At 44.6% G+C, this 142,168-nt stretch overlaps 6 protein-coding genes across 17 annotated transcripts in view; 5 read left to right on the top strand and 1 right to left on the bottom strand.

Annotated features, from left to right (window-relative positions):
- MTHFD1 (methylenetetrahydrofolate dehydrogenase, cyclohydrolase and formyltetrahydrofolate synthetase 1) overlaps window positions 1–41,445 on the top strand; it is a 66,156-nt gene extending 24,711 nt beyond the window's left edge. For 2 of the 3 annotated variants that reach the window (XM_074956362.1, XM_074956364.1), the window contains exons 9-28: window positions 3,324–3,451; window positions 5,529–5,626; window positions 6,644–6,817; window positions 7,543–7,679; window positions 8,044–8,090; window positions 10,051–10,158; window positions 10,266–10,340; window positions 12,179–12,281; window positions 16,392–16,468; window positions 17,234–17,374; window positions 19,939–20,007; window positions 24,437–24,548; window positions 24,670–24,809; window positions 25,979–26,020; window positions 27,154–27,254; window positions 28,155–28,332; window positions 30,931–31,038; window positions 31,929–32,081; window positions 40,114–40,222; window positions 40,400–41,445. In XM_074956362.1, the coding sequence (XP_074812463.1) occupies window positions 3,324–3,451; window positions 5,529–5,626; window positions 6,644–6,817; window positions 7,543–7,679; window positions 8,044–8,090; window positions 10,051–10,158; window positions 10,266–10,340; window positions 12,179–12,281; window positions 16,392–16,468; window positions 17,234–17,374; window positions 19,939–20,007; window positions 24,437–24,548; window positions 24,670–24,809; window positions 25,979–26,020; window positions 27,154–27,254; window positions 28,155–28,332; window positions 30,931–31,038; window positions 31,929–32,081; window positions 40,114–40,203 (2,081 nt within the window). In that variant the 3' untranslated portion in view covers window positions 40,204–40,222; window positions 40,400–41,445. The remainder of the gene's footprint in view (window positions 1–3,323; window positions 3,452–5,528; window positions 5,627–6,643; window positions 6,818–7,542; window positions 7,680–8,043; window positions 8,091–10,050; window positions 10,159–10,265; window positions 10,341–12,178; window positions 12,282–16,391; window positions 16,469–17,233; window positions 17,375–19,938; window positions 20,008–24,436; window positions 24,549–24,669; window positions 24,810–25,978; window positions 26,021–27,153; window positions 27,255–28,154; window positions 28,333–30,930; window positions 31,039–31,928; window positions 32,082–40,113; window positions 40,223–40,399) is intronic. The other variant, XM_074956365.1, reaches the window with a different exon arrangement.
- Window positions 41,446–43,249: 1,804 nt separating this feature from the next.
- Window positions 43,250–50,593, top strand: AKAP5 (A-kinase anchoring protein 5). 3 transcript variants are annotated; one of them, XM_074956375.1, is made up of 2 exons: window positions 43,250–43,375; window positions 46,338–50,593. In XM_074956375.1, exon 2 carries the CDS (start codon window positions 46,970–46,972, stop codon window positions 48,458–48,460), a length of 1,491 nt encoding a protein of 496 aa, XP_074812476.1. In that variant the 5' UTR covers window positions 43,250–43,375; window positions 46,338–46,969; the 3' UTR covers window positions 48,461–50,593. The 3 variants fall into 3 exon arrangements, with proteins under 3 accessions (XP_074812476.1, XP_074812477.1, XP_074812479.1); XM_074956376.1 differs by lacking the exon at window positions 43,250–43,375 and adding an exon at window positions 44,066–44,329; XM_074956378.1 differs by lacking the exon at window positions 43,250–43,375 and adding an exon at window positions 44,975–45,029.
- A 15,128-nt stretch (window positions 50,594–65,721) lies between these two features.
- Window positions 65,722–76,858, bottom strand: ZBTB25 (zinc finger and BTB domain containing 25). 3 transcript variants are annotated; one of them, XM_074956380.1, is made up of 3 exons: window positions 76,842–76,858; window positions 71,143–71,322; window positions 65,722–68,599 (listed from the first exon to the last, which is right to left on the bottom strand). In XM_074956380.1, the coding sequence occupies exons 2-3, from the start codon at window positions 71,313–71,315 to the stop codon at window positions 67,468–67,470; spliced, it is 1,305 nt and encodes a 434-aa protein (XP_074812481.1). In that variant the 5' UTR covers window positions 71,316–71,322; window positions 76,842–76,858; the 3' UTR covers window positions 65,722–67,467. The 3 variants fall into 3 exon arrangements, with proteins under 3 accessions (XP_074812481.1, XP_074812480.1, XP_074812482.1); XM_074956379.1 differs by lacking the exon at window positions 76,842–76,858 and adding an exon at window positions 75,164–75,238; XM_074956381.1 differs by lacking the exon at window positions 76,842–76,858 and adding an exon at window positions 74,796–74,815.
- Window positions 76,859–81,652: 4,794 nt separating this feature from the next.
- ZBTB1 (zinc finger and BTB domain containing 1) lies at window positions 81,653–111,908 on the top strand. Of its 3 annotated transcripts, none has more exons than XM_074956366.1 (3): window positions 81,680–81,790; window positions 82,459–82,612; window positions 92,648–95,122. In XM_074956366.1, the coding sequence occupies exon 3, from the start codon at window positions 92,668–92,670 to the stop codon at window positions 94,801–94,803; it is 2,136 nt and encodes a 711-aa protein (XP_074812467.1). In that variant the 5' UTR covers window positions 81,680–81,790; window positions 82,459–82,612; window positions 92,648–92,667; the 3' UTR covers window positions 94,804–95,122. The 3 variants fall into 3 exon arrangements, with proteins under 3 accessions (XP_074812468.1, XP_074812467.1, XP_074812469.1); XM_074956368.1 differs by lacking the exon at window positions 81,680–81,790 and adding an exon at window positions 111,490–111,908 and having other exon boundaries at window positions 82,173–82,612; window positions 92,648–94,559; XM_074956367.1 differs by lacking the exon at window positions 82,459–82,612 and having other exon boundaries at window positions 81,653–81,790.
- Window positions 111,909–119,049: 7,141 nt separating this feature from the next.
- Window positions 119,050–121,441, top strand: HSPA2 (heat shock protein family A (Hsp70) member 2). Its single transcript, XM_074956359.1, has one exon. The coding sequence runs from the start codon at window positions 119,132–119,134 to the stop codon at window positions 121,031–121,033; it is 1,902 nt and encodes a 633-aa protein (XP_074812460.1). The 5' UTR covers window positions 119,050–119,131; the 3' UTR covers window positions 121,034–121,441.
- A 16,896-nt stretch (window positions 121,442–138,337) lies between these two features.
- The window catches only part of PPP1R36 (protein phosphatase 1 regulatory subunit 36), a 22,870-nt gene continuing 19,039 nt past the window's right edge, over window positions 138,338–142,168 (top strand). For 3 of the 4 annotated variants that reach the window (XM_074957189.1, XM_074957190.1, XM_074957187.1), the window contains exons 1-3: window positions 138,338–138,469; window positions 140,676–140,740; window positions 142,092–142,168. The exon at window positions 142,092–142,168 is cut by the window's right edge and continues 10 nt beyond it. In XM_074957189.1, coding sequence (XP_074813290.1) covers window positions 138,461–138,469; window positions 140,676–140,740; window positions 142,092–142,168 — 151 coding nt within the window. In that variant the 5' untranslated portion in view covers window positions 138,338–138,460. Of the gene's footprint in view, window positions 138,470–140,675; window positions 140,741–141,113; window positions 141,257–142,091 lie in introns of those variants that run through there. The other variant, XM_074957188.1, reaches the window with a different exon arrangement.

The following is a 142,168-nucleotide window of genomic DNA, read 5'->3' as shown; positions in this document are numbered from 1 at the left end:
GATCATGATGCTAGAGGGGAAACAGTGGCTGCTTTGTCAGTTTCTCCAAGAAAAGCTCTTCCCAGGGTATGCTGCTGCTGGCCCATTGTCTGAGATTAACAGAAGTCCTGTGCTCTGAATGCTAGGTAGAAAGTAGCACAAACTGGCCTCCAGTGGATGTAAGTGTTTCCTGCTAGATAACTGCACAGAATGTGAATTGCAGCTCTGAGACTGAGAGGAAGCTGTTTAGCTTCAGCACTGTATTATAACTGGTTTCCCTCGGTGGAGAGGGCTGAGATGCAGCAAATCCCGGCCCAAGGGATGCTGATGGGGGAGTGCCACCTCATCTGCATTGTTCCAGCCCTGCAGAAATCCTCTGTGCTGTGTGGGGAGGGGAAAGAAGAGCAGTACTGGGGGTGGGCCACAGAATCAGCATAGTCTTTGCTCTCTTTCCAAAAAATCCCACAGGAGACTTGCTTACACTGCTTCCTTTCCACAGTTTGGAACCCACCATTTAAGGGGTAGTTCTAGGTCCTGGGGAGCCTCTGTTTGTGTGGGATGGGAGAGCTGGAAGATGGAGGTGTATCAGAGATCCCCTGTGTTGGGTATCCTTGAACCTTAGTAGACTATTTGGAATCCATGAGTTTAGGGATCGTAACTCCAGGTTGCTTCAGCAAAGGAGAAGACAATTCAACACGCTGCCCTGGCCTGCTAGGGCAAAATTCAAGGGAACATTGAGTAGATGATTGCATGTCCCTGTGCAGAGCTAACCCCCTGGGGAATCAGTCTGGCCCTGTGAAATTGTACAGCAGTAGCATCCAACAGCAAATATCTTTACAACTGACTTCCAGAAGAAGAGCTTTGTGTGTAGGTTGAAACCATGTCTCTTTTACCAACAGAAGTTGGTCCAGTAAAAGATATTGCCTCGCCCACCTTGTCCTTTCAGATGTTGAGTCTTTTATCCTGACGTGAGCAGTTCACTTTCAGGTGTACAGATTTGACTGTGTACTCTGGGAAGGAGCCTTGTAGTCTCATATCTATAAAATGCCACCATTTAGTTTCTTTGACCTCTAGCTATTGAACGTTTTTGTCCTCTGATATTTTAAGTGAAGAAAATCTGTTGTATGTTTAGGAAGATGCAGCGTGTGTGTGTGTGGGGGGGGGTGGGAAGTATAGTGGAGGGGTGGGTTAGATGATGACTGGGGGAGAACAGCCAGTAAAAGATCCTCTAACTGACCACTTTATGGAGCACAAGAGGGAAAATATTTTAAAGCTGGTCAAATAGTCACCATTTCCTCTTCATTTATATTATCTTGCAGACTTAGCTTCACAATGGAGAATAAAATGTGCTTCTCTGCCTTGCCTGTGTATCGGACACAGATTAGGATGTTTTGTTTTGAGTGCATAATTTATCAATTGTTTGATTTTGTTCTCAGGCACTGAGGCTTTGTTGCTGGTATGATTTGTAGTCATCCTTGGCATCCTTAGAAGAAAATGTAATTACATTATTTGCCTTTTGCATTCCTAATCAAGTTGCCCTTCAGAATGGGAGGTTGAATTATTCTGTAGCTCGGGCAGCAAGTCTGCAGATTACTAACAGTTGCTGTAGAAACAGGATTTAACAGCCATGACATGGTTCAGGCTTTGAACAGGAGAAGGAAGCTTCTGAGTTTACACACAAATGTAGCAAAACTTCAGAACTGCTAGTTGTTACTAACAGTGGTTTTAGAATTAGTGTTGACTTTAGTTGCTTTTGTTTTGACTTCCCTTTCAATTTTTCAGTCTCCTGTTTTATATTTTTTTTTCATAGTATTTGTTAAAGCTTTTGATTATATTCTGTCCAACATTCCTGTTGGACAGCCACATGGAAGTGCATGGAGTTGCAGAAGAGCAACCAAGGGTGAAATGTGGCCCTCTGGTTATAATACTGCTTAAATGAGATTTCTTTCTGGTTTAATAAAAAGTTAAACATTTCTGATTTCTTGCTTTGAGATAAACTGGGATGTGTAAACTTCTTTCAGACCAGATGTTTACATCCCTCTTCATGTAATGTCCTCTGTGTTCTAAATCACTGACGTTAACATCCACCACTCTTGCAGAGAAAGTGAAAGCCACCATTTTGGTGTCCTGCGCCTAAAATTGAGTCCCTCTGCTGAGTAAATGAATGAGTTCTGTCTCCAGACAGGTGAATCTCCCTGCAAACCTCACTTAATGCACATTGAATTAAAAAAAATCCGAAAACATATTGGATTCTGGACCATTTATTTATGGGAAAGGGCAGGGGGGTGTGTGTGTGTGTGTGTGTGTGTGATTAACCTTTGCCAAATAGAGAAGAGAGACTTATTAGAGAAATAAAAATTTAAGATGTTTAAATGGAGGAGGGGGATTAAGTTGTATTTCAAGTTTAATTTGACTGGACACTGATCTATTGCTTGCCAACCATTTGAACAAAGCAAGAAACTTGGGGGGGGGAATGGAAAACTCTGTCCTCTCTCTAAAGAGTGGTGAATTTCTTCTATGTAAGTCAACCAGTGTGTGGCATGATACTTGCTCAGAATGGTTGAAATTGAAATGTAACTTGTGTTATAAATTGGGCTATTAGTATTCAGTTTCAGCTCCTGTGTCATTTATAGCATGCTGGCAAGATTAAATGTTCTACCTTATTCCATCATGTATTTTTAAGTCATGTGCCACACTTCATAGTATGTAATCACTTAAGTGCAGAAGAGATCAGAGCCTCTGCTTGCTCTGAAATGCAGGAAATCTAATTTAACCTAAATATGAAGAGCAAAGGGAAATGTACAGCTTCTTATTACTGGAAAACATGTTCCTCCTCCACCCCTCACTGCTTCCAGTGTGACTGAAAGCTGTACTTGCAATTCAGGACCATTTCCGACAGCTGTGTAGTGGGCTAAATGATTGGTGGGATCACCCCTCAGCTTCCCCTCCTGCTCCCACAAAGCCAGGACTTTCGGAGCACAAGGTCCCTCCCTTCCTTTCCCTTCCCAGAAGCACCATGTGATCTGGAGCCTTCTATGAAATTTCCCAGGTTCGTGTCCCTTTAAGGAAGCCCCAGGACCCTCAAGGAAGTAGAGACTGCCTGTGTTCTACCTGGTCTCTGGGTAGACAGTACTATTGATCCAGTCTGACTTCACAAGCCCTAAAATTACCCTTTGGGAAACAAAGAGAAATCTAGCATTTTCCAGCTTGATTATTTTATCTCTTTTGCTGCTTGCCGTGTGGCTGAATTTTTATTTCGATGTGTGCGAGCCCTTGTCTGAGTGGGAGTTCAGCCTCTTTTGTTTCAGTGAAATGCTCTGTGTGTAACTTTCTCTCCCTCCCAGACAGTACAAAGCCCAATGGGAAAACGGTAGTAGGAGATGTGGCTTACAGTGCAGCGAAGGAAAGAGCTTCGTACATCACCCCCGTCCCTGGCGGTGTTGGACCGATGACCGTGGCCATGCTAATGCAGGTTTGTGAACTACAGACTGACTGTGTCCTACCTGTTCTTTTTATGCGTTTGTCCGACTAGCCAACTAACACGCAGTAAATAACAGTGGGCATTTCTGGGGGTGGGTGAGTGCCTGGGAGGAGTTAGGCTGTGTGCCACTGGTCAAACATCCCACAGAAATGCCCTACACTGCTTTGTGTGTACACAACTTGTGTGTGTTTGAGGTTTTGTTCGCTGCCTCTTTGCTTGACTTCACTGCCATGCATCATGTTACCTAATGGGGTTTGTCTCCAAGAGTTGAGGGATTTCCACTGTCACTAGCCTGGTGTCTTGCATACCCTCTTCCTGATGCTGTGCAAAGCAATCCAGGTTTGTAGTGGGCTTAATTTGCTAGATTCCTGACAGAGGAAAGTTGTCCATCGTCTCTCCCCCCCCACCCCCCCGGAGGAGAGTTCCAACAGTGCAGGGGGACTGCAGCTCCAGCTTGTTGGGAGATGGCTCATGACTCCCAGGAACAGGGCTGGATTTAGAGATGGGTGACTGCCTGGGGCGCCAGACTTGAGGACGCACCGGGCTTGGGGAGCTGTTTTTGTTAGCAGTGAAAGGGAAAATAGAATGTTTGAAGTAAAATGTTTCAGGTATTCTGTACGTGGATTCCCTTTTCACTAACCTCCTAGAACATTCTGGACCTTTGTAGAATCTCGTGGAACCTTCCAGATTTTCTGAGAACTACACTTTTCTTGAATCTCCTGGAATGTTGTCAGCCATGCCCTTGTGGGTATATAGGGGGCAGGGAGTCACCAGTCAGTCAGTGAGATATAAGAATGAAGTAAGAGCCCCAGCTGCGATATTGTGACCCTTGTTTTACTGTGTAATTGTGAAAGTGTACTTGTGTGTTAAGACTTGAAGAGTGTAAGTAGCGACTAATAAAGGACATATTTAATGAGAAGCTATGCTTCAGTTCACGAGGTCAAAGGCGAGAAGTGACCTTTTGAACTAAAAGACTAGGTTTAACGTTCTAAAGCTGTCACCTACTGTAACCCCATTTAATACTGGTCCACCCAATCTTGGTGCCCAGTTCAATTTCTTGATGTTAGTACATTTCAGTTATTCTTAAAATTAAAAAGTTTCTATAAGCTTAGAGGAAACATTTTTATTTGCTTATACATGGCATGAATAAATACAGATGTACAGATCCTAGTGTACGAATTTATCATCTCATATGACAGGGATAAGTCATGCATGCACATTGTGCATCAAAGTCATGAAATGGGCTACAAATGCAATAAAAAATAAGACATTCAAAAGTTTAACAAATGGAGGGTGGGGTGCTGAAGGTGCTCCTTGCCTGGGGTGCCATTTAGTCTAGGGCCAGCCCTGCACAGGAACCCAGAGTGCCTGGAAAGTGGGATGAACAGCTTCGCTGGTGGGGCTCTTAGGGAGCGCTAGCTATAATTTTAAAACAAGCCATGAGGTGGCCCTAGAAAGAGAGCCGTAGCACAGCACTTGCCTTCAGAGGTTGCTCTAGACAATCAGCCACCCTAGGCAAAACTTCACGGGGCTGCCCCTTCCTACTGCTTAAAACAGAGATTCTCAACTGCAGGGGGGAGACAGGGGCATAGGACTTTCTAGGGGGTGCAGCAAGCCTTCTGATGGTTTGGTGGTTATGACAGGGGGCAAGTGCCAGGTCTCAATGACACTTAAATATGGCCTGGCCGCCCCTCTGCCAAGACAGGGGTGTGCAGCTGGGTCAAATTCGAATGAGTGACATTGCAACCGGGCGCACAGGGTTACAGTGCTGCTCAGGTTTGACCCCGCAGCTCTAGGCAGCTGACTTGTTTGCCTAAAGCTACTGCAGCCCCGCCTGCCTTTTGGGGAGGGGAGAGGGGGCAAGGGGGGGGGGGAGGAAACAAGTCCAGTGTAAGCTTTTTAAAAGTCTCCTTGAGAAATTTAAATAAATGCTTTAATCAGAGGTTTGCATTGGTTGCTGTCTGGGATAGAAGGGAGGGGGCTGGGCAGTCCTTTCTGGACCTGTGTTTATTAACCAACGTGTTGCAACGTCTATGGCTGTAAACTGAGCCTTTTTATACCTGTTCAGAGCACAATAGAGAGCGCACAACGATTTCTAGAGCAATGCCAACCTGGGAAATGGAACATCCAGTACAACCAGCTCTGCTTACGGACTCCTGTGCCAAGGTAACACTTTAAATAAACTACTGCTGTCTATCTCGTAACGTCGTGTTTCTGTTCTGTTTTCTCTGGGACTGTGTATGGGAATTCCCATGGCAGGTTTGTACGCAGGAGGGTAACTACTTGAGTTCATTCTAATTTTTAAAATTCCCAGCGTTTTGCAGAGGAAAGCATTCCTGTCCAATCCTGCAGAGTGACATGTGCTACCAGGCTCCTTTGCCTGTCTGAGCCCCATCAGTGGCATCAGGGCTCCAGACGGGCACACAGGCCCACCTGCACACATCGCTCCAGAACAGAGGCCTCGTTGTGTACAACGATGCAATTTATGGTATTGGCCAATACGCAGGTGGCAACATCATCGTTTTTAAAATATGGATAATTGTATGATTAATGGCAAGCTGCTTTTAAGGGCAATGATGCTGTGTCAGAGCAGTACTACTAGCACTTACGTAGTCGCTGACACATGGAGACCTCAGTTCAGCAAGGTATTATGTATGGCCATCGGTCACATTGATGGACTTCAGTGGGACTTAAGCATGTGCTTAAGTATTTTCCTGAATCCGGGCCTCAAAGCTCTGTACAAATGCAAATCTTCTCAGCCCTCTTGCAAGGCAGAGACTGCTAGGGCCAGCTAGATGTATAATGGCTGAAGCAGCAAGTAGCAAGATGCCTTCCTTCACCTTGGGAGAGCTGAAGTCTGAGATAGCAAGAGCACCTTGGGATGAGAGTTGTTGGGTTAGAGCTCCTGCTAATAACAAACACTTGAAAGTGTTTGAAATGTCACAGGAAAGACTAGAAAATTCCCAAGTAACAGGCATCAGTAGCAAAGCTGCCTTGGGAGATGTCCTTTCCCATACTACAATGGGCTGAGAGGATCTCCTTGGGCAGATTGACTTCTTTAGCTGTAAAGCTTAGAGATTTCAGTTTTTAAATCCTACATTGGGGTGCTTGTGGGCTATACCTGTTGGGAAGCAGGCGGTTTCATGCTTCAGCAAATTAGATTCACCTCCTCTTTTCTTTAAGCGACATTGAGGTATCTCGATCTTGCGTACCCAAGCGCATTGGTGATCTTGCTAGAGAAGTCGGCTTGCTCTCCGAAGAGGTGGAGCTCTACGGTCAGACCAAAGCCAAAGTCCTGCTGTCTACTCTCAAACGCCTGAAGGACCAGCCAGATGGCAAATATGTCGTTGTAACAGGGTAGGTTGTTCCTTCCTTAAAGGTGATATTGGGGAATATGATGTAGAATTTCTGGAGGAGGGTTTTGGAGTCTTGTTGCTTTGCTTTATAGTTTTAAGAATGTTGGAGGAAACTTGGAGCAATTTCTTAGGAATTGGATCAGACCCAGAGTCCATCTAGTTCAGTATCCTGTCTGACAGTGGCTGGCGCTAGAGGCTTCAAAGGATGGTGTAAAACCGCTGCAGTAGGACAAACTGGCTCCACACTTAGGGCTTGTCTACACCGTGCATTTGCCAACAGCAGAGGGATGTAAATTTTAGATTGTGACATGCTAGTATGAACTAACTGGACTGCGTGCACTCTGCTGGTGAGCACTAGAAGTTCCCTAGTTATGTTAACATAGTACTGTTTGAAATGGGACTGTCAGTACACACTAAGGAACTTCTAGTGTTCACCAGCAGGGTGCACACAGGCCAGTTAGTGCGTGACACACTTGTGTGAATGAAAATATGCACCCCTCTAGTCTGCACCAGTGTAGACAAGCTCTAGGACTCATCTTAAACTCTAACTACAAGAGGCTATCTTGAGCCCTGAAGCATGAGGTCTTATATCCCTTCCAAAATATGTGTTAGCGTTAACTCTGATAACTGGATATTCTTATCCATTAGACATCCAATCCCATTTTGAATCTTGCTAAGTTCTTGGTCTTAGGTATTTTATTGCATATGCTGTGTTGTGTATTTTAGCATAACACCTACGCCCCTGGGAGAAGGGAAAAGTACCACTACGATAGGCCTGGCTCAAGCCTTAGGAGCACATCTCCACCTGAATGTGTTTGCTTGCGTCCGACAGCCTTCTCAGGGACCAACCTTTGGCATAAAAGGTATGACTTGGCAGCGTCATATTGATCGCCATTCATGCAGGATAGAAGAGTAGCAGGGAAGGCACATTCAGCCGATGGGTGTTCTAGAAATTTCAACTCTTAGGAGAGAGTGTTTTCTGTTTCTGTATAGAGGTGTGTAATCCCCACTGAGGTCATCTAGGGTTACACAAACATGTGGGGAGAGAATCTGATTTATTTAGGAAGAAAGCAAGTTTTGGATACAGTCACAGTGAAATCCAGCACAGCGTTTAATCATACTTGTTCAATAATAAAGACATTTGAAAAATGGCTAAGCAAATGTGCTCAAAGCTATGGAGGCATTAATGAGCATGGTTTGGTTACTTCCTTCTATGCCTTTTTATAGGTGGAGCTGCAGGTGGTGGATATTCGCAGGTTATCCCCATGGAGGAGGTAATTTTGACACAAGACCTTATTGACTGTGTAATGTTCAACTGTGCTGAGAGCGGCTGTAGTCAGTTAACTTCTTGGAAATCTTTTGTTTGTAGTGAGATCAAAGTCTAAGAATGGGTATTGACTTTTCTTTCAGCAAAGTTACTTTAAGGACAGAGGGAGTTAATCTTTCATTGTTTTTAATGGAAGGCTGCGTGGGTCAGCGAATAGGGTATAGTGCTGGGAATCAGGAGAACTCGATTGCCTTGCCATTTCTATCACTGACTCACTGCATGACCATAAGCAAATCATTTTAATTCTATATGCTTCAATATCCCATCTGTAGTGTGGGGGTAACAATGGCCCTCCTTTTATAAAGCACTTGTAGATCTAAGGGGGAAGAGAGTTGAGTAGCACTGTCAGTGACGGTTTATACTCTCAGGAACACACTATTTCTGTATGCTACTTCTACATAATTGTCTGATTATTAATGTACAATGGGTAAGGGAAACTCGGAAAGCAGTAAGGCCAAGACATAGCAGTGCTAGTGGCCAGCACATTAGACAGAAATATGCAGTGTGATACGGCAGCAGCAGCAAAGGTAATGTGGTGGGTTGTGGTTTTTTTGTTTTGTTTTTTTTTTGGGATTTTTTGGCAGAGGGCAGGGCGGGGCTGCATCCATACACACAGCATTGCAGGGCACGGAGTTAGAAAGCAATGTCTCTTGTGTTATACACCTAGAATATGATATTTGCTCTATTTGCTAGAAATATGGTGACACGCTGGAGAGCATTCAAGGAAGATCAGCAGAAACGATAAAGGGACTGTAGGGAAAGATTCATGTGTCCAGTCCACAAAAGGTGTAAATGTGAAGGCAGGCAAAGATTTAGTTAGCATGGTGCTGAGGGGTATATTATGGAATTCAGGGAAGGAAAAATAATCTCCCAATGGAAGCTGTGGAAGCCCAGTCACTTGGGCCACTTAACTAGACTGGCCAAAACACTTGCCCATATACAATAATAAGGAACAATCCTGCTGTGGCTGGAAAACAGACTAGACAGGTAAGATCTCTCTCTGACCTCTGGTATTAAAATCAATTCCAATCTTGTTGGGTTTCTTTTTTTAATCAAAACATGATTTATTTTTTTTTAAATTGAAAGTCTGTAGAACTATTCATCACAGTACAGGCTCTGAGATATTGCTGGATACCTTTTGCAAGCAATCTCCGGCCCAGGAAGAGCTTAGCCAGTAGAGAACATTAAAACAAGAGATGCAAAATAAGGCAATAAGCAATGGCACGTATTTGTGTATTAGAATAAGATTGCCTCTGGTGATTAGTACATAGCTATCCAGTGTCAGTTACTCTATTTTTTTAGCTTTCTCTGTTTTAAGGACTTAGTAACTGAGGTTTCCGGAGTCTATGGGATTAAGATTTTATGGCTCTTGCTGTCATCTCTTCTGACTTTTCTAACACCATCTCCCTTCTTCATTTCACTCCTGCTATGCATAATTGCCCTAACTGAATCCCCTTCTCTTCCCCCCCACACCTCCATTTTTATATGCCAAATGTAGGAGAAGCAGCTGTAAATCCTAACCTCTAATCCCACTATGCTGCACAAATCAGATCAGTTGTCTCAAATGAAGGTAACAATAAAGCAGTATAGCCATGTTTTTCCATCTTCTGCATGAACCTTCTCTTGATGATCCTGGCAGAGCTGGGGGAACTGACTCTTGTATGAGAAACTCATTTTGAACACTTCGTTCAGGAAGTTTGTAAAATGACATAAATGTGGGGGTGGCATGTTTCTGTTTTAGACGAATTCCATCTTCTGTTCCACATATTGCACAGAGCAGTTTCCCCCTGCTGCTCTCCCAGTAACATTGCTATTAATATTTCTCTTTCCATCTGGCTATAACAAACTACCCCAAAAAAAAAGGGTAAAAGAAGGGTGAAATAACTGATGTCCATTTTTTCCTATAGTTTAACCTCCACCTGACTGGTGACATCCACGCCATCACAGCGGCCAATAATCTAGTAGCTGCAGCTATCGATGCTCGTATGTTCCATGAGCAAACTCAGTCTGATCAGGTAAGAGATGATGTAGTTGATTCCATTCTGTGTTGTGTTGAGCACAGTCTATTTTTCCAAGATTTTTTGGACACTCTGCAGCTGCTAATTATATCTCATTCTTCAAGGCTCTTTATACCCGCTTGGTGCCTTTGATCAATGGTGTTAGGAAGTTCTCTGATATTCAGATCCGAAGACTGCAGGTGAGTTGATCAAGCTTGTTAGGTTTCTAGTACTGTTCTGTATGCGTCATCTTTACTCTGTGAAAAGATAAATTACAAAAACATTACATTGGTCTGTTTGTTGGTATTTATTTACACAGCATCCAAAAATGCATTACCCCACAATCCAGCTAAAGACATGTCACAGCCCTGTCCTTGAAGAGGTTTCAGTCTAACTTTATATGCTATTCAGCGAATGAGTAAACTACAAGGAAGTTAGGAAGAAACAAGGGCCCCTTATAAATAATCAACTGTTATTTCAGTGTCCTTGATGCAGCATAACTCAGAAATAAATAGTCCTTGCCCCAAATACACAGTCATAACTGAAGATGAACGTTTCCTGCTGTGGTATTTATTGTGGCAGTGAACACAAAAACCCAGCCTTCTGAACGTGAGCTGCTGGAAATTGTTTTAATACAAACTGAGCAAAAAAGGAGAGACGTATTTTATTTGCACATTCTGTGTGTCAGTTTTTACATGGAAAAATACTCCATTGAATTCCTCTCCTCTAGCTACACAGCTGTTCAATGATCATTTAAATGACTAGAACTTGGGAAGCAAATGGAGTCGTTTGTCAGCAAAAAGCATGGGCCACCGTGTGTTCCTGGTCTCTTTAGCAATTCTCTTTCACAGTAGCGACAAGATCATCTAGGTGGTAGGTTCAGGGGAAGTTATTGGAGTTGTCTGTGGGTTAATCAGTTGGCCTACCTATTAACATAGCCTGAGGCACTCAGAATTGTACAACTACTTCTATGTTGTACATCCAGAACAGGTGTCCATTGGGAGGGCAAGAACAACAGTCTCATTGTGGGGGCTCTACATTTTTGTATCATTAACTGGCTGTAATGTCTCCACCATGTGATACTCACATTTGATTGCCAGTTTCAGTCTCTACTCCTTTGCTGGGCTATGTCAGGTCAAGTGCTCAGGCCTATTATATGGAGTGTTACTGACAGGCTCTGCAGGGAGCCCTGGCCAGTCCCCTGCTGCTGCAGCGCTGTTGGCTGTAATGTGGAGGTGTGACTGGTAGCAAACATAGTCCTGCTGCCTCTGAGAACCCCTAGTGCTCAGGAGAGCGACAGAGGAGAACCTGTCCCTTCTTGCCTCTCTTCTGGTGACATGTAGAACTGTGTTGTCTAAATAAAATGCTTGCTGTTCCTAAATCAGTTCCATCGCTTCACTCATTTCTAAGCTTGTACTTGAATTGGGCTCCTTGAGATAATGCCTCTCTGTTAAGCATCTTGGCAAATTGCCCATCTTCAACAAGTTCCTGGTCTTCTGGCAGGGCTTTCTGGGATATTGACTGTCTTGTGACTGAATTGTTTAATGCCTCCTTTGTGCACTGTATCTAGCATGCTGAAGAAGCAGTGTTTTAATACTTATGGCAGTGTGCAATGACCCCCCAGGCCAAGTAAAGAGAAATTGGTGTAAATACACGAGACTGATGATTAGAACCTGGCACGTAAGGTAGAGCTTTGCATGATTTCTTAGGGATGCAGATGGAGGGGGCTTCCCTTCCTCTTCAAAATGTCACTAGCTGTCTTGTACCTGTGTTGACATTGACACTCCCTCTGATGGGAGGGACTGTGTTATATGCATTGCCCTCTGACAGAATTTGCGATTACCTAGTGGCACACTCTGCTTCAGAAACAGATTCTCCACTGCTGCTTTATGCAGGGAGAAGTAGCTCTCGGGAGGCAGCCTCTCCCTCCGTTTATTGCTAAAAATGGGGAAAGCTGCTGTACAAAGGCTCCTCATTTTAATACAGGCTCATTTCCTTCAACCTTTTGACTATTCCTTTTTCCCCCTCCTCCCCCCAGAAACTGGGTATTGAGAAAACTGACCCCGGGACATTGACGGATGAAGAGAGAAACAAATTTGTGAGATTGGATATTGATCCAGCCACCATAACATGGCAAAGAGGTACCAGAGCAATAGACAGTTGAACTGCCGGATGCGACAAATGTGTGAACAGAGGGGTTGTAAACGTACAGGGAGCTGTGTTTACTGGCACAACGGGGGGTCTGACATTGTGCATGCTCAGTGGGATAGATTCACTCTTTGGGCTCTTCTTTCAGTCTCAGTCCTAGAGCAGTTGACACAGATGGCTTGAATCTTGATGTGCTCAGGTGAGATTTAGTTAATTGCTACAAAGCTGTATTTCAGACTTTGCCAGTAGCTCAGTGAGAGAATACAAAGATTGGCAGCCCTGGTTAGCTGCCTAGTCTTCCCCATGCTGAGAAGAAGGGAAGTCCTTAGAGCTCCGTCCTGGCACTTGGTAGAACCAGGTTCACTTCCGTGCTCTGACACCAACTTCCTGCGTGACCATGAGGACAGATTTCCAAAGTTGTTTCCCACATGGATGTTGTGGGGATAAATGCAAGACTATGAGGTGCTCAGATACTATGCTGGTAAGTCCCTAGGGTAGATATGGTACTATTCCTTCCCTGCGAACTCCAACAGGGCTGTCAGCTTCAGCCTTCGCATTACCACTGAGTGGGTCAGGTCTTCAGCTCGCTCTGGTGACCTACGCCAGCTGTGAAGCTGCCCCACTGCCTCTTATTTTTCCTGTCTCAATCCATTAATTTCACTTCTTTGGTCTGTGTTAGCTGGGTGGTAGAATTTAATCCGGTCATTCTGTTAGCAGATTTTAAACCTTTTCATTGACCGATTTCACTACTATGCTAGTTGGTTCAGTTACAGCTGCCAGGAAGAAATGATACCTGATTAATTAAAACAGTGATTTTTAATGTCAAACAGCATTGTTTGGACCTTTACTTCCTCTAGAATAGCTTGGAACAGATGGCTTAACTCTCTGTATTTAATTATTTATTGCAAGAAATGTTTGAGTAACAGTAATTCAGCCTGAATAACTCTTTTCTGAAGTGAATGTTAAACTTCTTCTGTCTGTGGCATTCCAATAAGAAAAGAATGTAGTCTCTTGAGCATTTAAATTGTAGTTCGAACCAGGGTGGATAAAAATCATGTTTTAAATAACAATAAAATCAATTTTGTAAAAAAACTGATTTAAAAAAATTTCATTTTTTTAAAATCAGATTTCTAAAATTTTCATGTTTCTAGTTCTTTATTTTCTTACCATTTTATAGCCTTACAATGCTGAAGTGTGTTTTTTGTACTTGTGTCTTTAATTAGGCCTTGTCAACACACACAATGCTTTTACTATACTGGTCTAGTTTAACATGCTTTATTCCACTTCTTGTAAAGGAAGAAGCTTTCGTTATATAAAGTACCTTTACACTGGTATTACTGGATCCACATTAGGGCTTGTATTGGTGTAACCATAGCAGTTAAAAAACAAAAATCACATACATCCCTAGGTGAAATAGTTATACCAACAAAAATCTGTGTGTAGATCAAGCCTTGGTAGAAATAAAGTCTGCGTAAAATCTGAAATCCTCCTACAGTTAGGAACTAAGAAGTTTCATTATCCATACTAAAAAGGCAAGTCCAGAAACTCATTAACATCCTACTGGGAGAATGGTACAAATTCAAACACAACATTGACAAGCAAACATCCTGTGCTATATTTGCAACCAACCCTGTTTTCTGAGGTATTGAACTTCCATAAGTCAAGAAAGCTGAAATGCTTTGACTAAGTTAATTATTTGTTTTTTGAAAATCCAACACTCAGGTGCCTAAATATGGATTTAGTAGCCTATTTTTTAAAAAGATTGGCCTGTGTATATGCAAAAAGTTGACAGCATCAATGTATTGAAAGTCTAAATTGACGTTTCATTTTTAACTTTCATTTGATTTGACACTGAAGCAATTTTGCTTGTGTTCACAAACATTATACACTGCTCAGAGTGAAGTTTTTAATAAAAATACAAATTTAACCCCTGATGTTGTAAACACTTAAGTCACTTGCTTAACTTTAAGCACACAAGTCATTTGAGGTCAGTAGTGTGTGTGAGTAGAGCTATGTGCCTGTTTGCTGATTTAATTTTCAGTGTTTTGGTTTTTTACCTATGGCAGTTCTGTAACGTACAAACAAGGTACCCTACCAATAGTGACAGGTTTTTAAAAAATGCATTTACAAGTTATTTTCTTATAAACTTTATATTAAGATTACATTACAAATTTTCAGTTTAGTTTTTACAAAGGTTTTACAAAATTTTAAATAAATTTAAAATCACTCACTGGCTCAATCCCCTAAAATAATCATACTTGGTATTTACATAACGATATCTAGCTGTTCTATAGCACTTTTCATCCATACATCTCAAAGCGCTTTACAAAGGAGGTCAGTATCTTTGTCCCTGTTTTACAGATGGGGAAACTGAGGCACAAAGAAGTGAAATGACTTGCCCAAAGTCTCCTAGCAGGCCAGTGATAGAACTGGGAATAGAATCCAGGTAGCCTGAGTCCCGGTCTGGTTCTCTAGTCAATAGGTGACACTGCCCCTTTTATATAGTACTTTATATCTTCAAATCCCTGTACAGATATTGCACCCTCCCTCTACCCCGTGAGTTCACTGGAAATAACCATTAGCCCAACTTCAGTGGCAATAGCCAACTGTCCTTATGTTACAGGTGGGGGAAATTGAAACAGAAAGGCAAAACGGTGCAGCTAAGATTAGAATTCAGGACCTCCTACCTCACAAATCCACGCCCATTCTATAAGAGATGCTTCTAAAACCAGTGTGATTAAAGATCCCAAGTTGTATCCAAATTCATGTTTGCAATCCAAACCCCCGTAGTCAGGAGTAGAGTCCTTTGGGAGGTATTGTAGGAATGTACTTCGCAAATATCAGCAACAGACTGAGGTTCGTGCTTTCCTAGTGCTTTAAAAATATGATCCCTTTGGTCTGTGCAGCAGGCTGGTTAGAATTTTACTAGCAAAAGCAAACCAAAAAAGTTATTGGACTGATTTATTTTAATTTCTTTGATTGAATCCAGACATTATCCTATATCTCTCAGCAATGGGAAGTGAAATGTGTTCTCATATCTGGCTCCCAGAACTTAATGAGACTAACATCATTGGCAATATACTGTGAAGTATTTAAACTTGCAGCCAGTTGGCTGGAAATAAGTCTGTAGCGAATTCTGAATGAATATTTCTCACACCCAGTTCTGTTACGAAATGCAGAAAGAATGAACTGTTTGATACTAAAACAGTAGTGTCTGAGCATTTCTTTACTCAGTTCTTTGTGGGTCCTTATTTCTCTCTCTCTCATCCATTAGTATTTTCCCAATCTCTTGTTGTTGCCTGATGGGGATGAGACAGCCAGAGGGATAGTGTCAAGCCCCCTTTAGAGAGGAGGGGTAGTCTTGTGGCTAAGGGACTGGGCTGGGACTACAGTTGTGGATTTGATTTGTAGATCTGCCACAGAGTCTTTGTGCAACCTTGGGCAAGTCACTTGAGTTTTCTCTGCTTCAGTTTCCACCTGTAAAATGGGGGGGGCAGTGTTGCCTAGTGGATAGAACACTGGACCAGTACTCAAGAGACCTGAATGTCTATTCCTGGCTCTGCCACTGGCTTGCTGGGTGACCATGGACAAGTCACTTTACCTCTGTGTGCCTCAGTTTCCCCATATGTAAAATGGGGAGTATACTGACCTCCTTTGTAAATTCTTTGAGATGTAGGGATGAAAAGCATGATGTAAGAGCTAGATTTTATTAATATTTGATTATAATACTTCTGTTCCCTTTTGTCTTGTGTGCATAAATTGTAAGCTATTTAGGCAGGGGATTGTCTCTTACTATGTGTTTGTACAGCACCTAATACGATGGGCCCCTGATCTCGGTTGTGATCGCTAGATACTACCATAATACAAATAAGATGTAGTAATAGCTTGTAAAAGGGCTTTAAGATCTATAGGTTTGAGCGTTGTGTATTTAGTAGTAGTTATTTTAGTTTTTTAAACAGTATGGTCCTTCTCATCACTATCCCTTCTCTTAGTGATATCCGTGTTCTGAGTGACCGAATGGATATTTCAGAGTTTGAAATCACATGTATTAGCTTAATGTGGTGGTTTCTTTTTTACTCCCTGCAATTCCCCCCTCCCTGCAGTGATGGACACAAATGACAGGTTCCTGAGGAAGATCACTATCGGACAGTCTCCGACAGAGAAAGGCTTCACGCGAACGGTAACTGGTTCCTGCCTCTTGGGGCATTTAACCCTTTGAAAAGCAAGCAGGAGAAAAACAGTCCCTGAATAAAATTGTCATGTTCACCTCTGTGAGCCTTTCTTCCGCTAGGAATTAACAAATGTGCATTGTGCTGTCTCCCTGTTCAAATGAAGGTGAGAGGATGTGAAGCAGAGCCCCTAGCAGTGTTAAAATTCCCACCCCAAAACCTGCCACATTTGGTTTTAAAATTTGGTCACCAAAAAAGTCTTGTCTTGAACATTGGTTTCATGGTGGACTGGAATGATCTGTGTAGAGTCTCTTTACCTAAAACCAAGCCATGCAGAAATATATTTTATTTAGTGCAGCAATAACCATTTACAGCTGTTCCAGGGACTTACTTTCTTATAGAGATGAGTAGTTTTTTTTCCCACATGCTGCAGCATTGAGACCAATTACTTTAAAATACATTGTGGCATGAAACTTTATACTGGATTTCTGATGCTACATTATTAACTAGCTTATGTGCCTAGAGAAATACATTTTCATATGATGTTAGTAGAGTAATGTGGTGCCTGTGCATTTTTCTTTAAATTGCAGAAAAACCCTAATTAAACACTGTGAACTTTAAGCACTCTTAGTTGTGATACTATAGATCTGTTTCTTTTAAAATGACAAAAATAAATTTCCAAGAATTCAGTGCAGCTAAAATTTCTGCTTAGCAACCCTGACACTTCTCTCTCTCTATTTCTTCCCTCCCCTCCCCCCCCCCCTTGTTTGTTACAGGCCCAGTTTGACATCACGGTGGCAAGTGAAATTATGGCAGTCTTGGCACTCACTGATGGACTAGGGGATATGAGAAGACGATTGGGCAAAATGGTGGTAGCCTCTAGCAAGAAAGGAGAGCCAGTGACTACAGATGATCTTGTAAGAGAGCCATATAATTGCTACATCCCTAAATGTAAAACTCTCCTTGTTGCAAGTGAAAGTCCTCTGATGTAAAACAAGAAGATGGTTCCACATAGGAGGGATTGTAGGCTATTGAAAACTAAGGATGAAATCCTGGTCTCATTCACTTCAGTTTGAGTTTTGACTTCAATGAGGCTCAAATTTCATCCTGAGAAGAGAGTCAGTCCTCTTGATGCTAGGGCAGCTGGGAGGCTGTGTGTGTGTGATCGATCTCCTATATGTCAAGATGAGGTTTTAGCCCTAAGAATTAATGGGGAAATATGCAATGGCAAAAAATACTATGATTAAGGTGAATCACTCACGAATGGCTGCATTTTTGTAGGAGTACAGGGTCTCCAGAAAACAGCCTTGCAAAAAAATTAAAAAAAAAAAAAAAGTCCACTATTTCCCACTAAAAAGAACACTCGCTGTCCATTGCCTAGCACTGTCCCTTTGACACCCACCTGAGCCTACATAGATGTGAGTCATTGCTGAATTTGGAACTATATCTTTCAAAAGCCTCGTTTGCCAAAGGCCACAATCAGCACAACAGGGAGATGCTTGGAAATGTTTCCGTTTATTTCACCTTGTTTGGAATGAGCCCTTCAAGAAAAGTGGCCTCCTGTATGAAAAGTACCAATAAAAAAATCCACCCACTGCGCCAATATCCCAAACTAGAAACTGTTACAAATATCTTAATATTAAGGCTCCTCCCATCCATCCTGCCCCACTTTAAATCTTGGTGGAATAGTCACTTTGCAGGATGACCAAAAATTCAGCAGATTTGGGCTCTGCAGATGAACAATTAAGCTAAGTTCCAAAACTGGGCGCCCTTCATTGAAAATGCCCTGCTTGAGGCTTTCAAAGCCCACTAGGGGATTTAGCCACACAGTGTCCATTGAAAGAAATGGGAGCAGTGTGACTAATCCACTAATCAGTTTTTCAAATGTCAACTCCTGCCCCCAAGACTTTCCCAGTTAAACAGGCCTGGCTAGTTCAGAACCTCAGGGAGGGGAGAAAAACGTTCTTGTTACTCAGGCAGAGAGCACTTTGTCAGGGAGGTGCGTTAATACTGGTTGGAATTTGGGTAAAATCAGTCTTGAATTATAATTGTTCTTTACCTAATTGTTGCAAAGTAGAGGATCTCATCAAATCTAACTCACTGCTTCTCTCAGCCATTTGAGTGTCTTCCCCTAGATTTGGCCGGCCCAGTCTCACAATGTAATGCAGTAAAGACACACGCACACCTCCTCATGCCTCTGTAGGCCTTACACAGGCAAAACTCTAGCTGACTCAGTGGGAGCCTTGTCTGCCCAGGCCCTTCAGACATGGCACAGACAGCAGCAATGATATCACTGTTCTGTCTGGAAGTTTGAAAGTTAGAAAGAAATTTTGGAGCAAAACTTAATGGCTACAAGTTCCTTATAGGATACAAAGACAGTTGAGGAGTTTGGGGGGAATAGTTAGAACTGTCTAAGGGTCCATTGAATTATACAGAAATCTAGTATCAGTAATATTGCTTTGCAGTTTTTCATTATTTTCTTCTGGAGCTGGGTAAAATTAATCTATTAAATGCGAACAAAACCTTCTCAGAGTGAGATTGAAACAGGAATTAAATGAATCAGTATGTCTTTTTTTTTTTTTTAAATAATTGCAAATTCTCCTTGTGTATTATTGAATACTACAATCCAGCTGAGAATAAAATTGTCTCAGTGAAAGAGACCGGAAGGTTCAAGGGACTGATGATGGATCTTAGCTCACTCGTTCAAATCCAGTCGTTGGTGGTAGTGACTTAAAATTGTTACTGCCAGGGCTTTGTAGTGGTCTCAGTTCTGTACCTAGTGGACTGGTGTCAGTCACAAAAACGCCCTCTCCAATGACTCTAACAGATGGGGAATGTGCATGAAGATAAGGTCACTCACTCCCCCTTTGCAGGCATCAGAAGGATTGAGGCTCCAGGGTGGAGCAGTGAGCTACTGTTGCCCATGCTGAGCCTATTCTGTGGATAAATAGAAGACTTCAGACTCCAGTGAGGACAATTGGGCACCTCTTGCAAGCACCAAAATTCACTTCAAAAAATTGTTTCTGCCAGACAGACCTGCGTAGAATGTGGCAGTTGGATGCATTAGTTCTGAGGCCAGTAAATATAAATTTAGATACAAAAATGAAAAAAAAAATACATTAAAGACATTGAGATTTTTTTTTTTAATATCTTAAATAGGATTAGATACCATCAATGAAAGGAAATAATGCTGTGACTGAAAGAGAAGCTGAGGCAGTTAGCACAATACACTGTTTCCACATGAGTGTCTTATTCACTGCAGTGATCTCCCCCCTGTTGCATGACTAGACCATGTAGCATTCTTCAGTGGGCCGCATTGAATCGTGAAACTGGTACATCAGTAAGTGCTACTAGCTCTGTTCTTTGAAGGATCACCATGATGGAGGAAGAGCCTGGGTGTTGACTAGGAATTTCAGAATGGTACGAACACAGCCTTAGTAGATCTTGGGAATTGATGTTCTGTTCTCCTTTGTTCCCTTAGGGAGTGACTGGTGCTCTGGCTGTCTTAATGAAAGATGCAGTGAAGCCAAACCTCATGCAGACGTTAGAGGTGAGCAATACACTCCTTCATGGACTGCTTCGGTATGTACATTCACTAGACTGGCAAACTCAAAATGAAGCCTGGAAAAGCTGATTTAATTGCAAAGCTTTAATTTCATTTGATGCCTGTAAAAATGGATCTGCCTCTCCTGTTCATTCTTTCAAGCACTAGTTGGGGGATGTGAAATGTTTCCGGTTTGTTTGGTTTTTTTTGTTTTGGTTGGTTGGTTGGGTTTTTTTTTTTTTTTTTAATTAAAGGGAGGAAATTTTGTGTCTGTTAGTCCAGGGGAAGGGTGCTTGTCCCCAAGGGCTTTGGGGTTGCCGGAAGGAACTCTCATGCCAGCTCCCAGTGACTTGATCTCGTCTCTCCTCCTACCCATGCTTGGCACAAGGTTCTCCAGCAGAATTTTTGTAAAGGGGACTGTGGTTTGGGGTGAAGGAGCAGATGTGAGACCTATGATCCCATGTCCAGTCTGAATACCTGCTGGTTGTTACAGTGGAGCAAGGGGGATCAAGGAAGTGCAGCTTCCTCTCCTCTGCTGAAAGCAATGGGGAGCTCCCTTTTCTCTCCCTGGCCTGGGGTAGCAGCATCCCCTGCAGCTCCCCCTCCTTCTTGGCTGGTGCACCGAGAGCCCCCACTCTCCGTTTCTATCTCCTTTCACCACTGAGTAGAGCACAAGATGATGATGATTTATCTGTATGTTTTCTCATCCCCATCCAGTTGCTACGTTTTACTCCGCCCACCCCCCCACCCACAGTTTGAGTAAATAAATAACTGAACATTCTTCTTCGAGTGATGGTTCCTGTTGTATTCCACTGTGGGTTACGCATGCGCCTGGAGCTGGGAGAATTTGACAATAGTGTCCATTGGTCCGTGCATGTGCCCTAGCTCACCTCGTGCCTTGGATCGAGAGGATAAAGGGCAGGGCAGGGCGGACCAATCACCACTCCAATTCCTTCTCATCACCACTTGGTTCAGGTCGGAACTGCTCTGTGTCCGTAGCTTCAATCTCATCCCTTAAAATATGATTTACCTTGGTAAATAGTTTTGGCATTTTGTACAGTTCATAGTTTTAGTGTTAGATTAATCGTTGGGGGTACTGAACTATGGCCAAGACTCCAGATTTCACACTCTGCGCTTCTTGCCCACAATCTTCTTGATCAGCAACGATCACCAATGCCACATCTCAGCAAGGTGCAGTATCTGCCACTCCTTTCCCATCCATACCCAAGAAGGGTGAGAACTCCACCTCCAAACATACCTTATGGAAATAGTCGTGAGCCCTCAGTCGGACCCAGGCCAGGGAACCTCCCTGTACATTGGTCTGACTCAGCAAGGAGTGAACCTCCTGCTGCTAAATCTGACATTGGTGCCAGAGAATCTGCCTCCATAGACCCCCCGTGGTGGGATCTTCTTGGGATATGTATGAGACTACATCTTCTTCAAAATAGACTTCAAAGAAGTCGGACTGGGCTCTGAGCAAGCCCAACACTTCAGCCCAAGAGAACTTAGTGTGTCCTAAGTCCCGAGGCTTGACGAGAAAGTCCATAAACATTAGGCTCCATCAGTACTGTCATCGGCACCTCCCAAACCTCTGGATCTGTCAGCGCCGTTGAAGACTGTTCACTGACTATCCCGGCACCGTCCTCGTCAGCACCCTCTCTGGCTCTGATAGTCCGGACAGAGACACAATCCCTCTCAATTCGGGAAGAACTGGGTCCCGTGCACTCTGGAATCCCCTTTCTCAGGTCCATTCCTTTCCAGAGATGTTGACTGCTTGAAGAAGTTTATCGCCTGGTCCTTCCTCGAGATGCCGCTTCCCTCCAGCACCACCGCCTCTAGAGCAGGAATCAGTTTTCTCCTCATCGGGAGACACCGATCCAGAGGAGCTTTCGTTTCCTTACCCTACATCTCCTCTGCCACCCAAAACACTTGCACCACCTTGGAACCAACCTCCGCATTTAGCTCTGAGCCACTGGCGCTCTGTGACATGGGAGCCTGCACATCACCCTTTCAACCCTTCCTACTGGCTATATTGGGGGCCCTGGAACCAGGCACCCCCCTGCAGAGTCGGTCAGGTCTGCTAGAGAGTCACTCCTTTCCTCCCCTTGAAGGAGGCACTCAGATCCCCCACATGGATCCTTTCGAAGAGGAAGAGCAAAACACACCAGATTCGGCGGTTCTGCCAGAGCCGGCAAGACTGCCATCGTCCTCTCCAGAGGAAGCGGTAACCCCTGTGTCTCCCCCTCCCTGCTGAGTTCAGGCAGTTCTAGGATTATCTTCATAGAATTGTTGGCAAACTTCAGATTCCTGTGGAAGTGGTTCAGGAATCCCAACACAAACTCCTGGACATCCTCTACCCATCTGGATCCAACAAAATAGTGCCCCCCCGTTAATAAGGCTACAATGGAGCCAGCTAGGGCTGTTTGGCGCACTCCTGCTACCTGCGCTCCTGCCCTCAAGAGGGCTGGAAAGTGCTGCTATTAAGTGCCAGCCAAAGGGTCTGAGTTCTTGTTTTCTTGATCCTCTCCCAATTCTTTGGTAGTCCAAGCGGCTTCTGAAAAGGCTAGACAGCACCATCCCTGATCTGCCCCTGTTGACAAAGAAGATATGTCTAGACCTATTGGAGAGAAAGGTCTTTTCGTCATCTAGCCGCCCGCTCAAGATAGCCAAGTATCAGGCACTACTGGCCAAATATGACTTCTTGAACTGCTCCAAGTTGGTGGAGTTCACTGACAGTCTGCCACAACAGGACAGAGCTTGTTTCCAGGTGTTGATAGATGAAGGAAAAGTGGTAGCAAAGACCGCTCTCCAATATGCAGTCTGTGCCGCGGGCACTTCCTCTAGAGTCTTTATCCTCTCAGTCGGAGACACAGGGTGAGCCAAGGCTCATGCGTGGGCCAACAGACGCAGCTTTCAAATTCTCCGGGCGCATGGTGCACATGTGTAACCCATGGTGGAACACAGATAGGGGCCACGCATCTTGAAGAAAGAAGCTCCAGTTACTAGTAAGTAACTCCTCTGTGTAAGGAGGGCTGGAGAGGACTTCCCTAGAGCCAGTCACCATGGTGCCTGAATCACCCAGAAAGAGTCATTTCCTTACCCCTCTTCCCCTTTACCTACACAACCTCTTTACACCCACATACACATGTACCCAGAGTGGGTCTGCAATGCATCTGGGAGCCCAGGTCCATAGACTTGTGGTGTTGGGGCATAAGAGCCCAAGCTCCAGTCTGAGCCACTAGCATGCCGAGGCTGGGAGGCTTGCTCCCAGCTACAGAATAGCATACCCCCAGAGACCAGGAGCCTCCAGGATGATGCATTCTCTACTTGCTAGGTTCAACTCTTACATTTTCTAAACAAAAACCAGTGCAGATTTATTCTGCTTGGAGCTGGGAGATAGAAGATGCAGCCCAGTCTAGTGAGTAACACACTGGTCTGGGAATGGGGATTCCTGAGGTATGTCTACATTGCAAATAGATGCCCGTGGCTGGCCTGTGCCAGCTGACTCAGGCTTGCAGGGCTTGGGCTAACGGACCGTTTAATTGCAGTGTAGACATTTGGGTTTGGGCTACAGCCTGAGCTCTGGGACCCTCCCACTTTGCAGGGTCCTAGAGCCTGGGCTCCACGCTGAGCCCAAATGTCTACACTGCAATTAAATAGCCCCTTAAGCCAAGCCCTTCAAATCCGAGTCAACTGGCACTGGCCAGCCGCTGTGTTTTAATTGCAATGTAGACATACCATTGGGTTCTAATCCCAGCTCTGCGATTAGCATGCGGCATGATCTGAGGCCCAGATTTTTTTGGAGCCTAAATCAGTTTCAGAAAGAATTAGGCACTTAGGAGCCTAAATCCCATAGACAGATCTGGGCCTTAATGACTTGTCAAGGTCATGCAGCAAGTCAGCAGCACAGCTAGGATTAGAACCCAAGAGTCCCCTTTGACAGACCTGTGCTTCAGTCACTAGATTGCACTACCCTTTCTATCTCCCAGCCCCAAGCAGAATAAATCTGCACTATTTTTTTGTTTGGAAAATGTAAGAATTGAACCTGAGCTCAGCAGCACCTAAATACCTTTAAAAATGTGGGCCGTAATCTCTCTGCCTGAGTTTTCCTGTCTGTAATACTTGGATGATAGAATGTTTGTGAAATGTTTTGAGAGCCTCTGACGGAAGGTGCTACAGAAGTGAAAAGTATTGTTATAATTTAACCATCTCTTTCCTGGGAGGATTAATATCTCCACTTCTGCAGATTATTAAAATGCTTTTTGCTTCAGATTCTTACTACTGGGAATGAATGTTTGATCAGAAGGCTTTAAGAACTGCTGTTTGCCACAAGTGTATTTTTCTCAACCTCAAATGCTGTGGTCCTTAGCCTTGCAAAGTTTCAGAAGGTACTGAATCTTCCCTTTTTTGTTTTCTCCTGTCCGCTCTCTTCCAGGGGACTCCAGTGTTCGTTCATGCCGGACCTTTTGCCAACATCGCACATGGCAACTCATCTGTCCTGGCAGATAAAATTGCACTGAAGCTCGTGGGTCAGGAAGGCTTTGTTGGTAAATTTATGTGTTTGCTGTCTTTCCTCTTGGAAAAGAGACTTCCTTTTTTTTTTTTTTTTTTTAAAGAGAGCTGACTTCTCTGCTCACCGTTTTAATGTGCTCTTTATTCCGCCTACAGTAACAGAAGCAGGTTTCGGAGCAGACATTGGCATGGAAAAGTTTTTCAACATTAAGTGCCGGTATTCTGGCCTCCGGCCCCACGTGGTTGTGTTGGTTGCCACTGTCAGAGCTCTGAAAATGCATGGAGGAGGACCCACTGTGAGTATGAGGCAATACTTTCTGTAGGCCCAAGGGACAATTCTTGTTATAAATGAATCCTTTTGAAGTCCTGTGGGTAGCTAGAGGTAAAAGCAGGCTAAGATCCTGACTCCCATGGATTTCACTGGGGCCAGGATTTCATCCCAGGGGCATATGTCTGGCTCATTAATCTACACTTTGTTTTGTATCTGACTCTTGCAAATTTGATTCTGTGGGAGGTTTTTAACCCCTGCTGTTCCAGAACAACTCAGCTGCCTCAACGGGTCCTGAGTGGAGAGGCACTTTTGCAATTACTTCCAATAGAGGAGCCCTCTATCAGGCTTTGTTTTCTGGCCTTCCATAGACTCACCACTCGTTTTAGTGACGCAGTCTGGGAGCTGTGGCTTCCTCTGGTGGCCAAATCCCTGTTGCACTGTCTTGTTTGCCCATATGGTTTCTGCGGACGCTACCAAATAACACCATAGTACGTGCTCTCCCCGTGGTATGGAGATGCAGCCTATGTCCCAAAGAGCTCTCAAAGCAAAGTTCTCCTAGGAACTGGAAACCTCCACCCACACTGATAGTGAATCTGGAATTTTGCAGTTGTCAGCCCTTGCCTGCCCCGCCCATCCCCTCTTGGTCCTTTCTGCCTTCAACGTGTGTCTCCTTCTGCTCCCCTATAGCCTTTTCCCCAGTCCATTATCCCCTGTAGCCTTCGTCTCCGCCCTGAAGCCTTCCCAGGTCTAAGAAGCTAAAGTGGTTGTTGGCAAAGTGAATCGCATTTGGGTGTTGTTTTTCCAGCCTGGACTGTAGAGCTGTACATCCTTTTTCTAATGAGCTCTTGTGTGTGCCACTGGCTCTTCTGACAATCTGTCCTGTGCATGCTTTTGTTTTGAGACTGTCAGTGGTAAAAGTTAATAATGTATCCCTGAAGGCTGTACATGACTTTGTTTGGTACATTAGAGATGCATGCCCTGCTTGGTTTTTATTATTGTAATGAAGCCTCTGCACTCTGGGACATCTCTGTCACATCCGGAATATGTAACTCTGCAATATCCTTGTATTCAGGAAAAGATGAGTGTCTTATGAAGAAAGGAGACTGCAGAATAGGGTCTAATTCTTAACCTGAAATGAGATACAACTCAGTGCAAATTGCTATCATTCATAGGAGTCTCTTGCGTTTCTTGCAGGTCACTGCTGGGGTACCCTTACCAAAGGAATACACCGAAGAGGTAATTCTGATCATTATAAATCCAATTGTTGCCATTGGCTAACCAGCTGCTTTAATTGTCATGCAGTGCACAACCAATAACTAGTGTGCATCACTTCTGCTGCTGTCAGAGTATTTCTTTATTATTGCTGTCTAAGTATTATCTTAGCCTGTAATGTTTCATTTTTATAATGACAGTTTGGCTGTGCTCTCTCAAGCAGTTATCATTATTGACCCAGTCAGTGTTCAGAGCTTTCAGTTTCTCCTGAGCTCATGTAATTGTCCAAGTGCTTGATTTTTTTTCATGGTAATTTCCATTCTGCTGCCTATGACCCCTTCAGTGCTGGAGCTGTGTATAGATTAATTGCCTTGCTGAAACACTGTTACTTCAAATATTCAGGGTTTGTGTGTAATTCCTCCTTTCACAGACTTCCTTAGCATCAGAGGAATACTGTTTTTGCAAGTGTGGAAGGGAAATAGGTTAAAGTCATAACTTTACATGGATGCGTTTGTACACTTGGCTAATTAGTATGGCCCCTGTTTATTAATGAGGCTCACGTCTTTGCTTGTGCAACTTCTGTGTGAATTCCCCTTTGCACAACTAGTAATGAAATGGCCAGCATCCCATGCTGATAACCTGAAACACTGCAAATGTAAATATGCATAAACCCAAAGCTGTTAACACAGACTTCAGTGTCACGAAATTCAGTGTTAATGACATTCAACACTTCACAAGAATGCGTCATGGATGAAAATGAGGCTTTACTGTAGGAGTTATTGAGCTTCTGTCTCTGCTTATGCAGGGAATGGATTAAAAGGAAATCAAGGACTTCAGAGACTTGATTCCTTCCACCTTTGGTTGGCAGTTGAAACTAACTGAAGATATCTTAAGCTGTTAAACTAGTAATAATCATTTGATTTCATTGTTCTGGTTAGAGATGGTCATTCCTTTCCCGTAAGGTAACTTATCTGTCATTCAACAAAACAGTGGTATTTGTAGAAAGCTGCAGCATGAAAATTTGTCTTTAAGGCCTTATTTCTATTTTGATACTATTATCATTATTAGTTCCATCTGCTGTTAAAGTCAGAAATTCCTGGTCGAAGTTTCACTGCTCCTCACAAAGTGTATCTCGTTTCTCCTTGATATCATTGCAGAATCTTCAGCTCTTGGCAACAGGTTGTAGTAACTTAGGCAAACAAATCCAGAATGCCCGGACCTTTGGCACTCCCGTGGTAGTGGCTGTCAATGCTTTCAAGTAAGTGAGGCTAGTAGTCAGAGCTGTGTTTGCAGCCATTCCACAAGTGTGAAGTGCCGGTATTCTGAAATGTCACCTTTTTCTTGCTTTCTATAAACTAATGTATAAACTGCTACCAACTAGTATCTTGCATTGAACAAAATTGTCTGATAAATATGACTAAGAGAGCTCCTTTGTCAATCTCTTAAATTCTTTCCCCGGCTAGTTTTAATCTTGATAAAATAGGATTGTTGTTTATTGAGCCAGTAATTTTCATTCTTGCCAACTAAATGATTGTGATCAGAAGATGCTTCTGGTGTCCTGAAGATTAAGTATATAATAGTCTATGCTGTCGCTATTGTCCCTTTTTATACAAGCAACAAAGCTTTGAACTGGTATTAAACTGATTCCAGTTGCAGATTGCAGCCAGTCTGAAACTGAGTAATCAGCTAAGGATTTGCCATCCGAAGTGAATAGTTTCTGGTATGTAGCACAGTATCATTTTTGGCTTCTAAGAGAAGTGCATTATATCCATCCGATCTCCATTCATAGACCAACAATGGTATTTGCTTTCATGGTAGTCTCTTACTTCCTAGTACAAGAATTATGCTGGTGACGTTGACCTCTGTATAGGACAGGAACCACTGAAAATACAGGATGCTGCTCTGTCAGTCATAGATTTCTGTATACACCGCAGCCGTTACGGAGAGAGCTGGCTGTACTGCTGTGGACTGGCTTCTTTCACAAGATAGTGGAGGCCTATATGAAAATCTCTCCTGACTTATGGTGGGTCTGCTGGCTTCTAGGATTGCTTTGTTCAGCATTTTAGGATATTTTGGGGGGAAAGATACATGCTTTATGTTTAAAAGAGGCAAACAAATCATCTGAATACTAAATGTGTATACTTGGTCATCTTTACAGATCTGATACAGAGGCTGAGCTGCAACTGGTCATTCAACTAGCAAAAGAAGCTGGGGCGTATGGTGCTGTGAAGTGCACTCACTGGGCAGAGGGAGGGAAAGGAGCTGTTGCTCTGGCTCAGGCCGTTCAGAGAGCCTCACAGGAACTGAGTAACTTCAAGTTTCTCTACAATGTGGAGGTGAGAACATGCATTGACCAAAGGGGAGACCTTATGTGACTTTGCATTTCACTTCAGCAAAAATGTTTGAGGACATTGCGGATTAGAATTACAGACATGCTTTGTGGTCTGTGATACTTCACGAAAGTGCATTGTATCCATTTGCTGGTGTTGCCTAGATTTATTTGCTCTAAGTCAGTGGTTTTCAGCCTGTGGTTTGTGGATCCATACAGGTCTGCGTACTTTGCCTAAGATTTCCAAAGGGGTCCGCACCTCCATTTGAAATTTTTTAGGGGTGTGCAAACGTAAAAAGGTTGAAAACCACTGCTCTAAGACTGAAGATCACCCTAAAATCTGAGACTTCCATTGGATCCTAGATCTTTTGAGTCTGGGCAGTGAATTGTAAAGTCTCTTTCCTTGCATTGTGGATGACTGATTGGAACTTGTTCCTTGTCTGCACTGAAAGGCTTTACCAGAACTCCCACTCAGAGTGTGAAGCACGTCTACTGTAGGCAACCATGGATCAGGGCAGTGGGAGTATTTACTCCTCAAACTGAGACGCATTTTCCAGGCCATACACTGAAATGAAGAGACCTGGAGAGATGTTTTGCTCAACTTGTGATCTTTCTTAGAACTTCAGAATGTGCCTCTTGCTTTGCATGGGGTGGAGCTCACTGAAATCTGCCTGCCTGCCTGACCACAAAACAAATATGTGATCAATTTATTTTATATCCAAGGGCGAATTTGATTCGAACTCTATTGTCTTGAGTCCACAGAGTAATCAAATAATCATTTAATGTCTCACAAGGATTGAAAATCATCTGTTCTAAATACATGGAAGCTAAGTGATACATTAAAAATACTGCAAGTAACTGGAAATGTGGTTTATAAATAGAGTTGATGGATGTTTCAGGTAACTCCTAAGATTGTTACAGATGTAATGAGCTCTTGTAGTTCAGTTTCCGGCCACACCTTCCCCATTCTGGAGTTTTCTGTATCTCTTCTAAGAACATGGAGGACATCTCCATGTTCTACTTGCTTTTAATCCTTCAATTCCCATTTTCTCTTTGATGCTTTGTAGTGCAATTAATGACTTACTAGCCTAGGAGAGACCCATGCATCCTTCAGCCAAAAGGAGGGTAACTTCCTGGATGTCAGTATTGTTGCAAATTACACCTGGTAGGACACGCACACAAATGCTGCAAATTACACCTGGTAGGACACGCACAGTTCGAGTCTAGGCTGAGGCACATAAACAAAGTCCACAACTGCAGAGTTCCCAAAAAACACCAAGTTTATTACGCTCGAGCGTGGTGCCCCCCTGTTAGCCAGGAGGGGACCCCGAATACGTAATGGGCATGGGGGACAGAGTGAAAGAAGGAAGGAAAATGGAGGGGTTCACAGGGCATGCTTGCGCACACACTGGAGGACCACCCCAGAAACACTGGTGTGATGATGATTTCATATTTAATGTCTTCTACAGTTTCCACAGTATGCATCCAATGAAGTGAGCTGTAGCTCACGAAAGCTCATGTTCAAATAAATTGGTTAGTCTGTAAGGTGCCACAAGTACTCCTTTTCTTTTTGCGAATACAGACTAACACGGCTGTTACTCTGAAACCTTTCATATTTAATGTACATGTCCCTCCCCCCATTTTGTTGTGGGTGAGTGGGTGCTGCACTGACCTCAGTTTTTGGAGTGCCCAGCCGGACACACTGTAAAGGGGTTTGATTTTCAGAAAATGCCAAGTAGCAACCCCATGAAAATCATGCCTCTTAAGGTGTCTGGCGTTGGGCACCAAAATCGCTATTCACTTCTGGAAAATCTTGACTGATGCACCAAAGTTTGATTCTTTTATTGAAAGCCAGTGCCAGATATTCATGCAAAAGTTTCACAGTGCTCCAGTGAGAGTGCCTAAATGGTCCAGGAGCCTGGCTTATACATCTTTCAGTCAGTCTCTGCAGATCTGGTGTTTAACAGTAACCACCATTTCTGGCTTGAACATGTCTGACTTCCTCTATAGCAGAGAGACAAGGTGGGTGAGGTAATATCTTTTACTGGACCAACTTCTATTCGTGAGAGACAAGCTTTTGAGCTTACACAGAGCTCTTCTTCAGGGCTTCCTCTGTAGCAGACAGCAGTCTAAGGGTCTAGTGAAATGCTATGTTATATTTTTGAATCAATTTGTTCACCTTAACAGATGCTGAATTTCTCTCTTACATGCTGTTTGTTTTCCTGAGTACCTAGAACTGCTTTGGATTTTTTCAGAAGTTACCATTCCCCCCCACCACCACTCCTCTTAAGTGTTTCACTGTTGTAACCAGGTTGGATGGTTAACATGTAAGCTCAGCTTAAAGAATATTTATGCATATTTTCTTGCTTCTGGTGACAATAAATGAGTCTTGTTTGTCCTACTGTCAAAAGAAACCGCTGTAATGTGATGAGTGAAACCTGTTTTGAAAACCCTCACATTGTTGTAGAGCTCTGTAGAGCTGCAAGCAGAAATTGGTGTAATAGCTGCAGGTTGCGCGTCCCTTGATGTGTACAGGACTGAAGAGCTTCTGTGATGTCACAGCCCTTGATAGACTCGCCATCATTGACTTGTTTCTCTTTTCTAGCTCCCGGTTGTAGAGAAGATCAGAATTATTGCACAGCAGATTTATGGGGCAGAGGACATTGAGCTATCTCCAGAGGCAGAGCAGAAAGTTGTAGTTTACACTAAGCAGGTGAGTTCTCCAGGTCATTGTTGCCCATTGTCTTTCCCCTTTAAAACATTTGCACTAAACAGTTGTGTTTTTAAAATGTGAATTCCATATGTGAAGGGCAGTGTCAGTGCTAATCAAACCATGCACCTACAGGCTGGAGGGAATCGGCACAGCTGCTGGGAAAAGGGTGGTGTTCTGGTTAGGAACTTCTCCTGATTGAAACACTGGCTCACCCAATGTTTTAAGTCATGTCACCATCCTAGCTGGTCTCTCCTTCCCCTTCTGTAATAGGGCACTGGTGATAATTACATCCCTTGCAGCTAGGCTGTGAGAGTTAATGTCTGTAAAGGGTTTTGAAGCTGAGTGCTGTGCAGATGGTATGTGTTTTCTTGGTGTCTTGCATGTTTTGAATGACTTCTCTTTTGGAGAACATTTGTTTGTGAAATTATTTGTATGGCTGCTCCCTTTTCATATTTCTTACATGTACCTCTATATTCTACAGACCATTCATATAATAGCTGTGTAATTGTATTGTAATTGATCTAATAAAGACTTCAGGTGGGCTGAGAACTTTAATTTTGAGCTGTTAAAATAAAAATTAATTTAAAAAAACAAAACCCCACAAAAACGCTTAGTTACATACTGGATTCCTATAAAAGCATTAACCTCTTCTCTGATTGGATCTGGCCATGACAACATTTGTTTTTTCCTTAGTGACTGGAGAAAAGAGGAAAGGTGATACAGAACTGATTTGACAGTAACATGCAGGTTGTAGGCAAAGCAGTTACTGAGAGACAAGATGGTCTGTTAATCCAAAGAATGGCAGAATGAAGCAGATTACCGAGACGAAAGTTTTACTTTTGCACTTTACAAATTATATCCTATTTTCTTGCCCCTTCTTGTTTCCCCAGGGATTTGGAAATCTGCCAATCTGCATGGCTAAAACTCACCTGTCATTGTCTCATAACCCAGAGAAGAAAGGCGTGCCTACAGGCTTTATCTTGCCTATCCGAGATATCAGGGCCAGTGTGGGTGCTGGATTCCTGTATCCATTGGTAGGAACGGTAAGTGTCATAGTTAAAACCTCAGCTCCATAAAGGAAAAAGGTTTGGAAAAAATGCGTGTGCATTCCAGTTGGTGGTTTAAATCAGTGGTTCTTTCTGGTATCCTAAGAGAGGGAACTCTGCATACCATACACGATTTACACAGTATACTAATAATGTGTCTCTATAGTGCTCCTAATGGAGTGCCTGTACAATACGCTGGATGCCCTTGAAAGTTTTTTAAAAATATGCTAAAATAAACAGAGCCCTCATTTCCTCCAGATAATTCCAATATCCAGCAACAACATAAAATGTGGCAGATTAACTGACCTTACATATGGTCCCTGAGGCCTGGTCTACACCAACGCTGTAAGTCAATTTAATTTACACTAGGTAAGTTACATAATTGAAGTCGACATAGCGTAGATCGACTTACAGCGGTGTCTACACCACACTATGTTGATGGGAGAGTGCCTTATCGTGTCTTCACCAAACCCACTAAATCGACGCTGCTGCATCGATTGCAGTGGCGCCAATTTATAGTGAAATTAGCCAAGTCCCACACCTAGCCCTATCCAGTGCCAATTTTTTCATGAGCCAGAGCAAACGGGGGAGCCATGCAACATGCCATGAGGCTAACAAACCCTGGGGTGCAGATCTGGAGAGGAAGTGAGTTCCCAGGGTCCGAACAGAGAATTCCCTGCTAGCTGTCCCATCTTACATTGGAAGGGCTTTGAGTAATTAGTCCGTCCAGCACAGCACCTGCACCAGTCACTCCTTCTCTGTAATATTGCAGAGTAATTTAGTCTGTTTAGAAGTAGCACTCAATGTGCACAATACAGTCAGTGATGCAATTGGATATTTATTACTTTCCTTGTTATGTGATGGAAGGAATGTTAATTACAGCAAAGACTCCCAGAATAACACTGGCCTTGGACAAGCTACTTAACTTCCCTGAGCATCCCTGTCTGCAGAATGGGGATAATACTTAGTTCACAAGGGTGTTCTGTGGCTTGGAGTTTCTAACTGTGAAGTGCCTTGAAATTCTGTAGCTAAAGGCTCTGTACAGCTGCAGAGAATTAGTTAAACTACTTGAATGCGTCAGAATGCATCAGACGCAAGGTAAGCTCCTCCTCCTGCTTTGCCGCAAACAGTTGATTGCTGCTGCTGATACTAAGACGTAAACCAAATGGGGAGCACAAGGCGATGAGGAAGCAAGCTCCGTTTGCCAAATAAAGGACAAAAATCAATTGGGAAAGTTCATAACTGTTTCACTGAAAGGGGAAGGTCCGAGTGCTACAGGAAAGTCAATAGCATTTCAACTCTCCAATTTAAGGAAGCAATATATTTAATAGGAAGATGCACATTTCAGCTGCCCCTTACTGTAAAGTCAATTATCAGATATAAATAGGAAAATGCATGGGGTAGAACTAAAGAGTCTTTAACATTTTCACCTAATTTTGAACTGTTGGTGTTTTTTAATTTAAAAACTTGAGTCTTGTATTGCCAGAAGCTGGGAGCGGACAACAGGAGATGGATCATTGGACAACAGAGGGTTGGATCATTCAATGATTGCCTGTTCTGGTCATTCCCTCTGAAGCACCTGGCATTGGCAACTGTCATAAGACAGGATTCTGGGCTAGCTGGATCGTTGGTCTGACCCAGTCTGGCCATTCCTATGTTCTTACCTATAGCCAACAGCAGCTTGCTTGCTGTAACCCTAAAACCATATGAATTTAAAAGAAGAAAAAAGTGCATGGGCTCACTGGGTTGATTTGTCAAGGTGGAATATCACTGACAAAGTAGGACTGTTTGTGCAAGTATCAGTAAGAATATTAATGCAGTTTCATCTCCAGAGACCTGAGCTCCAACCTAGTCTGGGTCAGAAGTGAAATGAATTTGGATTTAGCTGACATTTGTCCACATTGTAAAACCACAGTATAATTTGGCAAGAGTCCATTCACTCTGATTAGTAGAGACCAGAATAGCAAGGGTGAGGAAGGTCAGGATGAAAGTGTATTACTACAGTTGCAGAGGGAGACTTGGGTTATGCCTGCCAGCACTCTGCCAAATTTTAGGTGCTATTCTCATTCTTGAGTACTAGAATCCCCCTTTCAAATGTAACGCTAATGCTCTTAGACTTGACTTTAATACAGTTGAAATGATGAGTAGTGCTTTAGATCTGTGGGGTTGAATCTTAATCACTTCATTGTAACTAGATTTGTTGTGTTTGAGGAAATCTTAAAAAATTAAATTAATTTTTAACACCAAGTAGAAGAGTAAACAGTCAGTCACGACGAGCAAGAAATTGCCTGCCTCCCTAAACAGCTGAATGTTTCTTTTAAATCATGCTTTAAAAAAAACAAAACAAAAAATATATATTTAACTAAAAACAAACAGTCCCTGAAGTTCAAGAAAACAAACAAACAAACAAAACCTGGAAAATGAGTTTAAGTATCCTGAAAGAGCAATATTGTTACCATTGCTCAGACCCTCCGTGCTTAGTCGTTAATTAAAATTCACTGAATTCTTCATGGCTCAGGCACGCTCAACAATTTGATTCCTAGAGCATCTTGAAGGTTATTGATCTCCAGTGGTGTAGTCGCTACTTACAGACGCGGAAACAGTGTTGGTGCCATGTGAACAAAGTTAAACCACAGGCATTATGTTTAGTTTTCTCAAACTTGAGCTGCATCTAATCCATTAAACTAGGTTCAGTCACTGCCTCCAAATTGGTTGGTTTGTTTGAAGAGAAAAAAAAAAAAAGACAGCAATAAAAACCACACAAAAGTGGGGAAGTGACATCATCAGCTGGAGATGACATGGGTGGGAACAGGATCCAGTGACGAATCTGATGGGATCACCACCCTAAATGGCTGGTGTAATCAACGCAGAGTGAAAGGGAGCTACAGACAATCATGTCCAAGGAAATAACATCAGCAATAAAGGAGTGCCTGAAAATCTGGAGGGGAGGAATCTAGTCCTGTTTGGGCAGACACTGGTAGAAGACCTACTAAATGTTGTTTCTCTGAGTGGATAGGGCATGGAGAGTGTTTTCCCTTCTTGCTGCAAGTGGTAACTGTTGAAAATCTCAATGCTGGGTTCATTGATTGAACAAGAAGAACATGGCAGTGTAAATATTTCTAGATTACCTGTGATGAAGGAATTAGTCATGTCTCATTTAAATAATCTGTCCTCTTTAAAAAGAGCATATGTGTTTGGATACAGTGAAAGATAAATTGAGCCCTTTCCCATCATTAGTTACATTCATTGCAAACAACACAGAATTTAATCCAATGACTTTTGGAGAGTTTGAAATGTAGATGAACCATGGGGTATGTATCTTAGATCAGATGTATGAGAGAGGGATGTTTTCAGAAATTAAAACCAAATAGAACTGGTTTGTTCTCCCATGGTGTCAGTTCTGCAAAATCAGTCCTGCTTTCCAAATGTCTAAAGTACTTTTTTGGCACAAGACATTAACTCTAATAGACACAATAACATCAGGATTAATAGAAGATTTATGATTATGGCCCTGACCCTGCAACCAGATCAGTCTTGTGTAAGTATCCACCAAGCCATTTGACTTTAGAGGGGCATGATTGCAGGATCCAGCTCTGGGGAATGCAGAATTCAGACTGTTGTCTAAGCCCATTAGGGTGTCTCTACCCTACAATAAAAACCCAGAGCTGGCCTGTGTCAGCTGATGTGGGCTCAAGGGGTTGGTGTAGAGGTTCGGGACCCTCCCACCTTGCAGGATCCTAGAGCTCAGGTTCCAGCCTGAACCCAAATGTCTACACCACAATTAAACAGCTCCTAAGTGTCGAATTGCAGTGTAGGCATACCATTAGATTAATGGACCCCAGACTGTGTGGTGCAGTCCCCCAGGAAAGCTGTTTAGCTCTGCTCTGCCCCCAACTCTGCTCCAACCCCAGCGCCTGGCCGTGACTCCACTCCTGGCTCAGGCTCTGCTCCCGGCCACAGACTCACCCCCAGCTGCAGCCCTGGCCTCAGCTTTTGGTTCCCAGCCCAGCTGTAACTCACCCCTCTCCTGGCCCTGGCTCTTAACCGCGGCTTGGGGGCTGCGGAGGGGGCATGGACAGAGGTAAGGAGGGGTCATGAGGTAAAAAGTTTGGAAACCACTGCCTTAGATGATGATATGCTGGGCCAGATAAGTACTTAGAAATGGGTGAAATTTTCAGAAGAACCTAAGGGACTTAGGAGCCAAAGTCCCATTGACTTTCAGTGAGACATTGGCTTCTGAGTGCCTAGGTCACTTTTGAAAACAGGTTACTAAGTGCTTTTGAAAATTTTAGCCTGTAATATATAATAGGTGCTTGATTGTTGGGCCTTTTTTTGTTCGCTTGCTTGTTTGTTTGTTAATTCTGTGGGTGGATTCAGTGCCTCTCCATGCGTAACTAAGCAATGATAATCACTCTGTATTCTTCAGCTTTTCAGTGCCTACATTAAGGAAAACACCCCACACTCTCATTTACATCTAGTTTTGAGAACAGCAGAACGACAATAAAAATATATGAATAATTAACATTCATAGAGATGATCATTCTCTTAAAATGTACTGTGTAACGATGCAAAGTGACTTAAAAGGCTCTGAATTTTGTGGCAAAATCAGGCTAGTGTGTCCTTTTTTAAAAAAAAAACTTGGGTTTGTAAATTTCTCAGTAAGACACTGCTGATGCCTAACATTCTTTGTGTATCATTTTAGAAGGTGAATTTAGTTTTGTAAGAAGCTGAGTAATAGACAAAGAGATCTGACATACAGTAACCTTTTGTTCTAGAAGAGGTCTTTTTAGGAGATAGCAAACAATTGTCATGCTGAAAGTTAGCTACAGTATTTACTTGAATTCTAGAGCATCAAGGAGTGAATTATTTTAGGCCCTATGCTGCACCTGCTTGTGCCTATGTGAAGTCCCACTGACTTCCAGGTGAATAGAGGGGTTCATGTAGGTACAGTCAATTGCAGGATCGGGGACCCACTGTTTTCCCCTGCCACACTTGTAACCTTCTTAAAACACCCTTTTAGTGTTTTCATTTATTGTATTAAACAAGAAGCTGCCCTTTTAACGTCCTCTTAAACCAGGACACAGGTTTGAAAGGAAAGTTTAATCTTCTTGTAAATCTCCTGGTGTCGAGTCAGCAGTCACCCTTTTTTATGCTCTTCCCAAGGAAGAAACAGAGCAATTAATGTCTCACTCACTCACTCTCTCTCTCTCTCTCTCTCTCTCTCTCTCTCTCTCTCTACCCCCCCCCCCCGCCCCCACCCCATTAATTTAGAGCCATCTTTTCATCCACCCTGCCTGCAAAGTACAATGTACGTGGACAAGTGTGTGGTATCATTTAAAGCCAATGAGATCTATGACATTAGGAAGCACAGATTAGAAATAATTGCAGCTGGTATCCTGCATGCTTTCCCATCTTTCTGTGCTGATCTCTGTGATGGAGAAAATGAAAAGGAGTACTTGTGGCACCTTAGAGACTAACCAATTTTAGTCTCTAAGGTGCCAAAAGTACTCCTTTTCTTTTTGCGAATACAGACTAACACGGCTGCTACTCTGAAACCTGTCATGGAGAAAATGGTTTGCTGTGGAGATGTACAGTTTTTGCAGTTCTGTTGTGTTCAGGGTACAGTGTAATTTATTTTTTAATACTGTGATTAACTTTATGCTCAACAATTTTCTGTTTTTCCTTTACAAGAGGTGTTTACTTGAGATTACAAGCTTATCAATCAAAGACAACTGTGTCGATATGATATACCTAGACTTTTGTAAAGTGTTTTACTTAGTACTGCGTGACATTTTGATTTAAAAAAATAGCACTATGCAATATCAGTAAAGCACACATTAAATAGAATAAGAATGGGGTGACTGATCAATCTCGAAAAGCAGCCATCAATGGGGAATCCTTCTCAAATGGGGGTGTTTCTAATGGGTTCCCATAGGGATCAGTTCTAGGTCCAACACTGTTCAACATTTGAATCAGTGATCTGGAAGTAAGTATAAATCACTGCTGATAATTTGCAGATGACACAAATAGTGGCAAAAAAGTAAATAATGGTGAGGACAGGCAGTCATACAGAGTGGTCTATATCACTTGGTAACCTTGGCTCATTTAAACAGAATGTTTTAATACGGCCAAGTGAAATGTAATACATAGAGGAACAAGGAATGCAGGCCATACCTACAGCATGGAGGGCTGTATCCTAGAAAGCAGTGGCCCTCTGGAAAGGATTTATGGGCCATAGTGGCCAAGCAACTCAATGTTAACTCCCAGGGCAGTGCTGTGGCAAAATGACCGAATGCTATCTTTGAATGTATAAAAGGAGGAGGAGTGAGTATAAGTCGGAAGGTGATTTACCTCTGTATATGGCATTGGTGTGACTGATACTGGAATAGTACGTACAGTTCTGATGATAATTCTTAAAGATTGGAGAGGGTGTAAAGAAGAGCCACAAAAATTACTTGAGGGCTGGAGAAAACACCAAACAGAGAGAGATTTAAACAGCTAAGTCTGTTTGGTTTAGCAAAAATGAGATTGAGCAGTAACATGATTACAGTGCACAAGTACTTTGGTACTCAGTTTTTAATTCCCATGAAAGAGCTCTTTAACCTAGCAGAGTATGGTGTAATAAGAACCAATGATTGGCTGCCAAAGACAGACAGACTCAAATTAAAAAGGAGGCACAGATTTTGAATAGTGAAGACTATTAACCACTGGAACAAACTACCAAAGGGAGTGGTGGATTCTCCATCTCTTGAGGTCTCTAAGTCAAGACAGGTTGCCTTTCTGGATGATACGCTTTAGTCAAATGCAAGTTATTGGGCTCAGTACAGGGGTAACTGGGTGAGGTTCTACAGCTGTCAGGTACAGGAAGTCAGGTTAGATGATCTAATGGCCCCTTCTGGCCTTAAACTCTATGGATTTGTGAATATTGGCGCTTGACAACTGAACAAGTGATGGCATTGGCTTGCGTAGGCAGGTGTAGTGCAAGCTTCCCCACTCTGTTTGGCCAGTGCACCACTGTCCTGACTTAAAACAGCTCTCAGAACTTCCATACAGTTTAATGTGACTGGCTGTTCCATCCAGTGGAAGTGAGTTGCCCCTCCCCTCCTCAGTGCAAGCCCAGCTTCTGTCTTAAAATCCATCTCTTTTCCAAGTCAGTACTGGGCATGTAGGTAATGCCTTCAATCCTTGGCTCTCAGAGCACTTCTGACATGTTTATTATATGTATCTACACTGTGAGCTAAAGGTGTGACTTCCAGCTTGAGGAGACATCACCATGCTAGCATGATCAGAGCTAGTGTGCCAAAAATAGAATGTAGCCACAGCAGTGAGAGAGGCTAGCCGTGCTGAGTACGTCTTGGACAGGTATGTGCTCACGGTGACTAGCCCCTCACACCGTCACGCTGTACAGGCGAGTCTCATCTTACACGCATTTAACATGCGCAAATTCAGCTTTGCGCCGTCAGCAAAAAACAAAAAAGAGGAAAAATAACAATTTAAATACTGTACCTGTAGTGCGGGCGATTCTGCCCGCCATTACACTCAATGTAATTTTGACTATACACGATTTTTGCTTTACGCGCTGCCTGTGGAATGTAACCCCAGCGTAAGATGAGACTCGCCTGTACTCTATTTTTTTAGCCCGCTTGCTCCATCAGAGCTAGTGCAGCTGTGTCACCTCAAGCTAGAATTTACACATCCAGCTCGACGTGCAGACATACATGAACGCCTCACAACGCTTCTGTGAGGTATTGAGATCCCCACCCCATCTTACTAACAGGGAAACCGTGGTACAGTTACTCCCTTGTCCAGCAAAGCTTAATTAAAGCATATGAGTAGTTCCATTGAAATCGGTGGAACTACGCACGTGCTTAAATTTCAGCACATGCTTAAGTGCTTTGCCAAATCTTGGGCTAAATCATTTGTACAAAGTCACACTTGAGTCAATGGAAGAGCCAAAAACAGAACCAAGCCCTCATAACTCCCAGTCCCAGGCTCTCTCCACTAATATGCTTTTCCTTCTGTCTGCTAGATGAGTACTATGCCAGGACTTCCTACTCGGCCCTGTTTCTATGATATTGACTTGGATCCAGTCTCAGAACAGGTGAATGGGCTATTCTGAAAAGAAATGTTAACCAAAGGTAAGTCTCTTACTTAGGCTAGAAGCCTTGCAAATCTTTGGGTTGAGTTAAGGGATTTACTCACATCTAACTATGAAGCCATATGTTTCCAATGGCATTTGGTTATAATTCCTCCTAAAAGTTGCCTTTGATATGCTAGATATATATAAGTAATTAAGTTTTCATTTTTCTTTCTAGCTACCTGAAGCTTACTTGATGAGTAATGCAAACTCAGTTATCCCCGGATTTAAGACACAATAAGATATGGCTGAGAAAATGCAATACATGAAGTGACTGGGAGAAAGGAGCATTTGGAAACAAATGAAATGCATGCATTTATTTTTTTAATCTGAATAAATTTAAAAAAAATATTTTATTTCAGGCTAACTTTTAGTTCAGTGAGCATAAGAACTTGTAAATCTTATACAATGATGTTTTTCAATGATAGAATAGGCTTCATAGAATCATAGAATATCAGAGTTGGAAGGGACCTCAGGAGGTCATTGCTTTTGCCCTTCATAATTGCAGATTGAGCAAAATACAAAATTTGTTTTTAATACCCTCTTTCTAGCTCTGATTTTTACTTATTAAAATGTAACAATAAAATTGCAGTTTCTCGATTGGTACAGTGTTTACAACAACCCAGGGCTTAATTGGTTGTTTTTAAATGTGTTTTAGAGCATAGGTACACCTTATCCCTTAAAGTCTGAGCACTGTATCTTCCTATTGCACTTAATTCTATAATCTATTGCTAGCATTAAAAGAGAAAATGTGCCATCAGACTGCACTAATTAAATGAAAAGTAGGCAGTAGGGAAGAATCCCTTTTCTTCTGTGCTTACCCTAAAGTTTCTGACCATTAGTTTCTGCTTTGAATTTTTCTTGTGGGCGCCTGCACTCTATCCTCTTAAGAAAGCCCTGCAATCTGTGTTTCTGTTGTTACCTACTAAATTGTTAATGGCAGTGGAGCATATAGACTTTTGCCTTTTTGAAGACCGGATCACCATGCTGTGGCTGGGGACGGGAAGCTGTTCCATACGTGGTTTTCAATAGATGGCTGATGAGCGGGGATGAGATTTGTAAATGATGTAACAACTTTTGTTGAAATCCCCTTTTTGGTGAGAAGACAGCACAAGCACTGAATGAAATGGTCTGTAACAGGGTTTGTCACAATAGGCCAAAAAATCACTTCATAATGTGAAAATGTAGTTACTGCCAGACTTCTAATTAACACCAATAAATTGCTAAAATCCTTCAAGAGTTCCCTGGGTTTTAATATATGCATGGAGATTAATGAAGTAGAAGTTATTTTTATGATGAATTTGGGGACCGTACATGGCAGCAGTCCCAGTATTGACAAGTAAAAGTGATTATTGCAGTAATACTGTTGAGCCTGCAGTGCACCACTGTATAAATTTAATCCAGTTTCCTTTCTGGGGTACTGCATATCATCTGTAGGAAAATAAATTACCTGAATTATTCAGTGGATTTGGATGTACTCTGACTGTAAAAGATCTGAAGTGAGACCACCAGTTCTTTGTGTCAGTTGGCTAGAATAACTTGCCTATGCAAGCAGCTAAATATTTTTGGATAATTCTTTCCACATAAAACTGCAAGGCCCATATGCTTGTGTTAGATCTGGACCTAGCATATGTTAAAAAATTTGCTCTGACTGGAAGAAGAGTTGATGTAGGTGTATGCACCAACCAGTACATGAGCTTCTCTGTAATACACATACACTATATATAGTAAGCTAGCAAGGAGAATAATTATGTAACAATTACATGGCTGTCACAAGAGTGAAGTTAGAGTAACTTAAGTTGTCATAAAATCCCTAGATGCATTTAAATTTTCCTTTATATATCATTCCAAGGAGAACAACTAATCTTCAGGGCATAAACCAGACCACTTGCATGGGGTCAGGAAGGATTTTCTCCCCATATTTAATAGTGCACGTGGCTAGGCACCCTAGGAGCTTCTTCATCTAAGGCATCCTGGACAGGCCACTTCTGGAGCCAGGATGCCAGAATAGATAGAGCTAGAGGCTAACTAACTTGTGTCAGTTTCTACATTTAATACTTGTTTCATCTCATAGCTGCACTTCTTATGGCATCTCCCTCTTGCGGTCTTCCATTCTACCAACTTTATCTTGTTCCTTTCAGCCTGTCTTGTCTTTCCTCTCCTAGCTCCCACCTACCCTTCCAGTTCTTTTGTACAACCTTTCTTTAAAAACTAAACACTGGCTTTGTCCTCCTTAGACAAGGACTGGCTGAAAGCAAACTTGATGAGAGTATCTTTAAGCTCGTGACAGATCCTAGAGGCATTCATTCTCCATAGATTTTTAGAGTAACAGCCGTGTTAGTCTGTATTCGCAAAAAGAAAAGGAGGGCTTGTGGCACTTTAGAGACTAACCAATTTATTTGAGCATGAGCTTTCGTGAGCTACAGCTCACTTCATCCGATGAAATGAGCTGTAGCTTATGAAAGCTCATGCTCAAATAAATTGGTTAGTCTCTAAAGTGCCACAAGTCCTCCTTTTCTTCATTCTCCATAGAGCATCTGTGGATCTGAAGCTAAACAACGCGGAGTCCTTGTGGCACCTTACAGACTAACAAACTTCGCGGTTGGTGTTGCTGCCCTGCCAAGGCTGTGCACGGCGCGGTGCAGCCCAGGGGCGCTTCCCCCGCCCCCGGGGGCAGGTGGAGCCGCCCCCGCAGGCCGGGAGAGCTGCGGCTCTGGCCGAGCAGGTGCGACAGGCTGGGCGCGAGGGGAGAGGCGGGCTCCGGCGGGGCAGGTTGCACAGGCAGGTGCCTGCCGGCCGGGGGTCCTGGGCGCTGCGGGGCTTGGCGGGGGCACCGCAAGGTGCGTCTCCAGGCAGCCGCTGCAGCGCTCGTCCGCCCGCAGCGCCCCCTTTGCTTCTCCTGCCGCGGCCACGTCCTGCCCGGAGCCCCCGTGCGCGCGGCTCAGCGCCCCCGGCCGGGCCGCTGGCGCGCGGGAGCCGGGGGCGTGGCTCGAGCCGGGCGCGTCCCCTGCCCCGGGGCGGGCGAGCCGGGCTCCCTCCCCCCCGCGCGGCGGCTGGGCGGGTCCCCGCGGCGGCACTAGCAGCAGCCGCGGCACTAGCAGCAGCGGGCGGAGCGGGCTGCGGGCGCCTCTCTCCGGCGGGCCGTGGGCGCCAGGTGAGAGCGGGTGTGGGCTGGGGCGGGTCCGCTGGCCTGCGTGGGTCAGGGAGCCGCCCGGCACCGTGCCCTTTGCACGCCACGTGGGCGGAGCGGGGCAGCGTCAGCCCGAGCTGCGGGGCTGGAGCGGGTTTTGCTGTGGGGAGCAAAGCTGGACGGCGCTGGGCTGTGTTCGTGCAGCATCCCCGGCTCAGCGCGGAGCCGCCTGCCGCTGTGCAGAGAGGGTCCCTCTGTGCTCCGCGTCCAGGGAGCTGGCTAGTCCTGGGCGTGGGGAGGGGACAGCGCTGGCCGCCGGGGAGCTGAGGGGCAGCCGCCCTCCTCAGACCTGTGCAGCCCTCCCTTGGTCTGGGGGAGTTGTGAGCCTCCCTGGAGCACCCCGGGGAGGGTGGTGGATGTGCCACTGCGGGAGGGAGAGGGTGAGAGCGCCGCGCGGGGCCCATCGCTTCCTGGCTCAGCTCCCTGCCAAACCTGAAGGCAACAGGCACAAAGGGAGAAGACTGAAAACGGGGCAAGCCGGAGAAGATTCACTGGGGCTCAGCTTCTCTGCTGCCGAGCCAGCCCTGTTGCGCTTCAGATCCCGGCTCTGGATGATGGAACTGTTCACACGGAAAATCAGAGAGAGAATGTTTCTTCTCCTCCCCCCCCCCCAATCTATTTCTTTGCCTCTAGCTTCATTTTTCATTACGGTGGCTGGCACATGAAGGAGACAGGTGACTTGTGTTGCGGCAGCCTCTCTTCCTTTCCACAAGGGAGCTGATAGATCTCTTTACAGGCAAAAGTTTTCAATCTCTGTCATTTCCTACTTGCCATATGTAGCGGATTATTACTAATGGATCTCTTGCATTAGTGTGCTGGAATCTAGGCTTTTCATTATCAATCGCTCCCTAGACTTTCCCTGTCTGTGTATGGCAGGGTAACACATCGCAGTCGATGCAAGCTTTGGCTGAAGATTTGGTGAGTACCGTAGCATCATAAAGACAAAGGCCAATGTTTTCAAACACTGGGCCTAAAGTTAGAGAAATAAATCCATATTTAGGATTCTGAAATAAATGACATGATTTTCAGAGGTGCTGAGCACCCACAACAGCTATTAATCACAATGGGAGCTGGGAGTGTTCAGCACCTTTGAAAGTCAGCTCACCTGGTTAGTTGTCTGAATAATGATGTAGGAGCTGAACTTTTAGCAATGCTGTTGAAAATTTTGGCCATAGCATCAGTCTTATGTGAGGTGAACTTATTTGTTGGGAAACAGTGTGTTTGCAAACTACCAGAAATGTTTCCATTTCCATTGCAAATACTATAGCTTAGGAAACCTCCAGAGATTTGGAGACCATATAAAGAAACCTGCATTAAATCAAAGGTGTTTATATTGTGGGTGGCTGGGTCTGTTGGCTGGCATGGATATGCTAAGGCTTTTTCTGTAATTTGAACATTTCTATTTCCTTTATTTTCTATTTAAAAAAAATTAACTGAGAAAGATTCATTCAGAAAAGGGGTTATTGATTAAGGCTTCAATTCAGCAAGGTACTAAGCACGTTGTAATTCTCATTCTGTGCAATTTCAGACTCCACTAGCCTGAAGATTGCTAATAATCAGCATCCATTTTTTCTGCCATTCAAGAAATAAATTGCCAGGCACATGGAGTGTACAAGAGGTGAAAGCACTGAGATGTAATGCTTACTGTGTCATTTGATCTAGAATTGCACAATGATCTGAGCAATGTCATGAAGTGATCCCAGGGCATCCTGCTTTAAAAAATAAAAAAAGAGAGTGAGACTGGAGAAGACACCTAATCTTCTCTTGGCTGTTTTCTTCAGACAGATCCATTTCCTTGTCTTTCCAGCCAGAAATACAGTAATGTCGATGCAGGGGAAAATTAATGATGATTAAGGAATGCTGGTCTGGGTCTCCTTTCCAAAATCAGTGTTTGTGTCAGTTACAGATTCCATATTCTGGATTGCAGATAGTCTCCATAGCACATGTGGTCTCAAGAGTAAGGTTTAGGGGAAAGCAAAGATTGACAAATAATTGTGACAAAACATTATTTTTTGCCCATATACAAATTGATTGCATGTCAGTGACTTGACTTCATAATAAAATAAAATATCAGTGCATTGCTTTGCTTGTATTTTTATATGTTGTCACATCCCTAAGCCACAGCAAATAATGTTAGATAAGTAAATTATTGCATTTAGAAGTTTAGTTTTTTAAAACATACATACAATAGTGTTTTTTAAAAAGTAGGACAAAAAAGAAAATATTTATAAAGAATTTCCCAAAGTTATCCAAGGAGAGAGGATCCCATGTACTCACTGAGAAGTATGTCAGTGTGTTATAATGTGTATTTGTATCTTTATATTCAGGAACGTTCGGAAGGGTTACATACATTTTATGATGAACATGTGTTCTGTGAAAGTGGGGTTGCCATGGAACGCTTGCACACACTGTAAATAAACCAAACTGTATGAAGGAAGCTTCTCTTTTATAACTCTCAAACCCTCCATTTTATATTTTATGGAGCTGCATATGATCATCTTATGCATTAAGAATAAAAACATCTGATATCTCAATTCAGAATTTCCCTTGGGGGAATTATGAGTGCGTATGGGTCAGTAGGGGAAAGTGTTTCTCAGGGGAAAAACATTTTCCTAACAAGTGAAATATAAAAATAAACTTCCCTTTCTACCCACATAAAAATTCATATAGATGCAAGATTCGTGTGGTAGTTCTCCTATGTAACTAGAGTGGCACTCTTGAAACCCTATTTTGCCTTCATATATTGAAACACAGCTCCCATTGATTACAAGGGTGTATTTGAGCGTAGAATAGCGCGCGCGCACACATATATCAGGACACAGAGCACGGAATTTTAGAAATTGAAAAATTACCCAGTTCTTATAAACACAAATTGTATATCCATTTTTACGACATTGTTTTTCATCATTTGTTTGTTTTGTTGCAGATGCATATGAAGCAATTTGAGAGATGAAAGCCTATGCCATATTTTTCAACATAAATGGCAAACCTTGCAATATGAATTGAAAGCAAATGAAATGCAAAGAAGGAAAGAGGAAAAACAGCTGACCCTATCACTGGAGGCAAAATAAGGCCACTTGGTGTATCTTTTATTTTTTTTTAATATCACTTCAATACAATTGCTCAAAGAATGTGAAATAATGAACATATTAGCAAGTAGTAGTTGTTGATTGATGCCCATCATAAAATGAAAACGGTCAATTCTTGGTCTGATTTAACATCCATTTTAAAAAAGTCCAACTGTTGCTGAAATAATATCCTCGTATCAAGTAGTGTTTCAGGTTGGCCATCCCAGAGATGAAACTGAGCCTATTTGATAAACTGCAGTAAAGTGTGTGATAATCTATCCAGTCAGTCTTTCTCTCAGGACAGGTAAGAAAAAAAAATCATAGTGGAAATATAAATGTAGTGTAACAAGTCCATCAGAACATTTCTTTGCATAACACCTCGTCAGTTCACAAAAGTAATTTCATGTTTTTTGGATGAAATTTCAAAGAACTGCACTCTGAGCTTACCTGCAATTAATTTATCTGATGGGTTAATAGAAAAGAAAAATATATGAAGAAATTAGAAGGCAGGACCACAAATATGGAGAAGGCAGCTAAAGAAATTCAAATGGAAAACACAGCACAATCAGAAAATCCTAGTGCAGCAAAACTGTGCTCTTCAACTGAAGAACAGGCAGAAAAACTCACAATGTTTTGTTTTAAGAAAAGAAAGAAGCCATGTAAGAAGGCATTGGAGATGAAAAGTGTCTGTGAAGAAGACACTGTAACCTTGAAACATACAAGCCAATCCATCAGTGCAGCCCCAGGAGAAGGGGAAGTTTCCAACCAATCTCAGTCATCAAGGGGAACCTGGACAACTATAAAACGTCTAGTGACACCTAAGAGAAGGTCAAAATCTTCAAGGAAGCAGACACACTCTGATTCTCAAGTGCAACTGGAGATAAATGCTGAGGATCCTGGCTTGCAAAGTTTTCCAAAGAATCAGGTTAGTTCTGGGCTTAAAATTCCCTGTATACGGTTCTCAAGAGGCAAGAAAAAACCCAGCCATTCTGAAATAACAGAAGAATCAGACTGCAGTGTTAAAGCAAATGAACTGATGGGCATTTTGAATAAAGCTAGCAGTGAACCAGAGGATTTGGCAATAACAGTCAAATCTAGCATGGATCAATCCTTCAGCCAAGCGTCTGAAAAAAGTGACAGGAACTCACTTAATTCCACTGGGAAGAATGCGCTTTTGGTAGAGTCCAGACCAGACATTGATCAACACACACAGTGCATCGTTCAGTCTGAAATAGCAAATTCAGAGGCAGTTGCTATAATGCTCCAGGAAGAGCTACACCAGAAGAGCCTACATGAAACTCCTGAACATACACTTGTAGCAAAGAAGGGAGTTGATCTCAATACCACCCTTAGTGCTAATGTTTCTAAGGACCTGCCAGATAGAGTAGCTGAAGCCACAGAGGTACAAGAAATAAATAACATCCATGACACAGGGCTTGAATGTAGAGAGTCTGGAAGGAACATAAATGCTAGTGAAGACTGTAAATCGAGAGAGAGAATAATGAGTTTCAATCAATCGGCATTTAAAGATGATGCAGTAAGTGTGCAGAGCTGTTTAAATGAACAATTGAAATTAGAAGAAAACAAGGACGCCAGTGGAGTGAGCATTGTGATTACAATTACTGAAGCAGATGATGAGCCTGATGAAGAGGAGTCGAACCAGGACTGCAAACTGTCCTCAATTTCATGTGAACATAAGCAAAAGGGGAATAAAATAAGTGGGAACCTCAATTTCAGTAAACTTTCTAATCGCAAAGAGGCCGTAGTAGCAGGCAGTGGCCCCAGGAGGGAGGCTAAAGTCGGTTCTCCTGCTCAGTCACCCAATGGTCTTAGTGATCAGGAACATGGAACTTCAGAACAGTATGAATTGCTTCTGATAGAAACTGCTGCTTCCCTTGTTAAGGCAGCGATTCAGTCATCTATAGAACAGCTGGTTAATGAAATGGCTTTGGACCATAGTAAACATAACAGTGTTCTGTAATGACAAGATGCCCCAAAATATAGTATGACTCAGCAGCAATTTAAAATTGTTTAGCACCAAGATGAAAGGCTAGAAAGTCTTAACTCCTTAGGTATTTGCGGTCTGTGTGTAGTGTATTTCTGCATGCTGGATAGGCCATTGTGTATATGTAAAATGGATCCAAGAATAAGGACTCAGTCCTGCAAAGTGTTGACAGGCTCATGAGATTGGGCTTTAAAACATTGTGATTGTTGATAGCTGTGGAAAAGGTAAGTTGTTTTAGTGGCTGTATTTCAATTTATTGTCTCTTTCGCAGTTTGGGGGCTCTATTATGTCACTATATATTTTAGATTTTTTTCCTTTTGTTTACATTTTATTTATTATGGGTTGCTGAGAACTCTTAGCTATATTGGGCCTGTACTCAGCGTAATCAGTTGGAGTTTTGCCATTGATTTCAATGCCAACAAGATTGGGCCCATTGACTTCAGTGCAAGTTGAGCATGTTCAGAACCTTGCAGGATTGGGTCCATGTCTCAAGATGCACATACTCTTTTAAAAAATACTACAATCTCAACTGACGTGTCAATGCTATTATTGTATAAAATGAGGCAGGTATATAGAGTGCATCATGTAATTTAGCCTGTTCCACTGCCCAGAATGTCTCGTGCATCTCAGACGCGTTGCAGTCATGCACTAAGCACAAGTGTATCTGACCCACGGGCATGGGGTTGCCAAAAAACGGTGCCATTGAAGTCAATGGTAAAACTTCCAGTTACATCAGTAGTGCAGGTTTGGGCCTAAGTGAGCAAGGTACTGATACTCTCTTCTGATGCCTTCCTTTGTTTTTATAATGTTGGAGTGCTGAGGCCTACCCATTGCTTTAGCACATTTTTAATATGTAGTATGTAATATAAATAGGAATGAGCTGCTAGTGCACTAGTGGTACACTATTGCCTCAGGGTTAAAATAGTTCCTGCAGTTGCAATGGTCTCCAATCAGTCTGTTTTAACTTGAGCATTTTTTGTTTAATTACTGCTAATGCCCTTGACTGCAGCCAGCATTTTTTTTAATAAGTCTTAGGGTTCCCCCCAGCTTCATAGCTCTTCCAAACTTCGGCAAACAAATCCATCCCATCTGTGTGTAACTGCATTATGCCATTTAATTTCTCCTTGCAGTTTCATTTGAATACACTATCATTGGCATTGTATTCTGAACTATAAAATCATGACTGGTATAGAGAAAGTAGACAAGGAAGTGTTGTTTACTCCTTCTCATAACACCGGAACTAGGGGTCACCAAATGAAATTAATAGGCAGCAGGTTTAAAACAAACAAAAAGAAATATTTCTTCACACAACAACCTCTGGAGCTCCTTGCCAGAGGATGTTGTGAAGGCCAAGACCATAACGGTTCAAAAAAGAACTGGATAAATTCATGGAGGATAGGTCCCTCAACGGCTATTAGCCAGGATGGGCAGGAATGGTGTCCCTAGCCTCTGTTTGCCAGAAGCTGGGAATGAGCGACAGGGGGTGGATCACTTGATACCTGTTCTGTTCATTCCCTCTGGGGCACCTGGCACTGGCCACTGTCGGAAGACAGGATACTGGGCTAGATGGACCTTGGTCTGACCCAGTAGGGCCATTCTTATGTTCTTAACTGCTGGGTACTGCTGCTTTGAGCTGGAATGGCCCAGTCCTGCTCCCATTGAAGTAGTCAGAAAAACTTCAGATCAAGCCCTTAAACACCTGCCATAGGTGAATCCTGAAACAGGTTTGTCATTGACAGAAAATATCAAATGCTTTGTTGTGAGAGTTTTTCTGTATATTGTATAATATATACAGTAAGTGTGTGTGTGTGTATCATTTGCCCTGTTCATTACCAGCTCTTTAAAAAGAAGCCTTTTGATTGTAATCTGTAAAGAATGAATGTGGGTCATGGGGCTATAATTTATGTGCAGCAGACAAATAAACAACCATATTCTCCTGAAAACATGCCTTCTTGTGCATATTTCTGAGCTGATGCAGAGAGAGCAACCTCACTTGGCAATTATGCATTGACCATTTGCAATTTTGGGAATCTTTTTTTCCTCCCCAGGACAGTACATGGATCCTGTATTAAAATACAAGGGCTACAGTTTTCCCTAGGAACTAGTGCTCAGTCACATTTTAAACATTGGCGGTAGAGAATCCGGGCAGAGCACGCACTCAATGGCACACTCTGAAAATGAGCAATGAACACCAAGGCATGCTTCTTTGTGTATGTGTAGAAGGCCAGTCTTAAATCAAGAGGTGTGAAAAAGTGTTTAAACTTTCTTTTCTATGAATGTATTTGCTTAACTGTAGTTTGGATCAGAGTATCACTGATCCAATATCTGTAACACTAATGAATTAGTGCTTTATACCGTTCCCTGCAAATATTGTGGCATCATTTAAAAATGACTCTTCAGCACTTTACGCAACTTTGGAACTCTACCAGCGTTCTCCGGCACAACACAGAAATGCAGGAAGAGGCTTGTTTGAGCTAATGGACTTGCACTAGATGTCTTGATAGATCACTGCTGGAGGGAGAGAAAGCTGCAGCTCAGTATAATTCTGGAAGGTCTGTAGGCTGTGGAAGAGAATGTCAGGTGCTCTGCGAAATGGATAAAAGTTGAGTCTGTAGTGGGACAGCTGGTGTGAGTCAGCATAGCTCCGTTGAGATCAATTTCAGGTGGCTTTCATGTTGATGTAGACCAGCTGAGGAACTGGCCAGTGTAGATATTTAAAAGAAAATTATATGAAACTTGTGATTGACAAAAATACATTTGTGCTCCAACCTTGGGCCTACAGGTGTTCACTACTGATATATGTTGAGGTTTGTGTTGGCCATCCTTTTGCGCTGTAGCTAGCTTTTCCTTCCATTATAACTGGATACATAACTCACAAGCACTTCCTTACAAATGAATACACCTGTCGTTTTCTTGCATTGTGATTGACTGGGTGGCTATGCAGGAAATAGTGATTTTACATTGGAAGATTAATCTACAATAAAGATCACCTGTCCAGATTTGAATACTTCTAGCTACTCAGGCATCCATCCATACAGTGAGTAGAAACAGGTTTTCTAGACATTGCTAGAACTTTTGAGACTATCTAAGCAAATGTGTCCTTTTCGCAAAGGCTTAACTTTGATTACTGTGCGTCAAAGCAAGTGTGACCCATTTTTAATGTGTTAGATATAATTAGTGTGGCTTCATTTTGACTAATAATTTCACTAGGCTGCGTGGGTTTCAGACATACTAGGTCAAGTTCAGTCCTGGTGTAAGGAGGTGCAACTCCAGTGAAGTCAGTAGAATTGCACCCATTACACAGACCTGCATTTGGCTCACTGTTCTTATATTTTTCAGACTTTTTTTAGTCCTAACAACAGTAGCAAATGAGATTAATTTGTGTTATAGATCAAACAACCCCAGCACCCTTCTTCCTTTATTTAGCATCTTTCACATAAGTATTTTACAGTATGTAATAGTAAATACTTGTAATTTTTCTGCACTTTCATTCATTGCACTTTTATCACAGGACATCACAAAGAACATAGAACTTTATAAACATGAATTAATTAAACCTCACAGCCTCCCTCTGTTAAGACCAGACAGAAGGATTATTAGTTTATTACTAACAACGAATGGTAGCCTCTTGAGTAAAGAGTGGTAAGTTTGTTTTATAGTTGTGTGGGTGTAACTGGGCTATGAAACCCATAAGCATATGATTGCCTGGCTATGCAAGAGCTGCAGATATAAAGTATTGTAGAAGTTTTTAAAAAGACTGTGTTTTTTCACTGGTGGTTAAAAGAAACCATATGCTAGCTAACCTCTAATGCTTACAGTCTGACTTTGAGCACGTATGTTACTTTCTTCTCCAGCCATCTTGCTTCTGATTCAGGAGTCTGTTGGTCTGCTGCCTCTTTGAATTGTGGAAGTGGTTTCTGTCCGGCGTTTGTCTGAATGAATGCTTTTTTTCTTTCTTCCCTCTAGTCACTCCTTCCTACTTCTCTCCCCCAACATTTCCAGCATGACCCTTGGCAGGGACAACTCATCTTTCTTGTCCAACAAGTTGCCCATTGGTACTTCGCAATGTCATGTTCAATATTTTATTTTCTTACAGCTTTTTTAATATAAGCAACAAAGAAGGAAGAGTATTAAATACATTACTTTAATACAAACTTAAAGAGCTTTTAGAACAATTCACCATCTAGGAACAACTGTATTGTGGTAATAGTGAGCAGAAAGCAACCATGTTAGTTTAAATGATCCTTGTGAAAACTTCTGGTAAATGGTTCAGCAAGTACAGTAGGACACTAAAATGAATGAACTGTGTGGGGCCAGATCCCCAGCTGTTACAAATCCATGTAGCACCACTGAAATCCACAGAGCTAGTTGGACATTGTTGATCATTTTTATGAAAGTGCAAAGGCTGTTTCACAAATGTACACAAGTAAATGAATCAAACAGTCCTAATCCAGGAGAAAAAAAAATATATGTGGTATTTAAGCTAAATGGAAAATGGACCTAATTGATGGATCCAAAAACTCACTCTCCAGCCATTATGTTTTCCTCAAAATGATCATCAGTTTTTATAAAACTTAGTGTAGGTAACATAGCATAACTCTTTAACACGAACTTCCAGATTGCACTTTGTCATTACACTTTTGTGCTCACTAGTTCTGATTCAGAGGGTTGTGTGGCTTTGTCGGGTGGCTTTGTCAGATTTAAAAGACACAGGAAGGTAGGTGGCAAAATGATATGGAACTAGGTGATGAGTCTGAAATCTTTCTTAGAGAAAAGATGTGGACAGATTTCTCAGTAGAGCATGGAGCTACATCAGTTTTACACTAGCCAGGTATTTGAGAATTCTAGTTTTCCCTTGTTTGTTTCAAACCTGGCCATGACAGAAGGAATGCATATTTTCATTGAAACAATTCTCTGCTAATGTAATCCTTAGGTTATTGTAATTACTTCTGACCACCTGCGTCTGTCAAGGAAGCTGGGGTGTACTGCATCTTGAAATCATCTGTATTCATCTTCACACTGTGATTCTTATTTGTTTTTGTTTAGTTTTTCGCTGGATTCTCTTGGCTTTTCATAACAGTAATTTTGAGTTTTAGGGGGAGATGATTGGGGACCATTCATAATTATAAATTAATAGCTGCTCTCTGGTTACATCTTACAATAGCAGTGCTGCTTCATGAGCAGGCTGGATTGAGACATAGGAAGTGTTTGCCTGTGCGAAGGGCCCCAGCCCTGGGAGTCACGTGATTATATCAGAATCTCAGCTTTCATTTTAATAAAAGCAAGTAACCGATGCCTCAGGCTCTCTGCAGACATCATTGCAATAGCACTGATAGGTGTGAGCTGCCCCAGGCATCTCTAAGACCCCCTGCTCTGGGGGACCTGTGGACACCATCCCAGCAAAGAACTGTGTGGCAGGAGCAAAGTGCGATAGGCCTGGCCCACTCACCTAAGCAGCCTCTGCTTGGTTACTGAGGTAAGTGCTGCCCCCCTTGTCTCATGGGGTGAGGGAAAGAGAAGTGGAGGTGGGGGTGGGCCTGCTGTCACTCTGGGGCAGAGAAGGCAGCCCCATTCTGCTGCCCTGCCCCTGACACTCCAAGAAAGGCATCACATGTGGGGCAGAGCTGTAGGCTCGGGAAGCGGTGTGTTGCAGTGTGTCTAAGGCACTGACAGTTTGCATGCAGCTCGTGAAAGCAAAGGTGGGCGGTTCTGAGCATCACAGTCCCATTCTGAATCCTGGCCTCTAGCTGCAGCCATATCTCGTTGCCCTGGCCAGGCACCAGTGTACAGACACCTATATGAGCTAACTAGCACCGTGTTCTAGGAGGCCTCTAGAGGAGCTGCTGAAGACGTTAACCGTGGGGCGATACTGCTGGTGAAGAAGCCATCGCTCCTGGCAAATCTGTGAGAAAATAAGCTCTGCGGTGTGTACAGCACAACTTGTACAAATCAGGGGAGGGGGGGAGAATTTGACCTAGGCTCGAAAAGCATGGAAAAAACCAGCAAGCCAGTCCATGACCAGTGTATCCTAAGGCTTTTTGTGTCATTGGTGCCATTACACCAGATTCTGGTGTGGACAGGGCTTTAAAACGTGACACCTCGTTGAGCCGTATTAGTGACAGCTCAGTCACACTTGGTATTGTCAGGAAGCCTGGCAGCCATTTCAGAGGGAGCAGATAACATTTTATAGCAGGCACGTTTTCCACAATTCCGGCTTGTTCAATTAGCTGCAGAATCAATTCCCATTGAAGAATATAAACTTTAATTCAACATCCCCCCTGCTTCTCCTCTTTTTCTCTCCCTCCCTCCCCCCCCCCCCCGCCCATTTCTAGACCATATGATTGCAGAAACAACCCTCAACACAAACTGATGGAATACTGTCAGCCTTAGTTTGCAGGCAGCCTAAACCAAGGGTTAGATCCACAAAGGAGGCATTAAAGGGCTAACTTTAGGCCCCCGTCACCTACTGGAATCCTCAGCCACAAGATAGGCCCTTGGGCTCCCTGAGATGAGGGGAGAGTTAGGTGCCTAAGGAGGGGATTCACAGAAGCTAGCATGCTGAGCAGGACCTGGCCTAGGTGCCCAACTCCAGGAGTGGGTTCACAGCTATGCCCACTCTCAAAGGTGCCTAATTCTGGGCTGGGGAGGAGGCATGTATTTCTGCTTCACAGCTATGAACCCTCTCCTGGAGTTGGGCACCGAAGCCAGGTCCTTCCTTTCTGGCAAAGAATGGAGGAAGAGGTGATACAGCTGGCATCCCCTTCCTGTGCAAGAGCCCGGTGATTAGAGCATTCACTTGAAATGTGGGAGACCCGGTTTCAAATTTGTATGTTCCACTTTGTATGAAATATTAAATAGTAAGGGGAGCAGGGACTGGGACCTGACCCCTTCAACAGCAGAGAATGAGAGAAACCCACCCCAAAATACCCTACAGCACAGTGATTAGAGCACTTCCCTGGGACGGGGTGATACCTCTCTTCAGGTCCCTGCTCCACGCCAGGCAGAGAAAGACTTTTTGAACCTGGTTCTCCCCCATCCTAAGGGAGTGCTATAGGTGTAAGATGGCACTACCACCACCTCCTCTAGGCATATGCTGCGAATACCTACTGGACTGGGCCCTGCAGTTGAGCAAGGCAGAGGGGTTGAGGTTTCTTCTGGAGCTTATGTGTGAGTGAGGGGCCTGGCTTCTCAGCACCATCTGATGTGAGCAGTTTTGTAAGTGCACACCAGCAGAAATGGAGACACCTAGGGGACTTTATGGCTGGAAACTTGGGTGCCTAGGGAGTTTAGGCACCTACAGGGTTGGGCTGCAGCTGAGCATACCTTTGAGAATCTAAATTTTGGGTTAGGTGCTTAAATCCCTCTCTGGAGCTAGCCCTGGTGCCGAATTCTCAGTGGACACACATTGGAAGTTTTGTGCATATTAGCTAAGGGCAACAGTGGGTCTCAGAATGTTAACTTTGAAATCTGACAATTTAAATGTCAAAATTTGAATGCTCACTGCTGATCGGTGTACAGAAAGCTCTAGATGAAGTGTGTGTCCGTCACTGTGCTCAGCAATGATAGATCTGTAGGGGGAGATATTGCTGAGTGGCAGGAGTGGGGGGAGGAGGGGAGTGAAATGTTCAACACCCCCCCCCACACACACACACACACCATTTCAGATCATCTCCATTCCTGCCCACAAGGGAGAGGGAATGATGTATCATCTCCCTGTTGCTACAAAAACTCAGCCCCCTGCTTTTTTCTGAGTGCCTTCAGCGCCACTTGTCCCTTGACAGCTTCTCAAAAGCAGCTGTGCATCATCGACATCCTGCATTGAAATCTGAAGAGGTTGGAGGCAGGAGAAATGATGGAGAAACATTCTGAAATTAAAATGTCATTGAATTTACTATCCAACTCAATAGCCCAAGAAATGCTGAATTGCTTGTACTATTCAGGGCACACTGAATGCAATGCAAGTCTCTCGTCTTGACTCGACCTGACGCTGCTGCAGAACTATCAATGAGTCAGGGTGCCAGACAGGGCTGGTGGAGCAGGGCAGAGAGGAGGGCATGCCAAGGTGTGCTGCTGAATTTAGGCTCAACTTGCCAGTGAGAGCAAGGGGGGCCTTTATCACAGGCACACAAGGAAAATTAATAATCTCACCATTGCTGGAAAAAAAACCTGTTAATAAATATAGGGTTGGACGGGTGTTCCCTCGTAAAAGCTTTTACAATCTGGTTTGCTGTTCCTCCTTTGCTGAGGGGGGGGAAGAGGGCACAATCTGCCCCAGCTCTATGCCTGGCACAGCTTGCTTCCCCGAGCATTTTGATGTAACTGCACTGGCCAGTGGCCACCATAGTGTCTGTGGTTGGGGAGTGGGACAGGGGCTTCACACACAATGCAGGTGTCAAGTGTAGGGGAGTTTGGGGGCAGGCCTTACACCCCTTCCCTCCCCTGCATGGACCGCAACCTGGCCCTAACACAGGAACTGTTGTTCAAAGTCCTTACAACTGTTGTTCAAGTAATTAATCAACAGGTGTCTAGAGAAAGATTTGCCCATAAAGTTGCGTAACCCCCCATTCCGAGGGGCAGGCATGATGCCTGGCTCTCTTCAGTTCCCAAAGGCTCTTTCACGCGTTTGGCATAAAATGAAAAACTAGGCCCCTCACTCATCCACTTTACAGCAAGGAGCCATTCGTCTGGTTACAATGTACATTGGAAACAGCAATTTCACAATTAGGAGTGGTGTTCTGTGTCTTTGAAGCTGGGCCCTTGGCTATTTATCTGATCAGTGGAAACACCTCAGAGCCTTATAAATGATGTAATTACGTTTTGGTGCTTTAAGCTCTGGCTTGTTGTCATTCATAAACAGTCAGCCCATAGTCTAGCTTCATTACATTTGTCTCCAAGTTTTTAATTGCTCTTTTATTGTTTGTCCTGGTGCCTGCCTTTGACAGGGACACCAGTCAGTAACAGCTTAAGAGCAGGAATAGTGTTCTTTTGATTGAAAAATCCAATTGGAGTTGTGTGATTGACATTATCACTTTCAGGTTTCCTGTGAAAGGAAATAGGAGTTTAATTTCTGACTGGCAAGGTTTATTGCTGTCTGAAGATTCAGGACAGGGGACTAGCAGAGGGTTAATATGGAAAAGGCTGTAACTGGAGGTTGATCACCCTAAGACTTTTTTTGTAATTGTAGAGCCACAGGTCTGAACGCACAGTGAGGTAGGTTTTGCAAGTCTGTATCCACAGTGATGTTAGCTAATTGCAGTCAGCCTCCACATCACAGCATCTCTGTACATTTCAAGATGGTTTTTTTAAAGTGGTTTACTAGTGCAATTTTATGGGTCAGTAATTTCAGTTCACTGCACCATGGCAAAACTAATATTGTCCCTTCTGAAAGAGCATGTTTGATGCAAATTTTATTTAACATCTTTCAGTATGTGTGCTGCATCCCTGAAGTGGAAAGACCCAGTTTTGCTGAAAACATCACTCGCTTACCCCACCCCCATTCCCAATCTAGAAGAAATCTTAGGAAGCTGTGTTTATAGCCTTGACATAGCCAGGTGACAAGACAATGCATGTGAAATCTGTTACAAGCTGGAAAAGCAGGATGAAGGCTGAGCTCAGCTCTCTTCACAGCTGAGGGATGATAAGAGTGAAACCCAAGTCACAGATCCCAGCTAAGCCGAGCATGAACAGTTAATTTAGCTCAGGCAAGGGAGAAACTTGTCAAGTTGTGCATCAGTACCACCTTCTGGCCAAGCAAGTCCTAACACAGGCAAAGTTGCCAAAGCAGTACATTTAGCCTTGTCCATGTTATCCCCCAGCTTCAAGGTGGCATTCATTTTAAGATGGGACAAAACGTGGGGCTTAGAGGGAGGCCATGGGGATGGCTACAAGCTCAGTACCTGAGAAGGAACTCAGCACTTGACCAGCCACTCCAGAAGCTGGGAGGCAATTAATTTGCTTTAATTAGGCCACAACTTTAGTCACCTAAAATATCTGAAAGTACCCAGCAATAAGTTGTACAGTGCACCTCATCTTCATTCCTTAATCATTGCCACATAATCCCCAACCTTGTCCAAGCCAGTCCCTTGCTGAGCCCCTATGACCCTCCCGTTAGATGAAGGGTTATAAAAGGAATATTTTCCCTCACCACCACGTTGGCCAAGGCCAGGTGGGGTTTGGATTTTTTGTTTTTTTGGGTTTTTTTTGCCTTCCCCTCCACAGCTCTGGGACCCAATGGACTGGGATGGGGGGTTAGGTTATAACTTATAATGTTGCAATTTAGTACTTAAAACTGGTAGTGGATGGCAAACACCCCTTCCTCAGCTCCCTTAAGGAATGCTGGCTTTCAAATCTTTTTCCAAGCCATTTTTATCCAATATCTGGATCCCTGCCATAACAAGTACCTGCACTGGCCAGTCACCACTAGTTTTAACCTACTAAATTGCAAAATTATAACCTCAATCACTACCCCAGCCTGCTGTGGAGAAGGTTAAACAAAACCCAACAATCTCGTCCTTCCCCTTCCCCACTCCCCGCAAAAAAAACCAACCAACCAAAAAACAAAACAAAAAACCCCACAACCCTCAGGTTGGCCAATCTGGTGGTGAGAGAAAAGGTCCTTCCCAGCTCCCAAGGAAAAGGACAACTAGAGTAATGCCCATAGTGGGTCCTGAGGAAACCTGCTCCTTTTGGCGATTTCATGAGTGGATGGGTGCTGCCCACCCAAGTCTGATCACATGGGGCTTTTCAGGGCTGCACTAGATATAAATACACCCCCCCACACACACTCTCTCTCTCTCTTCTGGGCAGCAGGAAGGGCAGAGTCTCCCTGACCTGTGCTTCCCTTCTTCCCTGCTCAATCTTTGTAAACTTCCCCCATTTCCCCTTTACTAGCCATGGCAGTGGGGGAGGGCCCCCTTAAAGGGGGCCAGAACCCCTTTTCCTCTGCCAAACTGGACAAGGCCTCGCCAGCTGGATATTAGAGAACTCATCTGCGCATGTAGTCACACTTCTTCACTGCTTAGGGATGATAACCGTGAAACCCACACAGAAAGTGGACTTCCAAATAAAACCAATTTTTTTTTTTAAAATTTCATAGCACAGACATCCTTCAGCACAGCTACTCCTCCAAATAGTCATGAAGTGACAGATTGGTGAACCATCCAATAAAAGTGGAATATTCAGAGCTAACAGACACAATCCTCTAGTGTTACAAAATGGTGTTGCTTTGTTACACAGCACATTGCAATGTCAAGAGGCTTACTTTGAACTTTCACTATCTTAGCTGACTCTCAGATGGAACAGGTCCCTGGTGCAGTTATTGTTTGGGAAACTAATTTGAAAAACATCTGCTGAAGTGTAGTAAAATTTGGTTTCACTCTAGTTATATGTACCTGTTATAAACCATGCATTATGGACACGGTATGCAAACAAGGCATTCATTTATTGATTATTGTTCAGCAATAGTGCCACTCAGTCCAAGTCTCAGACTGGAGCCATCATCTCAAGAAGGGGAATGGTGCTGACCAGAATGCTAGGTTTATCCCTTAGTGGCTTTGGAAGGTGCTATGAGGATCTTCACCCTTCACACGTCACAGAATGGATTTTTGACAGTACAGAATACCACCTCAATACTGAACCTGGCCTAAGGGTATGTTTAGGACTGGTGAAAAGTGCTAGGTCACCAGCCCTGAAGAATGACGTCTTATTTATCCACAGAATTGGTTCAGTACAGGAGACAGCAGTACAACCATTGCCACATCAAGAGAGTGAGCAGGGTTCTGCAGGGACTACATCTGGGGATGAGTACAGTTCACACTTCATGCCAATTCAGTCCTCTAGCTCTCTGCTTACATTGCCAATCTAGGTGCCAATTGCAAGGTGGACACCTGTTGACGTAGACCATCAACTGCCAGAAGAAAATGACTATTGACTTGGGTCAGACCTGAGAGTAATGAGAAGTGAAAATTCCCAGTCTCATCAGAAACTGTTCGGTATCACAATCCCCTAGATCACGTAGGACTCCTGATAGAATTGCTCTGTTTTCTAAGCAGCACACAGTTGAATGCATCAAAACACACTGGTACTAGTGCTCATAAAACTGAAAAGGTTACGTATTTCAAAGAAGGCTTCACTGAAAAGGCTTATGATATTTTTCTTTAAAACTTTCCACTTATTTTATGATAAGTTTTCAGTGTTCTCAGTTCATATTACAGACCATTTTTTCAGCTCTCTGAATAGATCTGTTTTGTGTTGATCAAATAACTTCAGATATTTAGGAGTAATTAATGGCACCCAGTCACTGTGCTTATTGTGTCAAGTGATTTTATTTCTGTCGATCAATGCATTGCTTTCAGTCCAATTGTAGAGGATACACAGGGTCTTTTTTAAAGAATAGTCTGCACATAAATTCAAACATACATTCCTCTGAATATTTTATAATAAAAAGTATATTGATACATAGCCAGGAGTGGCTGTCATGACTACTGTCATTACTTGGAAATGTAGCTTTTTCCAAGATTTGCATTTATTCTGCAAAATTTTTATAATTAAGATGTTTTTAGAAGTAGCTCCAGTTACCACTGTTTAGATTTGACAGGACTTCTGTCTCTCTAGCTTTTTCAGCTGCATTCATCCAAGGTGGACTGATTTTGACTGATGCAATTTAAATCACCCCTTTTAATAATGATAGATATCAGGAAGCAGAAAACTTTGCTTAAAATCAATGGTTTTGTACTTTTCAGTTATTTTGCTAAAGAAAGATTGATTCTCATTGCTTGGTAACCATAACATGTTGATTAGCAACGAAATATAGACTTTACACTAAATTTGGTGCTTTACTGCCTCCAGAGTTTGCTGAAGTGCAAAACCAGCTTTTGACAACAGTAGCCTCTTTTGCAGGTAGAGAGAGAATATTTTCTTCATTTCAGTTTATTCAGCTAATTCAGTTCAGTCACTATTACACAGGTCCCCAATCTGTGGGATGCGCCCCTCGGGCGGGGGTGGGGGGGCACAAAGGAACGTTCCGGGGGAGCACAGCTGGGGCCTGTGCCAACCCCAATAGAGGGAGGGTGGGGGAGTGCCACCCAGCTGCTGGCCCTGCAATCGGGGTCCCGGCTGCTGGCCATGGCTGCCGGCCCCCACCCGGGGCTCCACTCCTGGCCACAGCTGCTGGCCCCATACCCGGGACCCCAGCTGCTGGCCTTGGCCCTTGGCCAAGGCTCTACTCCCGCCCCTGCCCTTGGCCCCCTTACACTTGTCTGTGTGCCCCTCCCGAAGCCATGGCCCCACTCCTGGGAGCGGGGACAGGGGTACTGGGGGGGCGCGAGGTAAAAAGTTTGGGAACCAGTGCACTATTATTAGTTGAATAAATTGAAATGAATAAAATATTCTCTCTGTACTTGCAAAAGAGGCTACTGCTGTCAAAAGCTGGTTTAGCACTTCAGCAAACTCTGGACCCAGACGCTTGGCCAGTGACTTTCACCAGTTCAGTGACTTTGACTTTCTTTACAATCTGACAGCAAATATGTACTGTTTAATATTTTTTATTTAATTTAAACAATTTTAATAATTATAAGTTTACAAGTTAATATAGGTGGTCATAAATTCAAATTGTAAATAGATTTTTTTAAAATAAATATGAATTTAAAGAAAAATCCAATTACAATTTTTAAAAATCCATTTTTAAAATTATGTTTTAAATCATTGATTTTAACACACACTGCATGACTCACAGTGGTACCTAAAAGACTTTCTATAGAAATACTCAAGGGAAACACTTTTGTAAAGTATATAGCATTTCAAATACGTTAAATGTGTTCAAGCCACAGATGACTGCACCAGGAAGGTTAACTGGAGAACACACTAGTAAGCCCTTCAGAAAATAAGGAACGGTTTCCTATCTTTTGTAACTGTTGTTCTTCAGGATGTGTTGCTCATGTCCATTCCATTGCAGGGCAAGCGCCCACGTGCGCGGTCATCGGAGACTTCTGCGTTAGCGGTACCCATAGGGCTGGCTGTGGCGCCCTCTGGAGCGGTGCGCTCATGCCACAGTATATCAGGCACCACCGGCCCTACGCCCTCTTAGTTCCTTCTTGCCTACAACTCCGACAGAGGGGCAGGAGGGCAGGTAATGAAATGGACATGAGCAACGGTGGGTAACCATTTTTCTTCTTCGAGTGCTTGCTCATGTCGATTCCATTCTAGGTGACTCACAAGCAGTGTCCTTGGAGGTGGGCTCAGAGTTCACAGTCCTGCAGACTGGAGCACAGCTCTGCTGAAACCAGCGTCATCTTGGGCTTGCTGGATCAGCGCATAATGTGAAGCGAATGTGTGGACGGACAACCAGGTCGCAGCCCGACAAATTTCTTGGATCAGTACCTGAGTGTGGAAGGCTGCTGAGCACACCTGTGCCCTCGGTTAATGAGCCGTCACGATCACCAGCGGGGGCACCTTCGCCAGCTCATAACAGTAGCGGATGCAGGCACTGATCCATGATGATATTGTCTGGGTAGATACTGGGCAACCCTTCAGTCTGTCTGTGACAGCAACGAACAACTGCCTTGACTTATGGAACAGCTTCATTCTATCTGTGTAGAAGGCCAGTGCCCGCCTGACATCCAGGGTATGCAGCCTGCGTTCCTCATCCAATGCATGAAGCTTAGGGCAGAGGACTGGTAAATATATGTCTCAACCAGTATGGAACTGGGAGTCAACCTTGGGCAGAAAGGCCAGGTGCGGATGCAGCTGGACCTTGTCGTTATAGAAGATTGTATAAGGCGGTTCTGATGTGAACACCCTGAACACCTCCGGGCCGAAGTTATAGCAAATAGGAAAGAGACCTTCCATGAGAGAAGCAGAAGGAAGCAGGAAGCCAAAGGCCTGAAGGGGGGACCCATGAGCCTTGACAGCACCAGGTTCAGATCCCATGGGGGAACCGGCTCCTAGACATGCGGGTAAAGGTGCTCCAGGCCCTTCAGCAACCATGCCGTCATGGGATGGGAGAAGACCGACCTGCCTTAAAACTGAGGCGCACGCACACCTACAATGGAGTGGACATGAGCAAGCACTCGAAGAACATTTAAGTTTTTATGCTCACTAGTTTTAAAAGATACACATACACATGAACACAAAACAGTTATTTACTAATTTCAGAAAGTAAATTCCTCTTCATATTCAATATGACAAAGTCACTACTACTATATAAATACATCACAGCTAGCTGATAACTCATGCAGATGTGACTTCTGCTCAGTTTCATATTCCCATTTACGTATCTTTCTGCCAACGTTTAAAAAAATTACACTTAGCACAACTAAAGACCACAATGTATAAGGAATATATACCCTAGTTTGTTCTTTCCTGTAGCATTTTGTGTCTGTATGGCCTACTGTCATCAATCCTTGGTTTTGTTTTCATGGTCTACTGTTTAAAACATGTTAACTAGTTGAGGTAAATCCTAGTCGGGAGTCTAGGGTTTAGCGTGACCAGCTAATGTGTGTTAGGGCTACAATCTGCCTTGACTACATTAGGATTTTAGTGCATATTAACGAACATGTTAAACACCCCTTTTTCCCTAGGTTGACGTTACACTGGGGGAACAAAGCAGAAATTGGCTTGGCTGCCAATTCAAAGTCATTTTTTTCCAAGCGTCAGTGTTTGCGAAAGGGGCTCTACCAACGAGAAACAGCAGCGTGAGCATCCCTGTATCACCTTAAGAAGGTGCTTCAACCCTGGTGTGCAGAGACCACCTCTAAGAAAAGTCAGATCTCTGTCCATGCAGCTCTTGGCTTCTCTACTGAATATAATATAAAGAAATCAAATTAAGATGAGTTGAGTCCGAAAAATAATTGGCATATGATGCTTTGGTAATTCAAAAATGTTTTGATTTCAGATTTTTTTCTGGGCCTGATCCAATCTCAGTGGAGCCATATGAAGTCTACTGCCTTCAGAAGAGATTTGGACCAGGCATTTTGGCAGGTATTTTCCTCACCATTGCTCAAAGATTTTCCCCATCACAGTGCACTCTCGTGATGCAATCCCATGGCAACGAATAGGAGGCTTTCATTGCTAGTCTTAACGCACATTTTTGGAAAAGTGCCTCACACATTTTTTGAGCAGCAGAGTGGAGCAGCTCGCAGCATCTATTCAGTACATTTTAAAAAATTGTTCTTCATATCAGAATTACTCCACTTCGCTGTTGGCCGGAATTCCCCTCTCCCCGCCCCCAGCAATGGTACACTTCTTTGGGCGCTCCTTACACCCCGCACTGCAGGAAGTGGTTTGTGATGCTCAGATGAAATAACACTATAGAAGAGCAAAATATTAACCTGAGGTCAGAATGCATGTGAATGCACATTTGTAACTGACTTGGAAGAATACATTTTTGAGATATGCAGGAAATGATAACAAAGGCATACAAAAATTCTATCTGAATAGTATTACGGTTGTAGAAGAGCCCAAAAAGAGACAATGTTCCTTATCTATGGGTTTTTAATGTTCACATAACCCTAGTAGTTAGGAGCATATTATCCAAAGCTGTTCATATGTAGAAATAACTTGTAGTGGGGGAAAGGATTTTTTTTTAAAGAGATGGTGTCCCCTAGATCAGGGGTTCTAAACCTTTTTCTCTCTGAGGCCCCCCTCGACATACTATAAAAACTCCAGGGCCCAGGAGAGGTGGGGGGCGTCCTGGGGGAGAGATCTTGGGAATAGGTGTAGTTTGACTTGTATTTGGGGGGGCAGGGGTCAGCAGGGCTCAAGCTACCTCCACACGGTGAGGTCCAGGGAGGGAGGGAGTTTATATATTTAAATTATAACTCAAAGGTGGGGGGGCTTAGCTCAAAAAAGTTTGAAAACAGCTTAGGATGGAGGGAGCGGGTAGCTAGGGGCTGTGCGCAGCGGGTAGCTGGGGCTGTGCGCACAGGCGCCGACTCAGTAGTTTTTTCCCATAATTTTTCCCATTATTTCCCAAAATTATTATTGGGGAAAGTTATTTCCCAAAATTTCCCATAATTCCCTACCCACCAGCAGCCAAGCTCCCCTTATACCCCTCCCTGAGTGCACCGTGTCCCCGCTCCTCCCCCTACCTCCCAGCGTTTCCCACCTGGCCGCTGCCAAACAGCTGTTTGGCAGCACTGGCATGCTCCGGGAGGGAGGGAGAGGAGCGGGAACATGGCATGCTCAGGGGAGGAAGAGGGGCCGGGGTGGGAATTTGGGGATGGAGTTGGAATATTGGCAGGGAGGGGGTGAAGACTTTGGGGAAGGGGTTGGAATGGAGGCGGGGCAGGGGCCTCATGGAAGGGGCTGAGTGGGGACAGAGCCGGGGGCAGACGGGGAGCGAGCGAGCACCCACGGGAAAGCAGGGAAGTCGGTGCCTACGCTGTGTGCACACAGGGTGGGGATGGGTGCAGGGAGGGGGGTGGCTAGGGGCTGTGTGTGGGCAAGGGGTAGCTCAGGGTGCAGGAAGAGGGGTACTAAGGGCTGTGTGCAGGCAGGGGGTAGCTCAGTGTGCAGGGAGGGCGTAGCTCAGGGTGTAGGGAGAGGGGTTTTAGGGGTGTGTGCTGGGAGGACTCCCCTGCGGTCCCTGTTCCCGGAGGGGTCTGCCAGCCATGGAGCCGGGTCTCCCACCCGGGCGGCTCTTACCAGCTGCCTCTGCAGGAGCAAAGGGGGATGGGCGCTGATGAGCAGCTTCAACCTGGGGTACGAGCAGGAGAGGAAGGAACGCTGTGGCTGCCTGCTCCGTGGCACCAGCCAAAGCAGCAGCTGCCCTGCACTGCCCGGCTCTGGCTTCCAACCTCCAACCTGGCCAGGGGGTGGGGAGAGGAAATGAGGGGGGACTCAGGGGAGGTGTGGAGCTGCCCCTGGGACTGCCTTGATCTTGCGCTGCAGCTTGGGGGGGCAGGGGGCAATGCCCTCCACATCCCCAACTCTGCCCACCATGGGCTCAGGGTTTCTGCTCCACAGGGAGCACCAGGGCTCAGGGATTCAACCCCGTGGGGGGTTTCGGGGATCAGGGCTTCAGCCCTGAGCCTCCCCCGGCTTCAGCACAGCAGGGGGCACTGGGGATCGGGGCTTCAGCTGTGGGGCCCCATGGCCCCCTTGAAAGGGCAAGGGGTCCGTCGACCCCCAGTTGAGAACCACTGCCTCTTAGATCCTCTTGGAGGGGACTCTTTGCCTGGATCTCATTCCATCTTACACAGGAAGATTCATTAATGGGACCCTTTGAAAGGCTTCAGTAGGATTTGGTTCCACATTTGTGGAGGGGAGTGATCAAGCAGGGGCAGGCCTGCTGGGCTTGGAATGGGGAAGGATGCACATTAGTTCTCCTGCAGCAAAGCACTTAAGCAGATGCCACACTTCATGTATTGACTCTGAATGTATTCAAAGTCAATGGGGCTGCAAATGCTTTTGCCGAACCAGGGTCACTATCTCTACATCAACCTCCAGGATTACCAGAAAAGGGAAAAGCCTGAGGTTTTATGTGCTGTAGCTTGTTCATTTCCCACATGTCCTCTGTACTTTGGGGTATTCTCTCTTTCTAGGGAATTGATATTAACCTAAAAAAAAAAAAAACCTAACCAAGAAAAGTAATATCCTCTGAATACATTCCACCCACTTTGGTTTCAGAATAATTCTAAAGACACACACAGTCCTAAAGTTCTGCTCAGTATGCTAGATGCTTAAACCCCACACTCACTAACTTCTACAATCTCATCTTGGGTAATGCACAATTCATTTATGAAAGATTGATCTAAGTTATCTGGACATAGCCGACAAATAGCTTGTTCTCTAATCAACTTGGATTTTAAAGTTTAAATATACAAGTAAAAGGGTGTACATAGTTGTTACAGCCCCATCTCGCTCAAGACAGAGCTGTTCGGTGAAGCAAAAACTTCAGAAGAGTACCCAGAACATTCAGCAAAATGAAAGGACACAAACAAAGTGAAGCATTCACAGTTTCAGCTCATCAGAGGCAACGTACAAAGCTATTCTACGAGGATCGCATCAACGTTTTCTGGAGCAAGATCAGACTCCGATGCACATGATGAATCTAGGTGATCTTGAGAGAGCCTGGCACTTTTTACTGGACAGTCAGACCAACTGTCACAATAAGGATGAAACCTGTGGGCTACTGGGTTACCAAACCTTTGGCATCGGTTATATTTGTATTGTTTCCCTTTGTGGGCATACATGTGTTCCAGCAACTGGCTCTTTCGGAGAAATTTGTGGCCACAGACTGTGCAACTGATTTTTCTCTTTCTTGAAAAAGAAAAGTTGCAGTTTAACTCCACAGGCTCAGTGTCTTTGGAGACTAGCGACCACTGGCCATACTGTAAGGGCTCTGTGTTACTATGGTTTGGATGTTCTGACGGATGCTCCTTCTCTTTCCTTAGGAAGGTACCAAGCCGATGACTTTCAATAGCTTCCCCCTTTTCAGTAATAGGCTGCACTTCACCAAGGTCATTGCTCTCCAGGATGGAGGCTGGGACGCCAAAGGGAAGTGAGCCGGAGACATGAGTGTGCAAGTGTTCCCGCAAATTGCCACGGGAATCAAAGCGCTCCCCACAGTAATGACATAAATGCATTTTGAGATTAGTTCTAGAAACATCTGGAGTGGGCAACACGTGACTTTGGGACACCATTGGCTCGGGGTCACATTTCTCCTGCTTTATAGACACAGATGATTTCTGAAGCTCCTCCATTGGTTTGGCAACCCCAGTTGCTTGGGTGGAAGGATGGGTGATCTGTTGTTCGAGGGTACCATCATCTAGTCCAATGGCAAGTGAGAGCTGTAACTGTGGGTGATCGCCCTGGTTAGCAGACCTGTTGCTGGCATTTGTCAGATTTTCTTTTGCTCCAAGACCTTCCTTTGTTGCTTTGTGTGCGGTTGAAATCTGAATTCCATATAAGTTTGAAGACTGCATCGTCTCTGGGGAAAGTATCTGGTTCATTTTAATTGCAATATGGGAAAGGTAGTCTGCATGGAGAAATCGAATGCCCTCCTCCAGCCGGCTGGGGTTGACAGTCTGCTTTGGACCTTTTCCAGTGTACATGATGTGCAACAAGTAACTGAATATGTCTGGTTGGATATCTGTAGGCTGAATCTTTATGCATTCACTGTTTAAAACAGAACACATGATTAAATATATCTGTTTCTCCAAATTATAATCCTGGCCATTATTTAAGCATTCACGTGGCCCTTCATTTACTTTGAGAGAACACAGGTTGGCTACCTTTCCCAGATTCAGAATAAATATGACACATGCACAGAGAAAAGGACATGGGCATAATTTACATGTGCAATTATAGTGACTGCGTGCATAACTGCATCAATTGTGCACGAACGTGACCAGTTAGCCATCCACTCAGTCATTTGTATATGCAGTGTAACTTTGCATGCCACTGCAGTAATTGTTTGCAAATTATGAATTCACTTATTGTGTGCGATTCTGAAAATCTGTGCCTAAGACTATTGCTATATATTTAAATAATAAATTCAACAATAATAAATTCATTATTAAATTCAATAATTAAATAATAAATTCAACAGGGTGGACTGATTTAAATCAAAATGATTTAAACCACCAATCTTAATCATGATTTAAATTAGCAAGGATAAACTTTGATGTAAATCATCAATTTTAAACGTGCTTTGCATTTGTACTTTTTAGCTATTTTCCTAAAGAAAGGTTGATTCTCGCTGCTTGGCAACCATTAAAACATGTTGATTTGCAACTAAATATAGCCTTTATACGAAGTGTCATTATTCTTTTTGATAACCAGGAGGATACACTATATCTATACACATTTATTTAAGCAATTAGATAGATTAACTTGCATTTATTCAGATTCTTGATTATTACATTTATGATGTTAGAAAATGGTGAATGACACATTTCTTATTTACTAGATGATTACTTGTGATTTGTGTCAAGCTCTATTCGGATGGATATTCAAATTCAATTAAAAATGCACATAAAGAGCATTTTAAAAATGTAATTAAATAAAACTACTTTAAATGTACTGGATATGTAAGAAAAAAGTGCATTAAAATTAGCTAGTTTTTAATATAAAATGTTTTGCTAATTTATTAAACAAAGGAAGAGATTTCTGTAGTTAGTGACTTGAACGGATTGTTTCTGGTCACCATGTCCTTCAAATTTCAGAACAAGTAGATCTCACCCTTAAACACCTAGTTTGTATTCATAGTTTAGTAAATGAAGACGGTTTTCCTGTTTTTCTTAACTTTGAATGAACTAGTCATTGAACTGACCAAGTTGAATAAACTGAAATGAAGAAAATATTCTCTCTGCACCTGCAGAAGAGGCTTCTGCTGTCAAAAGCTAGTTTAGCCCTTCAGCAAACTCTGGATCTAGATGCTTAGAGAGTGACTTCCACCAATTCAGTGGTTTGACTTTAAAACATGACAGCAAATATGTACTGTTTAGTATTTTTGTGCTGCATTTAATTGGCTTTAATAGTTTATAATACATTAAACATTAAAATAGGTTGTCATAATTTCAAAACTAATTTTAAATAGGTTTATTTTAAAATAAACCTGCATTTATTTTAATTAAAAAAAATTATTTTTTGTTAAAAATCATTGATTTTTATCCACTCTGCATTACAACAGGCATATATTTTATCAGCTTTATGTCCCAATGTCAATAAATGGTATTGATTATAACAAACACTCAGCACTAATCTCTCACTCCCAGCCATCAAAGCACTTTCCAAATTTTAATCAAAGAGTCTTCAACATCGCTGAAGGAGTAATCGCAGATAGGAAAGTGAGCGCACAGACAGACACCTAATCTGTAGACAGCAACTCCATGTCAGAGGCAGGATTAGAACTCAGGAGTTATCCCGTGTAATTACAAAATCTGACACCTTCAAAACCACTTTTTACCCAACTGGGGTGCAGCATCTGAATGTCACCAGGTGACTGATACTCAGTGCTCTACGACACTTGAAATGAATTGATGGTCTCAGCCCAGTCTGTTAACTGTAAGTGTCTGCAGCACAATATGGCACTGTTACCCTTGCTAGTAGTTGAAACAGCAAGGACATGAACTGAATGAGTTTGGAAGCTGAACTACACCGGTCTCGCCGGAGCCATTTGGCGACAGAGCGTGGGGGGAAGCTTGTCCAGCCACCAGACATCCTCTGTGTATTCTGTAGATAAATACCGTACAAAGTTAGTTCCCAGGCCTTACAGGTCAACAGGAAACACAAACTCTGAACTCAATTTTATTTTTAAAACTTCAATGTTGGTCCAAATGGTAAGCCAAAGTATTGTATTTATTTCTATGTACACACAACTTCAGTGAAAAATTCTAGGCATTTGCCGCTTAAGAAAGCTGTGATACTTCTTCAACTTTTGTTTCTCCGTTCATCCCTCTTTAAATGTGCAGCAATGCCAGATGTTGGACCTGAACTTTGGCTTATGCTGATTAAACAAGTAAGATCAAAAGGACTTTCTGACACTACATTCTAGGCTGGAAATGAACTGGTTTTAGAGGGTTACAACTCCATAATGGTTTTATGTAACCAATCCTGAGTCATTTAATCCCTCACGAATGTTCCTTCAGAATTTAATTCCTTTTAAAGAACAAATTTTAAAAGTTGCCTTAAATGCAGAAAAAGAGGCATGTTCTTACCTTGTCTGGTGAATAAATATCATCTTAAAGTAGCTCGAAAAAGCAGCTAGCACCGCTCTGTGGGCCTTGAAGTAAACATCTCCTATTGCAACGGTGCAGTCACACAGAAAGCCAAACTCACGCTGCATGTTCAATTGCTGCAGGAGGACTAAACTGTGGCTAGCTGTATCCATGGTGTTTCTGAAGGCAAAAGAGGACAAAATTTGAGTTCTTGGTGAAGTGAAGATAATTGTAGTCGTATCAAAGACCAGTTTATTTCACTAAAGAAGTGATAAAGGCGCATAGTGGGGAGGTCATACAAAAGCTAACGAGGCTCTCTGATAGTGCAGTATGTTAACATCTGCCAGGGGGTATGTACACCACAATTTAGTAACTTCTCCCACTGATATCATTAGGAATGCCCCAAACACAGTCTATTGAAACTGAAAAATGATTCTCTATTTGCCTTTGTGCTGGGTAGAAACTCCAGATTTTTTTGTTAAAAAGAACCTGCTTCATCTAAACAGTCGGAAGTTACCAAACCTTAACATCAAATGGACTCTGCTTTTGCTCTGGCCTGACTTCTGACCTTTCCCCCAGAACTGAAACTACTCTAGAATAAGAAAGCCATTTATCCAAGTCAGTGACCTCTATTCACTGAAGGTCTAATGCTGCATTCATTACCTGTGGAACCAAAACTCCCACTAAGAGTATGTCTACACTGCAGTGTAAGCCTGGGCTCAGACTCAGGTTTAAGCACAAACAACTGTCTGTCCACACACAAATCTGTCTGACTCCAGGCCAGTAAACCCTCAATACTCAGGCCCTAGGACCTGGCTGTGGGGCAGGGTCCAAACGAGAGTCCCACTGTGAGTCGGGTCCAAACTTTATCATTTTTCAGCATGGACACAGCTCCGGGCCAGGTCTCCAGACCTGTGCCCTGAGAGTCTGAAAAACAGTACCCCACAATCCCATGGGCGAATGTTTCTTGCCTTTCTATCCCAAGATTAGCCAATCAACTCCCAGGAAACAGAAGCAAACCCGCCTTCTCCCTTTCACCTACAGCTGCTCAGTGTTTAGCCCTTCCATTTCATTCTGAACTGAACAGTTAACTGTCCCCTCCCTGAATTAGTTATGACCAGTGAGAAGAAGTCGTCCTTTGCTAAGCACTATGGTCATGGGACCATAGTCAGATTCCAGTAAATATCTCGTTTGAGACAACCAAGACATTTGACTTCAGTAAGAGTACCAGAAATGACCATGCGTACCAAGAAATACTGGGTAAGTCAGCAGCGTTGGGGATTCAATGGACCGATGCCGAGGGAAGGATCTCATGGCTCAAGACAGACTATTGGAAAGCCAGGGATGAGAACTGCACTTCTGGGAACTTCCCGTCATCCTCCCTCTTTTAGGAAGAATTTGACCAGATGCTGGTTTCTAAATCTCACACTGCACTGAGCCCACAGCGGTTCACAGTAGCCTGATGAATGGGGATGGCGACCTTCTAACCCCCCGAATCTAAGGGCTTGTCTACATTTTAAATGCCGCAGCGGCACGGCTGCAGCTGTACCACTTCAGTGAAGACGCTGTCTACACCCACAGAAGGGGTTCTCCTGCTGGAGCAGGAAATCCACCTCCCCGAGGGGGTAGCTAGGTTGACGGGAGAATTCTCCTGCTAACCTTGCGCTGTCTACAATGGGGGCTAAGTCAGTTTAACTGCCTCACTCTGGGGTGTGGATTTTTCACACCCCTGAGCAAGGTAGTTATACCAACCTAATTTCCTAGTGTAGACCAGGCCTAAAATAGTATGGGAGGAGAGCCAGTAGCTGCCGGATCAGGCTCATGATGTGACCCTGATGCTCATGCCAGTCCCCAAGGAAGCTTTGCTGCCAGAGCAGCCATAACATGGCCTGGGTCCATACTCAGAGGAATTGTTTGAAATTGCCTCGGGGAAGCAGCCTGCAGCAGAAATAGTAGCAGAAACAGAAGTAGTGACCCAATATGGAAAAGTCAAAACTAAGAGCTTGGATCAGACACCCAGACTATATAATGTCTACAATTAAATCTAAGAATATTAAATATCTTTAAAATCTATGCAATGAAGAGGTAAATAAGCAACCGAAGTTAGAAAAGTTCATCATATAATGCTTTCATCAAATCTACTGTAAACATCAGTAAGTGCCTAACTGATTTAGGAGCACAAAAGCCTTTGACTTTCCGTGTCTCATGACACGCTCACTGACAGTGTCATTCAGACTGTCTTGTATCCCCTGAAAAATAAGTCATACAAAAATTGCACTATATGTTCCTAAAGCATTCTTGAGCTACACAAGCACAGAGTATTAACTGATACACATAATGTGCACTACATGAGAAATTTTACTCAGGCACACAAGTGGAGAGAGAGAGAGAAGGAGAAGCACACAACTTCCGAGGGATCAACATTTTGATCCTAGTTTAACAAGCTCAGAAAAGACGACAAATGTTTAATACACCCCCTTCCTCTCTTGAGAGTTAGTAGATACAGAAGCAACAAAATGTGTTTGGTTTTGACCACTGAAAATTAAAAGAACCCCCCCACGCATACACATTTTTATAAATTCTAATAGGATCAACTCAGCACTCCACCCTTCCAAGACAAGAGAAATGTGTTTCATGAATGTTACTGTCTGGTGATCTTTCATGTGTAATAGTGGGAATCAGTGGCAGGGTTCATGCCCTACCCTCTTATTGGCTTTCAAAACTAGGGTCCTGTCTACTCTCCACCGACTTTATCTCATCTCTCCATCACCACTCCGTGCTGCACTGGCGGATGCCGTCCCATGTCGGGTAGTATCTGTTGTTCAGCAATGCTGTGCATGTTCATAGGACACACAACGGCTCCCACCAATATCAGTGCTGAAACTCCCACTGATTTCAACAGGAGCAGGATTAGGCTAATCACTTGTAAAGCGATTTCAAATCCATCAGAATAAGAGGGACAACAGAGAAATAAAATCTTACACAATCAAATAAGAATCAAAGTAACAAAGAACTCATCACTCTGAGTCTTATTTTCATACAAAATAAAGGTGGCCATACGTCCTCACCCCACATCCCGCCCCATATGGCGCAGTAGATACAATGATCACCATTTTGGGACCTGTGGAAATCTGTTTGTAAACCCATTGGAGGTAGCAAGGATAGGAGTAACTATCAAATTCACTGTGATCACAGCCATAGGAAAGTGCTGGGGGAGTAGAGAACAAACAGGACCTGGCCCCCGCTACTTTAACTATCCTGCTGAGTCTGAGGTTCCCTTTGACACGACCAGAGAAGCTATTATGTGTCTACACTACAGTGAGCGCCCAGGACAATAGGGCCCTGGTCCATGCCTCGGGATTCTGCAGGTTACACCAATACAAATTATTAATAATAAATATCAACAACACAGCACTGCCAGATCTAGTTCCTCCCTGCCTCGTTTTTCACGCGTCTGCACATCTCGGCAGCCGGAGGCACAACCCCACACGCACACAGCCAGTTGCGGTTTAATGTCAGCCCACAGCAGCAATCCCGCTCGTGTATTACGTTGCTGCGGCTCACAAGCGGCCAGGGCCATGGTTCACACCGCCTGCAGTGCAGTTCATGGGTCATAACGTTTCTCCCCCCCCGCCCATTCCCGACTCACGCACGAGCCATCGTATTGCAAAGCCCCAGCGTTAAGCTCAGAGGCATCTGGCAGGAATGCGGGCAGCCCCGGCGGCGCCCAGCCGCCCCTGGGGGATGCACCCGGCAGGCGGCAGCCAGCCTCTCGGGATGCTGCTGCAGCTGCACCGCGGAGGCCAGGAGGGGCTGCCCCCCGACCTATCCAGGAGCACCGGGCGGGAGGCTGCCCAGGGGTCCGGGCGATGCAGCCCGAGCGGCCAGGAGGAGCCGGGCAGGGGCCAGCCACAGCAGCGGGACTGCTGCGGAGCAGCGAGGCCGGGCCCCGGGGAGGCGCTGCAGGGACGCAGGGCGGCACCGGGCAGCCCCTGCGGCGCGGGCGGGGCTCGCGGTTTACCGGTGGGAGGCTCCAGCCTGCGCAGCTGTCGGCCCGGGTCGGCGGCCGCGGCTCGCGCATGCACCGGGCCCTGGCGCGCCCCTCAGCTCGGCCGCGCAGGGTGCATCCCCCCCGCCCCCCGGGAGCCGAGGCTGCTGCCGCTGCAGCGTCCCCGTGCGGCTGGACGGGCCCCTCTGCAGCGCGCCCCCCGGGAACAAAGACGGCTCAGGCTGGGCTGTGGGCCCTGCCCCCCTGCGCGCAGCGGTGCTCGTTCTGCACGGACCCCCTGGCGCACAGCGAACAGGGGCTGGCTCAGTGGGGGGCTCCCCCGTGCCCCAAGCGCTCGTGCGGCGGGGCGGTAATGGGCAGCTGGCCCCCTAGACTGCGGGGAGGGGACAGTGCAATGGCTGGGCATGAGCCGCACCAACAGGGAGCCAAATCTGCCGAGCCCTGGGGGGAATGCAGGCCCTGCCTCCCCCGGGGGGTGTCCCGGAGCAGCGAGCGCTGAGCTGCCCCCTGGGGTGGGCCTAGGCCCTTGCAGGGGTGCTGCTCCCTGCTGCACAGACACCTGGGCGTTTCCTTGCTCTGCTGGTCTTTGTAAGGAGTAAAAAACCTGTTAAACGAGCATTTGGAGTCTGGGGGCATCACGTGCCTAGGCCTTGGTCTGACGCTGCCCAGCCCAGGGCTGTATCTTAACCCCCAGCGGGGAGCCAGACAGAGCCCAGCACGGCGAACGTATGCAGAGCACTTGCACAACGTACTGTGAGCAAGGAGGGGCTGAATATCCTATGCAGAGACCAGGTTGTCTGACCCTATCTTATCAGGATCCTGAAGTTGCGTGCTCCCTCATTTCCCCTTTCTCCACCATGGCAAGAGCTCCATCCCCCAACATTAATCACCAAAGCCACATGCCCTGGTCTTTGTGTCCTCATGTCCCCCTTCCATATCGTTATTTCCTATTCTCCCCGCCTCCATTCCCTCCATGCTAGGAACGATTGTGTGCCCCTCGTTCCCATCTTCCTACCGTGCAGGGGCTCGTTGTATCCCCCATGCCCTCTTTGATATATAGACAATTACAAAGGTGGTTGAAGCTGCTAGGTGTGTGTGATGTTCCCCGGTGTTATCTGGACCGGTGATCTGCTAGGTCACTCCTTGACTCTGGGAGCCAGTCTTACCCTGCTCTGCTGAGAGAACCCCCACTCCTAGGCTTTTCACACAGCCTCTGGCATGTAAACTGCTCCTTGGGTTGTGCAACCAAATGACACTAGCCAATCTCTCCAGTCCCAGACACAACCCTAGGAACCTCCCTCTTGCAGTTTCTAGTTCTGCCCACTGGACGCTGCAAGCTTATATGAGTTTGTCAATTTAACAAAGAAATTGATATGTACCAGGCTTGTTGCCCCAAGGGGAGACTCTGACATGCTTCAAACCAAACACACTGCTTCAGGTAGAACAAACAAACAAATTTATTAACTACTCATACATTTTACAGGATTCTAAATTCACTGTATCAACTCAAGAAAGGTGTCACTGTAGACAGGTCAATGAACATCTCTGCTCGGCATGTAGCTGCAGTCAAAACAAACAAACAAAATATTAAGTTCCATAATGAAATGGATGGTGAACAATATGGAGAATATTACTACTTTGTATAAATCAGTGGTGCAGCCTCATCTGGAATATCGTGCGCAAAACTCACCATCCCATCTGAAATACGAGTGCGCAGAACTAGAGGAAGTCAGAGAAGGGCAGCAAGAATGATCAAGGGCCTGAAAAAAAGATTGAAGAAAGTTTTACATGAAGAAAGATTTAAAAATTTGAGATTGTTCAGCGTAGAGATGAATAAGAGGGGACATGATAAAAGTATATAAAATAATGCCTGGCATAGAGAACGGTAGATCAGGAACTTCTGTTCTCTCTGTCTCATAACACAAGAACAAGTGGAAATTAAATTAAATTATGAGGTGAAAATTCAAAACCAGTAAAAGGAAATACTTTTTCACACAATGCTTAATTAAACTGAAGAACTCATTGCCAGAGGAAATAATTGAGGCCAACATTCAAAAGGTGATTGGACATTTATATGGATAGCAAGAGTAGAAGGATATAAACCTCACATTTCAGGCCTTGAACCAACCTCTACGTATTAGAGATCAAATTGAGTCCTAGTGTATGGGTCATGTTAATCCATATCTGCCTATTGTGGGGATCTTACCCCCAAAGGCCACCGTCAGAGACAGCGTACTGGGCTAGATGGACCACAAGTTGGACCACAAGTTGCATCCAATGAAGTGAGCTGTAGCTCACGAAAGCTTATGCTCAAATAAATTGGTTAGTCTCTAAGGTGCCACAAGTCCTCCTTTTCTTTTTGCGAATACTGAAGTTTGTTCCAGCATGGCAATTCTTGTGTTACTACGTGGCTGATTTTGGCATCTCAAGGGGTAGAGCTTGGGACAGTAACACTCCCTCCCTCCCCTCGAATCGAAAATTGGGAATGTACATCTAGCACAAAGAGACAGGAAGAACAATGTTCTAGTACAGGATTAAGCTTCAGTTCTTGGGAAGGGATGGTGTGTGGTATGAGCCTCCAGCATAAGTGATAAAACAGGGTGTGGGATAGGAGGGAAGAAGCCTCCATCACAGGGGTTGAGGGGCAGGGTGGGAATGAGCCTCAAGTGTCGGAGGGGTGGGGAAAGAGTAAGGGGGATGAGCTTCCAGAAAGGGGTAGGGTGGAATGGGGAAATGAGACTCCTACATAGAGTAGATGGGAGAGTGAGCCCCCTGCAAAGGGAAAGTGGGGGGGAAACTCTTGGGTGAGGGTGAGAAAAACCTCCAACGCCACGAGCTAGGATGAATGCAGATGAGACGATGGAAAGAGGGAGATTGATCATCCAGCATATGAGATTGTGGATTGGGGGGGATGAGCCTCTAGCAGAGGGGGGATGGAATTTGTGTGGAGAGGAGAGCATCCAGTGCAGGAGGGATGGAGTGAGATTTGGAAGTGGGGGTGAGCATAGAGCACAAGAGGGTGGGGTGGGATTTTGGGAGGAGCCTCCAGTGTAGTGGTGAGCAGGGTGGAATTGGGAGGGAGGGAGCCTCACATACAGGTAGGATAGGGTGGCATTTGGAGAGGGGGTAACCCTCCCTACCATGCAGGCAGGACAGGATGGATGTAGGAGGGGGATGACCCTCCTGTGCGGGCAGGACAGGGTGGATGGGGGTGGTGGTGTGACCCTCCCGTGCAGCCAGGGCGGATCTGGGGAGAGATGGGGATGAACCCCCACTGCGGGCAGGGCCGGGCGGATTAGGGAGAGGGATGGGGGTGCCCCCCCCCATGCGGGCAGGGCGGATCGGGGAGAGGGATGGGGTGCCCCCCCGTGCAGGGCAGGGCAGGGTGGATCGGGGAGAGGGATGGGGGTGCCCCCCCCGTGCAGGGCAGGGCAGATCGGGGAGAGGGATGGGGGTGCCCCCCCCCGTGCAGGCAGGGTGGATCTGGGGGAAGATGGGGGTGACCCCCCGTGCGGGCAGGGCGGATCTGGAAGAGGGATGGGAGTGCCCCCCCGTGAAGGCAGGGCAGGGTGGATCGGGGAGAGGGATGGGGTCCCCCCCCGTGAGGGCAGGGTGGATCTGGGGGGAGATGGGGTGACCCCCCCCGTGTGGACAGGGCGGATCTGGAAGAGGGATGGGGTGCCCCCCCGTGAGGGCAGGGCGGATCAGAGAGAGGGATGGGGGTGCCCCCCCCGTGAGGGCAGGGCAGATCGGAGAGAGGGATGGGGGTGCCCCCCCCGTGAGGTCAGAGTGGATCTGGGGGGAGATGAGGGTGACCCCCCGTGCAGGCAGGGCAGGGCGGTTCGGGGACAGAGATGAGGGTGACCCCCCCGTGCAGGCAGGGCGGATCGGGGAGAGAGATGGGGGTGACCCCCCCCGTGAGGGCAGGGTGGATCGGGGAGAGAGATGGGGGTGACCCCCCCGTGAGGGCAGGGCAGGGCGGATTGGAGAGAGGGATGGGGGTGCCCCCCCCATGAGGGCAGAGTGGATCTGGAGGTAGATGAGGGTGACGCCCCGTGCAGGCAGGGCAGTTCGGGGACAGAGATGGGGGTGACCCCCCCGTGCGGGCAGGGCGGATCGGGGAGAGGGATGGGGGTGCCCCCCCCATGAGGGCAGGGCGGATCGGGGAGAGGGATGGGGTCCCCGCCCGTGAGGGCAGGGCAGGGTGGATCTGGGGGGAGATGGGGTGACCCCCCGCCGTGCGGGCAGGGCGGATCTGGGAGAGGGATGGGGGTGCCCCCCCGTGAGAGCAGGGCAGATCGGAGAGAGGGATGGGGGTGCCCCCCCCGTGAGAGCGGGGCGGATCGGGGAGAGGGTGACCCTCCCGTGCGGGCAGGGCAGGGCGGATCGGGGAGAGGGATGGGGGTCCCCCCTCATGAGGACAGAGTGGATCTGGGGGGAGATGGGGTCCCCCCCCGTGCAGGCAGGGCAGGGCGGATCGGGGAGAGGGATGGGGGTGCCCCCCCGTGCGGGCAGGGCAGGGCGGATCGGGGAGAGGGATAGGGGTGCCCCCCCCATGCGGGCAGGGCGGTTCAGGGAGAGGGATAGGGTGCCCCCCCCGTGCGGGCAGGACAGGGTGGATCCGGGAGAGGGATGGGGGTGACCCCCCCCGTGAGGGCAGGGCAGGGCGGATTGGGGAGAGGGATGGGGGTGCCCCCCCCCGTGAGAGCAGGGCGGATCGGGGAGAGGGATGGGGTCCCCCCCCGTGAGGGCAGGGCAGGGTGGATCTGGGGGGAGATGGGGTGACCCCCCCCATGCGGGCAGGGCAGATCTGGGAGAGGGATGGGGGTGCCCCCCCGTGAGAGCAGGGCGGATCGGGGAGAGGGATGGGGGTGCCCCCCCCGTGCGGCCAGGGTAGGGCGGATCGGGGAGAGGGATGGGGGTGCCCCCCCCGTGCGGGCAGGGCGGATCGGGGAGAGGGATGGGCCCCCGCCACCCGTGCGGGCAGGGCGGATCGGGGAGAGGGATGGGGTGCCCCCCGTGCGGGCAGGGCAGGGCAGTTCGGGGAGAGAGATGGAGGTGCACCCCCCGTGCGGGCAGGGCGGTTCGGGGAGAGGGATGGGGTGCCCCCCCTGTGCGGGCAGGGTGGATCCGGGAGAGGGATGGGGGTGACCCCCCCCGTGAGGGCAGGGCAGGGCGGATTGGGGAGAGGGATGGGGGTGCCCCCCCCGTGAGAGCAGGGCAGATCGGGGAGAGGGATGGGCCCCCCCCCGTGCGGGCAGGGCGGATCGGGGACAGGGATGGGGGTCCCCCCCCGTTGGGGCAGGGCAGGGCGGATTGGGGACAGGGATGGGGTCCCCCCCCCCGTGCGGGCAGGGCAGGGCGGATCGGGGACAGGGATGGGGGTGCCCCCCCGTGCGGGCAGGGCAGGGCGGATCTGGGACAGGGATGGGGTCCCCCCCCCCGTGCGGGCAGGGCAGGGCAGATCGGGGACAGGGATGGGGTCCCCCCCGTGCGGGCAGGGCGGATCGGGGACAGGGATGGGGTCCCCCCCCCGTGCGGGCAGGGCAGGGCGGATCGGGGACAGGGATGGGGTCCCCCCCTGTGCGGGCAGGGCAGGGCGGATCGGGGACAGGGATGGGGTCCCCCCCCCGTGCGGGCAGGGCAGATCGGGGACAGGGATGGGGTTCCCCCCCCCGTGCGGGCAGGGCAGGGTGGATCGGGGACAGGGATGGGGTCCCCCCCCGTGCGGGCAGGGCAGGGCGGATCGGGGACAGGGATGGGGTCCCCCCCCGTGCGGGCAGGGCAGGGCGGATCCTTGACAGGGATGGGGTCTCCCCCCCGTGCGGGCAGGGCAGGGCGGATCGGGGACAGGGATGGGGTCCCCCCCCCATGCGGGCAGGGCAGGGCAGATCGGGGACAGGGATGGGGTCCCCCCCCGTGCGGGCAGGGCAGGGCGGATCCTTGACAGGGATGGGGTCTCCCCCCCGTGCGGGCATGGCAGGGCAGATCGGGGACAGGGATGGGGTCCCCCCCCCGTGCGGGCAGGGCGGATCGGGGACAGCGATGGGGTTCCCCCCCCTTGCGGGCAGGGCAGATCGGGGACAGGGATGTGGTCCCCCCCCCCCGTGCGGGCAGGGCAGATCGGGGACAGGGATGGGGTCCCCCCCCCGTGCGGGCAGGGCAGATCGGGGACAGGGATGTGGTCCCCCCCCCCCGTGCGGGCAGGGCAGGGCGGGGCGGATCGGGGACAGGGATGTGGTCCCCCCCCGTGCGGGCAGGGCAGGGCGGATCGGGGACAGGGATGGGGTTCCCCCCCCCGTGCGGGCAGGGCGGATCGGGGACAGGGATGGGGGTGCCCCCCCCGTGCGGGCAGGGCAGGGCGGATCGGGGAGGAGGCGGCGGCAGCTGGGAAGCCGGGAGCCGCCCGCCATGCATTGGCCGCGGCGGCGGCAGCAGCAGGGCCGGGACCGCTGGCCGCCGGGGGGAGGGGTCCGGCTCCGTGCGGTCGCGGAGGAGCCGAGCGGCGGCAGCAGCAGGCGCGGCGGGGCGGAAGTCCTTTGTTGCAGCAGCAGAGGGAGCAGCGCGGGCGGCTCCGACCTCCTCGGCCGCCGCTTCGGCCCCGCGCGGAGCCCCCGGACCCGACTGGCCGCGCGGCGGGTAAGTGGGGTGCGGGCCCCGCCAGGCGTGGCGGGAAAACTGCCCTGCGCCGGGGCCGGGCCGCGGAGCGCGGCGGGAGCGGCCCCAGCCTGGGGCGCGGCGTCCGCTGCAGGGCCGGGGCGGGGCGCGCGGCGGCGGCGGCCGGCGGGAAGGGCCGCCGCGGCGGGGGCGGGGGGCAGCGCCCGGCCCGGGCTCGGGGGAAGGGGCTCCGGCAGGCGTGCGGAGGATCCGGCGCGCACGCAGCGGCGGGCGCCCGCTGGCAGCCCCAGCAGCTCCTCCATCGGCGGGAGGTGGGAAGTGACGGGGGCGCGGGCTGCGGCCGCCCCGGCCCGGCTGCGCCGTGGCACCCGGGTGTGTGAACCCCCCCATATGGACAGGGGACGCGGGACCGGCCCTGCCCGCGGCTTTCCAGCGGGCCCCAGCTCTAGCCGCCGCGGCGACCTTCCTGCCCGTAGCCGGGAGCGACACGTGGCCCGGACCCTGCCCGACTCAGCGAGCGGACACCGGCCGCTCTTGGGGAGAAAATAAACTCACAACAAGACGCCACCCGCAGCAAACCCCCCTCGGCCTAAAAGGCTTCCGCCAGGGCCGCATGCGACGCGCGGGGGAACAATTTACCCGGGGCCACGTTCAGATCAGTGACAGGCGCTGATCGTTACTGTTTGCAGACCACTGTGCCCAGCGTTGCTGTGCTCGGACCCGCTGGGGAGGCCTTTTGGACGCTGCCATGGCTGTCTAGGCGGGCCTGCCCATGCAGATTTTGAAGCCTGCCCTGCTAAGAGGTGCCTTGCTACCTTCCTCCCTCTGTGAAAGAATTGAATCGTAAGTGCCATCAGTCCCAGACTGATCCGGCCAGGTCCTCTGGGGTTTAATGATGCGCTTGAGCTATTTTCTTGGGTGAAGGGGAAAAAAAAAAGTATTCTCTGGCAACTAGAAGTGACTTTTGAGACAAGGACAGTAAGTATTGGTTTACAGGTCCTTGCCTGCTACCTTTGCTGTTGGTGATGGAATCCCAACCTAGCCGCAGTTCCAGGGTCATGAAAGTTAATGCTGCACCTGCAGCATTATCCAGAGAAATGGACAAATGCTGGCTGTCGTAAAAGGATACCTCCGGAGATGGACAAAGCACAAGATGCATCAGCTGGATGTATTGTCCAGTTTTTCCCAATTAAGTAGTTGCAGGTTTCCTATAAAATGGAGTCAGCATTTTAAAAAGCGGAGGGTGGTTACAGTCCTTTCAAGCTAGTGGTTGATGTCCTCATTAAGAGAGAAATCAGATGCTGCCCCAGCCCAGGGACCCCTCCTGCGCCCAAACTCCCTCCCACAGCCTGCACCCCCTCTTGCATCCCAAACCCCCTTATCCCCAGCCCCATACCAGAGCCTGCACCCCCAGCTGGAGCTCTCACCCCCTCCCACATCCCAAGCCCCTGCCCTAGCCCGGTGAAAATGAGTGAGTGAGCAAGGGTGCGGGAGAACGAGTGACAGAAGGAGTGGGGATGGAGTGAGCGGCGGCGAGGCAAGAGTGTTTGGTTTTCTGCAATCAGAAAGTTAGCAACCCTACCCAGAACAGGACTCCTGAACTGCACCCCAAGAAGAATCCCAGGGCTCTTTCTTTCTTAGCTGTTGAGGTTGGGCATCTCACCAGGGTTGCTGTAGACTTCACTTGTTTATATTGGGAGAAAACAAGGGCACGTTTTTTGTACTGGCCAGTAGATTTAGGGTGAAATCCTGGCCCCCTTGAAGTCAATGACAAAACTCCTATTCAATAGTGTAAGGATTTCACTCTTCGTCTTCTGGCAGATGTTTCAAGTTCTGCTTTATCACAGTAGTTCACAAGGGAATTCTGCAAATCCATTTTTAAAATGGTGTCCATGGCAGATACTTGAGTGGGTAGGCATGGCTGGGAGTGCAGATGCAGTATGTAGGCACAATGGCTGATCAGTAACTGGCATGTAGATAATTTCTGTCCTTAGGATGAATGTTTCCCTGTGAATGTTCATGTCCTCTAATGTTTTTTCTTCACAGTTTTGTGTGAACATTTATACACCCTGTAACAACACGTAGCATTACCTATACACTTCAGTATATCCTGTAACACACTAATTTCACTTAATTCAGATTTTAGCAATTTTATTTACATCAGAAAACCCTGTGCTGCAAGTAGATTCATAACTCCATACAATTTAAGGTCAGAAGACATAATCTGATCATCTAGTCCAGCGGTTCTCAAACTGTGGGTCGTGACCCAATTTTAATGGCGTCGCTAGGGCTAGTTTAGACTTCCTGGGGTCCGGGGCCGAAGCCTGAGCCCTGCCACCTGGGGCCCGGGCTCAAGCCCAAGGGCTTCAGCCCTGGGCTGCAGGGCTCAGGTTACAGGCCCCCTGCCTGGGGCTGAAGCCCTTGGGCTTTGGCTTTGGCCTCCTGACCCAGGACAGCGGAGCTCAGGTGGGCTCAGACTTCAGTCCTCCGTCTGGTGTTGTGTAGTAATTTTTGTTATCAGAAGGGAATTGCGGTGCAATGAAGCTTGAGAACCCCTGATCTAGTCTGCCCTCCTGTATATCAGAGACCATTACATTTTACGCATCTACCCCTGTGTTAAGTCTAATAATTTGTGTTTGACTGAAGCATAACTTCCAGAAAGGCAGCTAGGCTTGATTTGAAGACATTAGGAGATGGAGAATCCACTGCAGTAGTTTACTGTACATGCAGCTTGAGGTCATAAATCAAGATACTGGAATATAAAGGCTTATTTAAAAAAATATTTTGTGCTAAATTTGGTGTCAGGGTTTTTTCCTGCTGGTTTATTTTCCTTAATATAAAACAAATAAAAACTGCATGGTTGTTAATACATTGCCTAATACAGACCATATTTGTGCAAGGGTAGAGTAAATTATATCAGTTAAGTAATGGTAACTAGGAATTTCCACAAAAATCCATTGTGGCTGAGAAGTCAGTTTACCACTGTGTCAGCTCTCTGTTATGCTTTTACTCTCTATGGACCTGATCCAAAGCCTTTTGAAGTCAGTGGCAAGATTTCAGGGCTTTAGATCAAACCTTATGTCCTTAACTCTTTAATGCACTGTGCTCATACTGGGAACGTATAACATACCTGTATCTTTGATGCTCTCAGCCATGAACTGAGAGTCAGATTTCAGCTATTGTCAGATTTCAGCTGCTATTTTCCTTATATGTGGAAAGGGATGCTGTATCATCAGAAAGAAAAGGAGTACTTATGGCACCTTAGAGACTAACAAATTTATTTGAGCATAAGCTTTCGTGAGCTACAGCTCACTTCATCTTATGCTCAAATAAATTTGTTAGTCTCTAAGGTGCCACAAGTACTCCTTTTCTTTTTGCGAATACAGACTAACACGGCTGCTACTCTGAAATGTATCATCAGAAGAGATCTTAATACTGATGTGGGATTGAAGGCTGAAATGATTGGCAGTCTGGTGATTTTTAGAATCTTTTATCTCTTTCACTGGTTCAGATCCAGTCTACATAGCAGTTGAAATCTGTTGTGATCTAAAGGCTGTTCATAGCCTATTTTCACTTAATTGATAGTCTTAGTATGACAGCTCGTAACAAACAGGTGTCCACATCACAGAAAGCAACATCACAACTAGTACTCCTGTTGGCAGGCCGTGGCTGAGGGTGACATTCACCATCCTCAGAAATAGCCCAAGTAATTGAGCTTATCGTGTAGATCTCTAGAGGATACTTCACATCCTCTATTTGTTTTTTCTACCATGTGGCCCCTCTACAGCATGCAAGGGGGTATGATGACCACTTGCTCAGCTGTTGTGCCTGCTTACCCCCACATATGTAGATTTCCCATATGTCTCTAATGCACTTGCCTTTCACACCAAGGTTCATTTCACCCTCAAGGGGCATAGCGTCTAAAATATCTTCTCCTCTGCAGAAGTTATCCCTAAGGTCAGGATTGAGATATGGTGGCTGAGTGGTGTGGAGAAATTTGCATTGTCACGGCCCATGGTACATCGATCTGTTTTGTGGATACATAGGAGACTTGATTCTTCTGGGTTTTCAGTATATCACTTTCTGTTAGTACTAAATTCAGAGCTTTTATTTATTTCATTTTGTCCCATCTGATCTTGGTTTCCACAGAAAAGCAGCCAGCAGCTAAGTCTGTGAGATTTCCATTTTTGCCTGCTCAGCAGTGAAAATGCTGGGTTCTGAAAACCACCTACTAATTTTAGGGGCCCAAATGCTCCTAAAGCCTGTGGTACTTTTTTTTTTTTTTTAGAAAACATATACACATTTCAACAGGAACTTTGCCAAGGTCTCTACATTTTAAAATTTAAAAATGTTTTAGGAACTTTTTATATCTTTAGTTTAAAAACTTTTTAAAATCCATGCCATAGCAAAGCATGCAGTTATACTGGATACTTGCTCTTTTCAGTTAGAAGGCTTTTGACCAAAGCATGCAGATATTTCATATAGCTGTATAGCTTGTTTTGTTTTTATATATGCCACATTAATAGTAGATACTGACTGTAACGATGCGGCCTCTGGCGGGACACTACTGAGAGTATAAATTCAGGACAAATTGCTAAGAGCAGGGCAGTTACAGCCCAAGGCTGGGTGTCCTTTACTATTAAGGCATGCCAAACCAGCCAAACAGAGAGGACTTAGGTCTCACCCCACTGGCTAACCAGAAGTCATACAAGCAATTCCCTCAGATACTCCAGTTTTCCAGTATCACCACCAGCGCCACTCCTTATGGGGATGAATGGTTATGAAAACCAATGCCCCAGTAAAAGACAAAAGGTTCTCCCGATCCCAAAGGACCAAGCCCCAGACCTAGGTCAATATACCAGTCAGATCTTACTCACAAATCACGCAGTTGCCAATCCTTTAGAATTTAAAATCTAAATGTTTATTCATAAAAAGAAAGAAATATAGATGAGAGCTAAAATTGGTTAAATGGAATGAATTACATACAGTAATGGCAAAGTTCTTGGTTCAGGCTTGTAGCAGTGATGGAATAAACTGCAGGCTCAAATCAAGTCTCTGGAGTACATTCACAGATTTGGATGGGTCATTCAGTGCATTGTTCAGAGCTTCAGTTTGTAGCAAAGTTCTTCCAGAGGTAAGAAGCAGGATTGAAGACAAAATGGAGGGGGGTTCCAGGGCCTTTTATATCCTCTGCCGTGTGGAAGGACCCCTTTGTTCTTACTGTGGAAAATCACAGCAGCAAAGTGGAATTTGGAGTCACATGGGAAAGCCACATGTCCATGCATGACTCAGTTCTTTACAGGTAGAGCAGCCATTGCTCACATGCTACCTTGAACATTCCCAGGAAGGGTCCTCATATGTGGATTGGAGTCTCTCAAGGTCCATTGTCAGTTAAGTGTTTCTTGATTTGGCACTTAATCTGAAGAGTTCCTTCACAATAAGCTGGCCAAATGCTTCGCTGGTGCTACTTAGAATCAAACACATTGAGATACAAGTACATAGCCAATATTCATAACTTCAAATACAAAAACAATACACACATACAGACAGCATAATCATAACCAGCAAATTACAACCTTTTCATAGACACTTTACTTGACCTCCTTTGTACAAGATTTGGTACAACTATAGGACCTTGGTTGCAACAATGATCTATAGAGTCACCGTTCATGTCAAAAACGTCACACTGACATAATATCATATCTGTAAATATCAATTCAAAATAAAAGGGAAAATTCTAATGGGAAAAAATGGGAATTGAATAGTGTCTGGCAGTGTCAAAGTAAAAAGCAGAAAGGTAAAATGAAGAGTACTGTGATGATTGTAAATTTAAAATTACAGTGAAATTACCTGATCAGAAATTACACTAGAAATGTCTTTTACTATCTTCAACTTGAAAATGCTATAGGAACTTGTAGCAGTGGTGGATCCACTGCACAGACCTCTGCCACTAGAGCTAACTGAGTTACTGATAGCAGTAGTAGGTTGTAATCCTATAGGTGGATCAGCACCACAGGGAGATGACACACTTTGCCCATGGCTTTCAGATATCTGTTGACAGCAGGTAACGTGGGCTCCACTTCAGGCTCTGGAGGGAATTGTGCTGGTGGGCACAGACTCTTCTGCCCATTCCCCCCAAAGCTTGACACTGTTTCCATCATCGTCTCTAACCTGTCCCAGCCTGCCTCTTCCCCACACCTTGCTGTTTCCCTGCTTCAGTCCCTTTCTCCCTGCCCAACTAGTCCCCCTTCCACCTCAACTACTTGTCCCCAGTCTCCTTGCCCAGCCAGTCCTCGTTCTCCCCTCCTGGCACCTTGTCTGAGCTATCTCTCCCTCCACCCCTGGGTCTCATCCTACTCCCAATTCTTGGGCTCCTCATCCAGTCTCAGTCTGCACCCACCCTGCCTGACAACTTGCCTCAGTCTCTTTGCCCAGCCAGTCCCAGTTCTCCCCCTGAACCACGACTCCTTGTCAGATCTGTCTCCCCGTCCTCCCAATGGTTTCTAGTCCCAGGCTCCCCCCACCTCACAATTCCCTGTCTAATCGTGGTGCCCACCCCCCACTAACTGGTGTCTTTCCTTCTTCTCCATTTTCCTCACTGGTTCCCAGTCCCAGCCTCCTTGCCCAGCCAGTCCCAGTTTCTGCTCCCAGTCTCATCACCCTCCTTGTCCCAATCTCCTTTCCCTTCCCTGGTTCAGCTCTTGTCTCCTCTGGATTTGAATCAGACAGCTTCCTCCTCCAGGCTGCCTGGGAGCCAGCAGGGAGGTCTCAGAGAGCACTGGAGAGACAGGCTCCCTGAGCTTGGTTCCGTGCTCAGCCTCACCCTGGCCTGGTGTAGCCATTACAGGAAGAGTCTTAAGGTATGTCTACACCACAGTTTAAAAACCCATGGCTGGCCTGTGCCAGCTGACTCAGGCTTGTGGGACGTGGCTGCGGGGCTGCTTAACTGTGGTGTAGACATTCGAAGCCCAAGCTCTGGGACCCTCCCACTCCCAGGATCCTAGAGCCCAGGCTCCAGCCTGAGCCCAAATGTCTACACTGCAATTAAACAGCCCCTTAGCCTGAGCCCCACAAGCTCGAGACACATGGCACAGGCCAGTCACGGGTTTTTAATTGCAGTATAGACATACCGTTATTGAGCCCCTGGCAGGAGCCCTGAGCTAGAGCATGCTCATTTGCTCTGTGGGGATAGCACATGCGTGGTCTGGTCAGCACTAGAATCTGTGAGAGGCTCGAGCACACTTGGTGAAGACAGAATCTGGAGATTTTAGCTGCTAAAATGAAAAAAGCCTCTATTGAGCTTGTGTGAAGTGTGATTTTTCCAAGGCTTATAGTTTGGCCAGATCTGCGTGGATTTTCATGAGATGGCAAAATGCACATCCCTGACACAAGGCTATCTCCCTGCCAGATTTAAAGTCTCAACTCCAAAGAAGGCAGCTGGAGTTTTTCAAAGAAAAGGTCAGCAGAATTTTTTAACATGGGCAAAGTGGTGTATTTTTCCCTAGCCTCGTTGTCAGAAATGATGGAACCATTTTGGCTGATATTCCACTAACTCCCTCCCCCCCCCCCCCCAAAAAAAAAAAATCAGCTTGAGGCAGACCCCTGGCATGGAAAATTTCAGCCCAAATAGTTAGTTTGGCCAAATTATAAGCAACAGAAAACAGGGTCTTATAATGGAAATGTCAGACAACCTTAAAATAGGTGGTGCCACCAGCTCTGCCTATAATTATTTCTGCACTGAAGGTCCAGTATTCCGGCACTGCTGTTTTTAAATACACCGACACATAAAATACATATGACAGGTTACTGTCGAGCTTGGAAGAAAAAGAGCGCTTTAAGAATGGATTTAAATTAGTAAGGTGCTATTAGTAACACTAAAATGTTAATGTAAGAGTTCCCTAAGTACTTGTATGCCCCCTATCACTATAGTATCTGAGCATTTTACCTGTTATCGGCATCAGGCAGACCCACTGTCGGGCTAATTCCTATAGAGGCTTCAGGAGATATGCCTTACCAGTCTGTCCTCTTCTGCATATCCAAGATCAAGTGCTGAAGAATTCTACATTTTATTGACCGTTAGCTCCCAGAGTTCCCCTTTCAAAAGAGGCAATATCCTTTATTCCTACTTTTCCTAAGGAAAAGAGAAACCTAAACGAATACATCTTTTCTACCTCACTCCAATGCCTGTTGAAGTCAATGGGAATATTTTCACTGATTTCAGTGGGCACGCATCAGGCCCCAGATACTGCATAATCTCTTTTTTTTTTTGCCTTCGGGTTACCCTGTTAAAGAACTGTTTTCAACTAGCAAACTTTACAAAATGCCTTTTTAAATAGAAGAATAAGTGGGATTTTTTTTATTACTACATTTTATTTCAAATTTGAATTTGCCACTTTGCAAGTTGTAATAAGGGCAGCTGATAATGTATATCTGTTCTGAACAGACTTCTCTGGTACAGATGGCAGTTCATAGCTGTCCTCATGCCTTATCACACGTGAAATGTCAGTATCCATTTTGTGACCACATCTTCCCAGAAGATATATTTTAAACACATACTATGTACTTTGAACTGAAATTATTAGTAAATCTTCAGTTACTGTTCTTAGGATTTAAATGGTAATTCAACATATTATCATATGAGACTGAATGTACAAAGTAACCTCAGGTCAAATACACCTCATTTGGAGTCCTATGCATAGGTGCTGGAAGTAGGGGTGCTGCCGCATCGCCTGGCTTGAGGTAGCAATAACAACCCAAATCCGTGCTTTCCGCGTTTAGCACCCTCACTATAATAATTGTTCCAGCACGACTGGGCATACGAGATGTTTTTTGTGAATACTTTTTAAAATTCAAGATCTGGAGGGGTTGTTGCTTTTTGCTTTGGTTTTGTTCACAAAAACATCCGAAGTTATCTAAATGCTTAGAAATGGTGTTGCTTAGAATGTACCTCTTCATTTCAGTGAAGTAAAAGATTCTGTTTGGGAAGTAAAATAACTGAATCTGTTGCCACCAAAGCGTCATGCTGTATTAACTAGTGCAGAACAACTTCCTTACTTTTCAGTGTAATGTAAAAACAAAAAAAAGCTTCTACAATTGGTGTCACTTTGCTAATCAGATCGGAGTAGCATGTCAGGGTATTTCCTTCCTGCTCAGCTTTCAGTTTGGAGAGGGAAATCTTCCTTGTCCCTGACCCACTCATCAGGAGTCTCTCTCTGTTCCTACAGGGGCTTTTTTGTTCTGTATTTGTGCAGCACCTAGCACAATGGGGTTGTCATAAATATAAAGGGAAGGGTAACCGCCTTTCTGTATACAGTGCTATAAAATCGCTCCTGGCCAGAGGCAAAATCCTTTCACCTGTAAAGGGTTAAGAAGCTAAGGTAACCTTGCTGGCACCTGACCCAAAATGACCAATGAGGGGACAAGATACTTTCAAATCTGGAGGTGGGGGGAAAGGCTTTTTTCTGTCTGTCTGTGTGATACCTTTACATCCTTGATCTGTTCCTGGCAAGTCTTCCAACTCCTGTAAAGTTAGTAAGTAATCTAGCTAGAAAATGCGTTAGATTTTCTTGTGTTTAATGGCTTGTAAAATTCACTGTGCTGGAGGGAATGTGTATTCCTGTTTTTGTGTCTTTTTGTAACTTAAGGTTTTGCCTAGAGGGATTCTCTATGTTTTGAATCTGATTGCCCTGTAAAGTATTTATCGTCCTGATTTTACAGAGGTGATTCTTTTACCTTTTCTTTAAATAAAATTCTTCTTTTAAGAACCTGATTGATTTTTCATTGTTCTTAAGATCTAAGGGTTTGGGTCTGTGTTCACCTGTACCAATTGGTGAGGAGTCTTATCAAGCCTTCCCCAGGAAAGGGGGTGTAGGGCTTGGGGGGATATTTTGGGGGAAGACGTCTCCAAGTGGTCTCTTTCCCCCTTCTTTGTTTAAAATGCTTGGTGATGGCAGCATACTGTTCAAGGACAAGGCAAAGTTTGTATCTTGGGGAAGTTTTTAACCTAAGCTGGTAAGAATAAGCTTAGGGGGTCTTTCATGCAGGTCCCTACATCTGTACCCTAGAGTTCAGAGTGGGGAAGGAACCTTGACAGGGGTCTTGGTCCATGACTGGAGCCCCTGGGTGCCATGATAATATATATACTCCTACTGCAGTCATCCAACTTCCAGCCAAGGCCTGGGTAACGTTAGTGATCCATAAATGCTGCTCTTTAAATGGCCATAATGGATGTTTTGGGCAGTGTGGAACATTTCCTCCTCTTTAAGGATTGCTCATATTGTTTCCATGGTTCTCCCAGCCTCCTGATAGCCTAGGTGGGAAAGAATAGTAATTAAACCTATGTTTCCTCCATGACAATGCAGCATCATCGCCAAACCATCCTATGTCACAGTTGTCCAACTTGAAACACATTAAAAGACCCTGATTTTCACTGGATGGATGCTCAGCACTTTCTGAAAACCAGGCCCCTTTAAAGTATCTCAAGTTGGGTACCCAAAATCTGTGTCACGTTTGAAAATCTTGGCCATATTTCTTTGCGGTTTACTTTCCGATTTTTGTACTAGCCGCAGTATTGTTGAGATCAGTACAGGTGTGGCAGTAAAGTTTATTAGTTAACTGGTACTGCAAATCCAGCAGAGGGAGAATGGAATAGTGGATATTTTTATTTTTCTTGGCACCAGTTTACTGGATTTTCTTTAGTAGGTGTTTGTCTCCAGGAAGACCTTTCCAATCAGATTATAAAAATAGTAAGAATATAAAATTTTGGACCCAAATTGAAGTTCTTATCAATTGTCCTCTGTATTAAAATAAGCTCCCTCTTACTTTCTGTGCTTATAACTAAATATTTCTTTTTCTTTTTCTTTTTCTTTTTTTCCACAGGACTGTAATCGGAATACAAGATGGCAAGTACCAGCCACAGCACATATGTCCTTCAGCAGCTAAACAACCAAAGAGAGTGGGGTTTTCTCTGTGACTGCTGCATTGCTATTGATGATATTTATTTTCAAGCACACAAAGCGGTCCTAGCTGCCTGCAGCTCTTATTTTAGGATGTTTTTTATGAACCACCAACACACCACAGCCCAACTGAATCTCAGCAACATGAAGATCAGTGCTGAATGCTTTGATCTGATATTACAGTTTATGTATTTAGGAAAAATTATGACGGCCCCTACCAACTTTGAGCAATTTAAAGTGGCAATGAACTATCTACAGTTATATAACGTGCCTGAATGTTTAGAAGATATACAAGATACAGACTCCTCTAATTTAAAGTGTTCATCTTCTGCTTCTAGTACACAGAATAGTAAAATGATATTTGGTGTGAGAATGTATGAAGACACACTTACTAGAAATGGCAGTGAAGTAAACAGGTGGTGTATGGAGCCACCAAGTTCAACTGTAAACACCTCCCATAACAAGGAGCCGGATGAAGAAGCTTTGCAGCTGGGCAGTTTTCCTGAACAACTGTTTGATGTTTGCAAAAAAAGCACCATGTCCAAATTCTCTAACACAAAAGATCGTGTGTCACATTCACGCCGCTTTGGAAGAAGCTTTACCTGTGACAGCTGTGGGTTTAGTTTTAGCTGTGAAAAGTTACTGGATGAGCATGTGTTAACATGCACGAATAGGCATTCATACCAAAATACGAGGTTTTATGGTATTGAAAAAATTGACTTTAGTGAAAAAGACGCTACTTCTAAAATACTGTCTGCACAATCAGAGAACTATAAAGGGGATACCAGTCAAGCAGCCGATGACTCTTCATCTCCAGTGTCAAACATAACAAGCAGGAAAAGTAGTATAGTTGCATCTGAGACGTCCGGTGAAGAAGGAAGTAGAGCCACTGAGAGGAAAAGAATTATCATCAAGATGGAACCAGAGGATAACCCAGAAGATGAACTGAAAGATTTTAACATTATTAAAGTGACAGATAAAGACTGTAATGAATCTACTGACAATGATGAATTAGATGATGAACAGGAAGAGCCACTTTACAGATATTATGTTGCAGAAGAGATCAATGAAAAGAGACATTCTCGAAAAACTCTAAAACCCCGGTTGTCTATAGATGAGAATGCAAGAAAGTGTTTAAAAAACGCAAGGCATCTTAACAGGAAAGCCCCCCCAGTGCAGGAAGATGTGGAGAATGCGCCCTGTGAACTGTGTGGGCTAACAATTACAGAGGAAGATCTATCTGCTCATTATTTATCTAAACACATAGAAAATATATGTGCTTGTGGCAAATGTGGCCAAATATTGGTCAAGGGTAGACAGTTACAGGATCATGCACAGACGTGTGGCGAACCCCAGGATCTGACAATGAATGGTATAAGAAATGCTGAGGAAAAAATGGACTTAGAAGAGAATCCCGAGGAACAGTCTGAAATAAGGGATATGATGTTTGCAGAGATATTGGAGGACTTCAGGGACAGTCACTTCCAAATGAACAGTCTTCCAAACAAACAGTTATATAAGCATTCTGCCTGTCCTTTCCGATGTCCTAATTGTGGTCAGCGTTTTGAAACTGAAACTCTAGTTGTTGAACATATGTCAAACTGCCTAGAGCAAGATCTGTTTAAGAATGCTATTATTGAAGAGAATGAAAGAGATCACAGACGCAAGCATTTCTGCAATCTTTGTGGGAAAGGATTTTATCAGCGTTGTCACTTACGGGAACATTACACTGTTCATACCAAGGAAAAACAATTTGTTTGCCAGACATGTGGAAAGCAGTTTTTAAGAGAACGTCAGCTGCGGCTCCACAATGATATGCACAAAGGCATGGCCAGGTATGTCTGTTCCATTTGTGATCAAGGAAACTTCAGAAAACATGACCATGTACGGCATATGATATCTCATTTATCAGCTGGAGAGACTATATGCCAGGTCTGCTTTCAGATATTCCCAAATAACGAACAACTGGAGCAGCACATGGATGTTCATCTGTATACATGTGGAGTATGTGGAGCAAAATTTAATTTGAGAAAAGATATGAGATCTCACTATAATGCCAAGCATTTGAAAAGAACATAAGCACAAACATACTGTAAAACAAGCATTAAATAGACAGCAGTGGGAACACCAAAGCAAGGCATACAATATAGCAGACAAAAATTGAATGAATTGTTGAAAACAAGTCTTTTGTGTAAAGACCCTTTTAATCATAGGTGTCTTTGTTGTAGGGTCATTAAGTATATATCTTTTAAGTGTTTAATTATTACATTTTCACTGTTGCCTACTAGCAATTTCTGTTTTTAATTTTATCATTTTACTAAGTAGATACGATACAAATCATTATTTTTAAACTGTAGATTAAAAGCACAGATGTTACCCCTGAACTGACTTCTATTAAACAGTTCTTAGTTTCATGTCCATCCGATGAGTGCTTCAGTATTTACAAGTGTTGTTTCTTCATGTGAAATTTTACATCATGTAGCAATTAACATGCAGGAGCATAATCATTCCTACTATCAAAATCAATTTAAAAAATGAAAACTGATGCCAAGGAATAGTTCTCTGCTTTGTGACTCTACAGTCAGCACAGGGCTAGCTGTCCTAGTATTCAGATTCTTAGCATCTTTATTGAGATTCACGTCCCCAGGAATGCTGGTCGGGTTAGGTAGGCGAAGTAAAACCAAATAAGGCTGCCATGATATGGAAAGGAAGAAAGAGAGAATTAAGACTACAGTATATAAAATCAAAGAATTCCCACCTGAACAGCCTTTTTCCATGCTCGATATTCTAGCAGTATTGAAATGGGTACTTCCGATGCAGTAATGCTTCCCTTCAGTTGCCTGTCTGTATCTGCCTGAGTATTTATAACCTACTCATCACAACGGTATCTGACTGTTGAGTGTGAAGAGACTGCTGAGCTTTCTTAATAAGTGCAGCAAAGATGTTTTATGGCCTTTCAGAACCTTCTCACATACAGACCTCTTTGAATCTAGTGAAATCCTAACATAGAGAGCTTATCTGTTTTATTTTAATGCAGTAAAAAACCACTGCGTGTCAGCTGAGGCAACCTAGTCTTTGAAAGTACAACTGTGGGTCAGGGGGTGGAATCTTAGACACCAGCTGTATAAACAAATACTAACTGCATGGTTGTTAATGATGATATCTGTGATAAGCAGTGGTGAACAAAGAGCATTTGAAGAAACAATAACAACACCTACTTATATAGTGCTTTTCATCAGCAGATTTCAAAGTGCTTCACAAAAAAAGTCAATACCATTTCACCATTTTACAGATGGGGAAACTGAGGCACAGAGTGGGGAAGTGACTTGCCAAAGGTCTCCTTGTAGGCCAGTGGCAGAGCTGGGAATAGAATCTAGGTCTCCTGAGTCTCAGTCCAGTGCTCTAACTAGAGTATAATTGCCAGGGATAAGTTTTGAAACCTTGCCATTTTTCAGACTGATTAATTTATAGCTCATAAAACAGAATGTCAGAATATATAAATAAATGGATAAAGTTCACCTAAAAATTGCATATAGCTACTTAATCAAATGAGTATTTTCAGATCCTATATCAAATTTCTGGTTTTATATTCAATTAGAACCGAGTTTTAGATTTGTAAACAAACAATGTGAATGTCTTTCAAGCTGGAGCCTAATACACTGAAGGAAAAGGAAAACTTGGGTCCTGGACCTGCTATCAGACCTGAGCGCATGGATCCAATTATAGCATTGGAGCTTCAGCATTTCACATACAAAAAGTACTGTAAAAACTGCATTTCTTTTATACTCCAAAATCCCACAGAAGTCAATGACAGTGGCACTGAACAGCACCCCTAACATTAATGCATGCTAATGTTTCCATTATTCCAAAGATTTGTTTTTTTTCCCAGAGATTTATAATACTTCCATCCCAAGCCACACTGAGCTGAAACTTAACATGTCAGTCCAGAGAACAACCACGTTGGCCGGTGTCAATGCTGTTTTTGTGTCGGTGATTGGTTGTAAGGGGGTGGCTGAGAGAACCAGCCATCTTGAACACTGGAAAACGAAATTTCAAAGTAACGAGTAGAATGGTGTTTGAAAAATAATTACTTATCACTGAGACATTGTAATGGCAATATTTTTATAAAGCGTTTAGGTCACATACAGATTCTCAGACATTTGAGTTAGCTCTTGATATACAAATTCCAACTGAGCTGAGAGAGCAGCCAAGGGAACTAAGAGAGAACTTGTATGTGCAGCAGAGTTGAAAGAAGAGTATTGTGGCCTGGGGTGCGCTGAGAGATTTGGAATGCTGTGGGGGATGCCAGGCAAAGATTGGAACAGCACAGGAGCAGAGACCAAATTAGAATAGTGTAGTGGGAAGTGGAGGGAAAAAAATCCCAAAGGAGGGGGAGTGGATAAAATGTCCCACAGATGCCTGAAGGAACAGAGAGTGAGTATGACTCAACTTGGCTGGGAGAGCTTTCAGCCTGGATTACTAACTCACTGTGGCACCAAACTCTTATTGCAGTTTGTGTACTAAGTATAAAACAGACTTTTGTGCTGGGTGGGCTGTTGTGACACAGCAAAGCTTAGATAAAAGATTGCACTGGGCCAGAGGACTGAAAATGGACCGGAAAATTTAGAGGATGAAACACAGTAGCTAACAGATTATCCCAGAATAAACCAAAGAGCTAAAAGAGTGATTCATAGACCTCTCTGTATTGGGACAGGAGCCATGTTTGATGCATGTTTGCCTGAACCTGTTAAAACCATGTTTTACACAGTTTGATACCTACTGTGGATGAGCCACAATGGCAGAGGAGGTTTTAATTTGTGAATTGAGTTGTCCCATTGTACATACTGTGTTTTTTCAGTGATTCCCCAGACTACCACCGTTTTCCCATTGCAAGCTGTGGTGTAGTGGCCTTTCCCTTCTCAGTGAGGCGTTCTTCAGTTCTCTCTAAAGCCCTCCAACACCTCTCTTTCAATCAGAGGAATTTGCTGGAGGATGGTTTGATGCACTCCCAGCTTTTACCAGCTTGGGCAGTGGAAGAACCAGAATTTCTCTGAGTTTACACGTATGTGCACTGGAAATAATGCTCACTTTGTGATCCAGGAGAGTGAATTGAAGCATCATAGAGAAGTTCAGAGAACACCAGGCAAAGAGGCACAGAATGGTTGGGAAGGTCCAAGAGGGAATGAAAAGAATCAAGAGTTCCTGTGAACAAATCAAAGGGAGTAAAGACAAATCAGGGAGTACTGCAACTGGGCTGTGGGAGAGATGGGAAGAAACACTGTTGTCGTGATAGACTTATAAAATTTGTGGACGATACCAAGCTGGGAGGGGTTGCAAGTGCTTTGGAGGATAGGATTAAAACTCAGAATGATCTAGAAAAAATGGAGAAAGTCTGAAGTAAATAGGATGAAATTCATAAAGACAAATGCAAAGTACTCCACGTAGGAAGGAACAATCAGTTGCTCACATATAAAATGGGAAATGACTGCCTAGGAAGGAGTACTGCAGAAAGAGATCTGGGGGTCATATTGGATCACAAGCTAAATATGAGTCAACAGTGTAACGCTGTTGTAAAAAAAGCAAACATCATTCTGGGATGTATTAGCAGGAGTGTTGTAAGCAAGACACGAGAAGTAATTCTTCTGCTCTACTCCATGCTGATTAGGCCCCAACTGAAGTATTGTGTCCAGTTGTGGGTGCCCCATTTCAGGAAAGATGTGGACCAATTGGAGAAAGTCCAGAGAAGAGCAACAAAAATGATTAAAGGTCTAGAAAACATGACCTATGAGGGAAGATTGAAAAAATTGTGTTTGTTTAGTCTGGAGAAGGGGGCATGATAACAGTTTTAAAGTACATAAAAGATTGTTATAAGGAGCAGGGAGAAAAATTGTTCTTCTTAACCTCTGAGGATAGGACAAGAAGCAGTGGGCTTAAATTGCAACAAGGGCGGTTTAGGTTGGACATTAGGAAAAACTTCCTAACTGTCACAGTGGTTAAGCACTGGAATACATTGCCTAGGGAGGTTGTGGAATCTCCATCATTAGGGATTTTTAAGAGCAGATTGGACAAACACCTATCAGGGATGGTCTCTAGATCATACTTACTACTGCCTTGAGTGCAAGGGACTGGGCTAGATGACATCTTGAGGTCCCTTCCAGTTCTATGATTCTATGAAAGCAGATATAAGAACAGCAGGAGAAAGCTGAAAGAAAGGCCTGGAGTGGCTGACAGAGAGGATTAGAATGGCAAGAGAAGAGAAAAAAATTAAAATTGTGCCAATGAGACAAGAGAGTGGGTGAAAGGGAGCTAAACAAGAGTATGCAGACCATTTAATAATGCTGACTAAGGGCAGTGGAATGTTCTTCAGAGAACATAATGATATGGATGCAATAAATACAAAATTACCATGTTCCTGCTCCCCCACGGTGGTAGTGTAGTGTTTTAAAAAAACACCCCATTGAGGAGACAGATGCTCAAAAAGGAAATACAGTACTAAAGAGTGTTGAAACATTTTCAGTAAAACAAAAACAAATCCCTGGAAATCTCATTGTTACTTGAAAGACAGTGAAGGAGGAACAGAAATTCTTGATGTAGAGTTCTGTTTATCACACTTGTAGTTTTATTCTTCTTGCCATAGTTTCTCTGTATCCACTTCCTATACTAACTGGAATCCTATGCATGTTTAGACTGTATATATGTAATACTGTAAATTGCTTGGGATCTTTGCAGATAAAAGGCGCTATATACATGTAGGACCATGTTTTAAAAAAGACTAATAGTTAATTATTTTTCCAAAGGAAAATGGAAGACTCTCTTGATTCTCTGCCTCTCCCACCCCTGTATCTCCGGGTGCTTTGTTATTCCTATGTCCAGTGATTTCTCACTGTTCTCCTGCTGCTGCTTTCCACATCCTGGCAGTGGTGTGGGTTGCAACTTTGAAAAAATTTTTACTGGCAACCACATCTCTGCTCTCAGGACTTACTGAGAGCTAAACAGGGAGTTTGTAATGATCTGGAATGAGCTGTTAAATATAACAAATGCTGTTAAGCCAGCTGTAGGTTTGGTACTGCACAGGCAGTTGCACATTTTTAAGAACTTGTTTGTAAAGGTTTCCTTGCAGCTAAGCTATTAATTTAAACACCTGACAGGAATGGTTCTTACACATGGATCTGCCTCATATACATGATTAACAAGTCTCTGTCTCTGTACACATACCCACTCTCTTGACATGGGGAAAAGCCACCAAATCTACATAAAGGGCAGAGAGACCTGTACATAATCCCTTTCTCTATTCAACTTACCCTTCAGATATGGTCTGGGGAGCCTTTTTTGTTCTCTTGCTATATGCTGGATAACATCCCCCCCACCAACACACACATTCACTCAGTGGGAAGGGGAGGTTTTCATCCCCTACAACTCTGATGGCATAACTGTTGAGGCTCAGAGGGGATAAGTACCTTATGGAAGTTAAGAAGATACATGTAATAGCAGCTTCATATCTGTTAGTTGCAAGATAGGGGCTCTTAGGGGCTCACCTATCTAATAGGGGTTAAGAATCAAAACTTTTCTAACTTTCTTAATTCTAACCCAGTTGTTTTCAAGACGTGCCCCCACAGGACGAAGCGAATGGCTAATTTTGAACTTTTAAAATAAGCTGGCTTTAAGCTAAAAGCTAATTTTAAAAAATTAGGAACACATTTTTAAAAGCTCTTGCTGTTCTTAGTGACTGTAAATTACTTTCCTGATTTTCTTCCAACTTCAAAAAAAGTCATCTTTCTGCTAACTATTCTTGAGACATTTCAGTGCAAAAGGATTCTGAGGAGGAAGAGGTTAGAAAAGAGTGAAAATAGAAGTTATAAATTAAATATCTTCTCCAGTCTTATCTACAGAGTCACTGCCATGATGCTGAAATGAACTGTGAACCTTTTTTTCCAAAAAGAAAAAATCTTAATTTGTAACAGAGAAAGAGACAGCATGGTTCAGGAATGGATTCATCTTGACAAAAATATTCAGCACTGAAACAAACAGCCTTTGCTGCTTTTCATAGGCTTGCGTGAACTGGTGCCAGCATTCAGTGGAAATGTTGCTGGAATCTTTCTTCATGTGATTTTTGTCTACAAATAACTCATAATATTTTCTCAAGAACTAGTAGGGAAACAATATTGTGCATTATACTTCCAGCGAGACTGCTTCCAGCGGTGATACTTTTCTGTGTGCATTCTTTATGAATGTTGGGAACTGTAACTATATTAGGGAGTTTTACATGAGCATATTTAAGAAAAATGTCATACATTCATGGGACGAGAAATCACTAGCTGATCACCTAAGGCGCAGGTTTCACCTGGCCATTTATCTGGAGTGCCCAACTTGTCCCCAAATGGGTCACAAAGGCCTGAATTTCAAAAGTGTTGAGCACCCTCAACTCTATCTGAAGTCAATGGAGGCACTTCTGACAATCAGCACCGAAGGGCATCAAATGAAATACACACAGTTAGTGGTCACTTTAAAAATATGGGCCTGTCTCATAGTAGGATTGATTTCTTTACACCTTATTTTAATTCTTCTTCATTCATATCTTTAATGGGGAAACAAGAAGCCTTCATCCTTTGCTAATTTCTTTGAAAATACTACACCAGAAGTCTTCATGCAGATACAACCACAAAAACAATGCTGCTTTTAGCACTTCCTGTGGGAGAAAAAAGCTAGTTCTTGCAGTTCATGAAAGAACTTTGATCTCTATGTCCAGTCCCGGTGCCTTCGCTCAGCTTTTACGCAAGCTAATTAGCCATTCACATCAGTGAGAGTTTTGCTTAAGTGCTGAATAAGAATTTAGTCCTAGATATTATGCAGCAGGAGGTGAGTAAAAAAAATTAATGAGATTCTGTAATTGGCATAAGGCCCCTCGGATGAAATGAGAAGGTTCTGTCCCCAAATTCCCAAACCCCTAGAGATCTGTTCGGATCATAGGAATCCACTGGAAGCAAAGTGTGTCTGCACTACTTCTGAGCTCCCTTACCTGTCTCCTCAGCTTCAGGGCAAAGTGTTTTCAGTGGAGCCACATTGCCACAGTTGTTGTGACATCAGTATTGCCAACCCCAAGCATTCAAAAATTGGCTTAAAACTCATGAGTTTTTTTTTTTATTTAGATATGTATGAGATTTTTACTTTCACATGAATCTGGGAGCTAGTGGTTTAAGAAACAAATGATAAAATGAAAAGAGTTAGTTGGCAACACTACAATAGGCACCTTCCATTTCCTCCTTTCTTTCCTCCTTCTTGCTACCACAAGTAGAAGTGGTTATCAGAGTTAACTCTGCTTCAAAACTGACGGGCAGAAAAAAGTGATCTCCTCCCTCTGTCCACAGATAGAGCCCCCAAATCCCTAGAAGGGCCTGGAGCTGAATAATTCCAGAGAGATTATACTCCCTCCTGTTTCCCTCAGACAAGGATTTGTACAGCTTTATTTTCCTACTATGTATGTGCTTCTAAAATTGTAGAAAACTTTGTATGAGACATTATGGGCTGGTCTACACTGAAAACTTACATTAGCATAGCTAATCTCAGGGGTATAAAAAAATCCATCCCTCCAATTCTTCCATCGACCTAACTACTGCCTCTCGGGGAGGTGGATTAACTAGAACAATGGAAAAACCTCGTCTGTCGCTGTAGCGAGTGTCTACACTGTAGCGTTTCAAGTGTAGACATACTTAAAGTAGCATGAATCAACCCAGGCCTGAATTTGAATGCATTTACACAAGTAGCCAGTTAAGGTTATGCTGGCAGCCTTAATTCTGACATATCCCGTCATTTGAGTGCACCTGTAATGTTCTGTTAACAAAACAAATTCACTTTGTAGTGTAGTTCTGGCATTGTCTGCTGCACAACCAGGTCCACGTTTCAAAGTTTTGTCAGAACACCTAGGTGAAAAAACCCCCACCCCTCACTGACATAGCCATGCTGGCAAAAAAAACCTAGGTAGGTGCAGCTATAGCAGCCAACGAGTCCTTTTGCCAATATAGCTTATGACATTTGGGGAGGAGATTTATGTATCCAGCCAAAAGATCTCCATTTCTCGGAATAAGTTGGAACTCCACCAGGGGGCTCTGCCAGTATAGCTATACAGCTATAGCTGCATCAGCAAAGCCTTGTAGACTAGCCCTAAGTAACAGCATTGGGCCTGATCTATAACGGTTTGGGAAATGATAGTAGCACCTTTCGAACAAGTACGGTGTTTAATTGCAGTTTATCATGTGTTAATGTGGGTCCTGCTGCCAGGACAGACAGGCCTATATGTTTGGTATTAAAGCTCCTGAGTAACCAAAAATTAGCACAAACAGAAAAATCAGTCAATTAAAATATCTGAAAATTCACTGATATAATGAGTCAATTCCCCTTGCTTTGTTTTGTTTGTGAGAATAATTAAATGACCAGTGCAACAAAGTTTCCTTTTGGGAATGTATTTATCTGGTCAAATACAGTGTAGTCAGGACCCCAAATACAAACAGACTACTAAAAATTAGCTTGAAGCAGAGCAACTTAGAGCAAATAACAGCAGAAATTGTCTGTGGCCTTCTGTGCCCCAGAACTAACTATCTTGGTCTGCTTTCTTGGTCTGCTAATCAAAACAAACCAGTCCCACAATGTGTGTTTAAATTAGCTGTGCACCTTCCATGCACCACAACTCCATACCTGTGCCTGCTTTTCTCCCTCACCAGGGGACAGCAGCCTATGCATAAACCCAAGAGGGCGCGGGATAGCGTATGGGCTATTTATTTAAAACATACAAGCTGTGTGTATGAATTGGAACCCCACCTTTCAAGAATCATTAAAGAATGGGCATAGGAAGCTGCTGCCACTATCAGTTACCATAGTGGGTGCACCATCTCCCTTACATGTTTTAATAGGACTTTTCCTCAATCTCTGATTTCCATTTGGCCTGTAGAAAGTGGTGTGGGGAAGGAAATTTTTGACCCATTGTGTCCCTCTATTCTTCCTGGCTGAGTTCTGGAAGATGGCCCTTTAGAATTTTTCTTTGGCTGGCTAAATCACCAGACTTGAGAAAATCTCTAAGTAATATCTTTTATTATTTGTACATGTTTGTATAGGCCAAGTTTGTCCCCTCGACCTGACATAATTGCAGTGTATGCAAAAAGAGTAAGTAGCTATACAGATATATAATACAGAGCCAACTTGTTGTCCGTCCAACCCCTCATTTTGTTTACAAACAGCAAAACAGATCACAAATTTACTCTGATTTTTAAGAAGCTACAGAAGGTTACACTGTTTATCAAAAGAACAGGAGAACTTGTGGCACCTTAGAGACTAACAAATTTATTCTCTCTGCCAATGTCAATATATTTCTGTTCCTTAGGGTTGTGTGGGCTCCATCTGGTGGTTAAGTTAAAAACATGTCCACTTTTATTTAAACAGAGATTGACTGTAGTTTAGTTGAGACTTGAATATTTGAAGATTGCAGAATCAGATTCTGCTGAGGCTCAGATTTCATTTAAAACATCTGCTCTTAGGGTAACTGGGATGACTTTACAGATTGGTAGTAGGATACAGAGCTTTCTACTGTGGCTGGCAAGTTCAAATCTCATTTAGCTCACTAGGGGGCTTAAAATCATCAGCAATGGCAACTGTTCACTGGTTTGCAAAGTGAGCTGGTGGGGACAGCCCAGTACATAAACTACCACTACAGTTGGCACTAATCAACAATCTTTTTGCAATCTCGTCAGAAAGATCAAGCATTAATGTGCATGATGACTAATGCTACCTTCCCACTCCTAAAGGTGGTCCCTGCAAAATCGCTTTGTGTACTTTAGAGGGGTGGCGTAAAGAGGTTTACGAGTGCTTCTGCTGAGCTGTAGATGATCTGTGGATACATAGAGATCTTTGATTTTACAAGGTTATCAGTCCAGCTCCTTGTATAAACATTAATATTCATACAGAAAATTAATAATTTGGTATGATTTTACTCAGTTTGAATGCAATAAATCCCTTTTTCTGAACTAAACAAGGGCATTTCTCTAACTGTAAACTGGTCAAATCAAAGTCATGAGGCATTCATCAGTTCAATGAGACCTACTGGAAAGCATCACCTATCATCCCATACAGAAAGTTATGTAGACATATTGGGTCCAATACAGCTGTGATTTAAACAGAGATGAAACGTACACATCAGGTGTAAGTTGATCAGAAAATGTATGTAAGTAATGGATGTAAGGAGTCAAGAAGGTGCAATTATTACACCATTTGACAGTCAAGAAGGTGCAATTTATACACCAACAGGGCAAAAAGCAAATAACAGGAAATGCAACAAATAGGATTATCTTTACAGTTTAAATCCACGTCTGTTTTCTGGACAGTTTACGCCTGATGTTTAACTTATGCTGACATTTGTCACAAATGCATCTGGCCCAGCGACTTTAAGGAGAGTTGTAAGCGCTTGCACCAGGATTGAATTTGGCCGAGTAGGGCTACCTGTTTGGGTTCAATAGCATTGTTACAACATAGCTCAACAACAAACTGAAGAGACTAAGACAAATATGGAGCATTCTTTCAGAAGGGCGACTGCCCCAACCTACGCGGAGACCAGTTGAAGGGAGGCAGCTCTCTCTTAACCACTAAGTCAAGCCATAAACCACAAGTCCTTACTAAAGTGTTGAGAATTGGATCAAAAAGAAAGAAGGACAACATATTTAATCAAAATGAAAAGTTCACTTTTGGAACAAACTTGGGACAATGTTTAAGATTAATTGGGAGTGAGGGGAGAGAAAAGTCTTTTTAAGTGACATGGTTCCCTAACTTGATGTCCATTGTGAGTACAACTGAAAAAGTAACATCTAAAGCAAAAACAAAGCATAGAGGTGGGAAGGATAATGGGATGGCACCTGAGTGTGGGCTTCTGACTCTTGATATTTTTCTTGCATTTCTTTTGTGTGGCAGTAGTGAAATAGGGACATCTAAGCTTCTGAAGAATTGAAAGATTCAAGTTTGAAGAGGACATGGGGGAGAAGCAGTGTGCAAAAGACTTCTTTAAACTCAGAACCACATATGCCAGACCTGAACTAGCACCATCTTTGCCTTGCTGACAGACTACACCAGTTGGTAATGGCATCAACAGCAGAGTCGAATTAGAGTGCTCAGTAAAAGCCCTTTGGGACTTGTCTCCATATTGTATTATAAAACTGACTTACATGTGACTCTACTTACATCTCTGGAAAACAAACCGAAATTTCATCTCTCAGGGCAGATAACCATAGGAGCCATATGCTAGGTGTTGAAGACTACACTGAAATGGGCTGCCAAACCCTGCTAATCACTTGCTGCAGTCCTTTTCTAAAATGAAAATGGCGAAGGTTGCCATCAAAACCTTTAGACTTTTAAAAAAAATTTAGAATTTCATCAATACAAATTAACAAGATCTAATTTTAATGTATTCAGGGCAACTACAATAATTAAAGAGTTAAAACAACATCCATGTTTGTTCTAGTCTGGAGAATAAGGTAAAAAAACCCCAAAACTACGTGGGGTCATGTGGAAGGATACAACCGGCACTGAGGTTCCCGGTCCAGAGATGACAGGTTTCAGAGTAGCAGCTGTGTTAGTCTGTATTTGCAAAAAGAAAAGGAGGACTTGTGGCACCTTAGAGATTAATATATTTATTTGAGCATAAGCTTTCGTGAGCTACAGCTCACTTAATCGGATGCATTTAGTGGAAAATACTGTGGGGAGATTTATATACACAGAGAACATGAAACAATGGGTGTTACCATACACACTGTAACAAGAGTGATCAGGTATGGTGAGCTATTACCAGCAGGAGAGTGGGGGGGAAGAAAACCTTTTGTAGGATAATCAAGGTGGGCCATTTCCAGCAGTTGACAAGAACGCCTGAGAAACGTGGGGGGAGGAGGGGGGAAAAAACATGGGGAAATAGTTTTACTTTGTGTAATGACCCATCCACTCCCAGCCTTTATTCAAGCCTAAGTTAATTGTATCCAGTTTGCAAATTAATTCCAATTCAGCAGTCTCTCATTGGAGTCTGTTTTTGAAGTTTTTTTGTTGAAGAATTGCAACTTTTAGGTCTGTAATCGAGTGACCAAAGAGATTGAAATGTTCTCCGACTGGTTTTTGAATGTTCTAATTCTTGATATCTGATTTGTGTCCATTTATTCTTTTATGTAGAGACTGTCCAGTTTGACCAATGTACATGGCAGAGGGGCATTGCTGGCACATGATGGCATACATCACATTGGTAGATGTGCAGGTGAACGAGCCTCTGATAGTGTGGCTGATGTAATTAGGCCCTATGATGGTGTCCCCTGAATAGATATGTGGACACAGTTGGCAACGGGCTTGGAGACTTTAATTTGCCTGTTGCCTCCCTACTGCCATCACCAATTTCTGATCTTGATATTGAAGATCTGTGAAGCACAGTACTTATAAGTGGGGGTAAAGAGATAGTGCTGGAATCCTATTACAAGATTGGTGAATTAATGTGACAGACTGATTGGCCGTGGACATGAGTGATTGTGAAATAATCTTCAAAGGGAACAGTATGCACTTTGCTGGGCATGTGAGCCTTGCAAGGTGGGCCTAAAGGAGAGAAGGAGGCATTCATTTTCTGACTCAAGCATCTTAGCATTCCTAAGATTTCCAGCTAAATTAAGGAGAATAGAGAACAAGGCATTCAGTGTTTAGCATGCAGGGTTTGGACAGATTAAAAAAAAACATTAAGCTTCCCCCCTACAGATCAAAATGGATCAGATTCAGACATTTCAGTAGACTAAAAATATTGATTTAGCATTATATACTGCTATAGCTTTACATCTCACTGATTCTACTTATGGCTGTAAAAAGATGTTATGCTTTTCTTAAGCAATAATTGTTATCTAGAGAAGTGTTTGTGCATATTTTTACTTATAACTTGCATTTGCTTGCTTCTTCTTCGAGAGATTGCTCATGTCTATTCCACAATAGGTGTGCGTGCGCGCCACGTGCACTGGTGCCAGAAGTTTTTCCCCTAGCAGTACTCACAGGGGGAGCACCCCCCCGCAATCCCTGGAGCGGCGCCTGTCTGGCACGGTATAAGGGGAGGGGGGCTGCACTTCCTCCACCCTCAGTTCCTTCTTGCTGCCAGTGAAGGTGCATCAGAACTGCTCAGCTCCAGATTTGCTGCAGCTCGTCCCCAGAACTCTTTGTTTGTTCAGTAGTACCTGTAGTCCGTTAGCTAATTCAGTTAGTTTAGTTAGTCATTGAGCCCGGGCCGGGGCATGCCCCGCACCCGAGGCTTTAAGTCATGCAGCTCTTGCAGGCGCTCTATGCCAAGGAGCGACCCACACGCGGATTGTTTGCGCTGCTTGGGAGAAACCCATATCAGCGAAAGGCACAAGATCTGCAAGTCTTTCAAGCCCTGGACTAAAAAAGAAAGGGACATTAGACTCCAGGCCATCCCGATGGAGTTGCGCTGGCCCCGACCCCAGCACACCGATCCGAACTGGTACCTGGCACCGCAGCGTCGGGTCACAGAGACCCTCCGGTACCATCATCCAGTTGGCACCACTCCTCATCCACGGGCTACGCCAAGAGGACCAGAAAGACTCCCTCTTCGCAACAGCACCGAGGGAAGTCTGGGACAGAGGCTAGGCCCATGTCGGGTAGTCCTTGATCCCCATCGGGCCCTAGGCCTCCGACTCACGTTGAGCTGAGTAGCCTGGCCCCTTCGGAGCAGGCCTCTCCGGATGTCTGGATGCCATCTACACCCGAAGCCCTCGAAGCAGCCAAGGACGTCATGTCGATGCCGGTGCCCGGAGCTCCGCCAATGTCGGCCCCACACTCCAGAGTCAAGCTGCCGCTGGGATCACCGCAGTCGCCACTGGCCCGGTACCAGTCTCGGTCGAGGGAACGTTCCTGCTCACCGCCCAGCGACCGTTCAGGGCTCAGTCCAATTGGATCGCCCTCAACGCCGGCCAGACTGTCCGGATGGGTGCCGGGACTCCCGGCACCACTCATCTTCACAAAGTGAATATTGACGGGACCGTGGCGGACGTCGCCAATGGTCCTTGTCTCGCAGGAGATACCACAGTCTGTCGTGGCACAATCATCGACGCCATTCCCGCTCGGACTCCCGTTCCAAGTCTCCGCAAAGGCACCGTAGCCCCGGGTGTCCATCGCTGGCGTCTCACTGACACAGGTCCACCCGTCAAGGCCATTCGCGGAGCAGCTACTACCATCGGTGCTGCTCCTCTGCGTCGAGATCGCGGTCCCATGGCCGACATAGATCCCAGCACCGCCGATAGTCCCGGTCCAGAGGCAGCAGCGGATCATGTGCCAGCCCGGCCTCCCCTCACAGCTGCCTGTCTACAGGCTAAGCTAACCAGCCCAAACAGCCGGCCCCGCCGGTGCCTCAGCATGCGCAATGGCACCAAATGTTGTGGCTGGTCCAGTGGTACCGGTGGGCACCATGGCCTCCAGCGCAGCCCCCAGTGGGGGCTTGCTCGGTGGCCTGGGCCTCGGAAGCACTGTCAGCGTCCATCTTTAGACCGCCAGAAAAAAGGTCGGTGGGACCTGTGTCCTCGGTACCGTGCCCGGAGTCCGACCAGGTGGTGGATCCTCCGGTGCTGGACGACACCAAAAGCACCACACCAGCGTCGCCCCTTCTGGAGGAGCTGACTGCAGCCCTGCCCAGCTCCATCCCGCAGGAGGACTACCGGGCTGACCAAGACCTCCTAAAAAGGGGGGCAGTGAGCCTCCACCTCCAGGCTGAGGAGATGGAAGAGCCCTCAGACTCCCTGTTCAATGTGCTGTCCCCTTCAGCACCGGGCAGGGTGGCCTTGCCGCTCCATGAAGGGGTGGCAAGAATTTCAAATGCCCTGTAGCAAACACCAGCCTCGTTGGCTCCCATCTCTAAAAAGGTGGAGCGCAAGTACTTTGTACCCACAAAGGGACCCAAGTATCTGTATACCCCCCCGGCGCCCAAATCCTTGGTGGTCGAGTCGGTCAACCACAGGGAGCGGCAGGGGCAACCGTCCCCGACCCCCAAAAACAAAGACTCCTGGAGGCTGGATACTTTCAGGAGAAAAGTTTATTCATCGTCAAGCTTTCAGCTACGAGTACCAAACCATCAGGCTCTCCTGGGTTGCTACGAGTTTAACCTCTGGGAATTCCTCCCCAAGTTTGAGGACTCCCTCCGGGAGCACAATAAGAAGGAGTTTAAGGCACTCGTGGAGGAAGGGACGGCGGCTGCAAGGACATTGCTGCAGGCCGCTTTGGATGCAGCAGACACGGCCGCACGCTCCATGGCCTCAGAGGCTTCTGCTCTCTGGGCTCTCCAGCGAAGCGCAGTCGTCAGTACAGGATCTCCCTTGTACCAAGTGTACCAAGGGTACACTTGGTGGCCATATCGGCCTTTCATCCCCGGTGCAAGGGCACATGGTATTTTCCCTTGCTATGACCGGCCGGTTCCTTAAGGGTTTGGACTGTCTCCACCCATATTCCAAGCCCCTGGTTCCACAGTGGGACCTAAACCTGGTGCTGGCTCGTCTCACGAGGGCCCCATTTGAACCACTGGCCACGTGTTCCTGGTCTCACCTCTCGTGGAAGGTGGCCTTCCTGGTAGCTATCATGTTGGCCAGGTGGGTCTCAGAGCTCAGGGCCCTAACCTCCGAACCGCGGTATACAGTTTTTCATAAGGACAAGGTCCAGCTCCGCCCACACCCTGTGTTCCTCCCGAAGGTGGTCTCCACCTACCACATGGGTCAGGACATTTTTTTGCCAGTCCTCTGCCCCAAGACTCACGCCACTAATGAGGAACACCAGCTCCACACGCGCTACATGAGGCAAGCTCTGGCTTTCTACCTCGAGTGAACCAAGCCGTTCAGAAAGTCTTCGCAACTTTCATCACCTCAGCTGAGCGAGCGAAGGGTCAGCTGATTTCCACTCAGCGGCTTTCTAAGTGGATCACTTTGTGCATCCGTTCCTGTTATGAGCTGGTGGGGACTCCCCTGCCGCCCATTGTGAGGGCAGACTCGACTCGGGCGCATGCCTCGTCGGCTGCCTTCGTGGCCCACGTCCCAATCCAGGACATTTGTAGGGCCACCACGTGGTCTTTGGTTCACACGTTCACCTCACACTATGCGATCGTCTCCTAGGCCTGGGATGATGCCGGGTTCAGCAAGGCGGTACTCCATCCTGAGAACTTGTGAACTCCTACCCACCTCCAACAGATATAACTTGGAATCACCTATTGTGGAATACACATGAGCAATCACTTGAAGACAGTTACCTTTTCCGTAACTGGTGTTCTTCGAGATGTGTTGCTCATGTCTCTTCCACATACCACCCTCCTTCCCCTCTGTCGGAGTGGTCTGGCAAGAAGGAACTGAGGGTGGGGGGAGCACAGCCCACCCTTATACCGCGCCAGGCAGGCACCGCTCCAGGGGTCCCAGGGGAGGTGCTCCCCCCTGCAGGTACTGCGAGGGGAAAAACTTCTGGTACCGGTGCATGTGCATTCCACCTATTATGGAATAGACATGAGCAACACATCTCGAAGAACACCAGTTATGGAAAAGGTAACTGTCTTTTCTTTGACATGCTTAGCATATTGTCTATAGTGCTGCTTGTGTAGGCCATGTGCCTAGGCTCGCCTTTCTCTTTGTAGTTCTATAAAGTTGCTACAGTGTACAAATGCTAGAAAAAATATTAAAGTATCTGTGGGTTGGGATGCTTTATTTGATTATACACTCCTAAATATTTTAACAGGTAGAAGTGTAAAGGGAGATCAAGAATACGTTACCACACCTTTAAAGGATCCAGTACTGCTGGGGATGTTCATGAGTCTGGCCCTGTGGCTATTTTAAAACAACAGTAAAAAAGACGATTCAAGTGTGAACATGAAAAGAGGAGAGAGACAGAACCCACTGGAGAGTCCTTCAGGGAGAAGACACAACATAGCTAAGACATTGACAGGAAATGGAGCTAATCTTCCAGAGAGAATGGGAAACCTGTGGGACTGTCAGGATTTGCAACACCTACAAGGCAAGAAGAGGGAAATGTACACAGCTTTAACAGATAACATTGCACCGCTCTGGGCCTACCCAAATTACTTATGCAAAGGGGGTCTGGAGCAGGCTGTGACTGCTGTAACATAGCAATTATTTGTAGTCTCTGTAAAACAGCATCGGGGGCATCCTAGGTTTTAAAGGTATTACTTTAAATTCCTAATTCATGTTTTGATACAGTATCTTTAATAAAATTTTATTATTCAAAGGTCTGCTTATTAATCTCATTTAGTATCTTCTCTTCTCTTGCCTGGGTAAAAGCCAGCACAGCAACAGAATATAGCTCCAGCTAATACCTGCTTCCTTTGCATTCCCAAATTTTTTCCATTTGCCTGATAAGATGGACAGTTTGGGAAACTGAGGCAATACACAGTGAAAACAAAGTAAAGAGAAAAATAAGAGAAATCTTTAGCACTGATATAGTTCCATTAGCTCCAAAGTGCTTTATACGAAACATTAGCTAATTGAATAAAAATGAATAATAAAGATGTACTGAGTCATTAATACAAAGTAGATAGGTAAGCTGTATTTGCACTAGATCTTTCTTTTTTCCTTGTTAAGTTTTCATGCCATTCCAGGTCTACAGTGGCAGGAATAGTGGGAATACAAGTGTAGATGGCTGTCAGTGTTTTAATACTGCTCAAGTGAGATCTATGCAACACTGAGGTTAAAACATAGAATATCAAGGTTGGAAAGGACCTCAGGAGGTCATCTAGTCCACCAATCCCCAATTTTTGCCCCAGATCCCTAAATGGCCCCCTCAAAGATGGAACTCACAACCCTGGGTTTAGTAAGCCAATGCTCAAACCACTGAGCTGTCTCTCCCCCCAGCATGATTACTAGCATCCTATCTACACTAAAGCTTCCACCTTTGCTACTGTCAGTGGAATGTGCACTGGTGGGAACAATGGGAAATTTAAAGACAAGTCTAATGTAGTCAAGGATGGAAAGCCCACGTACACAGCACACAAGTATATCTAATTAATACAACCAGTAATCTTAACCTGAGCTCTTATCTATGCCTTAGTAGATTATGGGAAATACATGCAAGTAAGTGCAATATTTAATATCCTAAATATGAAACTGTCATTCCCTGAAATGACAAGAGTGACCTGAAGAAGAGCTCTGTGTAAGTTTGAAAGCTTGTCTCCCTCCCTAACAGAAGTTGGTCCACGAAAAGATATTGTGTCTCTAATATTCTGCGACTGACACAGCTACAAGACTGCAAACAATAATTCATTTAGCCTGTTTTGCCAACTCTTGTGATTTTATTTCAAGGCCCATGAATTTGATGTTTTTCTTAAAGCAACAGCTTGCAGACTTATATGAGAATCTTGGCTTTCATTAAAAAACAAAAAAAAGTTTCCAGCCCTCACGGTTCCAGAGAACATCTTAAAATGCAACCCAAATGTGTCCTAATGCTTCAAAAAGCATGAAGGCAAATAATACAAACCCAGTATGTATTATTTTAAATAAACCTCATGATTTTTAAACTAGTCTCATAATTTTGCAGGGCCTGATTCATGACAATTTTGAGCGGGCAATACTAATCAGATGAGCTGTATTTTGCTGTTCTGTGTAGTTGCATGTTGCCTGTCACTCCTATGTATACTTTGCATGAGGTGTGTTATACTGACTGAACTATTTTCAGAGTAACAGCCGTTAGTCTGTATTCGCAAAAAGAAAAGGAGTACTTGTGGCACCTTAGAGACTAACCAATTTATTTGAGCATAAGCTTTCGTGAGTATGCATCCGATGAAGTGAGCTGTAGCTCACGAAAGCTTATGCTCAAATAAATTGGTTAGTCTCTAAGGTGCCACAAGTACTCCTTTTCTTTTGACTGAACTATAGGGTTTTTATTTTATTTGGTTGTTTTTTTTCTTCACATAGTGAGTATACTCTCTTTTAGATAGGAACATGCATTTTGCATGCCTTTCCACATGCAGAATGATGTTGGTGGATAAAAAAATGGGCATGCATAAAGATGAATGGTACTTACAAAAAAACTATATTAACAATCAAGCAACATGTTATTTTCAACACAACAGCAAGATGTCAGAGGAATCATCTGACATTTCCAACACTGGTAATTTCCTTTAGAAAAGGAAGAATCATATACATATTTACAAATTCAGTCATAAAATTCTAGTGATAAATGGGTATTCAAAAAGTGTGTTATTTCCTTTTATTTACCCTATTGTTTTGGCATCCCAGCACTGTGCTATATTAACACAAAGTACAGCAATATAATGTTACTGCCACATCTGTAAACTGCTTTATACCATTTTTCTGTATATTTTTGCCAGAAAAATAATTTATAGTTCATAGCATTTAAGGTCAGAATGAACCATTGGATCACCTAGTCTGACCTCTTGTATATCACAGGCCATTTTACTCAGTTACCCTTGTATTGAGCTCAGTAACTTGTGTTTGACTCAGGCATAATTTATATTCAGTTCCTACTTTTAAATTACTCTATTGTATAAATTCTGTGGAAAAATCCTCCTTACTCTATCAAGCTAAAGATATGGGTTCAATTTCTAGTTCTACACCACATATTTAGCTCTTGCCTTACTGAAGAAACGTAAGCATTATCTTCAACCCATCTGGCTGCATGGTGCAGTGAAGAAAGATCTGATGGATAATACTTCATGCTGCCATAGAGGAGATGCGGTCATTATTGATCTCAACTGCAGTAAAAGCAACCAGAAGTGGGACTGCAGGCTTCTAAGAGATGCCCACCTACTGATTTGGCACAAACTGCAACAAAAGTCTTAAGAGAACAGCTGACAGGAAGTTAGTATAGAGCAATCCTGTGACTACTCTGCTGGGACAAAGGATTACAACTCATAGTGACTCTCTCCTCCAACATGCTATAGCTAGACTACTATAAGGACAGCCAGGTAAAACACATGTGGTGATGGTGGTGGTAAGGTGCCTCATAAAACTAAGATGTTTATAAAAAAATAAAATAAAAACCAATCTGGGCCTACAAGAGCGCTAGGTAAGAGGGAGACAGTAGTTGTGTGCTCAAGTGGTAAGAGGTATCTCTATAACATAAAAATTAAATATTTAGTAGCCTGGGTCTACATATAGTTTGGTTTCTAGAAAATATGTCCATGATTTACCAGACTCTTTTTACCCTTATTCCAAGACTTGTGACATTATTAAGGTTATACTCTGACCATATAACCCTTCATGATGTTTTCCCAAAATTTTCCATGATAAACCTCCAGTGCAAGGATTCCAACCCCTGCAAATATCTCAGAACCACCTGTGTCAGCATGTTCCTTGTATTCACACAACTACACTAGGGCCACATTAACCATTGGGGAATGAAACCATACCAAGCTGACATAGGGGTCCTATAACATTGGTAGACAACAGAAGCACCTCATTTTGCTATCAACTTAACACCAGGTTTAAAAAGTGTCCTGTTTAAAAGTCTCCAAACTAAGTATTCACTCTTTTGCTGCTGCTGAACTCTCATTGCATTGCTCCCTGCCGGCATCTTTCCTCTCCATGTGATACAATAAACACTAAATGCTGTAGCTGTGTGCAGTGGCAACATGAGATATCACAGTGACAAATTAGTTAGTTGGTCTGTCTACAAGACCAAAAGGACACACTTCCCATCATAATAAAATGTGTTTGGGGGAAATTGTAAAAGCTCTCTGGGGGAGAGAAAACAAAATGGAGGCTGTGATGGGGTGCCATGGTCCAGGAAGAAGAAGAAAGAGAGAGATTAAGGCTCATGTAGGAGAAAAGGCAACTGAACATGGGGAACAGCAAATGGATCACGCAGTATTGAGGAAGGTGCTAACAGAATAAAGAAAAACACTAGGCTATTTAGAATGTACAATTAGCGTATGGAATTCATTGCCATGAAGTATCATTGCAGCCAAGAATATAGCAAGATTCAAAAAAGGATTAAATATTTATATATACATCCGCCTGCTTCACAATTTAAGACAACCTCTGAGTATTGGAGGTTAGGAGGAACCTTTCCCTTAAGCAAGTTATCCCACAACAGCATACTGCAGGATTTCTTGCACTTTCCTCTGAAGCAGCTGGTGCTGGTCCCTGTGAGACAGGATACCGAACTAGGCAGATCACTAGTCTGAGCCATTATGAATTTCATGTTCTACAAAAAACACTGATGACTTTTCATAATTTTGTCATGATTTCCATGGTTTGTGGTATCATTACTATGACATCTCCAGGACTTTCCCCTAATGATAACATTTTTCCGTTATAAACTGTTGTGTGCTATGGTTGTGTATGGTTTAAGAGCTACTCTATTCCATCCCAAAGATGGCTGCACTTGAGCAATATATGCAGTGACATGGCTAGGTTCAATTTTCAGAGGTGCTGAGCCTGCAGAAATCCAACTGAAATCAATGGGACCCTCTATATCAAAGGGCTTTAGAATCCTTTGAGAAAAAAAGTGTTTCTATTTACTGTGATAAACCTGAGCCCTTCTATGAGGTAGAAAATAGGGCATAGATGGAACAGGTATTCAAATCTCTCAGTATTTGGAATGGAAGTAGAATCATCCTGTCAGGTTACAAAACCTTGAAGAAATGTATTCACCCAGTAAGAGTAATTCTTTTGAAAGGTAAGTAAAAATTATGAATTTTTTCATTCTCATAAATTATCTTGGTAAAGGCTGATGTCTATATATTGTGGCTGGGCTGATAAATTTCCATGACAGTTTTGCAAGCGCAAGTTAAACACAGTGGGCCAAATTAAATAGTGACTAGTATGTATCTGACATCTCCTTCACATGTCAATAAAGTCTACAAACAGCAGAATTAGATGCCAAGATACATCATTAAAATGAATATTTAAAAGTGAGCAGTCATTAATACAAGAAAAACATCAATGCAAAGTATTATCCTAAAAATTAGACAAACAACAATTTGCCTTTATTACTATATTTTGAATATACTGAAGATTTTGGTAATTGTCAAGAGATAGGAAGAGTAACATGGGGGAACCAAGAGTAGATTTTCATCAAAACTTTTATCTAGCTCTGAGTTAATAGTTTCACAGCTTACGCTTCAACTAAATGTAGGTGTGACAGCATTTATGGTAGCACAACAGACAAAAATTTGGAGAGGTTTTAAGAATGGTCATCATGCAAAAATACACGGCAACTGGAGTCCTAAAATCCATACTACTTCTCTACAAGGGGAGAGCTAAATGCCACATCCTTCTTTCCCATAAAACATGCCAGTCTGGGCTACCATTTTCGCAGCTATAACACTAGTGAAAATACACTTCCATGGTTTCAGAAAGCCGTATGGAATGAACAAGTGAAAGAAATGTTTGTGGGTGTTGTGTGAGAGAAAACTGTATACAAGGGTGTGTGAGGCAACTGTATTCATGAGGCAGCTGTGTGAGTGAAAGAGGATACATGTGAGGGCTGTCAGCCTGCAAATTTAAGCAGAAACAAGGCTAAGACCTGTTCCAGGTCTCACTAAGTATGTAAAGTCACTCACACTCTAGAAATGAAGAATATGTGCAAGTCTGTGAGAGACATTTAAACTCTTCCTCACATAATCCCAGCAAACTGGAGACAGCCCCTGAGTGAAGCAGACACCAACCTAGGCACCTTTCCTTTGCAGTTTCTCACTATGGGGGATTTCTACATTGCAACCAAATAAGGGTAAATTCCCCACCAGCTCTTGGATTGTCGGAAGATGACATCTGGCATCTAACTGAACTTTCAGGAATTACAAACACTGGAACGCAAGCTGCAAATCCTACACACCCTGCTCTCTCCTCCTGGCTGTTTTCCCTCTTCCCTCCTACCCCCGGCAGTCCCCACCCCCCTTGCCCAATCTGTCAGTTTCCTGACCACTTGCTTCCTACTGCCCCACTCTGCCTGCTCCCACAGTACCCCCCCTGTTTCCCACCCCCCACTCCTCTGGCTGCTTCCCCCAATTCACCCACCCCACCATCCCTGCACCAACTCCCCCAACCCGCACATGCCCCCCATTCCTCTGGCTGCTCCCCCAATCTCCCCTCCCCACCTGCTTTCCCACCCCCACCATCCCTCCACCCAGTCCTCCAGCCCCCGCATACCCCCCACTCCTCTGGCTGCTCCCCAATCTTCCCTCCCCACCTGGTTTCCCACCCCCACCATCCCTCCACCAACTCCCCCAGCCCCCCACTCCTCTGGCTGCTCCCCCAGTCTCCCCTCCCCACCTGCTTTCCCACCCCCACCATCCCTCCACCAACTCCCCCAGCCCCCCATTCCTCTGGCTGCTCCCCCAGTCTCCCCACCCCACCTGCTTTCCCACCCCCGCCATCCCTCCACCCAGTCCTCCAGCCCCCGCATACCCCCCCACTCCTCTGGCTGTTCCCCCAATCCCCGCCTGCTTCCCCGCTCCCACCATTCCTCCGCCCGCGTCCAAGCCCCCGCTCCTCCGGCTCCTCTCCCATCCCAGACCTCCGCTGTCCGCTGTCCCCGTCCCGCTGCGCCGGCCCCCGCCACCCCAGCCTGTTCCCTCTCCCCCCTCCCTTTAGGCTCTGCCTCACACCCCGCGGCCTTATCTCCGTTCCCCGCTGGGCCGACTGGGACCCCGCCTTGTTCCCGCGCCCCTTCGCCTGCACTGCGTCACTCTGCCCACTGGGCCCTCAGCACGCGCCGCCTGGCACCCCCACTCAGCCCGCCGACCCTGCGGAGCCAGCCTGCGCCGGCGGGGCCCAGCTCGCCACCTACGTGCGGGGGGTGGGGACGGCTCGCGCCCGCAGCTGTTTGACATTCAGAGATCAAGCCGGGGAGGCGGTTAGGGAAACACAGTTATTTGCGTAACCACCACCCAGAAAGTCTCTCGAACTGCTACTGGTTCCATCGTCCAACCTATTGCTCGAACCCTATTGGGTAACGGTGACATCAATCCCCAACCTCCAGACCAGCGTCCGCTGGAAGTTTCTGGTAGAGTCAGGGAGCGGGGCGGGGGCAAAGGGGAACCAAGCGAAGTGATTGGCCAAGGGGGCGTGCATGCTACAAATATGTATTGGACGAAAAAGACAAGGAAGAGGCACAGTAAAACTATTGGTCTAGAGAATAAGACTCTGCGAAGGGATTGGTCAGAACGGCAACACGGTGATGATTGGTCAGCAGGTGTTGGGCGGATCTTCTGCTGGGTTTCACAGTGGTGATTGGTCAAGGATCGGAGGCGAGCAAGCTGATTGGGAGGTGGGGTTCTGGCAGGTTCCAGAAGAAGACGAGCGGCCACTATAAAAGACGGTGAGCTAGCGAGTAACGGCAGATCGCGGCGTAGCTACTGAGAAGAGCACAGTTTGGAGCGGCAGCTGAGCGAGCCACCACCATGTCTGGTAAAGTGCCTGCCATTGGCATCGATCTGGGCACCACGTACTCCTGCGTGGGTGTCTTTCAACACGGCAAGGTAGAGATCATCGCCAACGACCAGGGCAACCGCACCACGCCTAGCTACGTGGCCTTCACCGACACCGAGCGCCTCATCGGGGATGCCGCCAAGAACCAGGTTGCCATGAACCCCACCAACACCATCTTCGACGCCAAGCGCCTCATCGGCCGAAAGTACGAAGACACCACGGTGCAGTCCGACATGAAACACTGGCCCTTCCGCGTGGTGAGCGAGGGCGGCAAGCCCAAGGTGCAGGTGGAGTACAAGGGCGAGAACAAGACCTTCTTCCCCGAGGAGATCAGCTCCATGGTGCTCACCAAGATGAAGGAGATCGCGGAGGCCTACCTGGGCCGCAAGGTGCAGAACGCCGTCATCACCGTGCCCGCCTACTTCAACGACTCCCAGCGCCAGGCCACCAAGGACGCTGGCACCATCACCGGCCTCAACGTGCTGCGTATCATCAACGAGCCCACGGCGGCCGCCATAGCCTATGGGCTGGACAAGAAAGGCACTGGGGCCGGCGAGAAGAACGTGCTTATCTTCGACTTGGGCGGCGGCACCTTCGATGTCTCCATCCTCACCATCGAGGACGGCATCTTCGAGGTGAAGTCCACGGCCGGGGACACCCACCTCGGCGGCGAGGACTTTGACAACCGCATGGTGAACCACTTCGTGGAGGAGTTCAAGCGCAAGCACAAGCGGGACATCGGCAGCAACAAGCGGGCTGTGCGGCGGCTGCGCACTGCCTGCGAGCGGGCCAAGCGCACGCTGAGCTCCTCCACCCAGGCTAGCATCGAGATCGACTCGCTGTTCGAGGGCATCGACTTCTACACTTCCATCACCCGCGCCCGCTTCGAGGAGCTCAACGCCGACCTCTTCCGCGGCACCTTGGAGCCCGTGGAGAAGGCCCTGCGCGATGCCAAGCTAGACAAGGGCCAGATCCAGGAGATCGTGCTGGTGGGCGGCTCCACCCGCATCCCCAAGATCCAAAAGCTCTTGCAGGACTTTTTCAACGGCAAGGAGCTCAACAAGAGCATCAACCCCGACGAGGCTGTAGCTTATGGCGCCGCAGTGCAGGCTGCCATCCTCATGGGGGACAAGTCTGAGAACGTGCAGGACTTGCTGCTGCTCGATGTCACGCCTCTGTCCTTGGGTATCGAGACAGCCGGCGGGGTGATGACTGCCCTCATCAAGCGCAACACCACCATCCCCACCAAGCAGACCCAGATCTTCACCACCTACTCCGACAACCAGAACAGCGTCCTGGTGCAGGTGTACGAGGGCGAGAGGGCTATGACGAAGGACAACAATCTGCTGGGCAAGTTCGACTTGACCGGCATCCCCCCAGCTCCCCGCGGCGTCCCCCAGATCGAGGTCACCTTCGATATAGACGCCAACGGTATCCTGAATGTCACTGCCTCCGACAAGAGCACGGGTAAAGAGAATAAAATCACCATCACCAACGACAAGGGCCGCCTCAGCAAGGATGACATTGACCGAATGGTGCAGGACGCAGAGAAGTACAAGGCGGAGGACGAAGCTAATCGCGACAGGGTGGCCGCTAAGAACTCCCTCGAGTCCTACACCTACAACATGAAGCAGACCGTGGAGGACGAGAAGCTGAAGGGAAAGATCAGCGACCAAGACAAGCAGAAGGTGCTCGACAAATGCCAGGAGGTGGTCACCTGGCTTGACCGCAACCAGATGGCCGAGAAAGAAGAGTACGAGCACAAACAGAAGGAGCTGGAGAAACTCTGCAACCCCATCGTCACCAAACTGTACCAGGGAGGAGCCGCCCCACCCGGTGGCGCCGGGGGACCCACCATTGAAGAAGTGGACTAGACTAGACTGGACTGAACGCTACACTGTTCAGGGACAGTTATTTTTTTTCCCATTTTTTTCCGTTTTACTTTCGTTCCTAACCTTAAAGTCAGTGTCAATGACAGTTTATTCTGTTTGGATGTGCATAGGAAGCTGAGACAGATCTGCTTCTATGTGCTTACAAAGAGAAGGCAGTCCAGCTTGATAAGGTTAGTAGCAGATAAGTTTTTTGTTAACTCAGATACAAATGCTAGTATTCTTCAGGGTGTTGTCTTTATATGTTCAGTGTCTTCTCTGAAGTGCCCACTTGATCGTTATTGTTGACAAACATTTCAAGTTATGCATGGAGAATGTTTACCAAACGCTTTAAAAATATTTGCCGGTCCGGCATCTGGAAATTTTGGTAATAAAATAAATATTTAAAGCATACATTTTTCTCCTTTTTTGTATTTTGTTTTGGCAGTTATGATTAAAATGTTAAAGGCTCGTGCTTCTCATAAGAGGGTGGTAAAAAGGTGTTGAGACTTAAAGAAAAATTTAATTTACTATGGCTTTGTCATAGAAATCACTTACCAGTAATAGTGCATAGGTTGCTGACATTACAGGCGCAACGTCCTAAATGTAAAGCGCATGTGGGTGGGTGGCTGTCCTAGGGCAGCAAGTCTGTTAATCACTTGGAGGCTGTCAGCTTTCCCAGCTTCTCATAAACCTCTCCCAAGAGGGGATGGGAGAGCAGCGTATGCTGCAAAAACTAAACTTTGTCTTACTGTCCTAATTAAGTGTAGCTGTTTAGCTCTCAGCTGGGCTGGTGAAAATGGTGGGTGTGTTATAACACTTGATGATGGGTGTAAAGGGCTTACCAAACTCGTTTAGCTTCGGGACTCTGTCCAGCCCAGGGGCGGCTAACTAGCTTGGGTAAGAGGATTAGAGAAACCTTGGCTGCCTTACCCGCTACATAAAGCTAGATTCTGCGTCGAAAAAGTAATGAACTCGTGACCTGCAGTTTAAACGCACTCTAAAACCAGCCCGCTGATACTTCAGTATAGTAGCTAACCTCTCCGGGGGCGGGGGAACGGTGTGATGGGCTGTAGCTAACTCGCAGAATCAGCTTGCAGGCTGTCCAGCGAGAATAGGGATTTAAACTGGCTGGCTTCCCAGAGCCCACAACTGCAAGAGAAACTAATCATGGGAAGGGTTTAAAGTGCACTTTAGTGTTTAAACTGTGTTGCCATTCCTATTTAGTAAACATCTAGCCTACTAAGAACTGACTGAATTACCAACCCCAGCTATGAGTTGAACTCGAATGCAGGGCACTACTTTAGAAAAAACAACAACAAAAAAAACCAACCCCACAAACTTGTACAGCAATATTATAGCAGAAAACTATCTGAATGGTATTTTCTGGTTGGTAGGAAAGTGCATAGCCACTTGTGAGCACTGGCTTAAACTGCAATTTAACTATGTCAAATTGACAGTCAGCTCAACCTCATGTGTTTTGTAAACAAAATGTGAAAGTTCATAACCCTACTATTTCAAAGTATAGCTCAAAACTAGATATTCCCCCCCCCCCCTTAGTAGTAAGCAAGATTTAATGCAGTGAAGCTCCTTTTCCACACACTAAAGACTGGTCAGATTAACAAAAATGAGGCAGAGTTTGAATTTGAGGCTACCCTTGAATGATAGCAACTTCTGTGTCAGCTCAATTATATGTGCTGTATGATTTAAGAACTAAGGGGTCCATTAAAGACCTAGACTTGTTTTACCTACTTATTAGTCAAATGACAGCTCAATATTAAATGTATTTCAGACTGGTCACAATGACCTAAGTTGGACCCTAGTCTATGGAGTCTCAATAGATAAGCTTGCCAAAAATGAGGGACCCAATAATAGTTCAAGATATATACTTGAACTGTTTATCTGGAGGTTGGCCAAATTTACTTTGACAAGTTTCACATTTATTCCTAAGGTGTTTAAGTGTAACAAATGCTAGTTGATAGTTAAAGAATAATTACTCTTCCATGTAGTGTCTCTTCCTTTTCTCTCTCCTCCCCTTCCTCCCCCCCAGTACTTTTTGTTTTGCTGAAATGCTCCCATCCCCTTGTCTCCAAGTAGAAAGAGCACCTGAAACATTAAATCTGTGAAAGATGCTAATAGTTGCAAGGACACATTTTCTCTTTTCCTTCTAACATTAAAATCAAGGGTTGAGTAAACCTCTGAGTTAACATCTATTTAATGAAAGATATGGTCTCTGCCTTTAGGTGAATCAATAACCGGATTTTTTTCTGGCAAGTGATCAGCACGGGTGGGGGAGAGAAGATAGCCATTGTTTTATTTTTTCCATGCTTATTTAAGTGCAGTAAGAAGCACATTTTGCTGAATGAATGCCTGCAATAGCCATTATGACCCTCCTCCCTGTGTGGGTTCCCCCTGCCACCCCAATCTACTTTGTTTACACTAGAAAAACTAGTACTTCAGGAATACTGTGAAGACTAGTGCTGAAAGGGGTAGGGGTGAGAGGTTTGTCAGATTGCCAAACATGGTGGTTAAAACACCCCACTTCAGGGACTGTACATAGTGCTGGACAGCTGTATTGTAGCTAGAATAAGGTTACCAAGTTGTCTAGTGTAGACACACCCAAATTGTATGAGAGCTGTAAGTGCATAGTGGCTACTATATACTTTTAAGGTTGGGAAAATGTTTTAAGTCTCAAGACACATTTTAGCCTTTCAGATGTGACACAAACAAGAGGGGGGGAAAATGCCCAAGGAAGCTCACAGAATTCAGTGCTTTAGATTTTTTTTTCCTCACTTGGATAAAACAGACTGACAAAGTCAAATATGACATTTCCTATGCTGTTAATATTACAATTAAACTAAAACCTTAGTAGTGAAATCCTGGCCTCACTGTTGTCAATTGCAGAACTCCCACTCCCCTGGTGAAATGCAATAGGGTGAGATTTCACACAGGATTCCTCCAGGAAATGGGTAAATATCCAGAAAAAATGATCATCCTTTGTAATTAGGGAGAGCTGAAGGAGTATGCCTAAGTTTAAGGAATAGAGAAGGGCTTCACATTTTAAAAATTATTTGGTCTAAAATCTGGCAGATTAACTGTCCCATAGTCAGCCTCTCTCAGTGGTGTTACCTCACTTTGTCAAAAGCATTTCACTTCCAAATTTTATTTCTGCTTCAACCAGGCTTTGCAAAACATGCCTGATCAAAGTCATGGCCACAAATAGAAGTGCTTAGTTACAGTTTAGGGTGTAGCTGTTCTTGATATTTGTTCAAATTTGAAAAACTGTTACAGTACTATGGACAGAAAAAAACCCCTAGTGTTAGAGGTTAATAAGATTCCCACAGCACCAAACTGGTTGCATTGCATAGAGAAGTAAAGAGATGCTATTGTCTGTACCTGCAGTGTAGTGGTGCTGTTGTGGTGCCCCATAGCTTCTGAATGTTCTGATTGCTGATATTAGTTTTTGTTTATAAATGGAGGGAAAAGTGGACAAGGACATAAAATGACTTTGAAAAATAAGGCAGGGGGAGCTGGTGACCTGCTTCATAATGGAGTGTGCAGTAGCATGAGAGGGGTGTCTCCAGCATCAACTAGGTTAGAGAGAGGTCTGAGAAAGCTGAGGAGTGGACTAGCTGGCTACTTGCTCCCAAGCCAGGAGTGGAAAGAGCTCCCTGCAAACTGCATGCTCCAGAACGCATTACAACCTCCAGTGTCTGTTTCAACTTCTGCATAGAAGACTTAATATGCAGGGCTGCAGCTGTGCTGACTCCCTTCTAATAGCTTAAAAAGCAGAAGTGGCTGTATTCTAACAGTCTCCGTTTTCTTGTCAGCAGACCTTGGAAAGGGCACAGCAGGTTCTTGCTGGGATCCTCCTGTCATTTATATAAATATTGTGTCTAAAAAGTTCAGTGCATTGTCTGATATGACCTGAGAGCAGAAACCTTTGAAAGAAATGTGCAATTTACTGATTGTAGTTTGTGTCCTCCCCATTCTCTGCTGCTGTCTCTCCCCGACACATACATACACGCACACACAAGGAAAAACACTCAGAGAATTTGCTTTTTCCATGTAGATACTACACATAGCATTATGTAGAAGGCACCAAATTAAAGAAGTGCATGCACACCTTTTTAAAGCAAACTTATTTCAAAGCTCCTTTCTTCAGACTTGGCATGTACACAGCAGTAAGCTAACTTTTTAAATTAATAATTTTCTGGTTGAGTTTTAAAATAAAAAAAAGTGCCTTGGTGGTTAAATATCCCTTCTTAACGTAACTCCAATGCTGGGATTGATTTTGCTCAGCTGACCCCATCAGAAAGTAGCTGTGAAGTGGTGGCTTAAACTAGACTGTTCTTTCAACACCAGTGTGAGGATACAGTTGTGCAGACATATTTGCAGATGTAAGAACATGTTTAATTTCTACATATAAAACAGCATTCAAAACCCACAAGATCTTCTCCCTTACATGGCCCAAGTCTTTCCTTTGTCTTTATTGTGCTGCTCTCCTTTACTCTCTCCTGCAGCAGTGGAGTGGGGAAATCTGCAGACTTTTTCCTCCTCTCGGTGTGAGAGAGAGCGTGTGTGCGCACCACAAAGGGGTTTGGATAGTGGCAGGCAATGATAGGAGCTCCATTTTCTCCCCCTTTCGATGGCTGAAGGCAGCCTCAACCTCTTTTAATTTGTTGGGTTTTTTTAGTTTGAAATATTGACGTTGTCCCACGTGTTCTGGGGAGGGAGAACTCTTCATCTGCCATTGCTGTTCAGCTGCCCTCAAGGTAGTGAGGTCCGAAAGCAAAGAATTTTTTTTTTTTAAAGTAACAGACACTTCTGAAATGTTCTGCTTAAGAAAACTGACTGTGTTTACTTAGAGGGGGACACAATAAAGGGTAAAACCAATTTTGTTTACCTGCCTCACTATTAAGCGGATGACTTTTCTTGCTAATAAAAACAAAGTTTTTTTTCACTTTTCATAAAGGGAGACTAGAGAAAAGTGACTGTGTCCCAAATGCATCCGTTGGTTCTGGTCTTTGAGTCCATCCCAAGTCTTTGTGCAACTAAGATGGTGACAGATGAATAAGCAAATATATTGAACTGTGGTTGTGGTAGTTTCAATTTCATTGAACATAAGAACATAAGTGATCTCTCTCTCCTGCCATCCATCTCCACCCTCTGACAAACAGAGGCTAGGGACACCATTCCTCACCCATCCTGGCTAATAGCCGTTAATGGACGGCTCCATGAATTTATCCAGTTCTCTTTTGAACCCTGTTATAGTCCTAGCCTTCACAAGCTCCTCAGGCAAGGAGTTCCACAGGTTGTGCGCTGAGTGAAGAAGAACTTCCTTTTATTTGTTTTAAACCTGCTGCCCATTAATTTCATTTGGTGGCCCTTAGTTCTTATATTATGGGAACAAGTAAATAACTTTTCCTTATTCACTTTCTCCACACCACTCATGATTTTATAGACCTCTATCATATCCTCCCTTAGTATCCTCTTTTCCAAGCTGAAAAGTCCTAGCCCCTTTAATCTCTCCTCATATAGGACCCGTTCCAAACCCCTAATCATTTTGGTTGACCTTTTCTGAACCTTTTCTAATGCCAGCATATCTTTTTTGAGATGAGGAGACCACATCTGTTCACAGTATTCAAGATGTGGGCGTACCACATGGATTTATATAGGGGCAATAAGATATTCTCCGTCTTATTTTCTATCCCATTTTTAATGATTCCTAACATCCTGTTTGCTTTTTTGACTGCCGCTGCACACTGCGTGGACGTCTTCAGAGAACTATCCACGATGACTCCAAGCTCTTTGTCCTGATTAGTTGTAGCTGAATTAGCCCCCATCATATTGTATGTATAGTTGGGGTTATTTTTCCAGTGTGCATTACTTTACATTTATCCACATTAAATTTCATTTGCCATTTTGTTGCCCAATCACTTAGTTTTGTGAGATCTTTTTGAAGTTCTTCACAGTCTGCTTTGGTCTTAACTATCTTGAGCAGTTTAGGATCATCTGAAAACTTTGCCACCTCACTGTTCACCCCTTTCTCCAGATCATTTATGAATAAGTTGAATAGGATTGGTCCTAGGACTGACCCTTGGGGAACACCACTAGTTATCTCTCTCCATTCTGAAAATTTACCATTTATTCCTGCCCTTTGTTCCCTGTCTTTTAACCAGTTCTCAATCCATGAAAGGATCTTTCCGCTTATCCCAATTGAACACATCGGTAGGAGTGGGGTGGGTGAAGCAAAGTTCAAAATCACTGAAGGGTTTTTCCACATTTCTGGAAATTACAAACAGGAACATCTCTGTACAGATGGATTTCTAATATCACATGTATTTTTGGCTTAAGTCTTGTCTGCACTGTGAATGCCTTACTGGGTATAAAGAAAAGGAGTACGTGTGGCACCTTAGAGACTAACCAATTTATTTGAGCATAAGCTTTTGTGAGCTACAGCTCACTTCATTGGATGCAACTGTATCTCATGAAAGCTTATGCTCAAATAAATTGGTTAGTCTCTAAGGTGCCACAAGTACTCCTTTTCTTTTTGCGAATACAGACTAACACGGCTGTTACTCTGAAACCTGTTACTGGGTATAGCTATTCCAACAGAACCCCCAAGACAGAATAAGTTTTTCTGTTGGTGTAACAACACTATCCCAAATAACATAAGCTGTGCTGTATGCAGCATTGTTATAGCTGTGTCGGTCCCATGATATTAGACCAGGTGGGTGAGATAGTATCTTTTATTGAACTGGTTTCTGGTGGTGAGAGAGACAAGCTTTTGAGCTCAAGAGTGCGGTGTAAGCTTGAAAGCTTGTGCCTCTCACCACCACAAGCTGGCCCAATAAATATTACCTTACCCACCTTGTCCCTCTAATTAGCTATGCTGACTGTAGCACTCTTCTGTTGGCAGAGCTGTCTTTACATTGGAGAGTTTGCCATGACTATTGGCTGGGGGTGTGGGTTTTTGGCACCCTTGATGGACAGAGCTATGCTGACAAAAGTTTGTAGTCTAGATAGGGCCCTACCAAATTCACAGTCCGTTTTGATCAATTTCATGGTCATAGGATTTTAAAAGTAGTAAATTTCATGATTTCAGCTATTTAAATCTGAATTGTCATGGTGTTGTAATTGTAGGTAGGGATCCTGATCCAAAAATAAGTTGGGGGTGGGGGTGTCACAAGGTTATTGGGGGGGGCGGGTTTGCAGTACTGCTACCCTTCTGTGGTGGGCAGCTGCAAAGCGGCGGCTGCTGGCCGGGATCCCAGCTCTGAAGGCAGAGCCACTGCCAGCAGCAGCGCAGAAGTAAGGATGGCCTGGTGTGGTCTTGCCACCCTTACTTCTGCGCTGCTGCTGGTGGGGCGCTGCCTTCAGAGCTGGTGCCTGGCCAACAGCCGCTGCTCTCTGGTCGCCCAGCTCTGAAGGCAGCTCAGAAGTAAGGGTGGCAATACCGTGACCCCCCTAAAATAACCTTGCAACCCACCTGCAACTTTCTTTTGGGTCAGGACTCTGAATTTGAGAAACACTAGTCTCCCTCTTGAATCTGTATAAAATAGGGTAAAAGCACACACAAGCCCAGATTTCACGGTCTGTGACACATTTTTCATTTGATTTTGTTAGGGCCCTAAGTATAGACTTCTTAGTGTCCCTCTCCTTACCTTACTCTCTCTCACATAGTTCAGGATGTGCTGGTGCGCAGTATCAATCCACTTCAAAGTGTCTCCAGGTGGGTACCCCAGAAATGAGGAACCTAAGATCACTAGTCACGGTTGAAAATCTTGACCAAATTTTCTGGTTTTTAGGATGTGTCTAGAAACTTTAAAATATTTTTCAAGGGCATTTTATTTTTCATTTAGCAAATTAATTATTTTCCCACGGGTCCTGTCCACATGGAAATGTGCTAACTCATGCTAGCAATCGTAGTTCCCCTTTCCACTATATAAATCCCTTGAAAAGGGATAGAGTAACAACAAACAACAAGGAGTCCGGTGGCAGTGGGGTTTTTACCCACGAAAGCTTATGCTCAAATAAATCTGTTAGTCTTTAAGGTGCCACCGGACTCCTTGTTGTTTTTGTGGATACAAACTAACACGGCTAACCCCGATAACTAACAACAAAGTTAATCCCCAACACTTGGTGTAGACTACTCATGTTTTAACCACATCTTTGAATGGTGGTAAAGCCTTGGCCATGTCTATCACTCCCAGGGCACAGAAGAAGGGATATTTTGCCTATTAGGTTTTGTTATAGTAAAATTGTGTCATGTAGGGGAAAAATGTGTTTCCACTGTAAAGAAAGAGTTCTGATGGCCAGGACTTATGGAAAAGTCCTGTAAAAATTAATAAGGAGGAAACTAACAAGAGTATATAGAAATTATTTTCAAAACATACAGAATTGAATAGAGGAGATCTTGTCTATACTTTTAAATCATCCTTTATAATTCTATACCAGGAATATAATTGTTAAATTCTATAGGATGGTTAGAAACCAGGTTATTTTTAGGGCTGTAAATTGCAATTAACACAATTGCAATTAATGCAAAACAAATTAACTAGATTTTAAAAATAGTTGTGATCAATCACCGTTTTAATTGCAATGTTAATAATAGAATACCCATTTTAATTTTGTATAAATATTTTTGGATTTTTTCTACATTTCCAATATATTGATTTCAGTTATAAACAGAATACAAAGTGTACAGTGCTCACTTTATATTATTTTCTATTACAAATATTTGCACTGTAAAAAAGATAAAAGAAATAGTATTTTTCAATTCACCTCATACAAGTACTGTAGTGCAATCTCTTTATCGTGAAAGTGCAATTTACAAATGTAGATTTTTTTAAATAACTGCACTAAAACCAAAACAATGTCAAACATTAGTCTACAAATCCACTCAGTCCTCGTACTTCTTGTTTAGCCAATTGCTAAGACAAACAAATATGTTCATATTTATGGGAGACAATGCTGCCTGCTTCTTACCTACAATGTCACCTGAAAGTTAGAACAGGCGTTAGCGTGGCACTGTTGAAGCCAGTGTTGTTTTGACACATGACCAGAAAGGGTTAAGCATCCTGTAGAATAAATGACTCAAATTCAACCCTTAAAGACATATGGGGAGATAATTTTTGTGTATTTGCATATATATTGGTAGTAGCCAACGATGTAATCAACAGTCCCCGTCTATGCTGTATTCTGTTCATTCAGAGATTAAAAGAACATCCTAGCATTTAAATGACTGTAAACACGGGATATCGTATTCATCTCTCTTTGAAATGTATAGCTGATCATCTGCGAATGGTGAAAAACAGGCAATTGCCTTATATTAATTCGTGTAGCTAAGTACTGGTGATGGACCTACTTCAAAGTCGCTCTGATTACCTATTGTGGTGTGAGCCAAAACAAGGAGGAGTCCTTGTGGCACCTTAAAGACTAACAAATGTATTGGGCATAAGCTTTTGTGGGCTAAAACCCACTTCATCAGATGCATGGAGTGGAACATACAGTAGGGAGGTATAAATACACAGCATATGAAAAGTTGGGAGTTGCCTTACCAATTGGGGGGTCAGTGCTAATGAGCCAATTCAATTAAGGTGGAAGTGGGCTATTCTCAACAGTTGACAAGAAGCAGTGGAAATCACTTTTGTAGTGCTAATGAGGCCAATATAAACAAGGTGGCCCATTTCAAACGGTTGACAAGAAGGTGTGAGTATCAGCAGTGGGAAATTAGTTTTTGTAGTGACCCATCCACTCCCAGTTATGCCCAAATATGTTTGTTAGTCTCTAAGGTGCCCCAAGGACTCCTCATTGTTTTTGCTGATACAGACTAACATGGCTACCACTCTGAAACCTGTTGTAAGCCAAGGGACTCCAACTTATCAAAGAAGGCTTGAAATTGTATAAAAGATCCTTGGGTCCTGATCCTGTCATCTCAGATCTGCTTTAGGTTCCATACAGGGGAAGCCTAAGCCATCAGGACTGAGATCCCAGTTCCGACTCGACTGTCCTGAAGACAAACATTGGACTATAACCTATGGACTAAATTCTAAAAGAACTCTTTGCAACTACAAAGCTCACCATCTCTGCTATGAATCTAAATCTTAAGATTGACTCATGTCTGTATGTATACTAACCTTTTTAATCTATACTCTCTTATCTTTTTAAATCAATTTTAGTTTAATAAGAATTGTCTGTAAGCGTATATTTGGGTAAGATCTGAAACATTCATTAACCTAGGAGGTAATGTGTCTGATCCTTTGGGATTGGTAGAACCTTTTCTTTTATATGGTGAATAAGATTTTAATTAATCCTCATCATATCTGACTTGGGTAGCTAGGTGGAGGCCTGAGGCTGGGTTACGTTAAGGGAATTGTGTTGTTGGCTGCTGGGTAACCAGTGAGGTATTATAGAAACTGTTTTGTGTTGGCTTGGTAAATCTAAGTATTGGAATATCCACCAGCTTTGGGGATTGTCTGCCTCTTTCTTTGCAGTTCACGCTAATTGAGTGACCTCAGATAGCTCCCCTGGGACCCCAGTCACACCAGTGTTGCAAGATATTTACGTGCTAGATATGCTAAACATTCATATGCCCCTTCATGCTTCAACCACCATTCCAGAGGACATGCTTCCATGCTGATGATGGGTTCTGGTTGATAACGATCCAAATGAAGGGCCGACGCATGTTCATTTTCATCATCTGTCAGATGCCACCAACAGAAGGTTGATTTTCTTTTTTGATAGTTCAGGTTCTGTAGTTCCCATATTGGAATCTTTTAAGACTTCTGACAGCATGTTCCACACCTCATCCTTCTCAGATTTTGGAAGGCACTTCAGATTCTTAAACTTAATACTATTTCTTTTGTTTGCCTTTTTGGCGGTGCAAATATTTGTAATCACAAATAATATAAAGTGAGCACTGTACACTTTGTGTTCTGTGTTGTAACTGAAATCAATATATTTGAACTGTAGAAAAACATCCAAAAATATTTGTAATAAACTTCAATTGGTATTCTCTTATTGTTTAACAGTGCGATCAAAACTACAATTAATCATGACTAATTTTTTTAATCTCGCAATTGTGAGTTTTTACCATCATTTGACAGCCCTAGTTATTTTCTGTAAGTTCTGTAGGACTTCTCCATGCGATTGACACCTTTGCTTTCCACCAAGTACTAAATCAAAATCCAAGTTGTGAAAATATGTATAGGTAATATTAATGTGCATGATGTGGTGCTTGAATATTTCTTCTTTTTCACACGTGGCATAAGACAAACAAAAGTTCCTTGTTGGAATCACAAAGCAAATGTCTGGCTAGATAATTATATCTGATAACCACTAACATTCATCTGATGAAGCCACAGAGAAGAGAGGAATCATATCAGATTGTCAGAAAGAATGTGCAGTTGGTTTTTCCGGCTTTTGAAATTCAGACTTCATTCCTGTATAGTACCTGGCAATAGTCGTTCTGATTTCCCTAGAACGTCTGTATTCAAGACTCAAAAGCCAGTGTTGCTTTTGACTATCAGTGTTAGCAAGTTCACTTTCATAGCCTCTATTAATAAACTGGACAGGGCAGAGGCAGCCTTGTCGGGGTCTAAAGCTGCATAACTGTGGTGGTGTTTGTGCATTACAGTAGGGTCAGGATAATAGGGAGGGCAAAAATTATCTAATGGAGCCAGCAACAAGGCTATTCAACTACTGTCTGGTTTGGGGATGCTCCAAATATTCAGTGAAAAGCAGCAGCACTGGCAAAAGATGTAAATTTGGAGCCTCTTCATGCTGGAAAAAAAAGAATGAGCAAATTCAATTTTGCACAGATGAAAAGTGGAAAATCCCCAGCCACACTAATCTTAATATGCCCCCAGGCATGCTCTTTTATTCTGTCCTACAGTATGGTCCTGCTTTTAATGAACAGAAGAGAGTACTTGGCTAGTATACTGTATAGCAAGGGAATAAGTATTAGCTACTGTGAACTTTAATTTTTGGACCCTTTGTTTCTAATGCAAAACAGCAATGCACATAAGAGACTAATAGTCCCGGGAAACCAGTGCTGACATTCAATCAGCCCCAGGGAAGGGAGGAAGAAAGTAGTATGAGGGGTATGGAGATCAGAGGGCGCACCTGACGTGGAAAAGGGCAAAGAGAGAGACAGAAAAGGGACACCACTGGATGGTGAGTCAGTGATATTTTTGTTATAGGACTCATGTACTTCTTGCTTTCCAGTTATGGACAGACTGAATAAGCCGCTCAGTGAGCCCCATTCAGTGTGTGCATTGAATGAAGCAGGGGTTGAGTGGAAAAAATGAGGATGTGATCATGTAATTAGCCTATATCATAATGCATCTGCACAAGGGAACTGAATTAAAGTTGCATGGGCAACCTCAATACTGGTGTTTACTGACTTTTGGGTGCTTTACCTTAATAATGTTCTTCTAATGTGTGTGTGTGTGAGAGAGAGAGAAATTTCGTAGGTTTTTAAAAGAGCAAACTGAAAAACAAAAAACAGAAATTCCATCATGTGGCATCATATTGACACCCATAAGGGTCATCATGAGGACTGGAACCTTAAGCGCATGCAGGTCTCTGGCACTTGAGCCGCACTCGATAGCCGTAGTAAATTGTCATCCTCTCTGTGCAGCAGAACTCAAGAGGAATGGGACACCTTGCCAGTGGGTTCATATCTGTTGACGTGGAGGAATGGTGAGACTCAGGAATCTTGGGTTTCATTCCAGGATCTGGAGGGGAGTGTGGTCTAATGGGCACACACACTGGTGCCCCATCCCCTCTAACATGTTCCTGTTCCAAGCTGTCTATTCCCTACCCCCGGATCCTCCCAGTCTCATTCTTGTCATCTACCCAATCCTAGTCTGTACTCCTCAGGAGTCTCTTCCCAGTCTGAGTGTCCTTGCCCAGGCAGTCCTGATCTCCCCCTCCTGGCATCTTGTCTGATCTGTGTATCTTTCTGTCCTCCAGATCGCCATCCCATGTGTCTATGCCACCTACCTGACAGTCTCCCAGGCTCCTCATCCAATATCAGTGTCTCCACTAACAATGGCTTGTCACAGTCTGTTTGCCCAGCCAGACCAGTTCTGACCCCTATCCCAGCTCCTCATCAGATCAGTCTTCCCTTCCCCTTCCTCCTTCTCCCACCCATCTGATTTGCAGCCCCAGAGTCCCTCCTCCACCAATTCACAGTTCCTTGTGCCAGCCTCTGGTCTCAGTCTCCCCTTAACTCCTCAGGCTCCTTGTCCCAGTCTAACCCCCCCCTGCCACCACTTGTCCAGCTCCTGCCCCCCTCTGCATTTGAAACAGGCAGCTGCTTCTTCCAAACTGCCTGCTGTCAGCCTAGGAGAGTCAGGTTCCTTGCTCTCAGCTCGGGTGCCTCAACTCAGACCCTGGGTCCTGGCACAGTCTGAAGCAGCTTAGAGCTTCAGTTACCAGGAAAGTCTTAGTCTGCCTGGGCTGGAGAATGCTCAGTGAGGATGGAATATCGGGGGAATTTAGCTGACTCTAGCAAGTCTCTACTGAGCATGTGCAAACTGCTATTTTCCAAAAGCTTAAGACTTGGCCAAATTTGGGTGGATTTTCATGGGGATGACAAATGGCACCTTCCTGACACAAAGGCCACTCACCTTGCCAAATTTCAAGTCCCTGATCAAAACCAGTGGGGCATTAGAACTTCTCAAAGAAAAGGTCACCAGAAATTTGCAACATGGACAAAGCAATGTATTTTTTCACTAACCTCATTCTTGGAACAACAATTATTTTACATAAAATTTATTACAAATATTCAGCCTGAGGCAGACACTTGATATGGAAAATTTCAGCCTAAATGGTTAACGTTTGGGAAAGTCACAAACAACTGAAAACAGGGCTTTATAATAGAAAGTGTTGGGCAACCTTAATATTAGGCAATACTACCAGGCTGGCCTATAATGTGGTATCCCCACCTCACACACTCACCATCTTGGGTGCAGGAGGTGAGTATGCAAAAAATTCCCCTAGAGCACCAGTTCCAGACCCACCTGAACCTTCCAGGGTGAAATGGGTAAGAGCCTCAGTTTTGACATAGCAAACATATAACTGCGCTCAATCAATGCTGTCCTTCTGTGATCACTGTGAGCCATGGAAACTGTATGGTGGGAGAGGATAGGAGTGGGGCAGTGGCCTCACAGTTTCAGTTAGAGGGTGGTCTGTGAGGGAGCTGTGTTACATTTCTGTGGTCCCTCTCTCCATGGAGGAGAATTTCCCCTTTAAGAGAGGAGGATCCCAAGGACACCTGCGGTAAGGGGGTGCCAAAGTCCTAGAGCCACTGAGGAAGCACTCTGGCCTTGTGTTATCTCTCACTGGCTGGAATGTAAAAGGAGCCATTTGCTTACCTAGCAGAGGGCATGAAATCTCTTAAGACTCTGTTGTTCTTTTAAATTCACCATACACTGACTGCTATAAGAATAGCTGGCCATTCAAAAATGTCCTTTAAGACTTTGAAACTTTAGCACCCGCTCAGAGTTGGCCCATTGCCTTCTTTGCAGACTACAGCAGGCTTGGCTTGCAGAATTATACACTCATAAAAATGCTTTGTAGCAATAACCCAAAGCTCAGTCTTATAATTAGGTTTGGAAGGATTAGCTATTTATTGGGAAGTGTCAGTAAACTGATTTCATCATACACAACTCAACAAAATGTAGGTAGGCAAAGTAGGAAGAATGCTGCTTGACGACTTGTTAGCATTTGATTTAAGGATATTCACTCTGTATATTTTGACATGTGATATTGAGAATTTGTGTTTTAACGATCATAGAGCTTCAATTTTTTGAATCTCAATGTCTGCTGTCATTAAGTAATTATTCTCTGACCCCTCCTTGACACCCCCCATCACTTATCATACCAGTGAAAATGTAAATAGATAAAAATAAGAAAAAAGCTTTAAAATAAATATTGATAGAGTCCATCTAAATTGTAAATAAATAAAAATTGAATTCTGCCAAGCCTACTTATAATAGTCATACCGCAGTGATTACTGTACCTCTAGCCAGAGATTTATGATATCCATCACCGTAGTATCTGAGTCCAGAATGCTGTAGTTTTATTTGAAGAGAAGGCCCATCCCTGGTATGGTTTCTTGCCTGTTTCTGAAATGAATGTAAATGAAAAATGAGGGGCAGATGCTTGTGAGTGGCTTAAACCAGTGGTTCTCAACTAGGGTTATGCAGAGGTCTTCCGGGGGGGGACATCAGCTCATTCACATACAGCCAATGACTTGTTTATACTGCTCAATATACTATACACTGAAATGTAAGTATATTTATATTCCAATTGATTTATTTTATAATTATATGGTAAAAATGAAAAAGTAAGCAATTTTTCAGTAATCGTGTGCTGTGACACTTTTGTATATTTTTATATCTGATTTTGTAAGCAAGTAGTATTTAATTGAGATGAAACTTGGGGTACACAAAACAAATCAGACTCCTGAAAGGGTACAGTAGTCTGGAAAGGCTGAGAGCCACTGGCTTAAAGCTTTAAAGAGAAGGATAATTATGCAAAATTAATTCAAGAAAACAGGGCTGTATCCCTAGCTCTGCAACTGACTTCCTGTGTGGCCTTGGGCAAGGCCTTAAAGCTCCTTGTATCTGTGTTCCCATCTGTAAAAGGGTGGTGATAATATTTCCCTAGTTCATAGGAGTGTTATGAGGCTTGAGTCCATTATTATTTCTGAAGCTGTTTGATCTTCTCAGTTGAAAGGACCATCCAAGTAGTAATTTTAATTAGATTAGTTTGCAGATTTCCTGTTGGGATTGTGATAATATTAGCTATAACTATCTAAGAATGGGTTCTCTTGATGATTGCCTCTCTCCCATCTGGCATAGGTAGACCCACAGGCAATCCCCTCCTTCCTTGCCCTTTATTTTAGGCAATGCTTTACAGCCCTTCTCCTTTGATGTGGCTTTTAAGTTGGCCAAAAGGACAATCAGCCTCTTGAGGCTGATGACGATGCTACATTATAAACTGTCCAGCAAATGAGCCAGTGACCATCATTTCCATCTCTCTCATTCTTCCTTGTTCAAGATCCTGTTTCTACAGTGCTCCTGACCTCTGCTGTCCTGCGATGGAGAGATCTGAGATTGTTCCAAATCTGCTTATCTCATCCTGAGAAATATTTAGCACTACTGCCAAGCCACCAGAATATACTTGGCAGCCTGTAGTAGCAACTGGAAACACAACATACTTAACGCAATTGTCAAAAAAGGTCACTGGAGAGAAATGTGCAAAGCTCAGAACTGAATTTTCAGAAAGATTCAAGACTTTCTGTCAGCCTGTCAGCATTTGGGCAGGCACTCTAAAGAGCACAAGAGATTTGTATCTGTGGTGGCCCTGCTGCAGCGTCTCTAAGGGCGGAGGGGGAAGTTAGGTTTAGAAAGTAAACTTTTTCAGGCTAGTTTTTTTCCACGTAGCTTCTTTACTGCAATCTCCATAGTCTTACACAGAGTCATAAAAAACACAGTAATACTCTCCAAAACATCTTTCCCACAGGTAAAACCTGCACTGTAGAAATGAATAGGGCACATCAATATACATAAGAGCTGGGTGCATATGTAATAATCCTTCTCCCCCATCCAACTGAGCTACCTATAAATCTTATGTCAGATGCTTTTGCCACCTCAGAGTGCACCTTAGGCCTAGTCTACACTTTTAAGTTTTGCTGATATAGCTACACGGGCTAAACCCACCGACTGTAGATGCAGCTTAGACTAGCAAAAAGAGTGCTTTTGCTGCATACCAGTTCCCTGAGTGAAATAAGCTGCACCAGCCATAGCACATTTCTGCTGGTATAACTGCGTCTACACTAGGCCAGCAAACATTGCTAGCATAGAGCTGCCTTAGTGCACTTCAAACCTTTTCAGAAGGAAAGGGCAAATCTTGACCGGGGAGCTGGATGGTGCTGCAGGCAGCCCTCAGCCCTTTGGTCCCTGGGGACACATTCAAATCTTGAAAGGGCCACACCGAGGGAGGCGGTGCCACCGGGCAGCTACATTCACTGAGCACCTCCCGCAAGGACCGTGTCAGTGACTGGGGACACCAAGGCAGCCCTGTATCCGCCAGTCTCCCCTCCCAGTCACAACACAAGCCCTAAGGACTGGCCAGAGAGATGTTGTTATTGTCCCCGAGACACACCCCCCCCTTTCCACCTCCATGGGGACAGAGACTCAGAGCTGCCCCCTGGAAGCGGAGCTGGCCAGCCTGAGCGAGGAGGCTGAGGGGCAGGGCGAACAGACTGCAAGTCCCAGCGTGCAAAGCAGCACGGCAGCGCTCCTTGCACGCTGGAACCTGTAGTTTCTAGGGGCTGTTACCGGGATACCCGCTGTAAACAGCGCCTCCAGCAGCCGCCCCGTTCTCTCCGCGGCCGGCGGGCTCCCAGGCACCATGCAAGCGGTAAGTTTCCCCGCCACGGCTGCTGCCCTGGCCGCGAGAAGCGGAGGTCACGGAGACGGGTTTGCTGGCTCGTGGGAGGGGAGGAGGGTTGGATGGCGGCAGAGGATGGTCAATAGCCTCTCGAGTCCCATTCTTGCCTTGCGGGCGGCGGCCCCCCAGCAGCCCGAGCGGGGAGAGCCCCGGCGGTAGCTTGCAGGCGTGCCCGCAGCCCCTAAAGTAGCCAGAGGGGCCAAGCGCAAGCTGTCTACGCAGTCTGCAAAGTGATCCCCTTTAAGGGAGCAACGGTGATCTCCTGCCTGCTGGTTATTTTGGATTTGCCTACTAATGTAGGGGAGAGGAGAGTGGCGTGGTAGCTTTTCTACTGGAGTCTGGACTCCTGGGTTTTCTTTCCAGCTCCACTGAGGACTTCTGGAAAACGACTTTGTGCCTCAGTTTCTGCGCCTGTAAAAGGTTAATTATACTAACATGTTAGTGACACTAACCTCCTAGGGAAGTTGCCTTCTTAGAGATCTTCTAGTGGTGGAAGGTGCTGTAATATATCAGTGAGAATTATAATTCTGTGCTATCAAAAGACAAATTAAACCGCCTGCCATTTTGGTTTTAATGACCATAAATGACCACACATTTAAGCAAGCAGCCAGAGAGTTATGTCTGCACAGTATAGTTTGCAGACACAGTAAAGTTCTTTATTCTGTTTTGCTATCATTATTTACACTTGTATCTGATTATCCATCTTCTGCATCACTAACCACCTTCTTCTACTTGATCTTTAACTGAATTGATAATCCCATGTTTACAATCTCAAGATACTGCATTTATGCAACCCCTTTCATCAGAGGATTGCAAAACACTTTAAAAAAGGTGGGTATTATTTCCATTGTTCAGTTGGAAAAATTGAGGCCCAATGAGGCCAGAGGCCAAGATCATACAATAGATTAGTGTAAGCATCAGGAATAAAACCGAGATCTCCTGACTCCCAGTTCAGGGCTCTAACCATTATACAGGTTGCCTTCTGCTGACATTAAATTATTTTGATATTCTAAGGTCTTGTCCACACGGCCCTGCAATGCGAACTACTGGCATGTGAGAGTGTTTTTAAAGTGTTGCACTCTCACTACCCCAGGTGGACCCTGCTAACGTGATCTAAAAGGTACCAAGTTTACATTAGCATAGTCCTGTTTGAAACATAGTCCTTTTAGTTCATGCTAGCAGGATCTACACAAGGCATTGCAATTCACACCCCTGTCATCCACACTGTGACTGTGGGGCCATGTAGACAAGCCTTAAGTCCACTATTCTGACAACGTTTTAGAACTGAGTCAGTGTCTGTGTGGATTTCTGTGAAACTGGTTGGTCAGCTGGCAAAAAGTGACAAAAATTAATGCAATACTGGATTTAAACTAATTATCCTTAGCTGAAGAGAAAGGGTCCCAGCAACTGGATGCATGTTATCTTAAAGGTGACCTGCAAAGGGGTTTTTAAACCTTTGCAATCTTTCCTTTTTAATGATGTATAAAGAAGACTGAAAGGTTTTTGGTGGGTTTTTTTCCTTCCATAGTTTTTTTTCTCCTTATTTTTCAGTTGGAAAGACAAAGAATGTAAAATCTTATCTTCTCTGCTTTTGTTGGATGATCACTGGGAGGTCTAAAAGATGTTTTGCGAACTCTTCATACCTAAGTTAAATAAGCATGGAACCTGCTGTATCTTTAACAAAGATTTGCTTTCTCCAAAGTCTTAAATAGTCCTTGAAGTAAAATAGATGTTACCAGAAACAAACAAAAAATGTGTTTTAAAGAGACTGACTAAAACCCCTTTCTGTTCTTAATAGCTTTGCATTTACTGGATTTCCAGAGTCTTCCAATGTAAGGATGATTAAAATTTCTAATGTTAAAACCACCAGCAAATCTTTCAGGCCTTCTTTAGAATCTGAAATAAGCAAAAAAGAATTAAAAACCCGTTTTTCTCTTCCTTAGCCAGTCAGCTTTTGATCCCAAAGATTTTGTCTCTTTGGCCAGTTCAGGAACCAGTTCTCAGGGACTTGCCTGACAACATGTGGGTGAAATGGACAATTGAGACAGACCAAACTGGTCAAACTACATAGTGTTTGTGTTGTAAATACTTTGTTTAATTGGGTTGAGAATATGCCTGGATTAGATTTTAAAAAGTTAAAGAGTTTACACATGACATTATATTTTAATTTTTGTAGATGATAAAAATAGCCCCAGGGGTTTGGTACTGGAAAGAGGATACCAACACACTCGAATTTGCAAGGTAAAAGTTACAATTTGTAAAATGTATAAACTAAGGCCTTGATCCAGTAGTCCTTATGCAGGTAAAATTGGATCCCAATGGGGTTTTGCCCAAATATGAGCTGCAGGACCAGGCCCTACATTTTTGTTTTCCCTGTGGAGGGAATAGCTTTTTAACTCTCACTCTGTAGACTTTGTGCCTCAGTTTCTGCGCCTGTAAAAGGTTAATTATACTAACATGTTAGTGACACTAACCTCCTAGGGTTGTCGTTTACCCCGTAGATTAATGGAAAGAGAAATTTGCCATAGAAATAATGAATATGTTAGTGACATTTGCTTTGCACTACTCTCCAGCAGAATTCACTACAAGAGGATTCCAGCAAGGCATGTTATATCAGCTAGGCACATGCCTGAGACAATGCTCTGAAAGTCAAAGGCCAAATTCAGAACTGAAGCATTGGGTGCAACTTCACTGAAGACATGGAGCTGTGTCCACTGCTATGTTTGACCCTGAAGTACTTTCAAGCACCCAGGAACTGTAGGCATAATACACCTGCGCCGTTCAAGGGGTGATATTGCCCTTAAACATGATTATTTTTTATATTTTTGTGGCAGTTGTGGATTAAGACTTTAATGGGCCAAAATCTACAAAAAATTTGGGCCACTGAAAAAAATATAGGCTCCCTGTGCTTTCCTGAAACAGCTGACAGTGTATGTGCCATGCAGGGCGGATGATTTGGAGTCGGTCACACATGACTCCCATTTGTTGCCTCCCTGCCCCTTTCATATGCATTCCAGATCTTTCTCAGGCATGGATTCCTCCTGTGTGTACTGTCTTCCCTACTCTGCCCATTACACACGCCCCTTTAAAGACTGGGTCCCAGCAAGTCTACCAGCCTTTCGGCTCTAAGGATTAGTGGGTTTCCTCAGTTTCTTGTGTCCCACAGTGTACAGGGACCCTGACACCAAACTCTAGAACAAGATGGCTCACTTTTCAAGCCTATCCTCTCTGAGACATAGACATAAGAGTCTAGTCCTGTGCTCATTGATTTCAGTGGGAGCAGGAGCAGGCCATAGGTCAGGAAACAAACTTTCCCTTCCTATCTCTCTCCTACCTTGCAGTGCTCTGTGTGTGGCAGATGCAGGAGTGGGAGGATATGAAATTCATCAGATATGTTTGTCCCTTTCTAAACCTGCCTCGATGGATAGCAAAAGGAATGTCTGACCCAATCACAGTTCAGAGATTTGTCTCAGTGTCACAGGGAGGCCCAAACATGTGGGTGTTAAATTGTAGTATATACTGAATTTGTTGCACCACTTCCCTGTCCAATTGCACTTTACCTTTCTGAATGTTCACTCTATATGTGTTACAGCTCCATCCCCACCGCAGATGCTAAAGAGAAACTCAAGAAGGGCAAAACCATCCATTTTCAGGAAATGGGTAGTAAAA

This window comes from Natator depressus, chromosome 6, assembly GCF_965152275.1.
Source record: "Natator depressus isolate rNatDep1 chromosome 6, rNatDep2.hap1, whole genome shotgun sequence".
NCBI classification, from domain to species: Eukaryota; Metazoa; Chordata; order Testudines; family Cheloniidae; genus Natator; species Natator depressus.
This window is presented reverse-complemented; position numbering and strand designations above follow the sequence as displayed.

Coding starts and splice junctions, on each gene's coding strand:
- AKAP5 (XM_074956375.1), top strand. CDS start 46,970: ATGAAGAAATTAGAAGGCAGGACCACAAATATGGAGAAGGCAGCTAAA.
- ZBTB25 (XM_074956380.1), bottom strand. CDS start 71,315: ATGGATACAGCTAGCCACAGTTTAGTCCTCCTGCAGCAATTGAACATG. Junction 68,600..71,142: donor ATATTTATTCACCAGACAAG/GTAAGAACATGC, acceptor TGTTTTAAACAG/TGAATGCATAAAGATTCAGC.
- ZBTB1 (XM_074956367.1), top strand. CDS start 92,668: ATGGCAAGTACCAGCCACAGCACATATGTCCTTCAGCAGCTAAACAAC.
- HSPA2 (XM_074956359.1), top strand. CDS start 119,132: ATGTCTGGTAAAGTGCCTGCCATTGGCATCGATCTGGGCACCACGTAC.